This window comes from Convolutriloba macropyga, chromosome 1 (assembly GCF_964194025.1).
Source record: "Convolutriloba macropyga chromosome 1, txConMacr16.3, whole genome shotgun sequence".
Taxonomy (NCBI): domain Eukaryota; kingdom Metazoa; phylum Xenacoelomorpha; order Acoela; family Convolutidae; genus Convolutriloba; species Convolutriloba macropyga.
The window spans coordinates 46,921,558-47,065,736 of NC_134468.1; the positions used below are offsets into that span (position 1 = coordinate 46,921,558).

The 144,179-nt window shown below is 36.8% G+C and overlaps 3 protein-coding genes across 4 annotated transcripts; 1 reads left to right on the plus strand and 2 right to left on the minus strand.

Annotated features, from left to right (window-relative positions):
• Positions 1 to 511: 511 nt before the first annotated feature.
• Positions 512 to 2,593, minus strand: LOC142339666 (signal recognition particle subunit SRP72-like). Its single transcript, XM_075389874.1, has one exon. It carries the CDS (start codon positions 2,561 to 2,563, stop codon positions 632 to 634), a length of 1,932 nt encoding a protein of 643 aa, XP_075245989.1. The 5' UTR covers positions 2,564 to 2,593; the 3' UTR covers positions 512 to 631.
• Positions 2,594 to 51,225: 48,632 nt separating this feature from the next.
• LOC142339670 (uncharacterized) lies at positions 51,226 to 92,938 on the minus strand. Of its 2 annotated transcripts, none has more exons than XM_075389897.1 (13): positions 92,479 to 92,938; positions 88,858 to 89,054; positions 88,111 to 88,226; positions 85,420 to 85,612; positions 81,934 to 82,016; positions 81,523 to 81,618; positions 80,960 to 81,185; positions 78,430 to 78,558; positions 70,025 to 70,244; positions 60,937 to 61,103; positions 60,342 to 60,541; positions 56,870 to 57,083; positions 51,226 to 52,456 (listed from the first exon to the last, which is right to left on the minus strand). In XM_075389897.1, exons 1-13 carry the CDS (start codon positions 92,726 to 92,728, stop codon positions 51,299 to 51,301), a joined length of 3,249 nt encoding a protein of 1,082 aa, XP_075246012.1. In that variant the 5' UTR covers positions 92,729 to 92,938; the 3' UTR covers positions 51,226 to 51,298. The 2 variants fall into 2 exon arrangements, with proteins under 2 accessions (XP_075246012.1, XP_075246003.1); XM_075389888.1 differs by having other exon boundaries at positions 60,937 to 61,106.
• A 110-nt stretch (positions 92,939 to 93,048) lies between these two features.
• On the plus strand, positions 93,049 to 95,888 carry LOC142339684 (uncharacterized). Its single transcript, XM_075389906.1, has one exon. The coding sequence runs from the start codon at positions 93,340 to 93,342 to the stop codon at positions 95,698 to 95,700; it is 2,361 nt and encodes a 786-aa protein (XP_075246021.1). The 5' UTR covers positions 93,049 to 93,339; the 3' UTR covers positions 95,701 to 95,888.
• The last annotated feature ends 48,291 nt before the right edge of the window (positions 95,889 to 144,179 follow it).

Genomic DNA, 144,179 nt, shown 5'->3' on the forward strand with positions numbered 1-144,179 from the left:
CACCGATTTTGTTTGAGATATTTTCCGTTTGTCCCCCCCCCCCCCAGCTTAGTGGGTGCATATTATTTGCACACCCCAGACGCACGTGTCACATGTTTACATAATGAATTACTATGTATGGCATGGCACGTGCTCTGTAACTGTGGGGAGAATAACGTACGAGGGGTACAAACAGAAAAGGTCATTTGTAGATCTTTTCCGTTTGTGCCCCCCCCCCCCCCAGTACGTTATGCGTCCCCCAGTTAGAGCACGTGCCATTACATAGTAAATCATTATGTAAAAGTATGGCACGTGAGGGGTGCAAATAATATGTGCCCACTAAGCTGGGGGCACAAACGGAAAAGATTTCAAATTCTTTTGAGTTTTAAAATTCAATTCGATCGAGCAGCGTGAGTAAACGGTCGGACAATATTCCAATTAAGCTTTTCCACTAGACTCACGAATATCGTCCTTTTCGAGGTCATTAATCACGCAATAAATTGCTGCGCTGTGCTCTCCAAAAATCTCTCGGTTCTCAACAGAAACAGATTTGAGTTACAACAAAAACTAATATACAACCATACCAGATATGAACTTGTAGATTTATAATAATTTACTTAATATCAATCAAGTCTACAACTCTCGCATGCAATTATCGTTTCTTTCCTCCTCGTCGTTTTTGTTGTCCACCGGTTTTAGGTCTGACGCCTGTATTAGTTTTGGGCGCTTCAGGTGCAGCGGTGACTGGTTGAGCGCTCACGGTTACCTTTGGACCAGAATGATCGTATACATTACCACCAGTCGTACCACCCTGTGTACCCTTGCCCACATCATGCTGTGCTTTCTTCTTTCTTGACTTTTTAAATGCACTTCTTTCCCATTTGGGCAACCATCTTTCGGGATCCGGTTGAACGTTGGGATCAAAATTTTTGGGGAGCCGAGGTTTCTTTTTGCGTTTAGTTTTCTTTGCAAGCACGTTGTCACTTTGATTTGTAGCAACTTTGGCGGCCTTTTTCAGTGCATATTTATTAGTAAGAAATAGTTCAGAGCTCTTGGATAACTCTTCGATATCACAGTCATTAGCCAACTCTTCAATAGAAATCAAGTTTTTGCTGTACTTTTTGACCAAGCTAGTGTCGACTTTGGCACTGCATGTGATTAATTGCGCCAAGATTTCCGATTCTGGCCCAAGCAGATCTAGAAGTTTTTCATAATATGCTATCGATTTCGCATACAATTTCCGTTCCATGAGCTCATTCGTTATTCCTTTCAAAATGGTGACTTTGTGCTCTTTAGGTAGATCAGGATTTGAGATCAAAAACTGGTTGACAATTTCTTCAGCTGACGCAATCTCTTCAAAAGAGAGGTACAATGAGACCAAAGCCGACACGATTGCCATAGAATTCTTGAATCTGCAAACTTTTAAAGTGTTAACAGCCGATGTCAATGTTCCTTGAAGCACGTAAACTTGTGCAGTTACCAAATCGAGATGAGGAAATTCATACAAGTATTCTACTGCTTCTTTGTATTTTTTGTCTCTAGCCATCAAAGCTGTGGTCAGAAGAGGCACCAAATTATTATCTTCTTTGTTCTCATCAGTGAATGTTAGAAGGCTTTTTCTACAAGCATCAATCTGATTGTTGTTCAAATAGAATAACGTCAAATTATAATCCATTAATTTCTTTTGAGCTGATGACAACTTTTGACGACCCGCTGTTGCCGTCATAGCTTTAACTCGTCGCTTATTTTCATTGACATTTGACGATTTGTTTACATTTAACAAATTACACGCAACAGTAGCAGATACACCTGGGTCGTCAGCACAAGCTTTGGTGACGTCATCATACAGTTGTACAGCTTCTTCTTTTCGTCCCAACATTTGCAGCACATAACCCAACTCAGTCCGTATGACAGCCAATTCTTGGTTCATTTCCTCCTCTGTCAACTCATCGGCATTGGTGTCTGTGAACTCCTTAATGCTACTTTCTAAAAGACTGTTGGCTTTATCCAAGTCGCCACTTGCGGCATATCCACAGGCCTCGTTATAGAGCAACTCATACGCAACATCTGACTCACGAGAAAACATAGCTCGAGCTACGGAGGGGAACTTCCCATCTTGCTGACTTTGTTCTCTTGCTGCTAGGACAGCTGCATAGTTACTTAACCTTTCTTCATCGTGATCATCATGTACATTTTTTATCAAGTCGTCGTAAACAGCAATACAGTCATCAAATTTCTCTAAACGGTACAAAATTTGAGCCAGTAATTCTTTTTCTCTGGTGTCCAGATCCTCTTCTGCTTTAAGCACGTCATAACTTTCAACTGTTTTGTTCATTCGATACAAACAGTACGCTTTTTCGAATCGCAGAGCCAATTTTTTCTTGTTAATTACATCTATACAATCCTCATAACGATCCAACTGCAAGCAGCATATGGCAATACATTCCTGTGCTACTTTGTCATCTCTGCACTGTCGTCCAATTTTGCGCGCATTTGAGAGAGCTTTCTCATAGTCTCCTGATTTGAAAAATTTTAAGACATTGCCGTACACAACGTCCGGATTAATTTCTTCCTGTTTTCCCATCACTGAAAAACAATACTGGATTTCATTAATGCTGAGTAAAGATACTATGAACGAGTAAAGCTACCATGAGTAAAGCTACCATGAAATTTTACTGCTACCATGAACGTTTTGCAAAAACTGTAGCAATTTTGATTTTCGGGAGACAAAGTGGATATTCGTTTCGGGTGACTGTGATTTTCTCTCAAACATGAACATTTTCTCTCAAACATGAACCCACAACCGTTGAGGATAAGGGAGCCAGGATATAGGGGTTAAAAGTGGGAGCGGGCGGTCCAAGATTACACTTTATCTCATGAACATACACAAATTCCATCGCTAATCAGAAGCTTCGGTGAACTGTACACTTCGGGAAACCAGAGCCTACTAAAGCTCTAAGAGCTGCTCGGTGACTTACTCCCTCCGTGGACGAAAAGCCAACTTCAACTACTCAAGCGAGCGAAAGAATGGGTCTTTCCCATTCTAGCCCCCATTATGGTATAAATTCCATGATTGGGGGGGGGGGGGGCAAGGGTTATCTGACAACTAAGCTGGGGGTAGGGCTATAATGGGAAAAACTCAAAAAATGTTGTAGAAGAAACTTGATTGGTCAATTAAAAATCAATTCTGATTTCTAAAACAAAAGGTTTTCGAGCTTAACGTTCATCATCAGGATGAGACTGTTTCGCAATTTTTAGAGGATAAAATAAGAAGATATTTACATTTGTCTGAGACCACAATTTAAACAATTCAAAGTGTTGCGGCTAAAAAGTCCAGCCAATTTTGCATTAAAAACAGACGGTAGAATGCCGAAAACCACTAACAGTCATGCAATATAAACTCTTAAACTATCCTCACAATGTAAAAGAAACCAATTTGTGAAATTAAAATTAATTCTGATATTTAAAACAAACGTTTTCGAACTTTATGTTCATCGTCAGGTTAAACCTGTTTCACAAACTGTTAAAGGATAAAATGAAAATGTATTTATATTTGTCTGGGACCACAATTTAAACAATGCTCGAACTATTTATTTAACATTTAGTCTATTTACAACTCAAATTTAAAGCTGTTACCAATTTCTTTAAAAACAATCCTATTCCGGATTTTTTTATTTTGGCCATGTTTTTGTATTACTAGGGTAATTCCGAATTCGCCCCAACCCTAAATATCCCTCTTGGGGAGGTTTTGCAAATTTCGTTTTGTGATGCAAAAAAGGGGGCTTTCCCATTATAGTCCCCCATGAAATAATAGCCCCCATTATGTTATAATTACCATGATTGGGGGCTATAGGTCATCTGACCACTAAGTTGGGCGTGGGGCTATAATAGGAAAGACCCAAAAAGTTTGTTGCCCTATTTATATTTTCCAGGTCAAAATTATTATTTCAACTAATACTTTCATCATGAGTTCCCGCCCCCTATATTCATCACGTGTGTTTATTCCCGGCTTCAACTTGATGATGTATTTAGCTACGATAGAAATGAGTTTCTCTACTGTGCGACAGGCATCCAGAATTTTCCATTCAATGTCATTCGTGGAGCCACAACATTCAACAAGATGTTGACCCACCTGTGAATCCTTCTTTTGATGTTCTGATATCCTAGTGGTAACAAGCCGGCTTGTCCGCCCAACATAGATGGATCCGCATCCATTACATTTTATCTCATATACCACGTGGGATTTCAGGTCTCTATCGAAAGATGATTTTAGGGTGGGGAGGAATTATCTTATTTTTTGCGTTATGAATACCACTTGCAAGTCACATAGTTTCCTCAATTTGCTTGCAAAGTTTTGAGTAAGGTTGCCTCTGTATTGTAGAAAAATTGTTAGTTTATCATGAGATCTAGTCTTGCTTTTTTGATGCTCTTTGGGTGTTGTTTTCACTTGGTCTTTACTGCCAATTATTTTGTTTTCTAAAGTCTGGTTCACTATTTTTGAAGACCATTCATCTGGATACTGATTGTTGATCCAGCATGTTTTGTTCTTTTCAATCACCTGATCGGAGGCCAACCAATTAGATTTTGCATTGAAAAACCCAGTGAACCGTCCATTGAATCACATTTTCCTCATGCTGAAGCGGTGAACAGCTGCAAAAATTCAGTATTATTCCCGTGTGAGTTGGTTTTTGATACCAATAACAGGTGATTTTACTTTTGCTGCTCACATTTACATTGATATCAAGAAAAGCCAAATCTTCTTCCATGTTCAATTTTTCAAAGGTGAATTGCAGGTTTTTGTATAATGAATTTGCAAATTTTAAGTAATCGTCCGGGTCACCACGAACCATGCAGATGTCATTCACATACCTTTTGAGCACTTTCATCCTCCCAAGTCGCACCTTTGTCTGTTGATTGCAGCAATACGTACCAAACAACATCTTACATGTTCCCGTATTCCTGAATTGTTATCTTTTGGCATTTTGGATTAAAACAGTTTTTGCATGACTCACATTCTACTCCATTCCCCGGAAAGTCACTCTCCAGTTGCAGTCTTTGCAATTCCCGGTTTTATCAGATCTAAAGATATTTTCACTAAGCTGTTTTTGCAGTGATGTGTCAAAGGATTTCATCTGCACGCTCGCTAGTATTACCGCCAGTGATGCAACCATAGCTAGACCATCTGATTGTACATACCAGTTCCCATTACATTTAAAATGAACCTTTGTCACGTCACCGCTAGCCTCAACAAACTTTTCATTGCGGACCTTGGGATCTCTGGAGCTAGGTTGCTTGAATAGAGTTCTCTTCGAGCAATTTCTATAGTCTCTTCAACCGGCACGTTGGTGTACAAACTTTTTACGTCAAGAGATACTATCAGCTCGTTATCTTCAAGAGAGTGACTCTAAGGCCTTTCTAAGGCCCCCTTGCGCATGTATGTTTTGAGGGGATCATGGGTAGGTGCGAGAGCTGTTGAGAGGGGGTGAGGGGTTGAAGGTCATTTTTGGGGCGAATCATTTTTTGTTGGCTAGTACGGGTACTGTGGAGTGAGCTCAAGGCTACTTCGAAATAGAACAAAGAGCTATGATCTATTCAATGGACAGAACAGTGAGCCAGCACTATGAAACATTACGGCAGCGTAATGAAATTTACTGCGAAAACGCATTATTTTAAAATTACTGCAATATGTTAGGCCGAGAAGATAAGTCAAAAGTTGAAACAATACTATACTAATGAGGTTTCTATCATCCCCTTCCGCACAACACGTATTATCAGTTAAATGTTTGAAATCAGGGCAGCTTCTGAGACAGATAGCTTTGCGTATGAGTGCGAAACTTATCTTCGTCCGAGTATGTGATTGCGTCCGAGATTTTTGTTGATAATTGCTTAATACTACGTCTCGCATAGGCTACTGCGCCTCCCATGCATTAAAACATGAGCAGTACTACTTCAAAATCCGAAACTGCTTGTTCTAGCTTCCTTGTCTTCTGTTGGGCATGCCTTGGCCAGCGGATTAAAAAATTTCACGTAGAAGAAAGCTCTAATGAATCTCGAACCCCTTCTTCTACGGAAGTCGTTGCTGTCGAGCGATGTCAAGTCGAGAGTTTTCATTACTGCTAGTCATTTTTGTAAAAGTTTTCGACCTCTAGAAACTGAAGTGATTATTCAAATTTGACGTCATGCAAAACGTTCGGCGTTTTGCTTTAGAAAACTAGTGTCTATTTTGGTGCTGCATATGGGTAAACCCCGTTTTGAAAAGTGTAGAGAAAAGATTAGTGTGAATTTTCCCCATAAGGGCAGTTGTCAAGGGTGTTTTTCGTTGAGGATTGTATCGAAAGAACAAACTGTCGCAGAATTCCGATCTTGTATACGTTGAAGCGTAGCTTTTCAGTGGCAAGCAGTGAGACAGTTAGACGATATTTTTTGAAGCCAAGACGACAACGTGACATTTGTCTTCAGGTAACGTGGGGAGATTATCAATTTTTGTTGGCTTCCACCCTCGGTTAGCCTAGTGTTTGCTATGAAGTTTTTGAGAGGTCTCCAACAACAACACTCGTCTGTTACAAAAAGCATTATCATTCCCAAATTGTACTGCTCCTGAGTTAGCTTTCAAAAACTGCTTCGCAACTGAAAGACCAAACAAAACCTCGAAACGATTTAAGATTACACTTATAAAGCGGCCATAAACGTAAACGCTGAAACGCCATGCTCTTTTAGTCACCTGTGTGAATCGTTCGGAGCTTCGGCTCAGATGAATTAGAGGCGTTGTCAACGCACTAAGCGTCAATCCGCTTGAGCCAATGTACTGTACAAAGATCAGCAATCTGTGCGGTCAGTTATACGATTATTTATGTGCCAACACACACACACTAAGCACCGGCAATTCTTTCCTCCTTCTTCTTCTTCTAGGCGTTCGCCGTTCATTCGGCATGCCCTCCAGTCGCAATCGAACATTTCCTCACATGACGGGCAAAGTTTGATGCTGACTTGTACTCGTTACAGTATTCGCACCATTTCGGTGGCTTGATAACTGTTTTGGTTGTTCTGGGAATCCTTGGGTTGCATTTTTTAATGTGATTCTGGTAGTTGCTGAGCATCTTGAAAGTTGAGTCACATTTACAACACCGTCTTCGTCTGCTCGTGGATCCTCTCTACGTGGCATTTTAGCCCTGCTGCAGTCTTGCATACTAGTCCACATTCGTCGCATTCTAGGCTTGGGGTTGGTGGTTTTTCATTCCTTTCCCTCTTGTCCGCGAATCTGAACTTGTTTGCTGTTTTGCGTTCCCAGTCCTCCAAGTGCTGCATTCGTTTCCTGACCATAGCTTTCCATTGTTTCCTGTCCTGTGCCCACTTGTGTGCTTGTCTCCAGTCAATGCCAGCTTCTGTTAACAGTTTCCTCCAGTAAAAAAGCGTCTTCCTTTTCTTTCCTGGGGTTTTAGGAAGTCCTTCGAGGCTTCCCAGCCATCCCATGACAGCAATTTTCACAGGACGTTCGTCTGACATTCGGAGGATATGACCAATTCTCTCAAGAGTCCTTTTCTCGATCTTCCATCTTAAACTCTTGACCCCGAGAATATTCCTCACGTCTTGCATGTTCTTTCCTTCTGATTCCATTTGTATGAGCGGTGGTGCCTTGTTGTTGCTCCACACTGAGCGGTAACACTTGTCGATCCAACTCTGTAACATTTTGATCTCTCCAATGTACCAGGGTCTTGCTGCACAATCGAAGAGTAGGCCACTCTTAACGCAAGTTTCCTCAATCTGTGCCTGCTTGGTTTTTGGAAGCTTGGACTTCTTTAGTTGGTTCCGACACCGCGCCCACAGTGTTCCAGCACGTTTTTTGCGGCACTTTATATCTTCTTTTGGTCCGAGCCAGCTACCCAGCATTCTGATTCCATTTGCCTCTTCGCTGGAAAAGACCACCCGCTCCTCCTTGTCTTCGTTGTTTCGCTCTTCAAACTTGTTCATGACGTCCTTCACTATGTTCAGGCCATCTTCAAGTTCCCTTTTCTGTCCAATGATGGTGGTGTCGTCCGCGAACAAGGAAGAGCACATAATTCTTGTTTCCGTTTCACTGTTGCCTTTTCCCACTCTGTCCGGGTGAGGGATTGATGGCTATGGTATCCACTTCCACTCCACACCTGTCGTTTCGTACTTTTCATCACTGTTCTTTTCTCTCTATCTCTGCGATCCGCATGACTTCCTGATAAAATATGTTGAAGAGGAAAGGAGAGGTAGACCAGCCTTCTCGAAGCCCTCTCTCTGGTGTCCATTCGTCGCTTTCACCCTCCATTCCCTTGACACGGTATTTCGTAGCGTCATGCAAATCCATCAAGGAGTTCAAGAAACTCCCATCCATTCCGTATCTTCGCAACATTTCCCACAAGGCCGGCTTATTCACTCTCGGGTAGGCCTTTCTTAGGTCGAGAAGCGTAGCAGTGGGGTCGGTGCTCTCTTCTATTGGCAGGTTCTGTTGCTCTCGTCTCTTGCGTAGGTCATCTGCGTCTTCCTTCATACGAATGATCACTTGGGTGGCGTCTGTTGTTGATCTGCCCGGCCGGAAACCGCTCTGATTTTCGTCTAACGGCCCTAATTTTTCAGACCACTCCCTGAGTCGTTTGGACAAAACTTTAGCCAAGATTCTGCTGCCCATGGCAAGAAGACAGACACCTCTGTAGTTGTTAGTGTCGTTTCTGTCCCCCTTCTTGTGTAGTGGAACTATTTGGCCCACTTTCAATGCTTCATCCCAGGTGGGGGCTCTCTTAAACATTTCTGTAACGATTCTCACTACGTGGTTCTTGGTGGATTGTGAGCTCAGTTTGATATACTTTATTCTGACATTGTCCGCGCCCGGTGCTGAATCCTTCATATCTTTGATGCATTCTTCAATTTAGTGGGGAGAGGGAGTCTCGTTCAGCTTCTTGTTAGCTTCAACATGCCGTGGATCGTTCCGCCAGTCTCCCATTTTCCTCACCCAGGTCATCAGCTCTTCAGGCATGTTCTCGTATCTCTCACTCGATACTTGTTGGATGTGCGTCTTGAATTCGTCGGTTGTGATTATGGTGCCCGAATTGGGTTTCGAATCCCTCCCGCCAAGTTGCCTCAGGAGGCGGAACATGCTGCCCATATCTCCTTTTTCGTTTACATCTCGACATTCGTTAAGGATATTGTCCCACCACGCTCGTTCCAAGTCCTTCAAGCAGTTTTTTATGTTTCTTCGCGCCACCTTGAGCTGGTCCTTAGCCCACTTGCTGTCCCTTCCCGCTTCAGTGTCTTCATTTCTGCATCTCACTGCTTCAGCGATCTTTTCATGAAGAGATTCAAGCTCCTCTTCATGACCTATTGTCCAAGGGTTGGCAACATGACGCTTCTTGATTCCACATATCTGTCTGACTGCTTTTTCCATTATCTCCGAGATATGTTTCCAGCTGCAGTCCTCGATCAGGGTCGTACTGAGGACCTCGGTTCTTTCCAAGAATTCTAGTGCCTTCTGTGGGACATTTAGAGCTTCCCAGTTTAAGTTTGGTTTCCTCTGTGTCCTGGCAAGGCGGTTGTTTTTAGATGTTGTTCTGATGGTTAGAGTTATTGGTTGATGATCGGACAGTGCGTTGTCATCCGTAACTTTCATACTCTTGCAGAGTTTGTGTCTCTCGTCCTTCCTCATTACAAAACCATCTAACTCGTACCATCTCTTATGGCTTTTGTTGAACCACGTCCCCCTCTTTTTGATGTTAAAAAAGGAGTTAACCCATTGCATCTCATTCGCTTTGCACCAGTCTATGATTGATTAGTTGTCCGTTGATTGATTAGTTGATTGATTAGTTGTCATCTTCAAATCCGTCAAACGGCTCAACTCCCTGAAGAAGCTTCTCAAAAAAAAACCAACAAGTTAACTAGTTACTAAATTGGCAAAGCTTGAAAGCATAGTAACCGATGCTTGCAAAGAAGTTGCTAAAATAGTCCCGATGCTTGCAAAGAGGTTGCTGTCGAAGAAGGTGCTAGGTTCGACAAGAGCAAGTAACCGATGCTTGCAAAGAAGTTGCTAAAATAGTCCCGATGCTTGCAAAGAGGTTGCTGTCGAAGAAGGTGCTAGGTTCGACAAGAGCTTTAGGATATGAACGGAAATAAAAATAATCCGAAAATCTCTAAGAACAAATGAAGCAGTGTTTAATTATCGCTGAAAAATCCACTGAGATGAAAAACTGCCGCCTTTTCTCCAGTCCAAAAAAGTGAGTGGTCCCATAGTGAAAAATCCACACGAAAATTATTGCTGAACATCGACAGCAAAGTTTTAGGGGAACAACTCTATGATTCTTTGTATATGCACTTCTAACAATTCCTAACCACTTGTCAACATGGGGTTATGAAAACGATGTCAGTCAACACCAACACGCTCTTCTTTTGACATTAATGTACACTGCGTTGGCAATAAATGAAAAAGTCAAATAAAGTTTTGTTATGATTTCTCTAAAGCGTTCGACAAGTTGACACACCTGGAGCTTTTAAAAAATATCACAATAAATGGAAACTTCTTTGTTGATGTTCTATCCAACTCTCTCAGCCACCGAAAACTGTTCGTTAGACTTGTTCACACCTGCTCCACAAAATAAGCTGTTAGTAATTGTGTACCTCAGTAGTCACTACTATGGCGAGAGTTGGTCTGAGTATTCAATAATCATCTCCCTCACTCTGTAGCTTTCGCTTTAACGCCTCTGCTTGCAGATGAACTGAAGCTACTGTCTGCAGGGAAAGTAGAAGAGGACGTTCAATTGAGTCTCGCAGGAATTGAGGTGTGGGCTATCGATCTCAAAATAGAATTGGTGGCCATCAAGTGCTCAAAACGGTCTTCAGGGGCGTCCAGCATTAAAATCAGCACTTTGCTAAAGATTTATTGTCCTTGGAATCCTTCTTTCCAGTGACCTAAACTGGACCCATAATGCAGTGAAAAGGCCAAACAAGATTTCCAAAAGAAATTTACAAGGAATTGTCCCGTTTAAAGTAGGATATCAAGTCAAGTGGCTCTTTACAAAACAGCCGTTTCACCAGTTCTCATGTTTGGATTTCCTGTGCCCACTTGTACCCAGTCAGCCAACACAATCTTGAGGAATTCAAAAAAACAATATGATGGATATGTGGATCATCTGGCGAATACCTGTCACACCTGAGGACTATTAATCTTCTATCATTACTCTTGTACAAGCAGCACAACAACCTGAGTCATCACTCAGCATTGAGTTGGAGAAACACATCGATGTGATTTCACCACCAGAGTTGCATCAAAACGCGACCAAAAAGGAAAACTTTTATCTCTCGAAAATCCGAAAGGAAAAAGCGGGGAACAAGTTCAGATTCATGCTGCACCGGATTGTGAACCCTATCCATTCAGTCGTCAAATTTCTCAAATCAGTGGGACTCAGGAGTTGCTTAGTTACTCTGATGTAAATGAAAATTTCTCGGAAAAATATGCCTTCACTTAGCAGTTGCAATATGACTGCAGCATCTGCAGATGCAACTGGACGACGTTCTAATCGAAGACAGAGGACGAATCCCTCCAGCATATTACCGTTATTTCCCAAAAGTAGCAACAACAACAACTGAACCAGGGAGCGATCTAACTTTGGCCCACGTTAGAATTTTTTTGGTTCGTATCTTAAACAGATGGACTTGATAAGAGAAATTTAAATAGAACAACAATTCTAGCCACAAAACTTTTTTACTTCAGGGTTTTCAAGTTAGCCAGATAGATTCTAGGATGCCTTGGCGTGTTGTGTTTTTTTCCAGGTGGCATCTTGTTTCCTTATTTTTTTTGCTAATATTTACCAGAATCCAAAGTAATCTCTTCCTAGTCTTTGGAACTAGTTGCCTTAATGACAATTTTTCTGTATTTAACACCTCGAGGAATTAATATTAGTTTCTCTTTACTAGTTCGATCAAAATCAAAACTATTGTAGGTAGATGGTCCTTTAAAAGCAATTAAGTTGAAATCGCGATATTATGGATTGGTCACACTGATTCAAACAAAGTTGTTTGAAAAATGGAAGATTCCACCTCGGATGAGAAACTGCCTATCATAAAATTTGCTCCTGGAACAAATTTCAATAGAATGAACAAAAGAAAAGAAACCTATTAGATCTCAATGTGTTTTTTCATTTGAAATTTGGGTTTTGTGTAACAATGAAGTCAAGAATGACAGCGCATGAAAACTTGACTCAAGTCCTTGAACAAGTTGCAAACGGTTACCGGCAAATATGAACCATCAAAAAATCTGTAAGAAAAATATCTATTGAATATAATCATTTGACTAGAGAACTTGTTTTCGTATATATAGAGGAAGTAAATGGCGAACCTTCGTCGAACAGAACCTTTTACGTTCTTAAATGTCGGACTTGAGTCTCCTAACATCCGAAAAGTTCCAAATTGTGTGGTGGCCATAAGACATAAGCATTACCCAACAGCTGTCACAGCTTAGAATTGAGGCTCGCAGACTGTGAGACGCACAAAATCCAGAACAGAAAAGACAAAACCCTTTTTGGAGCCAAAATTTCAGGTTAGAGACGTCACCCAAAAGGATTTTTTAGGGGTGTTAGACGTTACCATTGAAGAATTTTTACTACAGAGGTTTCGGACGTCACGGCGGCTGATCGCCCGGGGTTTCAGACCTCACCCAAGAAGTACTATTTCCCGGTGATATCAATCCAAAAATCAATATTTTTTCAGGTAAAGCAAGAAAAAACAAAACCAGAAATTTGTCTGCTTCTATCTACATTTCAATGCCATTTTAGACAAAATTTTTTTTGATTCATATTTTTCTTAGTAATGGAGCGCAATGACAAACACTTAGTGCAAGAAAGCGTTTGCAAAAAGTTGACTAAAAAACATTTTTAAGATAAGATTGTGAATTAAACGTCAGTGTATCAAAATTTGACAAAAGTAATGATATACATTTACTTATATATAACTAAAGCGTCATTCCATCAAAATCGGCAAATATCTCTAAAAACCAACATGAATCGAGTTCATATAATCTGATAAAACGTCTAATTGGTTGTTCCGCATAGTCAAACCATCTGCAGTGTAAAGTGTGTTCGTTTGACGATATTTGATCTTGGCAGAGGGCGCAACGGCATAAGTGGGTTGATTTCAGTGCATAACAGCGACCAGTTTCGCAGATCTTGTGATAGAAACCATTACTATCACAAATTGCAATGAACTTCCAGGAGCCTTGCTTAACTCTGCGTAAACCCCATTCGTCATTGCCATAGAGATGTTCAATAAATCGAAATTTCGAAAAAATTTGGAGACCCCACAGCAGTTCTTCCAAAAGGCACCGTAAATACGATCCAAATGCGAATTGTACGTGTCCACATCAATGTTGTTCGTGTAAACCCTAAGCCATAGGTCCCAGCTGGGTAAGTAATTGATTCAACTAATACAGTGGCCGACTAAAAATTAATTTTCTGTAGATATAGCTTTAATTTGATTGAGGCGATTGTGGTCAGGGCTCTCTTGTACGGGTTTTCTTGGTGCGGTCTGGCCGATAGTTGTGTTGATAGGACCACTGCAAGGTAACAAAATTTATTCACTATTTCAATTTCCTCTTCTAGGTAATGAAAATGATCATGTTTCGCAAGTCTCCCACCGCCTCTAGATTTAATTATCTTTGTTTTAACGATATGGAATGTCAGCCCATTGTTATTGCAATGTTCGGCTAGATCACTCAGTGATTTTTGCAGGGCGTCTGGGCTTGTTGTTCCTATAGTCATATCGTCTGCATAGAAAGTGATGTCGCAGTCGATGTCTTGTAATAAATACTTCATAACGGCAAAAAATAGGGAGAGTAACAAAGGTGACAGTTTGTTTCCTTGTGCGACACCCATTTTCTGTTCAACGCCATTGGACAAATGAGTACCATTCAAAACTGACTTAAGTTTGTTTGTCAAAACCGACGTTATTGCAGAGAGTATTTTACCGTGTAGTACGAGACGCATCAGTTTCTGTAGTAACAGGTTACGGCCCACTTTGTCGAATGCCTTCTCAAAGTCTATAAAACAGACAAAGTAGGTTTTTTCGTTATGAGTATGATTCGTTATGGTTGATTTGAGGTAGTTTTGAGCTTGTATCGTCAAGTGGCTTCTTCGGAAGCCGTACTGTGTTGGTGGCAAAATATGCGAACTCTCTATCCAGATCCGGACTCGACTGTAAATTATTCCTGTGTATACTTTTTATACATACGAGAGAAGACTGATCCCTCTATAACTATCAAGGTCTGCTTTGATCCCTTTGCTTTTAAATAAAGATTTGACATAAGAATTCTTCCATGTTTGAGGTAAAGTCCGGTTGTTAAAACAAAAGCTAAAAATAGCCAAAATGTGTGAGATTATGATATCAAATCCTTGTGTTATTGACTAGTAGGTCATCCGGTCCGGTCCCACTCCTTTTGCCGTTTGGTGTGCAGTGAAGTTCACTAACAATTTTGTGAAGTTCAACAACTCAATTCAGTTCTTCCGGGCAGTTATAGTTGAAAAAAGCGTAATCATGTTTTCCCACGCTTGAGTTTATCGATATTTCGAATAAATTGGTGTCCGAAGTGTTGTATGTTCTATCGAAATGATTCTCATTTTCTGCTAGGGTAATTTTCGGGAGTAGAAGATCTCGATTTCAGAATATTCCAGAATTTCTTACTGTCAGATTCTGCTGTACAAGTTATTGATTCTTCATTTTCTCGTTTTTTTAATGACTTTTTGGCTCAACATAAATGATTGTTTGAACTGTCTCTTTAGTGTGATATATGTTTGAAGGTCTGTGTTGCGGTTACTGTATGCCAGTTTTTGTTCCCGGTGCTTCTGATATAGTGTTTTTAATTAACCAGATCAGTAATTTTCGAGATTTTGGTGAAATTCGAGCTTCTTGGAAGGCTTCTGCAAACCGGCTATAATATCCATCTATGTCTATGTCCAGCTTACCAACATCGAATTGCCTGAAATGCTGCACCAAAACATTAATGTTCACCCTACGGACGTTATTGCGGATACTCTAAGCTCACTTTGGGTTTAGTTCGAACTCAGCAGTGATGGCGTGGTGTTTTGTGATATGTGTTGATCTCATCCGAAATGTGGGTGTGGAGATAAGATTAGTTGAGTAGAAAACGAGATCGATTTGCTGCACCAATTATGTGCTTGGTATGTAGGTTTTCAGGGTTGCCGGCACATTGTGAATTGTATGATTCCAGGAACTGGCACAGATCCTGATCGCGCTCCCCTCCCTTGTCCCTTCTGCAATTGAAATCTCCACACAATATAATTGTGTCGTTGCTGTTACAGTGTCTCAAAACATCCAGTAGGGTTTCAACTATGTATTCAAGCTCTGTTTCGGGTTGGAAATATGCTGAAATTACTTTTTGTAGAGATAGTCGGCAAGGAGATGCATAAGATATTTTTCTCCATACAAACTGTTTTAAATTTTGATTTGATATTCTTGTTTACTGCTATGATAACTCCACCAGAAGACCGCCATTTTCCCCGATTTTGTTGCAAGACTGTTATAGCAGGTGAAACCGGTTATGTCAAGTTGTCTTGTTGCGAATGTTTCTGTGAGCAAAATGAAGTTATATTCTGAGAGATCGAACAAAGTGATGTCAAGCGTTGTTTGAGCACCTTCTACGTTTCATAGCAGCAATCTTTGTTGTCGTTCGGGGTTTTTTTACAAACAAACTTAACGATTTTGTTATCACGTATTTAGTACTTAAAGCTTTGGTCGGTTTCTTCTGCACGTTTTTACTTGAGTTCGACAAGGAGTTTTTTGAAGGATTCTTGTTCGGATTTTGTTTGGTCGGGATTGATGTAGGTTTTTTCATACTTGGATAAGCTTTTGAGGTTCTTTGCTTTCTTTAGGACCATTTCGCGATCCGTTTTGTTCCTGATGGAAACAATAAGCAGTTGTTTACCTTCGAGATTTTTCTTGCCGACTTTTTTCCTCGAAGTAGGTTGAACTCCGACAGCATTTGTGCCCTTTAATATGTTGTTGACAAGGCTTTCATTGTGATCATCTGGTTCTGTTCCACTGATTACCACAACTAGAGCTTTCCACTCTTGTTCTTGATCTTCGTTTTTAACGTTTCAAAGAATCTTAGCATAGGAGAAGTTATTTTGCTGAGGTAATTATTGCGTTACGCTGTTCAACTTGAATTCTAATTCTGCAATCTTCTTGTTAGCACAGAAGCTACATGTGAATAGGTGGTCCAGTAATGTTCTTGGTATGCGTTTTGGCAGAAAAATCTTTGTCCAAATTCCACTCCACTTCGTAATAACATCCTTCCAGTGATTGGTTTGACGAACTGTTGTCAGCGTCGGTGAGTTTGGCTTTATCGCTCCTTATTCATCTCATGGTTTTTTTTTTGACAAAACGTTTCGAAAAAACGTTTTTGACAACAAAATGAAAAAAAATTCTTTAAATTTTTGGCTTGATATTCTCATAGAATCTACATTTAATAGTTCAAGCTCACTTTTGAATTTTGTGTAAGTGATCCAAAAAGTACTCATTTAAATAAATATAAAAAAATTATTCGCACAATTTCTAGTAAACGTTCAAAAACAAAAATTGAGAAGAAAAACGATTTTGAACAGATAAAGTCGAAAAACTTTTTTAAAATATCGGTGTCGTATTCTGATTAAAACGAATTATAATGATCCCAACCTGTCTCTGTAGTTTTCGGAATTTCTGGGCAAAACTTAAAATTTTGCAAAAGTCCTCGCTGTAAGAAGTTGCCATCAGACGTTTCAAATTTCCTTAGCCCAATGGTTTCATACGTTACCATAGTAGGAAGAGGAAAATTGACGAAAGAAAAACGACGTCAGAAGTTACCGATACTTTGATATTTTTTCAACATCGATATGGATTCGTTTTTTTTTTCAATGAAAGATCTCAGAAATCATCTTATTTCTTTATGAAAATCAGGAACAATTGTAAAGACGGTCTCATATCATGGCTTTGGGGGGGGGCAATGGAAGCACCACAAGATCACCCAGATTGAAAAAGATCAGGAAAAGAAAGTTTTCATAAAAGAAGAAGATTACAATTTCTACAATTTTTTTAAGCTTCTTGGGGTTTATTAGAGTTTTGCAACCTTCAAAAAGCGCTTTTTGCCTAAACGCAATGCATTACAAACAAGTTTTTGGTTTTTAGTCCACAGAAAAGAATACACCTTGGAAAAAACAAGGTTGCCTTCTCTAAATTTTGAAAAATTTTGTCAGACTTTATTCATTAAGATTGCACGGTTAGGGTCAGTGAAATAAGAGAAAAATAGATTGTTCGGTAGTTTTAGGAATTTGCGAAACTTATCACATTGATCGTCAACATCTGTCAGAGATCAAAAACACACGATATATTCAACAAGATCCTTCTTCTCTTTCCGTAACTGAGAACTTTCTCAATCCTATTAAACAAAATCTTGATGCCCTCATCTCCAATAAAGAGACAAATACAGGCCAAATAGATAGGGTTTCTTTTTTATCTGCCAAAGACGTCTCCATTCAGACAGCAAAGAGCGCAGATTAAGGATTAGGGTTAGAGAATTAAGAGAAAAATAGATTCTCTGGTAGTTCTTAGATTTTGCCGTAGAAGATTAGATATTGGTTGAGAAGAATTTTCAGGTTTTTGATGTTTTAAGGAAAAAAATGATACAAAGTAGCAAACGCATTCATTTTACATAGCTGACCTAGCAATTGTAAGGAATAATTGAGTTTATTTGACAGGAAACATGCAATTAATTGGGTCCGTTAGACAAAACTCGAACAAAGCAAGCGAACATTAAAAATCTCTTAATTATTTCTCTAGAGCAAAAACCTGATTCAGCAAATGAACAAACAAATCAAGGATAATAATTTTTGAGAAAAATTGCGTCGTTGGTCTTTTCAAGAGTAAAAAACTCGTTCGTTATCAATTAACTCTTAGACATTTTTTCAAATCAAAAATTGCGTCATTGCGGTTTTCTCAGCCGTTTTTGTCTTCAGAAAAGAGCTTCAACGTCTTCAACAGCAACAACCAGTCTTCAGAACACAACAAGCTACAAAAACCTCTGTTCAAGCAGTTGTGTGTCTAATGTCAGTTTGGCATCAACATGTTCAAAGCGACAGAAATGACAATGAAGAATCAGCTCGACCTCTAGGAGAGAACTTTTCGGCAAAGGAAACGTTTTCGCTCAATGTCAAAACTAAGCACAAGAAAAGGAGCTGAAAGATTTGTTGCATTATGTGATGAAACAACAGCCTCATCAGAATACAGAAACATCAATCCTGGGCAGACAAGCCAAACCGACCCACAGTCTTCTTGAACTACAGTTGCAAGTCGACGTTTTGGACGATGATGGACAATTGAGCCACTCCACCTGTCAGATAACAGATGATGTCAGTTTAACTTCATGCAGAGAAAATCAATCCTGACAATCGATACCTGCCTCAAGAGATGACAACGAAGACAACCAGCTCCGGCGCGACACTGAACAACATCATATTTGCACAGCCACTTGCCATCTCGCTTCCGCAATGAAGACGAACATAATCTCTTTAACCTTCATCTGCTCCCTAAAGTGACACGAAATTTGTCCTCAGTGATCGTCAACAACAATCAGAAATCAAAAACACACAAAGTAGTCAACAATATCAGCATCTTTCTGAAACTGAGAACTCTTTTCTCTATCCTTTTACACTAAACCCTGATGCCCTCATTTCCAATAGTATGACGAATAATAGCCAAATACATAGAGTTAGTATTTTTTTAATCTGCCAAAAACGCCTCCATTCAGCCAACAAACAGCGCAGATTAATCTTAACGACAGTAAAGCAAACAAAAAAAAATTTCTCAACATTTTGCTTCCGATCTTTATCTTGAGCATTTCAAGCATTGGCAATGGAGTAATAGCAGATATTTGCACTCAAGATTTCCTCTCTCCCTTCCTGTACAACTGAGCAATTAATCTCTCAACCAATGACTGGAAAGACGTTCCCTTTCCAATCAACAAATCAAGCTTATGACATTACCCAAAAGGAACAGATAACCAAAACCAGCCAATGCAACTCATATGATAGAGTTCTGCAGCAACCCCTGCTAGTGTTTGCTAACGAAATTGATTGCATTGCAATTAAAACCATTTTCAAGGTAAATCGGCATCCCTCTGATATTATAGCCCAGTCAAAAATTCCCACACCAGCCGCCAAACTCCTCAAAGGTTGTTCCGGATAACTTCAATTTAAATAGATGTCAAGACAAAAAATCCAACATATACTGAGCACGTTTCCTTCAAAACAAGGTTGCTTTTCCTTCCGAGAAACAGAATTCTCAGTTATTTAGGTCGTTTACCAACAGCAGCCTTCCAGAAAATAAAAATTGTTTCCTAACTCAACTGCTATGCCAGCTCCAGGTTTTCCTCACCATCAGTAAACTCATCAATTACCGAAGGAACTACCTGTCAATCAGCCTCTGTAAAAGCTAAAAGTTTGGCCCAAGAAAAAACAAACTCATCAGAACCGTAACCCAACTCATTCTCAAACGATTACCATCTCCGGTGCAAATATACCAAACTACGTGGTCTCCCAAACACAACAAAATACAGAATAAATTCAGCCCGACCACTTCAACTTTGTGCCTAATATTATAGATGTCAATGGTTCTCAATTCAAACATTCACTTGCTAATTTCAACGTTGCTTCTCAACTAAAAACGATTGTTTATAAATATTCAATTAAGTTACCAACGTTTTATTTACAAAACTTCATAGAAAATAATATTCACTTCCCCAAATGGACCAACAACTTCTAGAGTATGATTCATCACAACACTGCAACCACAGATGCAGGTCGAATCATAGACTTGCACAATTCAATGTCTGGAAAAACAAAAGACTTTATACATGCGTATTCAAGTGACCCGCCTTTTTACTGAACAGCCTTAAGCAAATCGATAAACCAATCCAATGACAGAACCATCGTTGTTCATTACTTTATTAATCAATTTGAAAACTGGCCAAAAAACGACAAAACAACCATAGTTTTAATGCCTTTTCCTCCTTTTTAAAAAAACGTATGCAAACACTTCAGTACCTTGTTTTCATAGCAGACAACTGCTGAAAAACTTTGCTGAAAAAAGCCAAAGAAAAAATTACACGCACTGTTAGACTGCACACTGTATCTTTGGTTTCCAATCAGGCCTTTACTTTGCAGACTTTCAGCAGCGGTTAGAGCTATAAGCTCAGATTTGCGAGAAATTCAACTGAAAAAACTTTTGAGAAGCATACCAATTATATCCAAGACTATGGGAACAGTAACTCGCATGCTAACACCAATTACCGAAGCAACTCAATCTAATCCTCTGACAGTCAAGTTGCCAACCTCAAGAGAATCAGAAAATTTCATCGCAACAGAATTTGCAACCAAAGTCATTAAACTTTTGTCAGAAACGTTTCAGCGCCTCCAGAACATGTGAAAAAAGCAAAAGCAAGTAAAGCATTGCTACTCACCCTGAATACCAACTTCGCCAACCCAGTGAAAGATACAAGGATGGCAAATGACGTTTCTGCTCAAACTGTCTAAGTAGGAAGCACCACAAAAAAACTGTCATTCAACAAAACGATGACAAGTATGCAGTGGATTCCACCATACAATTTTGCACGACGCAGCAGAAAAACCCAAACGCCGAACAGCAGTTTTTTCAAATACACTATCTGAGAAATAATCAACACATAATTTAAGACATCGACTGAAAAAACAGTCAGCAATTACCACACAAAAAACCACCAGCAAAAAATTGAACAGCCGTTATGGACAATCCTTCAACGGTCAGGCACAGATCAAACCATAAAAACATAATCTAACTGGAAATACTAATAATCAGTCTTTTATATTAAAGCACATCCCCGATGCAACAAAAAACTGTTATGAGCAGCTTCAGCTCAACCCAGTTTCCTTCCTGGACGGAAAAAAGGCCTTCGACACATACGCTATTATTGATCCTGACAGTCAATGTAAATTTTTTTGGATCCCATTACAAATTTGGACGAGTTTCCAAGCGATTTTTCATCAATTTGTTCCTCTGCAAATTTTTAACTCTGAAAACAACATGACTCTCTAAAACTAACAAAACAGTCAATACTACTGCATACAAGTCAACAGAGATCTCTTCTCAACTCTTTTCAGCTCTCAGCACACCATCTCTGAATGTTGGTGCTGCAAAGTTGTATCAGTTAATCCAAAATTGCGACGCGTTCAACAATTTGCTCCAAATTCATTTTCCCAAATTCGCCGATGGCAAAATGGGCGCACTGCTTGGTTTTAGCGCCATTGCTTCACCTACATCACTCACGTCATTCAAAGAGGTCAGAATCAAACTTTTGGAGTAAAAACAAAATTAGGTTGCACATTAGCTGATAAATATGTAAACTAATTTTCAGAAAATCATCAAAATCTATCAGATAAAACATAAAAACAGACGTGAAAAAAACTACACGAAGCCAGTTGGGATGCAAGACTAACCTCTGGATTGAATGTGATATCTCACACGTCACTCAGTTGAGAGTCCTCACGAGCCGGGAAATTTCGACGCGTCGCTAACTCATCCTCTAATTTCCGGGGACATTATCTCAACGCCAACTAATCAACAGGTCCAGACCTGCTTAATAGTTTCCTTAGAGTCCTTATACGCTTTCGCGAAAACCTGGTCGCAGTCCAACTGACATCGATTGCAAGTTCATGCAAATTGCAATCAACCAAATTGATCAGTCCGCAATTCGTTTTCCGTGGATAAACAAAAATGATATTCAACAGTTTCACTTTACAACACTGATAACTGTTGCCACCTGCTTGCTATCTTGCGCAGTCTACGTCTCAGACAACTGCCTTGAGAAAAAAGCAAACAAATATCCCGATGCAGTCAGAGCCCGCAAAAAAAAACAATTTTATATAAAGAGTTAATCCAATCATTTGAAACAATTAGCAGAGCTTCAAATACTGTCCAATAGACTTTTTAAAAAAGCCGTCTCCACGAAAGCCATTTTTGCTTTGCAAATTTCGTGTCTAATGAACCCGAAGTCCTCTAAGAATAACATTAGAAAACATTGAACAAAGCAATGACTTTGTCAGAGTCCTTGGAATGAAAAGGAACCTGTCAAGTGGCGCAATTATCAGAAAACTTCTAACAAATTTTCCATTGTATGCGTATTAGAACACGCAGAGAAAGATTTTTAGCCTTGTCTGTTCCATAATTGAACCGCTTGGAATGCTTTCTCCTCTGAATATTAGCATCAAAATTCTTTTCCAAATTTCTTTTCTAAAATTTGGAAACCTGGAAAAAAGTTGAATATACCACATCCTACACATCACATGTTTTTAAAAGACTTTAGAAAGTGCCAGAATTTTACATGAGAATTCCTAAAGTATACCTCATAAGGACTTAACCCAAACTAGAATTCAAAGCAAACTTAGATGTTGTTCAATTTCACTCTGCTATCTTGAAAGAGTCGTCCTTTGTAATTAATAGATATGTTTACTGAACAGATAGTCAAGTCCTGGAGGGGATTGGATCATCCAAGAAGCGCACTCTCTAGGTTGCCAACCGACTGCGTTTCAGCAACAACATAAGGTAAACATTGGAAGCATGTACCAACATCGCACAATACCGCGGATCACGGGAATCGTTGTTTAGATCCACTTCAAAAATCTGATTAGTGGTCAAAACCACCAGAATTCGTGTGATCAACAGAACCAACACCTTACCAGTTTGTTCCTCAGTAACCAATCTTCGACAGAAAACATTATACTCCATTCAAGTGGAAGAATTCAATTTGGTTCTGATGAACTTGTAGTAGAAAAAGGTCCAATTATTCTGCATGCGAAGGACATAATCACACGCTTGTACCTAGAGCATGCTGATCGCGTCTGCATTCATCGAGGAGCAGAAACAGTCAGAGTGGTTCTTCATTAACGATACCACGTATTTGGCCTGCTAAAGTGTCTGTTTATCATAAACTTTTGCTGTTTTTTTTGCAGAAAATTTAGCGCGAAGAACATACAACTGATCATGGCTCCTCTTCCCGACACCCATTTCCTAAAAAAAATCCGCAACACAATTATTTTTTCCCAAAAGTGGTATCAACTTTTTTGGACCATTCTATCAACGTGATTCGAATAGAAATCTTTATAACATTATGGTTACATCTTGGCATGCTTGATCACGAGAAAAGCCTTTCGAAGTTTCACCAGTATACGATGATAACCAGAATTGCTGTACAATCATATTGAAATGACCTCAATCTGAGCATCAGAAGAGTTCAATGGAGGACTAAAGAGCCTTGAGCCTTGTAAACGACGACAATTACAAAACTTCTGCAGCTACAAACCCGTCTTGGAAAGTCAACCCGTCCTATGGTCCCCATTTTTGCGGTGTTTGGGAGCGCCTGTTACAGAAAACAAATAATTTTATGCTCAGAAAGGCTCTCATTTGACGTATTCCAAAAATACTGGTAGAGAGCGAAGCCATCTTGAATTCACTAACACTCACAAATGTCGCTGATCTTCTGGACATCGAGTTGCCTCTCACACCTAACCACTTGATGATCACTCGCTCATTCAACTCTCTGCCACCAGGAAATTTTGACAGCCAGATGCCAGCCAGCTTCAGGACATGGAGAATTATGCAACAGATGATGAACCAATACTGGAAGCAACTTGTCAAAGAATACCTGCTTGTACTATTAAAATGATCCAAATGGAGTGAGAACAACAAGTCGCAGCTAAATGTTAATGACGTTGGCTGGATCCTGAAAGACATGACTCCTCGCGGAACTTGGCTTCTTGGGCGTATGTAGGAGTTGTACCCTGGACGAGATAGACAACACCGTGTGATGAAGGTAAAAATGGCTGACGGTTCGTTCGTTCGCCCGGTTTCCCACTCGAACGGGTTTTGGCTGATTTGCCCTTTTTTTTCTGAGTTTTCACGTAACGGCTTCTAGGCAACTTGGGATACCCCCTCTTCTCATCGGCGACAAGTATTGCTGGTCCCTGTTCTTCTTGGAGTATGTTGTGTTACATTCAAGCCAAGAGTGACAGTGCATGAAAACTTGACCTAAGTCCTTGAACAAGTTGAAAACGGTTATTCTCAAATATGCAATCATCGAAAAATCAGAAACAAAAACCTTTACTGAATATATCACTTAGACTAGACAACTTGTTTCCTTTTGTATGGAACATAGGGCATAAAAAGTTTTTGCCTCTTAAAACCTGACTAAAACCCGATTTTGGTGTTGTTAGTTCTTTCACATTTTCAGCGAAAGAGCATAAAATCCCAATGCAGTTTCCATATACTGCTTTGTCAAACAGAAGGCAATCAGAAGCTGTTCAGGATTTGCAATGAACAGAATCTCAAGAGCCTTTATAAAAACATGTCAGTAAGCTAGCATATAAAATGTTTTATACCCGTAGCTAGCCGTAGACCGAATATAACCATTTTTTAAAAAAACTCTGTTATTTTGATTCGCCATGATGCACGCAGAAGATGTGTTTAGCTAGCGCCAAAGTTACTAATACGAGACGTTGAGATTTTCAAGTGCTTTGAATTAGCTCTGTTTTTGCGCAAAATTTTTCAGAGCCAGAAAAGGTTTTACTTCATTTAAAACAAATAACAAGCAATCAAGTTGCCCATGACCCCAGTTGAGACAACGAATTATGAAAAAGCCGTGGTCGACATACATTGGGTATAGAAAGACGGTGGTCGACCGATGTTGGGTATGAAATGATTTTATTTTGACGCTAATAGTCTTGGTCGACTTTATGTCTGCCCTTATGGTCATGGTCGACGTTAGGTCAACCCTAATGGTCATGATCGACTTAAGGTCGACCGATATGGCAATGGTCGACTTTGAGTTTTGAGAAATACGTTTTTGTTTATAATGTAGTTTCAGGTGTTAATTGTTTTATTTCAGCTTGCAAAAAATTATGGCCAAAGACGAAAAAAAATTTTCTTCCAAATCTTTTTTCAAGCCAACATATTGTCCTTCTACTTCATATCATTGACATGTTTCTAGTGCATTTGATGCTATCTGTGTACATACGGGGTGCTCAACACTCAGTTTAAAGTACCCAAGAACTCCTAAAAATGCACCGAGCATTTCTTAAAATAGACCTATGAGCAGACTTAAGGTCAACCGTACTGGACATGAAAATACCATTGGTCGACTTATGAAAAGAGTTTAAGTCGACGATATCAGATATGAACAGACTTTTGGTGGACCAATATTGGATATGAAAAGACCGTTGGCCGACTTATGAAAAGACTTTAGGTCGAATATCACTAATGAAGTCGACCGTAATTTAGGGAAATTACCCCCATGTCGACTTTATAAGTCTTTTCATAAAGTCGACCTCTCAACTGGGGGAGTCAAGTTCATTGCTCTAGTCAAGTGAGCATTGACCTAGCAAATTTACACTAATTTGCACTAATTCAAGACAAGTATTGCAACCTGGTACTTTTTAAATGTCAGTAATGCTATGTTCAATAAAGTTTAGTCTTTTCTGCCCAAAAAGCTATGTAGTCTTTTCCGCCCAGAAATTGTGTCATATCCACCCAAAGTTTTTCTGATTCCATTTGAAAAAAGCTGTCAACAAAACATAGGAAGCTCTAATCAGTATGAAAGAGTCTGTCTAGCAAGTCCTGGTTACCAATTAAATAAAGATTCAAAAATGTATGACAAAAATCTTTCATGTTTGCCTCCTTTATTGTTCTAACAACTTCAATAAAAGAATTGTTATAATTCAATGCCATTTATAGCATCCCATGAAATCTACATTTCAATGAATTACTATGGAATCTTTTTCTGCTAATTTTTGCATATTGTCCAGGATTTATTTTTTCATGATCTCATTAATGACCGAGTCCACTATTATGGTTGAAAACACATCACTTAGTGGTTGCTTTTTTAGTAGTTTTAGTAGTACTGTGAATATTTCAAAAGCATGTAACTCTGAGGCATTGCTTATCAAATTTTGGATTCGTATTAGCTCGATTGACTCGTATTTACATTTCCAGAAAATAATTTTTAAGATACTTTTAATTAACATGCTGAATGGTTTTAAAAAGAAATTATTAGTAGATCCGTAGATCAAAATTCCGTATTGTACTATTGGTTTGATATAAATTTTAAAAATTCTTAGAAGCTGTGTTCTTGTAAAAATGAGGCGTAATCGGTAAAAAAGGGAACAAAAATTTGAAAGCTTCTCTTTGATGTAGTTATAGTTATTATGTTATTTGAATTTCAACTTGTCGTCTTATTTTAATCCTACATACCTAAACGAGATGGTTTGGTCGATTTATAATCGATCAACAGTCGTTTTGTGCTGGTCTAGATTGCGTTCTTTTCAAAAAAGTACCAAATATTTTGTTTTTGTTGTGTTAATTGTCGATTTGTTTTTATGAAACTAGCTCGCAACTGCGGCTAGTGCGGCATCGTGTGTTCTTCCTACTCTCAATGCTACCTTTATTAAAAACAACTGTATCCTCAGCATAAATTATAGTCTGCTTTTCTTTTGAGTTTTGATTTGGAAGGTCGTTTACCTATATAATGAAAAGCAGTGGACCAAGAATTGATCCTTGTGGGACTCCACATTTAACGCTTTTTTTCAGATTCAACTTTTCCTATTTTATTATATTGGAAACGGTCTTTCTGATAGATTCAAGCATTTTCAGTACCATTCCTTGGAGTCCGTAGTTTTCACACTTTTTCTGCAATAGCACATGGTTAACTGTATCAAAAGCTTTTTTTTAGATCAATAAAAGTGCATTTAATTAAGTTTTTTTTATATAAACCAGTTTGCTCTGATTTCTTCAGTTAAGGAAGCTATGGCGTCAACAGTACTTAATTTGCTTCGAATACCAAATTGAGTTTTTGAAACTTTTATTGTATAAATCCTTTTATATAATAATTTTTGAAACAATTTGCCAATGGCTGGAAGTAGTGAGATTGGTCTGTAGTTTGTGGGTTCGCTACGATCACCGCTTTTGAAAAAAAAACAAAGTTTTTGCTATTATCACACTGTGGAAATGAGCCATGCTTCAGACACTCATTATATAATGTTTCAAGTAGTGGTCTAACTGCCCGAGAAACTTTTTTGAGGAAAAAGTAGTTTATGTTGTGGCAGTCTAAACTAAACTTTGATGGAAGCACTCGCAGTGTGTCAATGATTTCGGAACTGTTTTTTTGGAAACAGAACATGATATTTGTGTTGGTTTCGATTTCATATCTCTACTTTGTATCAAATGTTTTTGCTAGCTCTACTCCAATGTTTGCGAAAATATTGTTAAAGGTTTCTGTGATTTCTACAATTTGATTACTGTGGTGAGCCGGTAAAGTTTTGCCCCATGTTTCATTGAAGACATTGAAGAAACTTTTTTTGCTATTGCCTGCTTCTTTTTTGATCTTATTTTGGTAAAAATGTCTTAGTTTTTGTTTGATTAGGTTTCTGACAAGTTTGAATTGAGCCTTGTAATCATTTTGCAAAACATTATTATCTGGGTTATGTAGACGCAATTGTTTTGGGAACTCTTTTTTGCCGCAGCACTTTTGGACTGGTTATTTATCCATGTTTTTTGTACTCCAGATCTAGCTGAATCTAGTATTGCTATACTTTCGTCTAGGGTATTAATAAAATTTTCATGCAATTTTCAAACGCCTTATCGGAGAACCATTCACTGCCATTAGAGGTAATTACTTTAATTCTGTCCATCAAGATGTTGTTGAGGTCTTCGACAAATTTCCCGTTTTCCAATTTGGTCGTTTTCCTTGAAAACTTTTCGTGCCCGTTGGACGAGTGTTCCAGAGATTGTACAAGTGTTAGTGTTACTGTATGATGGTCTGAAATGCCGGAATCAGTAGTATGGACAGAAGACAAAGTGCTTGAAAAAAACGCATGCAGTTTTGATTTCGTGCTCGAGGTTTTGCGTGTTGACTCAATGTTTTCAACTATAGAGAGCCTATTTCCTTCCGGCAAAGTAACTATTTTCCGGAAGTTTTCACTATTAACCAAAAATTGATATTGAAGTCTCCGCATAGATTATGCTTAACTTCAGGATAAATTGGTAAGGTATCTAAGTAAATTTCTAGCCTTTAAAAATTGACAATGTTTTGTTTTCTAGTTGGAACACACACACACACACACACACACACATATATATATATATATATATATATATATATATATATAGATATATATATATATATATATATATATATATATATATATATTTATATATATATATACAAGTATTAATCAGATAATGCTGCTTATCTGCTCTGATCGTTTTTGTAAGAGCCTGCAAATCGTTGTGATTGCATCTTTTCACTTCAACAAAATCCATGTCATTCATTACAAAAATTCTTACACCCCGCATCATTATTGTGCACAAGGTAAAATTGTTGATTGATTTTCAGATGAGTTTAGAATATATATTAAAAACTTAACCAATTATGTTGATAAAATATTGACCTGCGGTTTCTAATTCTGGAGGCTTTTGCCTTCACTTGCTTGTAGCTGTAATGTAATTCATTCTGTTGAAACAACGCTGTCGAGTGAGGAATGTTTTTTTAAAGCAGATTAGTCGTGTGAATTCTTCGGAAAAATGCAAAATTGCGTTCAATTTGTTTATATTGGAAAAATTATAAATTAGTAAAATATTAAATTAGGAAAATATAAATTATTAAAATTATAAATTGTCCATCAAGATGTTGTTGAGGTCTTCGACAAATTTCCCGTTTTCCAATTTGGTCGTTTTCCTTGAAAACTTTTCGTGCCCGTTGGACGAGTGTTCCAGAGATTGTACAAGTGTTAGTGTTACTGTATGATGGTCTGAAATGCCGGAATCAGTAGTATGGACAGAAGACAAAGTGCTTGAAAAAAAACGCATGCAGTATTGATTTCGCGCTCGAGGTTTCGCGTGTTGGCTCAATGTTTTCAACTATAGAGAGCTTTTTTCCTGCCGGCAAAGTAACTATTTTCCGGAAATTTTCACTATTAACCAAAAATTGATGTCGAAGTCTCCGTATAGATTATGCTTAACTTCAGGATCAATTGGTAAGGTATCTAAGTAAATTTCTAGCCTTTAAAAATTGACAATGTTTTGTTTTCTAGTTGGAACACACACACACACACACACACACATATATATATATATATATATATATATATATATATATATTTATATATATATATACAAGTAATAACCAGATAATGCTGCTTATCTGCTCTGATCGTTTTTGTAAGAGCCTGCAAATCGTTGTGATTGCATCTTTTCACTTCAACAAAATCCATGTCATTCATTACAAAAATTCTTACACCCCGCATCATTATTGTGCACAAGGTAAAATTGTTGATTGATTTTCAGATGAGTTTAGAATATATATTAAAAACTTAACCAATTATGTTGATAAAATATTGACCTGCGGTTTCTAATTCTGGAGGCTTTTGCCTTCACTTGCTTGTAGCTGTAATGTAATTCATTCTGTTGAAACAACGCTGTCGAGTGAGGAATGTTTTTTTAAAGCAGATTAGTCGTGTGAATTCTTCGGAAAAATGCAAAATTGCGTTCAATTTGTTTATATTGGAAAAATTATAAATTAGTAAAATATTAAATTAGGAAAATATAAATTATTAAAATTATGAATTGTCCATCAAGATGTTGTTGAGGTCTTCGACAAATTTCCCGTTTTCTAATTTGGTCGTTTTTCTTGAAAACTTTTCGTGCCCGTTGGACGAGTGTTCCAGAGATTGTACAAGTGTTAGTGTTACTGTATGATGGTCTGAAATGCCGGAATCAGTAGTATGGACAGAAGACAAAGTGCTTGAAAAAAACGCATGCAGTGTTGATTTCGCGCTCGAGGTTTCGCGTGTTGGCTCAATGTTTTCAACTATAGAGAGCTTATTTCCTGCCGGCAAAGTAACTATTTTCCGGAAATTTTCACTATTAACCAAAAATTGATGTCGAAGTCTCCGCATAGATTATGCTTAACTTCAGGATCAATTGGTAAGGTATCTAAGTATATTTCTAGCCTTTAAAAATTGACAATGTTTTGTTTTCTAGTTGGAACACACACACACACACACACACATATATATATATATATATATATATATATATATATACAAGTAATAATCAGATAATGCTGCTTATCTGCTCTGATCGTTTTTGTAAGAGCCTGCAAATCGTTGTGATCGCATCTTTTCACTTCAACAAAATCCATGTCATTCATTACAAAAACTCTTACACCCCGCATCATTATTGTGCACAAGGTAAAATTGTTGATTGATTTTCAGATGAGTTTAGAATATATATTAAAAACTTAACCATTTATGTTGATAAAATATTGACCTGCGGTTTCCAATTCTGGAGGCTTTTGCATTCACTTGCTTGTAGCAGGAATGTAATTCATTCTGTTGAAGCAACGCTGTCGAGTGAGGAATGTTTTTTTAAAGCAGATTAGTCGTGTGAATTCTTCGGAAAAATTCAAAATTGCTTTCAATTTGTTTGTATTGGAAAAATTATAAATTAGGAGACTTAATTTTTTACTGTATTTAAACGTTGGTAATCAAGAAGAAATGCATTGAGACAATTATCCGCAGTGTACAAAGACAAACGCAAGCCAATCAGTATAAGAGCTTCTTAAAAGAGGATTCACTAGGTCAAATTTTATCCAACTTAATTGCCGAAAAAATTAACATATTCTCAATCAGCTAGCGGAGTGTTTTGCAACACCGTTGCAGATTATCCCGCTAGCCAAAATGAAACAAGTTTCATTTCGTCACACTTTTTTCATATTCAGACAGAGTGTACTATCTCTGTACAACAGAGCTAGCCAATTGCCAAAAAACTTTGTTCTATATATATATATATATATATATATATATATATATATATATATATATATATATGTATATGTATATATATTGGAACATGTTCTCTAGTCAAAAGATTATATACAGTGAAGGTTTTTTTTCGATGATTACATATTTGCGTGTAACCGTTTTCAACTTGTTCAAGGACTTGAGCCAAGTTTTCTTGCGCTTGACTTGATTGTTTCACAACATGCTCCAAGGAGAACACGGGGCCAGCATTGTTTGTAGAGGTCGTTGAAGAGAGGGCGCCGTGAAGAGGTCATCAAAGAGAGGGTACATAAAAGAGGTCGCCAAGGAGATGATAACCCAAGTTGCCTAGAAACCATTACGTGGAAAAAAAATGAAAAAACACGGCTAATCAGCCGAAACCTTAAGCCGTTTTAACCTTCATCGCTCGGTGTTCCTCTATTAACCAAAGTTTTCACTATTAACCAAAGTTGATGTCGAAGTCTCCGCATAGAATATGCTTAACTTCAGGATCAATTGGTAAGGTATCTAAGTAAATTTCTAGCCTTTAAAAATTGACAATGTTTTGTTTTCTAGTTGGAACACACACACACACACACACACACACACACATATATATATATATATATATATATTTATATATATATATATATATATATATATATTTATATATATATATATATACAAGTAATAATCAGATAATGCTGCTTATCTGCTCTGATCGTTTTTGTAAGAGCCTGCAAATCGTTGTGATTGCATCTTTTCACTTCAACAAAATCCATGTCATTCATTACAAAAATTCTTACACCCCGCATCATTATTGTGCACAAGGTAAAATTGTTGATTGATTTTCAGATGAGTTAAGAATATATATTAAAAACTTAACCATTTATGTTGATAAAATATTGACCTGCGGTTTCCAATTCTGGAGGCTTTTGCATTCACTTGCTTGTAGCTGTAATGTAATTCATTCTGTTGAAACAACGCTGTTGAGTGATGAATGTTTTTATTAAAGCAGATTAGTCGTGTGAATTCTTCGGAAAAATGCAAAATTGCTTTCAATTTGTTTGTATTGGAAAAATTATAAATTAGGAGACTTAATTTTTGACTGTATTTAAACGTTGGTAATCAAGAAGAATTGCTTTGAGACAATTATCCGCAGTGTACAAAGACAAACGCAAGCCAATCAATATAAGAGCTTCTGAAAAGAGGATTCACTAGGTCAAAATTTATTCAACTTAATTGCCGAAAAAATTAACATATTCTCAATCAGCTAGCGGAGTGTTTTGCAACACCGTTGCAGATTTTCCCGCTAGCCAAAATGAAACAAGTTTCATTTCGTCACACTTTTTTCATATTCAGACAGAGTGTACCATCTCTGTACAACAGAGCTAGCCAATTGCCAAAAAACTTTGTTATATATATATATATATATATATATATATATATATAAATATATATATAGGAACATGTTCTCTAGTCAAAAGATTATATTCAGTGAAGGTTTTTTTTCGATGATTACATATTTGCGTGTAACCGTTTTCAACTTGTTCAAGGACTTGAGTCAAGTTTTCTTGCGCTTGACTTGATTGTTTCACAACATGCTCCAAGGAGCATGTTGTTTCACAACATGCTCCATGTTTCACAACATACCGTAAGCCGTTTTAACCTTCATCGCACGGTGTTCCTCTCGTCCATGGTACACTTCCAACACACGCCCAAGAGGCCAAATTCCACGAGAAGTCATGTCTTTGAGGATCCAGACAACATCCTTAACTTTAAGTGGCGACTAGTTGTTCTCATTCCGTTTTGATCTCTTAAGTAGTGTCCGTATATATTCATTGACAAGTCGCGTTTAGAAGTGGTTCATCATCTGTTGCAGATTTCTTTATTTCCTGAAACTGGCTGAAATCTGGCTGTCAAATTGTCCTGGTGGCAGAGAGTTGAATGGACGACTGATCAGGAAATGATTAGGAGTGAGAGGCAACTCGTTGTCGGGAAGATCAGCGACATTTGTGAGAGGTCTTGAATTCAAGATGGCTTTTCAGAACATTGGGTTCATTAGAAACAAGTATTGTGATGCGGAAACCGCCTTCCTGAAGACTCGAAATGGTTTGCTGAACTGTTTTTGAGGCATTCGTTGCCGTATCATGGGACTGGATGTAATCATCCATATAAAAGTGATTTTTGACGGCTCTGACAGCTTCAGGATATTATTCTCTCTTTTTATCAACGCAATGATTCAAAACATATATCACGCAGGATGGGGAGCAGGTAGCGCCAAAAATTAGTCTTGTAAACTGATTCTGTTGGATTTTATAGTCGTTTATCTGCAGGAAACGAAGGGCTCATTGGTCAGTCTGATTGATAGCAATTTGCATGAACTTGCCTTGGATGTCCGCGAGGACTGCAAATGGATTTTCACGAAAGCGCATAAGGACTCCAAGCAAGCTATTAAGCAGGTCAGGACCTGTTAACAAGTTCGTGTTTTGTGATTGTCAGCGGAATTTAGAGGCGGCCTTTAGCGACGCGCCTAACCGTACCGGGCTTGTTAGGATTCTCAACTGGGTGATGGGGCAAGATCCGGGGGTAGATATTGCATCTCAATTGGTGTCACGTAGTTTTTTTTCCAAGTCAGTTTGCAGTGTCTTGTTATAGTTATCACGAAGTAGAGAATTATGCCCGAGTCGCTTATTCACGCTTTTGACTTGACTAAGGGCGGAAAAGTAACTATCTTCCAACTTGGAGTTCTATTTCCAAGGCAGTTTAATTTCAAATTGTTCTCCATTAAAATTAATTGAGTCTTTCTTTATTTGGAGGAGTCTTTGATCAAGGGGAAATGACGGCTTGCCGTCTGGTTGAATTCTATCCGATTCAATTCTCCAAAACTGATGGACTAGTTCGTCTAGCTTGGGTTCTTCCGTTCGATTTCTTGAAACTAGCAAAGCGAAGGCTTTCTTGAGTAGATTGGAGTTTTTAAGATGGTTTTTTGTGAATCAATGCTCGCATGTACCAGCTATTGTCCAACCTAATTTCGTTTTGACACCAAACTGTTATTTTTGGTTTCCCTGAATGACATGAATGGAATAGGTGAATGCAGAGGCGTTAACACCAAGGAGGGCACCGATTTTGCCATCGGAAATATAAGGAAAGTGAATATGGTGTAGGTTATTAAATGCATCGCCAATTTGATTCAATTGGAAAACATTTGCGGCCTTGATATTTTAAAGATGGTGTGCTGTATGCTCGAGAGAGTTCAAAAGAAATCTCTGTTGATTTGTAAGGAGTAATTGTGACTGGTTCAAATTGTTTAGAGAGATTCATGTTAATTTCAGTGTTCAGGAACTGAAGAGGAACTTATTGATGAGATTCGCAAGGAAGCTCAAGATAATCTGAAATAGCATCCAAAACAGAACTACATTGACTACCAAGATCAATTAAGGCATATGCGTCAAAGGCTTTAATTCTTTTCAGAAAAAATACAGGGATGAGTTGAAACTGCCCATACCAGTTTTTTGGTGCATGGAGACTATGATTGATGCTAAAAGACTGGTTGTTACTGCTTCCATTTAGGTTTTGTCTTTTTGAGAGTTGGTTTGGTTTTGACCGTTAAAAGACTGCCCGTAGCAGCTGTATCAAATCTTATTCTACTGGCCTTTTGCCTGAGAACTGTTGATGGTATTTTCAACCGTTGTCTTGTTGTTTGACAGAACAGTAGGTTGATCTTTTTGTGAATTTTCTGCTGAAAATGCTGCTGTTGGGAGTTTGATCTGTTTTGCTTGGTCATGCAATGTTGTATGATGGAACCCACTGCATACTTGGCATCGTTTATTTGTTGGAAATGTCTGTTTGTGGTGTTTATTGCTAAGGGAAATTGTACACAAGTTGTTTTGGCTAACAATGCTGTTTCTCTCACTAGGTGGACAAAGCTGGTAATCAGGGCAAACTGCAATGCGGTGACTGTTTTTACATTTTTCGCAAGATCTGTTCGCGTTGAAACTCTTCGGAGAACAATTAGTTGACTGCGAATGCAGATTCTTTTGCAACTGACGCTTTGGTTTCTTTCCTCCTTAACAACTAGAGAGTTAAGAGGTTGTGATGTGTGGTTCTGTAAGCTGAATTGGCGTTGATATTTGAGTTTCCAAACTTTTTCGAACTGGGAAATGTGTTTCTCTTTGGATTTTGCCGGTTAATTTTATCATAAACTTGAGCCTGAAGCTCTAAGCACTGTTGTAATTCTGCAAGTGATGGGTCTGAGCTGAACTTTGTGAGACAGTGCTCGGTCCACTTCAGGATGAGGTTGTGTGGAACTTTTTCTTTGGTTTTTTTCAATAGCGTTGTTGATTGACGGTCTGCTATAAAACCAAGGTATTGAAATGCCAATGGTTGATAAAGGCATTCACCACGATGGTTTGGTCACCGAAGCGATCTATCAGCATGTTTAAAGTTGTCTGTTAACACGACGGGCCGCAAGAATACGCGTGTATCAAGTCTTTTGCTTTTCCTGACACAGAATTCTGTAGATACGTTATTCGGTGTGTATCTGTGATTGATGTGTTATGGTGAATGATACTGTAGAGATTGTCAATCCATTCATGGAAGTGGAGAAGATCTCCATCAAAGTTTTGTAACTTTAAAGGAGTTAACCTAATAGAATGCTTATAGTCAACATTTGAAAAATTGGAACAGTGTTGAATTTAGCATTTGATGCACTGGTGAGATGTTCACAATTAAATTGCTCGACCCATTGTTTGGGTAACAAAATTGGTTTTGTTTTGCATTGCTTTGTGTCTGTGAGTCAACGAAATTTGGTATATTTGCACTGAAGGGCATTGAAGGTGCTGGAAAGTGAGAGGCAGTTTGATTTCGATTATTTTGCAGGTTGTTAGGCAAAACTTTTTGTGGTGAACAAAGTTGAGGCATGGGTGGCTTCTTCGTTGGTTCCTGATTGTAATTCTGAGGAGGAAGTGATGAAAATTGCAAAGCAGTTTTATTAGGAAACTGATTGTGGTTTTGTGGAAACAAACCGTTATTAAACTGCTGAAACAGTTTAGGATTCCGATGTTCAGAAGGAAGAACAACATTTGTTTGCTGGGTTACTTGCTCAGCATTCGTTGCATATCTGCCCTGAGGATTTTGTAATGAGGTTCTTTCCGCAACAAAACGACTGATTTTTTGTTGGCTGCGAGCAACTATTAGCATTTGTTGGAAATTGAGTGGGTTCTGACTTTCTGTGTTGAAGTTTTTGCTTGGAATGTAATCAATTTCATGAGCAAAAGCCTGCAATGATTGCTGTTGAATAACAGGATTTGACTTGCTCTTTTATTTAGCAATTTGTTCCCTATGGGTATCATGATAAACTGGATTTGGTGTTTGAAATATGGATCTATTTTCAGTCACTGGTTTTGAGATTAAATGCTCAGTAATGCTGTCATTAGGGAAAATTGAGCACAATATTCTGATTTAGCTGTAATACAGTCGCTTGAAATGCTCAGGTTAGTTATAGGCGGCAAAAAGTTTAGGTTTAGCAATTGGTTTTCGTTTACGTCACTGATGTGATGAGAGTGATCGGGGATGTTTGGAGAATGTAGAGTGGCAAGACTGGCTGATTTTTATGGTTGCTAGTAGCATTTTGAGTGTCATCATTTGCACTGTTAAAAACAAGCGTATCATTGGCTCGGGTAAAAATATTGCGAGCGTGGTTATCAGTTTCCGCAAGATTCTGTTCTTGTTGACTGATTTCCCTGTAGTGCATTTCTGTATTTCTTTGGTGAGCGCAAGGAACACGTTCGAAGTTTATTTGTGAAGCAGTTGACAGTTGAAGAAAAAGGATTGGTCTTCCTGGTCGAAGCGTAATAGCAGGAGGCTGATTTGGGAGGGCTCTGCTGTTTTCTGTTGTTCCAGCTTACGTTGGAGCTGTTTGTCTTCATTTTTGTCTATTGAGATAGGCAATGATTGGTGAGATTGGTTTTCTCTGCTTATGATCGTGCTGACATTGTCTTTAATCCGGTCGGAGGACTGTCTCAGTTGACCGTCATCGTCCAAAATTTCACAATTGCAACTGTAGTTCGTTAGGACGGTTGATCAGTTTGGTTTGTGTGCTCAGAATGGATGTTGCCGTATTCTGATGAGGCTGTTGCTTCATCACATTCTGTGACATAACTTTGAGTTCTTTTTCTTCTGCTCTGGTTCGTTCAATCAGCAGTGACAAGGATCGAAAAATCCTTCTTTAATGAATGGTTTTTCCAAAAGGTCGAGCTGGTTTTTCATGACCATTTCTGAAGCTTTAAACATGTTGATGGCAAACTAGCATTCAGCAGTAATCTGCTTAGATATCTTGCTGCTGGTTGTTCTCTGATGACTGTTTGTTGCTGCTATAGACAATGAAATTCTTTTTTGAAGGTAAAAACGGCTTAAAGGACCGGAGCGAGGCAAATTTTAATTTAAAAAGTGGTCAAAGGTTTGAATGCTAATGATCCTAATTTTTTCTTGTTCAAAGTACCAGCGACTCAACCTTTTAAAAAACTGATGTCTTAGGACGTGTTTTGTTTGATAAATCTAGCTTTTGCACCAAAAGAATGTAATATATTTTTCGAACGTTCGCGGGCTTTAATCGACTCTTGTTCAACATAACTATAATTGCTTTTTTTGTTGAATAAACACAAGTTTTGTTTAAATAGCTGGCTTTGACTGTTTTAACTAATGTGTCTGGCTACTTTGATTGAGGGGAAACTTGTGCCTTGCTCCAATTATGCAGTTGAACTAATATTTTACCAGAATTTAAATAATTGTTACATTAAACTCATTTTTCTCGTAAAATTTTAAAAACGGTTCTCAAACAATAGCTAATGATCTACCACCAGACTTACAAAACACTACCAGAAAATTTCTCATAATTCTCTAATCCTAACCGTACAACCCTAGCGATTAAGATCTGACAGAACTTTCCGTAAACTTATGAGCAAATTTCTTTTTGTTTTCTTAGGAGTTTTTGTGGGCTGAAAGCCTAAGAAATTGTTTTAAGTGCGATGCGTGTAGGCCACAAGGACTACGAGAAAAACACGAAAGAACGAAAATGCTTTATAGGTCACAAGAAAATTGAAGACTTTGTAGAAAATGTAACTTTCTTCTTTTCTGAAAGCTTTTCTATTCTCCAACTCTTTGTCACTATCTGAGTGATCTTGTGGTGCTTCCAGGGACCTCCCAAACCATGGCATGACTTCCGGGATCAACTAAGGCATATGCGTTAAAGGCTTTATTTCCTTTCAGAAAAGGAATGGGGATGAGTTGAAGCTGCTCATACTAGTTTTTTGGAGCATCGGGACTCTGATTGACGCTAGAGGACTGGTTGTTACTGCTTCCATTTAGGTTTCGTCTTTGAGAGTTGGTTTGGTTTTGACCGTTAAGGGATAGCCCGTAGCGGCTGTTTGATTGTTGATCGTATTTTCAGCCGCTGTCTTGTTGTTTGACGAAACAGTAGGCTGATCTTTTTGTGCGTTTTCTGTTGAAAAAGCTGCTGGTGGACGTTTGATTTGTTTTTCTGGGTCATGCAATGTTGTATGATGGAAACCACTGCATACTTGGCATCCTTTAGTTGACGGACATGTCTGTTTGTTGTGTTTATTGCTAAGACAAATTGTACACAAACTGTTTTTGCTAACAATGCTGTATCTTCCACTAGGTGGACGATGTTTTTTCGTTGAATCTATCCGGAGAAAAATTGATTGGCTGCGGCTGCAGATTCTGTTGCAATTGATGCTTTTGGTTCCTCTCCTGATTAGTTCTCTAGTTGTAAATCTAAACTCTCTAGTTGTTAATAAGGAAAGGAACCAAAAAGATCAATTGCAACAGAATCTGCAGCCTCAGTCCACCAATTCTTCTCCGAAGAGTTTCAACGCGAACAGATTTTGCGGAAAATGCAAAAGCAATCACAGCATTGCAGCTTGCCCTGAATACAAGCCTTGTCCACTTGGTGAGAGATACAGCATTGTTAGCAAAAACAGTTTGTGTATAAATTGAATAACAACCAGATGGTTTAAAAAACTGCTGTTGAAAGTTTGTTTTGCTGTGTCCTGCGATGTTGTATGATGGAAACCACTGCATACTTGGCATCCTTTAGTTGACGGACATGTCTGTTTGTTGTGTTTATTGCTAAGACAAATTGTACACAAACTGTTTTTGCTAACAATGCTGTATCTTCCACTAGGTGGACGATGTTTTTTCGTTGAATCTATCCGGAGAAAAATTGATTGGCTGCGGCTGCAGATTCTGTTGCAATTGATGCTTTTGGTTCCTCTCCTGATTAGTTCTCTAGTTGTAAATCTAAACTCTCTAGTTGTTAATAAGGAAAGGAACCAAAAAGATCAATTGCAACAGAATCTGCAGCCTCAGTCCACCAATTCTTCTCCGAAGAGTTTCAACGCGAACAGATTTTGCGGAAAATGCAAAAGCAATCACAGCATTGCAGCTTGCCCTGAATACAAGCCTTGTCCACTTGGTGAGAGATACAGCATTGTTAGCAAAAACAGTTTGTGTATAAATTGAATAACAACCAGATGGTTTAAAAAACTGCTGTTGAAAGTTTGTTTTGCTGTGTCCTGCGATGTTGTATGATGGAAACCACTGCATACTTGGCATCGTTTAGTTGACTGACATGTCCGTTTGTGGTGTTTATGGCTAAGGGAAATTGCACACAAACTATTTTTGCTAAAAATGCTGTTTCTCTCACTAGGTGAAATCTGGTATTCAGGGCAAACTGCAGTGCGGTGACTTTTTTTGGATTTTTCGCAAGATCTGTTCGCGTTGAAGATCTTCGAAGAAGAATCAGTTGACTGCGGCTGCAGATTCTTTTGCAACTGATGCTTTGGTTTCTTTCCTCATTAACAACTAGAGAGTTAAGAGGTTGTGATGTGTAGTTCTGTAAGCTGTACCAGCGTTGATATTTGAGTTTCCAAACTTTTTCGAACTGCGGAATGTGTTTCTCATGGGTTTTTGCCGGTTAACTATATCATAAACTTGAGATTGAAAATCTAATCACTGTTGAAATTCAGCAAGTGATGGGTCTGAGCTGAAATTTGTGAGACAGTGCTCGGTCCACCTCAGAATGAGTTTCTGTGGAACCTTCTCTTCGGCTTTTCTCAATAGCGTTGTTGATTGACGGTCTGCTATAAAACCAAGGTATTGAAATGCCAATGGTTGATAAAGGCTTTCACCACGATGGTTTGGTCACCGAAGCGATCTATCAGCAAGTTTAAGGTTGTCTGTTAATACGACGGGTCACAAGAATACGCGTGTATCAAGTCTTTTGCTTTTGCTGACACAGAATTCTGTAAATACGTTATTTGGTGTGTATCTGTGATTGATGTGTTATGGTGAATGATACTGTAGAAAATGTTAATTCAATAATGGAAGTGGAGAGTATCTCCATCAAAGTTTTTTTAACTTTAAAGGAGGTAATTTAATAGAATGTTTATAGTCAAGATTTGAAAAAGTGGAACAAGCTTGAAATTAGCATTTGATGCACTGGCTTGTGAGTTGTTGACAAGATTGGTAGGCAAAACTGTTTGTTAGGCAGATTGTTAGGCAAAACTGTTTTTTGTGAACAAAGTTGAGGCATTGGCTGCTTTTTTGTTAGTTCCTGATTGTAATTCTGAGGATTAAGTGATTAAAATTGCAAAGCAGTTCTATTAAGAAACTGATTTTGGTTTTGTGGAAACAAACTCTTTTTAAACTGCTGAAACAGTTGAGCATTCCGATGTTCAGAAGGAAGAACAACATTTTTGTTGTTGGGTTACTTGCTCAGCATTCGTTGCATATGTGTACTGAGGATTTTGTAATTGAATTTTTTTCGCAACAACACTTGACTGATTTTTTGTTGGCTGCGGGAACTGTTAGCATTTGCTGCAAATTGAGAGGGGTTCTGAGATCCTGTGTTGAAGTTTCTGCTGCGAATGCAATCAGTTTCTTGAGGAAAAGCTTGCAGTCATTGCTGTTGAATAACAGGATTTGATTTGCTTTTGTTATATTTTGCAATTTAATTCTTTTGGGTATCATGACAAGCTGGAATTGGTGTTTGGAATATGAATCTAATTTCAGTCACCGGTTTTGAGAAGAAGTGCTCAGTAATGACATCATTAGGGAAATTTTGAGACCATTATTCTGATTTAGCTGTAATACTGTCGCTTGAAATGCTCAGGTTATTTATAGGCGACAAAGGTTTAGCAAATGGTCTTCGTTTGCTTCACTGTTGTCGAGAGTGATCGGGACTGTTTGGAGGTTGTAGGGTGACTGATTGTAAGTGTTTCTAGTGACATTTTGAGTGTCATCAGTTGTGCTTTTAAAGACAAGTTTATGATGGGCTTGTGTGAAAGGATTGCGAACGTGATTATCACTTTCTGAAAGATTCTGTTCTTGTTGACTGATTTCCCAGTTTTGCATTTCTGTTTTTCCTTAGTGAGCGCCAAGAACGCGTTCGAAGTTTATTTGTGCAGCACTTGACTGTTGAAGAAAGAGTGTCGAGGCGGGATAGCAGTAGAATGATTTGGGTGTGCTGTGCTGCTTTTCCGTTGTTGCAGGTAACGTTGAAGCTGGTTGTCTTCATTGTTGTCTATTGAGATAGGCAATGATTGGTGAGATCGGTTTTCTTGGCTTATGATCATGCTGACATTGTCTCTGATCCGGTCCAAGGACTGGCTCAGTTGACCATCATCGTTCAAAAGGTCAAATTGCAATTGTTGTTCGTTAAGACGGTTGATCAGTTTGATTTGTTTGCTCAGAACTGATGATACTGTATTCTGATGAGGCTGTAGCTTCAGCACATTCTGTGACATAACTTTGAGTTCTTTTTCTTCTGCTCTGGTTCGTTCAATCAGCAGAGACAAGGATCGAAAAATCCTTCTTTAATGAATGGTTTTTCCAAAAGGTCGAGCTGGTTTTTCATTGTTATTTCTGTCGCTTTAAACATGTTGATGGCAATGTGGCATTCAGCAGTGATCTACTTAGACATTTTGCTGCTTTTTGTGCTCTGTTGATTGATTGTTGCTGTTGTAGACGTTGAAATTCTTTATTGAAGGTAGAAAACGGCTTAAAGGAGGCAAATCTTGATGTAAAAAAGTTGCCTAAGGTTTGAATGCTAATGATCCTACTTTTTCCTCGTTCAAAAGTCCTGCCACGCAACTATTCAAAAAATCTGATGTCCTAGGGTGTGTTTTGTTTGCTAAATCTAGCTTTTACACCAAAAATTTAAAAGCTTTTTCGAACGTTCGCGCGCTTTAGTCGACTTTTGTTCAACATACCTATAATTGTGTTTTTTGTTGAATAAACACAAGTATAGCATAAATAGCTGGCCTTGACCGTTTTAACTAATGTGTCTGACTACTTTGGTTGACGGGAAACTTGTGCTTTGCTACAAGTATGCAACCAATATTAGACCAGAACTCAAACAATTGTTACATTAAACTCCTTTTTCTTTTAAAATTTTAAAACCTGTTAAATTTCTCAAACAATAGCTAATGATCTACCATCAGACTTAAAAAAACTACCAGACAATTCCTTCTACTTCACTAACCCTAACCGTACAACCTAAGCGATTAAAATCTGACAGAACTTTCCGTAAATTTCTAAGCAAGTTTCTTTTTGTTTTTAAGGAGTTTTTTTGTGGGCGGAAAAACTAAGAACTTGTTTTAGGTGCGATGTGTGTAGGCAACAAGGGCAACAGAAGAACACGAAAGGACAAAAAACTTTAATAAGTCACAGGAAGCTTGAAAACTTTTTAGAAATTTTAACTTTCTTCTTTTCTGAATGCTTTTCTATTCTCCAACTTTTTGTCAATCTGAGTGATCTTGTGGTGCTTCTCTTGACCTCCAAAACCATGAGATGAAACCGGGTTTTGTATTTGTGACTAGATTTCGAAGAGAAATGATTTAGATGACGTCTGAGATAGATCTCTTTGTGAAATGGAATCCGTTTCGATGATTAAAAAAATCAAATATTGGTAATTTCTGAAACCGTTTTTCTTTCGTCAATTTTCTGCTACTCAGCATGGTAACGTCCCAAACCAAAGGGCTAAGGGACTTTGCGGACGGAAACGTCTGAGACCAAGGACTTCTGCAAATAAAAAGTTTTCGGCAAAAGATAATTTTTGCTCTTTTTGTTTGTGTTTTGGTGGGGATGGCAAGTTTTTCAGTTATTTTTGAGAAATAACGCTTATTCAGGAAAGATCTGTTGAAAAAACTTACAACAAACCCTTCAAACGTGGGTTTGGATAATAATAATTTCTTTCCATAATAATATGAAGCCGACAGTTTACAAAAACTGTTCTTGATTTTATCTGATCAAAAACGTATTTCCGTCAATTTGGGTTTCTGAATAGCGAATTGAATTCATCCAAATAACGACCTTTTTGGCTGACTGGCAAATAGTTCAAAAGTGAGGTTGAACTATTAAAAGTAGGTTTTATAAGAATATCAGGCCAGGAATTTGAAGAACGTTTTTCGAATTTCTTTTTTCAGAACCGCTTTTTTCGTCAATTTTCCTTTCTGAATAGCTAAATGAAATTATGCAATTAACGACCCTTTTGGCTGACTGGCAAATAGTTCAAAAGTGAAGTTGAACTATTAAGAGTAGGTTTTATAATAATAACAAGCCAGGAATTTGAAGAACGTTTTTGGAATTTCTGTTTTCAAAACCTTTTTTTTTCGTCAATTTTCGTTTATAGGAACACGTTCTTGCACTTAGAAGTTGTCATTGCTTCAAGTTAGTTTCGACAAATACGTATCAAAGAGTTTTTGTCTAAAAAGCAGTGAAATTTTGATAAAAGAGGAAAATATTCAGGTTTTGTTTTTTCTTCTCTTTTCTGAACTGTAAAAAATACTGATTTTTTTATTGATCTCACCGGGCAACAGGACTTCTTGAGATGACGCCTGAAAGCTCGGGCAATCAGCGACGGTGACGCCTGAAACCGTAGTAGAAAAAAATCCTCCAGGGGTAACGTTGACACCTCAAAAAATTTCGCCCTTCTGGGTAACGTCTGTAACCCAAAAATTAAGCTCCAAAAATGTCTTTGTCTTTAGGGCCTTTTTCTTTAGTCTTTTGGTCTTTTCTTTTATGTATTTCGTGCATCGCCCTGTCTGTACGCCTCACGTCCTTGCTGTGACAATTGTTGGGTGATGCCTTCGTCTTGTGCCCAGCAGAGAATGTAGAAAGTCCGACATTTAGGGTAGTAAAAGAAGGTTCTGTCCGAAGAGGGTCACCAATTACTTGTTCTTTATATATATTTATATATATATATATATATATATATATATATATATATATATATGTATATATATATATGGGAAAAAGTTCTATAGTCAAAAAAATATATCCGGTAAAGCGTTTTGTTACAGGTTTTTTGATTATTACATATTTGCGGTTAACCGTTTTAAACTTGTTCAAGGAAAGGACTTGATTTTTTCATTCACTTGAATTGCTTGTTTTACAAAAAACTGCAACCGCTTTGGTGAAAAAATAACCAAAAGGGGCATTTTTAGATTAAATGCTGACATGGTATATTTTTGATTAACAAACAGTTTTAATTTTCCTGCCCCCATTAGCTGCTCTAAATTAACTTTCAATCAGATTGCCGCACACTCACTTGACATTAGCTCATCAAATTAAAATAAAAAAAGTCAATATCAGATTGAGGAATTCATTTTTCAGATTGAAGTAAATCAATAGTGATCAAAAACTTAATCAAGCGAATGAAGCAAAAGACTCCACTAATTGTCAACAATGGCGTCACGCACGCAGTTCAGTTGAAATTAATTGAGCGACTAAAGGAACAGGTTTGAGGAAATTTTAAAATGATTTGGTAGTGACAGAGACATTTACAAGAAAATTTAAAAAACAGACGAAGGAGTTTCAGAAGCGACTCCAAGCATCGAACTTTCACGAAAAAGAAAACGTTTGCAGCAAAAGCATTTATCTGAGAGTGACTATTTTTTATGTCACCAAAGCTAATAACCTTGGTGAATATATGAACTCCTGCCTTCAAGAGAAGAATTTCATTCATTTTTGACAAAAAAGAAGCAAGCAAACAAAAACAAATTTTTTGTCATTAAAATAAATTTGTACAAACTAAGCCATCGAAAATAATTTCTAAAAACTGAACAGGTTGAAGTCAAACAATATTTCGACAGATAAAAATACTGAAGAAGAGAAAAAATTGAAAAAGTATAGAACGTAGAAAAAATTTAGAAACGTTGAAAAAAGTAGACTAACTTCTCAGACAGAAAAGAACTCAAGAAAAAAAAGTGAACGGGTTGTAACAAACCAACCCGCGTAAAACTCCTTTGTTTTTCAAAATTACTATTTAACACAAAAAACACAATGGGAAAGCATAGGGCAGATAACATTCGTTGAAATTAAACTAATTTGTGAAAAAAGAAAAAAAAATTCAGAACTCAAGGACAAAAATTTTGTTTTGGCCTCATAGCGTTTCAAAATTAGCAAATAATGGAGGTACTTTGGCAGAACTGATTTCAAATTACTTCAAAACCAAATTCATCAGGAGAAAGACAAAGGTAAACAGGCTATATCTGTACAAAAAATTGGTTTATAATATAAAGCTACATGCAAAAAAAAACTGAAAAGCAAACATCAGACGTTGCTGTCACAGATATTAACGAAAGAAACTAATTTCTTCAAAGTCTAAAAGCTAGATGATGTTAAATTTAAACTGCAAGCTAAAGCAAATCTTTAAAATTTTTTAAAACTCTTAAAAGTAGAGCCAAAAAACATAGGTTAATACACTAACATAACCGAGAAAAGAAGGCTCCAAACCAACTATCGTAGGCGTTGTATAATCTAGGTTACTGCATTAACATAACCCAGAAAACTAGGCTCTAAAACAAATATCTCGGAGGGTAGGCACGCACTGTATAAACTTTGCACTGTGCAAAGTAACAATACGCAGTCCTGCTCTTTCCAAAAAACCTGAGAAGTCAAATTAATTTTGAAATCGCAATTAGAAAACAAATTCTTATTAAAGTTCAATCACCTAACGTCAAAAAATAATTGATATATCAATGACTAAACCTTCAAAAGTATTTCACATATTCTTAGTCACCTAGCAGTGTGTTTTGCAACACCCTTGCAGATTAACCCGCTAGCCAAAACGAAACCAGTTTCATTTGGTCATACAAATGGGAGCATACTTTTTCATATTCAGACAGAGTATAGCATATTTGTACAACATAGATAGCCAATTGCCAAAAAATCTGCAACAGCTTTGGTGAAAAAAACAAAAAGAGGCAGTTTTGGAGTAAATGCTGCTATATTTTTGATTAGGAACCAGTTTGAATTATTCCGGCCTCTGTTAGCTGCTCTCAACTAACTTTCAATCAGATTGCCGCACACTCACTTGACATTAGCTCGTCAAATTATAGCAAGGAAAGTCAATATTAGAGTGAAGAATTCATTTTTCAGAGTGAAGTACATCAAGAGTGATCGAAAACTTAATAAGACGAATGAAGAAAAAGCTCACTCCACTAATACTCAAGAATGGCGTCACGCACGCAATTCAGTTGATATTAAATGAGCGACTAAAAGAACAGGTTTTAGGAAATTTTAAAAAGATTTGGTAGTAACAAAGATAATGAAGATGAAATTTAAAAAAAACAGACGGAGGAATTTCATAAGGGGCTTGAAGCATCGAACTTTCCCGAAAAAGAAAACGTTTGCAGCAAAAACCATTATCTGAGAGTGATTGTTTTTTTGATTCACCAAAGCTAATATACTTGGCTAAATTTTGAAGTCGCTCCGTTACGAGAAGAATTTTATTCATTATTGACCAATAGGAAGAAACTAAACAAACACAAATTTTTCGTCACTAAAATAAATTTATACCAACCAAGCCATAAAAATTAATATTAAAAACTGCACAGGTTGAAGTTTTCAAACAATACTTTGACAGAGAAAACTACTGAAGACAAGAGAATATTGTAAAATTATGGAACGTAGAAAAAAATAAGAAACGTTGAAAAATAGACTAATTTCTCAGACTTCAAGAACAAAAATTGAACGGGTTGTAACAAATCAAACCGCAGTAAAACTCAATTTTTTTTCAAAAGTACTATAAAACCCAAAAAACACACTGGAAGCACATATCATTCGTAGAAATTTAACTAATTTGTAAAAATAAGGAAAAAAATTTTTAGAACTCAAGGAAACAAAAACTTTTCGGTTTGGCCGCATAGCATTCCAAAATTAACAGCTTATGGAGATACTTTGGCTGAACTGATTTAAAAATACTGCAAAACCAAAGTTATCAGGTGAAAGAGAACGGTAAGCAAGTTATGCCTGTACAAAGAAAGTGGTTTCTAATCAAAAGCTACAAACAAATGAGATCGCTGAAAAACATAAACCAGACGTTGCAGTCATAGATATTAACAAAAAACACTAATTTCATCAAAATCTAAAAGCTGGATGATGTTAAATATAAACTGCAAGCTAAAGCAAATCTTTAAACTTTTTTAAAACTCTTAAAGGTAGAGCCAAAAAAAATAGGTTACTGCATTAACGTAACCGAGAAAACTAGGCTCTAAAACAAATATCGTGGAGGGTAGGCACGCACTGTATAAACTAAATAACAAAAAACGCATATGTTTTTTTGAGAATTTGAATCCAAAGCGATAAAAATTATATAGCATAACACTCACAATTCTTTGCCTGTTATTGAAGACTAAGTAACAATACGCAGTCCTGCTCCTTCCAAAAAAACGTGATAACGCACACAATGCTAAGATTAAAATCAGTGAGATAATTTGCCCCAAAAAAGTCAAATTAATTTCGAAATCGCAATTAAAAAAGAAATTCTTTTTAAAGTTCAACCACTTAACGTCAAAAAATAACTGATCTATCTATGACTAAACCTTTAAAACCCTGACGAAACACGTAAAATCCTATTTCAAAAATTCAATCCGGAAGCGATCATAAATTTCTGAGATGACAGTGACTTTAGAACAAAGTTTGATGGCAAAAATTTCGCTCAAAGGTTCAAAAATGAAAAAAGAAAACGTGACTTTTTTTAAAAAAAGAAGAATTGTGAGCCATTTTTGCACTAAGAAACGCATGAATAGGCTTTAAAACAACACTAAAAAACCATTTCCTGAGTTCAACATTTTGATGAATGGTGAATCAAAAACTAATTATGCAAAAAGCAAACTACAAAAATATTGAGACAAATCTATGAAGAAACGCTTAAAAACGGTTATCTAATGGTTATCGTAGGTACTGATGGTGACTTGAGATCTTGTCGAGTAGATCTATTCGAAATCACATAGATTGAAAAAGGACTTGCAGGTTGTAATCATATATAATAAGTTTCTCGGAGATAAAGTTCAGCGGAGAGTTCACCTAAAAATACCTTAACTCCCGCTAAATTTACTATACATTCATTAATTTTTAACTGAAAACTAACTGAAAACTTGAGGGGGGCACCACCTGCATTTTAACAATTTTATCTCAACAAACCTTAACTTACCTTGGAAACGCTTTAAATTTTTACCTTAATTTTTAAGGATAAATTAATTTAACTATTGTTAATTACCTTAAAAGTTCAGGTTAAATTAAGGTATTTTCAAGGTAAATTTCATGCATTATTTCGGGTTTTTTTAATCTGAAATTTGAAGGTAAATTTTGCAAGTCTTTCAGGTAAGGTTAGGTAATTTTACTTTTACTGTTCAGGTGTACTTTACATGTAAATTTAAGGTCTGGTCAGGTAGAAATTCAGGTGGTGCCCCCTTAATTTTTCAGGTAATTATCAAGTAAAGTTGATGTAAGTTAAGGCAAGTTCAGGTAAGGCAAAATTACCTGAATGTTCAAGGTAAGTTAAGGTGTTTTTCCACGTAAAATTATCTGAAGTTTATTCAGTGTGTTTAGTAAATGAATTATAAACACATAGAAAGGAATCTGTTTTCTCTGCAAAAGAAAAGTTGAAGATGATACAGTTCAATTAAGCGGAAATTTTTCCTTCCGTGTATTTTACAGACGAGTGTCCAAAACTGCTACTCCTCTATTTCAATTAAAGGGCGCTTCGCATTATAGGGGTTGTATATCTCGGGATTTTAAAAATCTTTGAGTCAAGTGTCATTCCATATAGGTCTGTCAAACATACAAAAGATGGTTGACTTTTTAAATCCGATTATAAAATACCACTTGAGTTCGTCAATATTTATCTGAATTCAACGTATGCTTGTTCATATAAAATAACCAAATACTGCTTCCTCCGTCAATTTGTTCACATTACTAGTGCCTAGCTTTAGGAGCGATTGACAGATAATTATAGAACAATAAATACATATGTGAATTAACTTCAGGAATCAGAACAAAATATAGTTTAAATATTGTTTGTATTTGGTAAACCTGTTTTGAATGTTTTCTTATTTTATGAAAATATTCCAGGAAAACTGCTCTAATTTTATTAATTTCTAGTATGATGGAAAGAACAGTTTTCCGTTCAAGATTAAGATCTGTTCTCTCGATTTAGTAGAAAAAGTGTAAACAAAAAAATGTAAAAAACGCAAAGTTTTTTTTTTGTTTATCTGATCCGAAAATAATTTATCATTATTATTATTGTTATCATTATTATTATTATTATCCAAAAATCTCAAGAAGAGGGATTTCGCTCTCTTTAACATCATTATTTCTTTCGCTTTACAACTTTAGCATAAAATTTTAGTCGTGATTTTGAGATTAATCAATGAAAGTAATAAAACGTTTTTCATTCGCGGTCTGCATGAACTTTAGCACAATCAGAAATTAAGAAGGGATACGATACTGACAAGTAAACAAATATCATAGCACTTGTGAAAATGAAAAAAGGCCATGCATATATGCATTGTTGCCAGACAAAAAACAGGACACATGTGCATTTTGGGAAAACCTAAAAGATAGTAAACTTAAAAAACACCTCGACAGAAAAATGATGGACGTTAAGTCTGCCTAAATGCCGGAACGGAAGCCCTCCAAAAATATTCAGGTCACTGGATGTTTTTTTTCTCTTTTTTCACTTCTGTCATTCTCTATATAGAAAAGTAGTCAAGTTGGGCTGCTGTGTTAAACATCGGGAGGACAAAAAATTCAATTTAAGTATCCGTATGTTTGCAGCAGTTGCATTCTCGCCCACGAACATACTGAATCTTGGTTCAAAATGCTCGGAATGAATCTAGTTCAATTATCGCTGCGAGAATTCGAAGCTCTAGATTTTGTGGCCTATTTTCAGTATGTTTATCTCAACTGCCTCAACAGGAATGGGAGTAGGCGAAAACCACCCACCCTGTCATCTCAGATTGTGTAATGTGTATCATCGATTGATTGAGCACCTACCGAGAACCCACAATGCGATAGAAGGTTACCATAGAAGTTTTGAATCAATGCTTCAAACTAACAAGCCCGATGTTTGGAAATTTTTGGAGGCGCTTCAAGAATTACCATAGCACATCAAAAAGGAGGGAAGCAGGTAGTTAAAGAAAAAGAGAATCACGCCAAAATAAAACGAATTTTTTATGCCGCACACGAATAGCAACCATTAGAGTATTTGCGAGTAAATGTTTAGCACGTGCTATTCACGTGAGTTAAAATTAACACCGTGACGTTGTCGTTTCTTCAAATCAAGAATTGAAAATGGTTTGAAAATTCGCAGTTGCAATTATATGCATGGCCATTGTCCTTCTGACCTCTATAGAAGCAACAGGGAAGACAGGTTGTATGACAGATGAAGATTGTAAGCCCGGGAAGTCTTGCAACCCCAGGAAGATTTGCGTCAGACATCGAGGAGCTTCAATCAAGCGACAGTTCGGATGCATGGAACACTCCGATTGTGATGAGGGATCATTTTGCAGCGATTTCAAAATTCGCGTAATTGAGGAAAGAACGTAGCGATGCACCCCCCTACGAAAACTTTGAACTAAAATTTGAGTAACTAAGTGTATAAAGTTAAATTCCTGATTATTCTGAAGGCATGTAAACTTTAACTTTTCGATTATATCATTAATCTACATGTTTGGAAAGAAAACAAAATAAATGCTCCAAACACGTCATTTTGAGAAACTGTTTCAATCTCTTGCTTTCTATCTGTGTAATTGAGTTAGGATACAGGTCATTTATATTGTTTTGATTGATTTTAAATCTCTTTGACAGGCAAGTGGGTTTTGTCTTTGTGAGTTTCTTTCCGTGGGGTTTTGTTCCTATTTAATTTTGGGTGGTGGTTTTTTCTGTGGGTTTTTTCTGAAAGCGCTCATGGTATATATAAACTGTAATAGATAGTCCCACCTCCTTTTAGGTTGTACAAACCAATGGCTGACAAGAAAATGCATAGTAAATGGAAGCAATAGTTTTATTTCAATTAACATTTCGACAGCTAATACTTTGAACAATGAATTTAAAGTCCTCTAAGAGGTGTCATCCGCAATTGGTAGACTTCTCTTTTTGTTCCCTGATTGTGATTTGTACTCTAATCCGTCTGCATCTGGTTCTCCGTTGTCTTTCACAGAAGATCCCTTCCTAGAAACTGTCTTTTGTATAGAATTCTTCAACCCGCCTGATGGCGGAGGTTTCCCATGACTCCCACTATTTGAAACTCTCGATGCCTCTCTGGATCTTCGGACGTTTCCCAAATTAGAGCCACTTGGATTTCTTGATTGTTCGCCATCATTTTCTGGTTCAACATGGCTTTCATCAGCTTGTGCCGGCTTTGCACCGGTTTTTGAACTAGTGTTGGTCCTATTTTGGCTTTCAGTTCTTTGCTCCACATTTTGGCCAGTGTTTTCACTCCCCATTGAGTCCTGATTTTCACCCGGTTCATGGGGTTTTTCGGCTTCACCTCCTGCGTTTTGCTCACCTGTGGACTTCTCCCGTTGAGCTTCAAGGTATCTTTGATAAACCGAGTCTTCCTTTGTTAACTTCTGTTCAACCTCCGCAACCATCTCCAATTGAGCGCCCTCTGGGGCATGAAAGTTCATTCCAGCTAACGGATAGATCAGTTCTCTAGACTTCCCCCGATCCTCTGCCGACTGTGGCTTCGAAGCCTGCGTGCTCTTTTCTTCAATTGGCTCTGGAACAGGGCTAGTCTGGATGTAAACTCCACGCGATCTACTGGACTCAAAACTGAAACTAGTTTGGATTCCTACGCCAGGACTTGGAGATATTTCCAAGATTGATTTACTCGTTTGGATTGCTCTGGTTGGCTTTCCGTTCGTTAATGAAATTTCCTGAAGGAATGATTCGATTGTTTGCATAGCCGTCCCCGGAGATGTCGGTTTCTGCTTAATTGTCACTGACATCTCGTTCGGCAAAGTGGGCGACGATTGAATTTCTCTTCGACTGTCTGTTTGCACATGAGCCGATGATTGTTTGGCACGCTTGGCCGATTCACTAGTCTTTTCTCTCTGCCTGTACCTATCGGGGTATAATCTCGGGAAAATTGTTTCGGGCTGACCGAGCTGTTGTCGGAATGGGACATTGCACTCGGATGTTGACAATAGATTTGCTTCAACTATTGAACTGAGGTGATTGACATCCTGACGGACTTGGACGATTTGATCAGTTTTCTAAAACAAATTTTTTTCTTTATTTAGAAAACATTAAAAGTTGTGTTTACAAATTATTAGCGGTCGTATTAGAAAACATCAAATGTACACCTCAGATATTAAATGAAACAATGTGGGTCAAAGGAATCAAAATTTGCACAATTCTGGAATTGGATCTATAAGGGTTCAAATAAAGCTCTTGAAATATAAAAGTTTGATTTTCATGGTCTCATTTAATTATCTCATTTAATGTTCTACCAGAACTGAATCTCTTGCACAAGTGCAAACTCTTTTTATATTTAAACTTATTGATACACCCAGCGGTTCTAGTTTTTATCTCACCGCTTAGAATGACATTTTTGGAAAATTTTTAAAATGAGAGCTGAATAAACGGGTTGATTACTAACCGTTTCCACTCAACTTCGTTTTTATGAACCATTAACCCCATCAATCAAACACTACCAAACTGGCAGAACAGCAACTTATTAGGAGATAACAAGCAAAATGCCGGAAAATAGCCGCGACAGACCTCCAGGACCTTCATTGGAATTGTCGAAAGCAAATAATTAAGATAGACAAATTGTCCACATAATAGAGCTCTGATCAATTTTTTTTACATAAGAAATTTAATTGACAATTGACTTGGTCAAATTAGATTATTGTTCCGACCCTCTTGAGGGGGAGGAACTATATACTCAACTGGGTTTTTTTTTGTTCCGTGAATTTTCGCCGCTCGATATATTCATCGTAGAGAGTTGAGACTGGTATCATTAGAAAGCTCGTCCAGCGTAGAATATGGAATTAAAAAGATTTTTTTAATTTTCGTTTTCTACAGGGAGTTATCGAGGCTTAAACTTCTGAGAAAAGAAGAGTGAATTCACGTTGTTTTTATTCACATTTTCCGGAATTTTTGCCTAAATTTTCCTCAATTTTGCTAAAATTTGTTATAATTTTTAAGAATAGTGTCGTTGATTTTATTTTTGAAGACGAACAAGCACTTTTGATTGTTTTGATTTAATTTTTTGGTCAAAAAATCTGGATAAACATTTCAAAATTTAGCCTTTTTCATCAACAACAGCACGAAATAAGCTACTTTAGTCCACTTTGATTAAATTTGCCTACAGTACACACACAAACAACCTTCATACAATCTTTGTAGACTCAGCGGGGGGCTATTTCTACTTCAGAGTCCGCAGAGAGTGCCTTGTCGTTAAAACTTTGCCGTTTTTTGCTAACTTTACTCGTTGATTATCAAAAATGCAAAATTTATTTTGAGTTTCAACTCAGAAATTATCTTTATCTACAACATTCGAAAAATCAATTGTTCTTAACGGACAATAAGTATTAACAGGGGTAGTTTTGGGCCATTCTTGGACTGTTACAATCCAAAAAAAAATCGGGTTGTAATCAGTCGGTCTTTTTTTTTAAAAAAAAAAGACTTTTTTTTTAATAATAAAGAACAGAACATATCAAATCAAAGCTCAGGAGTGATAGGTCCAACCAATTCACTTGCTAAACAGCTCCAGGCGAATGCATTTAGTTTTTTAATTGAAAGTTTATGGTCGTTTCTTTTTTAAAAATAATTGACTTTTCAATAAATAATGGCTTAATTAACTTTTCCTCTATTTTTTTCTTAATTTGTTCAACTTCCAGCTTAGTGTCAGCAAAAAAAGACTGCTTCTTCTTTCTACTGAGTTAACATTTATTCTCGGTTGCAGTTTTAAGCCTGAAATTATTGTTTTCTGGCTTTGATACTACAAGATTTTAGATTTTTGTTTTGATATTTGCCAGTTTTTCACGTTTTCTAATTTTGTCACATTATCGCATTATTGACAGTTCTCATGTCACCTTATTAGCATTCAAATTAAAGCACAATTGAACATATTAAAATCCTGAAAGATATAAATAATCGTTTTAATGGCCTCGACGCCTCTTTCTTGAAGAAATCAATTGAATTTTTTAATTTTGTCTTAACTGTCATTTATACTTTGTCGTTACGGTCGTATGAAATTTCCTGTATAGTGATAGCTTTCATTGGCTTTTCATGGAAGAATAGAAAAACCGATATTCTGATATTAGAAGATAGCTGATGGCTTTTATGACTTTCAAACGCATCGTTTTCCAAAGTTAAAAAAAAAACTTTTTTAACTTCGCAATTTTGTTCTTTTTATGTTTCTTTTTGTTACCTAATCTCGTTAGTTGATTACAGGTCAAATATGACATTATGGGTGTGGGAATAAAAGGGATTGGTGTCCCAAAATCTTTTTTTTAAAGATTTTGTCATGACCTTACTGGCTTCGACACCGCTTTTTCACAAAAAAAAATTAAATTAATTTGATTTTTGTCATATTTGACGTTCTTTTTGTAGATGCAAGAAATATTCCGGATAATTACAGGTCTCGAGGGTTTCCTTTTCATGAAAAAACGACGATATTTAAATAGCTCTTTTTGTAATTAATGCCTTTCATGACATTGAATGTAATTTTGTTTCGAAAAAAAAATTAAAAGTATTACATACTTTAGCACTTCGCTTTTTTGTCTACTTGTTACCTAGTCTTACTAATGAATGGCCACGTACTACATTATAGCTGTTTGAAGAAGGCGCAATCAAATATATTTTGAGTGCCAAAATTTGGCTTGACGGTTTTGACAGCGTTTTCTGGCAAGTTTCAATTGAAATTTTGTTTGTTCTTTGTTGTTCTTTCTAGCCGCTCTAAAAAATGAATAAGGTCAGGTCCTAATGCCCTTCTATAGAAGCAGTGGTAATCGCAAATTTGTGGTAATATTAATTTATTCCTAATGGTATTTATTACTTTGAAGTTAATTGTTTCAAAAAAATAAGTTAATTTTTTTTACTTTTCTGTTTTTGTTCTTTTTTGTATAATTGTTACCAAACCTTTTTATGGACTGGTCGCATATGTTTTCTGGTGATTTATATGTTATTTTTGTTTAGTTTCAGGATTATCTGACGGTATGTTGACTTTGTTATTAAATTTAGTTTTTAAGAGGGACATAAGTTTTTTGATGTAATTAATGTTTGTTGTTGTTGTTGTTGTTTGATTTTGCTGTTCGTTTTGACTCGCTTTCTTAATATTGACATATTAAAGCAATCTAATGCATCAATTTTTACTCCACTGAGTTATTTGTTTTGGAGGTTATCTTATCGTTCATACAGAATTTTTTGAAAAAGACTTGGGCTTTTTTGGGATTCGCAAAAAATAATTTTTGGGTTTTTCTATCTGTTCCTCATTTGGTAGACAATTATGCCAAAATTGTGGATGGGCGGGGTCGGAACCTTATGTGCCATTGCACATTACCGAGCCGCCTTGTTGAGATTAGAAATTCAAATACTCTAATCCTAGAGAATAAAAGCACTTAAGTTCGCGGCACTATTAATCCCAATGATGCCCAGTTATGATGCCCGTTTAGATGATAATAATCTCACTAATAATCTTATGATCCCACTAATAATCTTCACTTAGTGAATGTTTTTGAAACTTATTTAAGTGAGCGCAGACGTTGTTTCTTTAGTGAGGTAAGTCGAAAGATTTAAAAAATTCACTTAATTATGCTATTCGATATGGGTGTCCCGCTTTTTCACCCCTATTCATTTATAATATATTGTAATATGAAATACAGAAAGCGATTAAAAAACAGTCAACCGTGTTAAAAAAATCTAGAATCCAGTTACTTTATTTCAGGCTAGACAGGACTCAATTGTTTCATATCAGTCACAAAAAAATTTTAAATAACCAATTTAAAGGAATAATTCTGAAAACAACACAAAAAATAATAAGTAGAAAACGCCAAAGGTAGACAAAAATGATGATTAAAAAATATAGTTATAGAGTCCCGCCACAAATAGTGAATCTTATCCAAATCTCACCGTATACAATACAAATTGAGAGAAAGGTAAAAAAACGCAAAGTTTCAACAAATATTTCAATATTTCAAAACTGCGCATAAAATTCTCCCAAATGTACAGTTACTTGATATTTAATATGAGAAAAGCCATATTGGCTGAAAAAGTTAGCTCAACAAAAAAATTTGTGACTTATTCTCACTCTCTCTAAGAGATGTGTATGAACAACAGCCATCTAAATTCACTCTGTAATTAAATTTTGTTCAGCAGATTGAATTAAATACCTGTTTTTCACGTGCAGCGCCTTACTTTACATCCTGAGAAAAGAGAAGTCACCGATCAAAAAATAGATTGTCGTAACACCTCTTTGAATTGTAAAAAAAACTACGATGCAATCATTAATAGCCTCGGTATTCCTTCGCCGCAATTCAAAAAAAATTCTAAGAATAAAAGTATGTGGAAGTCTCCATGGTCAAAATTCTTACAGAAAAAATTGGGTTCTTTGAGTAGTTTTCCCAAAATCAAGAGGTAAACTCAAGAAATTCATATAACATAAATCTAATGATATATACCTTCTTACTATCCTCTGACATTTGGAGATCGATCCTGAATATCTGTTCCTCCATGGACTGCCTGAGTGACTGCTTAAAATGGAGAATTGCAGAGGCTAACTGCTCCGTCTCTATCTTCAGTTTATTAAAAGAAGTCGTCTGTTCGTCTTTGATTGTCTGCGAATCCTTCTGTATCCTTTTCAGATCCCGTTGAACTTCATTGTTAGCAGCGAATCTAAACGTTAAAAATAATAATAATTGAGTCAGCATTGTAACTGCTCGGGCCAAAATGTCGGTGCATTCTTCAGATCATTAAAATGTAACAATTAGGTGGCTGCGTTGCAATAAATGATCCGAATTTCAAAGTTTTGTCGCTTTCAATAACTTCGTGCATAAATTCATAGCATTTTTTATATAACTCCAGCGCATTTGGGACAAAATTTGTTTTTCATAAGCAATCAAAAAGGGCTCACGGCTTCAAGGAATTAGGTGGAAAAGTTAAGTACGGGGTAAGAATTACAATAATTTGCACATAATCAATGTCATCAAACTAAGTCTCTTGAACAAATTTTTAAACTTAGTGCTATCCTGGTGACAATTGAGACCCCGTGCCAGATTTAACCACTTGCGAAAATTGAATTCCCCACACTCCTGATCCAAAAACCATCAGGAAATAATTGCTAACAAAATTTTCTTGACTTTTGTTAAAGGCGCAGACTGCTTAAAGCCGGAGGCAATAAATGAACAAAGCTAAGCAAATATCAAGATAATATATTTTTCGCCGGTCAGTTGTTTGAAAAATTCGTTAGCACGGAAATTTTAGTTGAGCACGGCCATCACAACGTGTTATGTGAGGAAGTGACCTGACCTTATATGATCAAAATCTTAATTTAATAGATGATAATGAGCAATCAAGTACTAATAAAGAAACAGATAATCTTAATTTTGATCCAGTTGATTTGCGCTGATTAAGGAATTTAATTTCGGCTGAAGTTTAGCAAAAGAAAACTATCGCCATTTGCTTGCACAATTCAGTTTATGCGCTCATAATCTTCAAGCATCCGATCGTCAAAAAATTTCCACAAGCGAACTATTATTCTAAAAAATTCACGATATTCCACTAGACGCACAAACTTAGGCTCGAAGCAATAAAAAACAAAAAACTAACCAAAAGATCAGGTGACGCCCATCTATATTGTATGTGATCTAATAAATTGAGCTCCAAAGGCACAAAATACTGACAATTCAGTCGAAGAACGTCGAGGGCTAATTTTTATTACCGAAAATGGTTACACAGAGTATTTGCTAAGAAAAACAAGTCTGAATACGCTACAGTTTGACAAGCGTAGCATAGCACTTAAAAAATGTCTATGGGAATTTTGTCGATATCTATCTTAGCGTATTAAAAAATTTCCTCGGCTACCAGCAAAAATCCGATGCAGATCACGATCATGCATAATTCGGCTGAAATTTGCATTTAAAATTTACGAAATTATCTGTAAAAAATTTTACAACTACATAATTTTGCTACCATCACCATTTGAGCGACGTTTCAATGTAAGGATTCCTAACATAGTACTATTCAAAGCCAAAAATGAAGGCATCTGAATTCGAAAACATCAGTACGCAAAAAATAGAAGAACAAATACATCACACCAGAAAAATGTTCCCTAGTCAGTCCTTCCTCACTCTTATCAATTTTAGCAATAACTCATACAGTGAACAAAAATGTTGTACGATTTGGATATCAAACAAAATTGCCGTGCCTTTTGGAAATGAAACGCCGTTAACATCATCCAAAAAATGTTATTTAAAAAAAACGCAAAATTTATTAACGAAGACGATTCTTCTCGCGTTTCTGTTGTTGATTTCAAAGCGTGAACAATTGACGTGTGTTAGGGCTGCTCTCCCACTTATGACATGGAAAGCTTCAAACCACCGTGTTCCTTTTAGCTCTTTCAAATCTGCCCGGATATTACCTTTCTGCAGTTACCATTTGTGAACTGTGTTTTCCACTATGCTGTAGATTACCGTTGCATTACAAGTTCGGTTTATGACTATTTGCTCATCACAAGTTTTCCAAATTAAAAATAGACTAAGTTTACTAGAGAAACGAGATCTTTTTATGTATATCAGTTTAGTCCGATATGCAAACAAATCGATCAAAAAGATGTATGTCTCAAACGTATTTTGCAAAAACTTAAACCTAAGTTCTATTTAGCTCTTCGTACTCACAAGTCGAAAAACCAGAAGCTGGCGTGTCAACAATCAAGATACAGCTCAGTGCAGTACAAAACTTTCAATACAAAACACAGTAACAATTTACAACTCCAGAATTGTGCTTTATTACGCACTCTATGTCAATTTAATAATAGTTGTAACAATATTAATAGTTGTAATTAATAATAATAATAATTTATGAGTTTCGACTGATTTTTTTTCTGTCAGTGTTTCAAGTTCCATTAACAAACTGATACTTCCATTGTGCATGTTGTCCCTATGATTGGTTGAAGATGGCGATAGTAAAACGTCACGTTTTCAATGAATATTTGACTTGCGGAATTGTTGTTAGCCATGTCGAATTTCCATCAAATATTTCAAATCCACGCCAAGAACTTGGCGTAAAACTGACGTAATAATTTGCTTTAAATGTAACATACACCAACGAATGTGTACAACAATATTTGTCTAATATAGAGCGGGACTTGTTTGCTTAATAAAAATAGAAATCATTGTTAAGCTTGGCCTTCCCAACGTGTTAAGTGAGGAGCTTTCTGACCTAACATGATCAAAATTGTAATTGATTAGATGACAATGAACAATCAAGTACTAATAAACAAACAGATAATATTAGTTTCAATCAACTGATTTCAAAAATTTTTGTGTAACGATACTTGCAAACATTAGCACCGCTTGAAGAGTTTTTATCATAGGAATAAGTTCCTGGGCGGTATCCATGTTATTTAACAGTAATCAAACATTAATAAGTTAATTTTTTGAAATCAGAAACAAATACTTTGTTAGTTGTTGGCCAATAGTAGCGGTGAATATCAAAACTCACAGGAAAAGTGAATTAAAAAGAACTATTTCGGTTCTTAAAAGTTTTTGATGACGTAACAAATACAGTGAAACGATTGCTGATGCCATCTTGGAAATCAGTTTGTTAAGATACTTTTGGTCTCTCTATTGGACCAAGATAATGATGAACTAGACTTACATAACTGCTTTTACGATTTGGTACCAATGAGTGACTGAATTCAACGAAGTTGACCAATTGCGATTTTTCATTTTTGAAAACCATTGTTTCTGGCTTTCCTTCCTTATGTAAGGAAAATCCTGGCGATATAGGATTAAAGCAATTTTGAGGTAATGAATAATCAATTTAATAATCCGCGATAATTTCGACCTGGAGCCGATGCGTAATGAGATCTTTTGAAATCAAATGAACAGTGTGATCAAATATGACATTGGATAAATTTCAGCTAAGTGTTACCTGGCCGCTTTCTCTTCCTCTATTCTGGCCGCACTGTATTTCTTCAAATTTTCTAGCTCTTTCTCAATCTCGTCAATTCTAGGTGCGACCCTCTCTAGGAACAAACTGTTCACATCGTCCACCTGTTTAGTTGACTTTGAGTACCACTCTATCACCTGATTCAGGGTCTCGTTTATCTTGTCTATTCCTCTAGAGCTGCTCTGAAAGGGATACAAAGCTTAACGTCCGTTGAAGCTCCGCTTTAACTCACATAATTCGCATCAGCAATTACGTAAACTTAACTATTCATGTAAGTAATTCAATTAGGTCATCATGGAATTAATAAAGTCTTCGATGAAAATAGACATATTTCAACTACTGGTGGTTAAAATCTGTATCGTGGTTATGTTCAACGTCGTTTTTCATTATCAAATATAAACCGGAAAACGTGTAAATTTAGTGAGAAAAGGAACACTTATTTGCACTATAACGTTCCTTGGCAATTAATGACAGACTACTTTATAGGATCAGTGTAATGTTACTACATAAAAGCAAAAAAGAAAAATTTGGATATATATTTTAAATTGCAAATATGTAATTGTGAGTTATTTCTAACCATGGACATGCTTTCCCTGAGCATCATAGTCTCCTTTGACTTCTCATCTATGGTGGTCTCTATACGGTTGATTCTACCAGAGAGTAGTCTCACATCGGTCTCTAGACCACCAACTGTCTCTTTCCTTGCACCCAGAGAGGGAGCAGTCGCCACATGGATACCACCCACTGCTGCAAGAGATCACTTATATTACTAATATTTACAAAATGAAAATTAACTAACATAGCTTCCTAAACGACACAGCCTGAAACACTAAATATCTCTTGCTCGTTCATTATAGTCAGTATGTTAAGCTAAATAAGCAGACCCAATTTTTTGGTCGAAAGATCACAACTGACTGCAGCAGAGTTGAAGTCTAATGTGAAGCAAGTGTCGGGTTCGAAGTCCAATAGTATTCCAAAATTATATGCGAGCAGTCTTTCAACGGTATGATATGACGGTCCTATGTACAATTTTGGTCGAATTAATACCAAATGATAAATCTAAAATTCCCAGCTAACCCGATCAAATGTCATTCTAAAGAGACAGAACACAACCAACTCACTGAGGAAAGGCCAGCATTGACCATTCAATAGCTCTCCTTTTTGAGGGCTGGGCGAAATTATCTTTCGCCGATTGGTTTGAAGGTTTTGCAAAAAAATGCGTGTTTAGAATGTCAAAGGAGCTTAGCTCGGAAAATATTGAATGGCTGATTATATCAAGGTTCAAAATCAAGTTAAAATTTTCTTTTAAAAGATTGAAATTTTTCATCGCTTTAATCTAGAGTAATTTAAATTGATCTTTAGAAAAACATATTTTAATTTTATATCATTGATTCGTTGTTCCGATAAACTATTTATTCGGATAAGCTTATTAAAAAACACATAGTTGCTATTTAAAAAAATTGCTTCAGAGCCTGATCTGCTTCGACGGACCCGATATATAGACCTTTAGTGATTTTAGTGACCCGGGTTATGCTAAACTTAAAATTCTTTGCCCTGATCTAAATGTGATGTAAACTTAATATCGATTGACTGCATCTCACTAGCGCTCGAATTTCAATTTAGATTCTCCAGCCCTATTCGTTGTCCCGCTTAACAAGAGCCAATTGAACTTTTTATGCTCCTTGTGTTTCGCTGGACAGTGGTGCAGTGAGTAGTTAGGCCTTATTTATAAAGCCTCCACGAACACGTAACAGCATTGGCTTCACCAGTGATAATCTAACTGAAAACTGATGGTCTGCACAACTATGGATTGTCTTGTACAGATAAAAATTTGGTGCCCTCTAATTTTGAGTGCATTCAACCTTTTAACTGCGGCTTTTTTTGTTGTGCCTCTAATCATTTGAAAAACTCAAAATTTACTTCCGAAACGTTTTGAAACTCCTCAAAAAATAAGCAGCAAACTCGAACAACATTGTCTGCTGAAATACAGCGAGAACAATCACGTAAAGATGCGAAAAGATTGAATTAAATCCTAAAAGTGGCAAAGCTTTCTGACAATTGTGCTGTTTATGATATTATTGAAAACATTGCAAAACAAGCTGAGGTATTGCTGGAGTCGTTTGATTTTCAATATAAATCCATTGGAGAACCACAAAGTGATACAGGAAATCAGTTAATGTTTCTAAAGTTTATAAAACAAAATCATTTTTTGAGTAAGTCGGTTGCATTGAATACTTTGAGATCTTTGGATATGTATATGTGTCGCCAGACATATTAACTGAAGATGAGGAAACGCAGCTTCACAAATTGCGATTGCAAAAACGTCAAATTGAACGTCAAAATCCTGCAAACATACACACAATTTCTCGCGGGCGTCTACAACAAGAGAATTGACTACAGAAAATGTCCTTCTACCGAATCTCAATTCAATTTTCTTTTGTAACGTTAATAAAACTTTATCGACCGGGAGAAGATTAAGATAAAGCCAGATCTTAAGCCTAGTTATACTTGAAATAGTCTGTTTGAATACAACTTGGCCCGACGAATTACGCAGTGATAATTCAATTTTCGCAGGTCACCCCTATTATATTGTTATGAGATCAGATCGAATAGCCGGTCAACATGGCGGACTACTAGTTGCTATGAGCAACGCTTTGTTGGGTATTATTTATGTATTTTGTTTTTTCGGAAAGTGAGCCTTTATGTGTTCTTGTCTCAATTAACATGATTCTTAATCTTGCTTTATACTTGCAAAATTACCGACTCGAGGTTCGGTTTTTAATAAGAATTCGGATTTTACAGAAATCTAATTTTAAAACCTATTTGCTAGCCTAAGCTATAAGCAACGCAAATCTGTCCTCTGGATTCTTCTGGGTGATTGTAATTTTCCAAAAATACGTTGCAACTCAAGCTCATCAGAAACTTTATGCAATGATTATTTGCTCACACAAAAAGCTAATTTGCCCACTCTTAACCTTGGAAGTATTTTGAAATGAATTTTCTGCCACCAGCGCAACGAATGGGACTTCAGTTTTGTAAGGCGACTGTGCTGAGATAATTATCCTATTTTTTTTAACAAGTGATGAATTTCATTACCAATGTGTGCAAATGCGCACGTTTATACGAGGCTGAATTTTTGTCACTTCTCACACTGTCACAACCTGTTGTTCAGTAGTGCCAAAATTTTCACCCTGATTTTTAATCAAAATTTTATCAAAAAGTAAATTGTGTTCTTAACAAACGTCTCAAATAAAACGGAGAAAGCACCTAGAAGCTCCCTTCTCTTATTCATTGCAGTAAATACTTTGTTTCAATAATCCAATTGCAACTAGGAAACATCAAACGAGCAGAGTTGGAAGGATCAAAAATGAACTAATGATTGCTTTTGACTTGACAAGCAAGTACTTTTGAACAGTAACAAGAAGTTTAAAACAAATGAAGCGTTTGCTTTGTTGAAATATTTGAATGGTAGTAGTTGCTTCCGAAAATCAATGTTCAAAAAATGAGGTGGCATTTGAAGGTTCATTGAACGCTTATCTCTGCAAAAAAATTTTCATTCAGTTTTTTGCAACCTAAGACTTAAATGTGATTCACTAACTGGCATTGGTAATGGAATCAAATTATCTGATGACGTAACGCAAACTATATTTGATAAAGCGTTTGATGATATACCGCAAACTATCTTAAAAAAAGCTGTTCTTAGAACAGCACCATTCACCCACCTTGAGTTAACATATGTTATCATTTTGCAAATTTGGTTGATATTTCAACACTTACCGAGTCATTTTAATTTTAGAGAAAGTTTTGCTTTTTTTTCCACAAAGAAGAAAGATTGGCTGAATCCCATATAACATGAATTTCGTGTAAAGCCTTCAGACAGTTACACAATTGCTCATATTTCTGCATGACTTATAACTGAATTATTACAAAACCGTCGAGCAATTTGTTCACGTAGATTTCACCCAAATTTTTGATTCTATGGATCACTCACCGCGCTTTCTAAAATCTTTCACTTTTGTTTTGACAAAGATTTTGTGAACGTTATCCATTTTTATTTTAATCTAGACGGCAATGTGTTAAAACTGATGGTGTTTTGTCAGATAAACTACCAGTTACTTGTGGTGTTCCTCAGTAAATCATCCTCAGTAAACCATCCTCAGTTCATGTCTGTTTTTTTCTGTTTTTTCCCAAACAATCAGAACACCGATAAACTTAATGGCAGAACAAAATTTTTTTAATACAAGCTAAATTAAAAATATAACCCAGGGGTTAAATATTACAAGTTTAAAATGTTATATTAAAAATTAGTACAATGTTAAAAATCAAAATTAGTGGTTCCGTTCTTTTAAAGGTAAAAACAACTTTTGAAGCCACCAACGTTCCTTTCCAACGGTACAAGTTTGAATTGTTGGAGCAGATGCTGCTGGTTTAACATGCGTTTAAACTGTGAGCCTGATCTGATAGTCCGGACTTAAAACCTATTTGCTAGCCTAAGCTATAAGCAACGCAAATCTGTCCTCTGGATTCTTCTGGGTGATTGTAATTTTCCAAAAATACGTTGCAACTCAATCTCATCAGAAACTTTATGCAATGATTTCTTGCTCACACAAAAAGCTGATTTGCCCACGCTTAAGCTTGGAAGTATTTTGAAATGAATTTTCTGCCACCAGCCCAACGAATGGTACTTCAGTTTTGTAAGGCGACTGTGCTGAGATAATTATCCTATTTTTTTAACAAGTGATGAATTTCATTACCAATGTGTGCAAATGCGCACGTTTATACGAGGCTGAATTTTTGTCACTTCTCACACTGTCACAACCTGTTGTTCAGTAGTGCCAAAATTTTCACCCTGATTTTTAATCAAAATTTTATCAAAAAGTAAATTGTGTTCTTAACAAACGTCTCAAATAAAACGGAGAAAGCACCTAGAAGCTCCCTTCTCTTATTCATTGCAGTAATTACTTTGTTTCAATAATCCAATTGCAACTAGGAAACATCAAACGAGCAGAGTTGGAAGGATCAAAAATGAACTAATGATTGCTTTTGACTTGACAAGCAAGTACTTTTGAACAGTAACAAGAAGTTTAAAACAAATGAAGCGTTTGCTTTGTTGAAATATTTGAATGGTAGTAGTTGCTTCCGAAAATCAATGTTCAAAAAATGAGGTGGCATTTGAAGGTTCATTGAACGCTTATCTCTGCAAAAAAATTTTCATTCAGTTTTTTGCAACCTAAGACTTAAATGTGATTCACTAACTGGCATTGGTAATGGAATCAAATTATCTGATGACGTACCGCAAACTATATTTGATAAAGCGTTTGATGATATACCTCAAACTATATTAAAAAAATCTGTTCTTAGAACAGCACCATTCACCCACCTTGAGTTAACATATGTTATCATTTTGCAATTTGGTTGATATTTCAAAACTCACCGAGTCATTTTAATTTTAGAGAAAGTTTTGCTTCTTTTTATTTCACAAAGAAGAAAGATTGGCTGAATCCCATATAACATGAATTTCATGTAAAGCCTTCAGACAGTTACACAATTGCTCATTTCTGCATGACTTATAACTGAATTATTACAAAACCGTCGAGCAATTTGTTCACGTAGATTTCACCCAAATTTTTGATTCTGTGGATCAAAAATCTTTCACTTTTGTTTTGACAAAGATTTTGTGAACGTTATTCATTTTTATTTTCATCTAGACGGCAATGTGTTAAAACTGATGATGTTTTGTCAGATAAACTACCAGTTACTTGTGGTGTTCCTCAGTAAATCATCCTCAGTAAACCATCCTCAAATCATGTCTGTTTTTCTTCTGTTTTTTCCCAAACAATCAGGAGAACACCGTTAAACTTAATGGCAGAACAAAATTTTTTTAACACAAGCTAAAATAAAAATATAACCCAGGGGTTAAATATCACAAGTTTAAAATGTTATATTAATAATTAGTACAATGTTAAAAATCAAAATTAGTGGTTCCGTTCTTTTAAAGGTAAAAACAACTTTTGAAGCCACCAACGTTCCTTTCCAACGGTACAAGTTTGAATTGTTGGAGCAGATGCTGGTTTAACATGCGTTTAAACTGTGAGCGTGATCTGATAGTTCGGACTTCACGCGAAGTTTATTCCTTTTTTGGATGCTTCTTTTTTGTAATGATCGAATGCTCTACCTTAGGAGAATTAGCTGTTCAGTTCTGTTGTTTTTTCTTGCTAAGACTTTACCGTTTGAATTGTTGAAGCAGATGCTGGTTTAACATGCGTTTAAACTGTGAGCGTGATCTGATAGTCCGGACTTCACGCGAAGTTTATTCCTTTTTTGGATGCTTCTTTTTTGTAATGATCGAATGCTCGACCTTAGGAGAATTAGCTGTTCAGTTCTGTTGTTTTTTCTTGCTAAGACTTTACCGCTTAGAAAACAACACTCATCATGGCCCTCTGATTTCAATAATGAAATATCTTTTCTAAGTTTTGAAACCCTCATCTGGCTTTTTAAAAGTATTGCAGGTAAAATGTCAGATTTTACTAAGAGATTTCTAGATCTCTCAAATTTTTCTCAAATAGCAAACTAATTTAATTCCCCAATTGATTTGTCGATTAATTCACTGCATAGCAGAGAAATTCAAGTTCTGAAAAAAGGAGCGCTGAAAGTTAATTGAGAAAGGACTACGGATTTGAATAGCATCAATCGCGCTTTTAGAGGTAACTGATAACGTATAAGGTATAACGTATAGATCTAATCGCTGCGGCCATATTTGATAGGACTTTGTTGAGTTATACATGAAAGTTTAATTTAGAATCAATGATTATACCCAAGTATCTGCAGTGACTTTGTGGCTTAATTTCTTGTCCCCGAAAAACTATTGGATCAAAATTTTCATTTTCCTTCGAGACGCAAAGAAGTTCAGTTTTACCGGTATTCATGGTTAATTTGTTTTGCTTTCGATAAATATCTGTTTTCTTCAGTATTTCAGAAACACATTTTTCCAGTTCGCAGACATAGTTTCTGCTAAAATGGAAACTTGTATCATCAGCAAATTGAATTATGTCAAAGTTTCCTTGTACCTTTTTTTGAAAATCATTATTGTAGAGAAGAAAAACTAGTGGCCCTGAAACCGTTCCCTGAGGAACACCATAATTTGTTTCCAACAATTCTGAGAAAATATCATTTATTTCATGACACACTGTTGTCTGTTTTTAAGAAATGAAGCAAATAAATCAATCGCACTTTCTGAAAAACCGTAAGCTTCATTCTTTTTGGAGAAAAATTTTGTGCGATATTGAACTAAATGGTTTAGCTAGATCAATAAAAACAGGAAATAAAACTTTTAAGTTATCATAGTTTTATTTTAAGGCTTCGATTAAGTGTAAAACAGCATCTATAGAAGACTTATGTTTTTGAAATCCAAACTGTATACCGTTCAAAATTTTTTCTTTTTGTATAAATTCGTTAACCTGATTGTGAAGTATACGCTCAAAGAGTTTTGCAAACATTGCAGTAATTGAGACAGGCCTATAGTTCTCACAAAATTTTGCATCCAGTTTTATGTAGACCGAACAAATGAAAGCAAGTTTCAAATTTTCTGGGAAAATATTTTGAGGAATGCATGTGTTAAAAACAAACTGCAAATGGGTTCCGATTGCAAACTTTGCTGCCTTGATTGCCCAAGCATTAAAAACGCCTGAACCTGGAGACTTATTGTTGTCGAGTGAATCAATGGCATCATAGAGTTCCTTTAGTGTGACTGTTCTGAAGCAAAAATTTTCCCTAACTTCTATGCGCGAAAAATTTGGAGCGCTCACATATTGTCAATTTTTTAAGCCTAATTTTTGAAAACTTATATTGAGACAATTTGCAATATCAAGTTCATTTTCTACTTCTCTTTCACCATCGACTAGTTGGTCTATAACGAGACACTCCCTTGCTTTGCCAATTCGTTTTTTGATGAAACTCCATTGTTCTTTACTTGTTGGTAGTTCATTGAAAATTTGTTTGAAAAACTCGTTTTGAGTTGCTTTTAAAGGCCTATTAATCAAATTTCTCTGCTATTGGAAAATGGTATGCATTTGCTCTGATGGATTTTTTTCCAGATATGAAAAAGTCTATGTTTTTTTCGTGATTTCTTCTCTCAGTTCTTTTGTTAGCCAAGATTCTTCAGCAGTTTTTTTTCTGGTTGAAATCTTTTTATAAGTGAGGCGTGCAGCGCTAGAGTAGTACTGAAAACGTTTATGAAAATATTGAACAAGCTATTTCCATCTTCACATTGATAAAAGTTACTCCAGTCCTGATTTGAAAGATTGCTACAATTTTTTTCAAGGATGGTTACAAATGCAAAACCGACCGCGGCACAGAAACTACTGATGGCCATGAGAAACGATAAATATGATTATAACTTATCTTGCACATGATACTATATATGTAGATGTAGTTTTTGTATAAGTTGATTTTCTGTTCAACTGTTATTTCTTATTTTCCAGCTTTTTTACCTTGTCATCGTTTTAAACTTATTCTAACCTTTTATCAAAGAGTTAGTTACCTTGTTATAATCCTTCCAAACATTTTATCAATTATTGCGAGATATAAAAAAGTTCTTCCAATTTACAGAATTATACGTCCGGTACATAAAATTATGAGGCACAGATCATTTTGTTTATATCTCATCAGCTTATGACTCAACAGAAAATCATACTGACTTTAATTCAGTTTTGCAAAACATCAGATTTCGAAACATCAGTCTTTACTATAGCTTTATAGCAGCAAAATAATTTCCGATTAAATTCAGAATCAGTGAAGAAACAATCTTAGCTCACACATTGTTGACCGCATCAAGTCTCCAGAGCATCGTATAATAGTATCGCGAGAAAATTCGATTCGACCAATCAAGAAATCCTTTATTCATGGTGACAAACTAGATTTACAATGCAACTACGGATCAATCAATCAACATCCCAATCAAATAATTATAAAAAATAGCTATCAAAAAAGTTCATACTACGTAAGTGCGGAAGGTTAGTTTGACCTTGAAATAGAATCATGCACCGGAAAAACTCAAATCTTCTTTTTACCTCTTCCACGATCAGAAACAAATATTTTGCGTCTACCGCCAGTGCTCTTGGATTGCTAAGCACTATCTCTGGATCTTCAGTCTTCTTCGAGCGCAAGCAGCACATCTGAAAACTTTAGCTACTGGTATTGCAAACGTCAATCATTATAATTGTAAAGCAACAATGGTAAAACGTCAGTAAAACAGTAAAAGTGCCGCTGAGGATTTCAAAGAGTTTCTTTAAGATATTGACTATAATAAAGCATTTTATCCCGTTGTACTCGCATCAGAAGGTTTTTGAGAACCTTTGCGATTTATGTGTTCTTTATGGATATGGAGTCTCGATGGCGGGATGCAACAAAAGATTATTTAACTTTATGATACTCCCTAATATATTTTCATTAAATATAAGTCACGACACGACAAAGTTCGTTTTATTTTGATGAAATCCTCTAACTTATATTAGACTCTTTTAGTGCATATTTGCCGAAAAAAATTTGAACTATGTTCTTGTTGTTAAGGAGACCCTGGACAAACAAAAAGTGGCTGACTCGTTTGTTCACTCTCATAGGTAAAGCTGTATGAACACCAATGAGTTACCAATTAGTTAAACTAGAACCTGACGGCTTCTCTCGTTCAATCAAGGACAAAGCCTCGACGAATTTTGTGTCCAAATCAGCTATCTTCTTGTGGAGTTGATCACCGTTGGCCTCTCTGGTCTTTATCTCGGCTCTGAGCGACTTGGTGAGTTTGTCGAACCACTCATCCTGGTGTCTCTCAACAGAGTTGATAGCCTCATTCACCACATTGAGACTGTCCGTTATCTTCTGTTTCTCTGCCTGTTTAAAAAAACAGGCATTCCTACACACTAAATTTTTCTCGTGTTAATCACACAAAAAAATCGTGCATTGCCACATAATTTTTCGGAAAAAAGTGACAGACGAGAAAATGCCCAGTTACATGATTAAATCGTGAATTAGATTTTCGTGTGATAAAAAATCGTGTGACTTTACGCGATTTCACACCAGAGAGCTTTACAGTGTATCAACCAGTACCTGTTCCTAATGAATTATTATTCCGAAATTTTTGTTGTATAAGATGTTATTGTTATTGGTTTAAGTTATAATCGTATAAGACCCGACAAAACTTTTTATCGTATAAGACCCAATAATTTGACTCAGCCAGAAGTGCATAAGCTGATAATTGATGAATAGACATTTTTGCACGAAATGTGTCATTGAGGATGGAACCTCTAGAATAGCTAATTTTACTCCTATTTCAATTGCTGGACAATTTAACAAGTTTCTGCAGGTGCGGGGTAAAAACGTACTGATTGCTGCAAGGTAAGTTTCTAAGTTAATCATGGTGCTAGACAGATGCAGCTCGATAGTGATATTGGGGTAGTAAAATAAATTATGAAATTTTAAGAAGTGCAAACATAACCAACTATAGTCGAGCGAATTGCTCTCAAACGATCAGCGACCGGTATGCTTTGGTGGTAGCCAGCGGGGACTTAGGTATGCTAGCATTGGGGGGGGGGGGGGTGAGCGGAGTGGGGGTCTCAGTGCAGTGGGTGAGGGGGAATTGGGTTCGGAGGGCTGATCCACATTTCTAGGGCGGAGGAGGGTGGATGGGTCGAGGGGGGGGGGGGGGGCGAACTCTTAAAACTATCAACCTATCAACTGCCATCCACGCCATGAATTTATGTCACCTCAAAACAGTTACGGTTAATAGGATGCATTGCGACTAGTAAAGCGCACAGCTCTAAGAGAGCTGCTCAGCCACTTAATGCATTCCGGGATTTTCCTATCCATCCAGTTCTGAGGTTTTTGAGGACAAACAATTAAAAGCGTCAGACGAAAAATCTATAAAGTGAAAAATTGAACCAAAAAAGACGACAGCACTATTGTATTTGCAACAAACTTCGTTTGAGAAAACTAAAAATTTTCGTTTTCTGCATCAGCAAATCAAGCGCTGCAAGCCTAAAATAATTGACTAATAAAATGGCCTGAAAACATAAACGCACCAAAGTTGGGCAAAGCGAGGCAAATCAGCACGCTCAATTGATGGGTTTTGACAAGCTTATAAGCAAACCAACAATTTGATGCTGAATATCAAATATCTTTATCAAAATATTCTAGTTTACAGATTTTGGGTAACACTTGTAGTTAAACCGATGAGAATTATTTACCCAGGGTCACCTATATTTGCTAAGCAGTATTTATAACACTTTCATCATGTTTAATATAAAGGAAACAGTTCATGACAAATAAAACCCCAAGATAGAGAAGAAGAAACAAACACGTGTCAAAAATTTGCTCTTTTGAAAGATGCCTCGAAAAACGATTTTTGAAAGACAGTTCGAGTTCTTTCAAAAAGTCTGAGTTATACAGCCAGCTTCTTATACATGATGAATGCAAGCGGTTTTAACGATTGTAGCTGATTTAAACTTGTCACGTACAACAATTCACGACAAAAAGTCTGTTTTCAAATTTTAAAATCGGATGACATTTAAAAAGATAAAAAGCTCATGAATGGATTCGGATTGCGTGCATACAGCATATTTGTGCCAAAATCAGTACGTATTGAATCATGGTGTCACTGCAATTGTAGAATTTTGTACAATGCTTAGGCTCATTAGTTGGGGACAGAGTAGCGCCCAAAACTCGAACAAACTGAAAGGTGGTTTGATTGATCTCAGATTTCTATTGGAGGGTTCTAGTCCCCACAATTCTCTTGTCGAAAGTTGGAGACCCAACTTGAAATAAAAAACTGATTCAAGTAATCAAATAACGTGAAATGAGTAAACTAGTAACCAAATCTTTATCTTTGTAACCAAATCCACTCAAATGATAGATGATGTTCTCTATCACCGCAAAATATCTCTACCAAATCTCTCAAAGAAGCCGCCTGATCTAATAGCGGTTCACCCGTGTTCTGGTTTGGTTAAGTTGGCTCAATTCTTTCAACAAACTTTTTGCTTTCACAAATTCTGTACAAATCAACTCCTAAGCTACAGCTCTGTTATGGCACTGTTGTGGTAATGCTTTGGTTTCATTCGATAGTAACTTATCTGTAACAAGGTACAAAAAAGGACAATATCAAGAGAATTTGTCAACGTCGCAACTATATAGTATTTCAGTTCCCTTTTTTTGCGTAATGCTGTTATGAACTCAAATGATCAATTAAACGACCTAAACACCGTCTTTATTAATTGCCGACCTCAATTCAATTTGTTCTATCAAAACCAATGCAGCATCAGACTTCTGATGCTACCAATTAGTCAATCGGTCAAACTCAGTGTATTAGCCGTATTTGGAAGTTTATTATCGCCAATTTGTAATTCTAAAACAGTTTTCTCAAAGTGAAAACGAAAAAATTTGCAACTTGTATGTATTATCTCCCTAACAAATTCGACCGTGCTGAGGTGATACCCACTAATAAATTAAACTGCCACCACCAGAAAATCCATGCTGCATGCTCTCAATTTCAAATTCCACCTTACTTTGTGCCACGTATATCGTGTTTGACATTAGGTCTATAATTGCAAGCCAATAATCTAATTAAAAATCTGTGGGGAACCAATTGTCGAATTGCCAAACCCATCACCTTCATTTGCGACATTTTGTGATAAAGGTCAGTGTTTTTCAAATTCTAAGCATACCTTACCTATTCACAATCATTGTCCTTGACACCCCTATCACATTATTTCTTCTAGTATTTCGCCCATCAGACCATTTTGTGAACCATTGCCAATTACAAATGAATATCATTGGTACATAAAGCAACTACTACAGGACACGTGTCAATTTTTAGCAGCAGAATACAAATCAACAAATAAGAGCAATAGTTTTAAAATGATTACTCGGATTACAAATTTAATCATGAGGATATGATTTGAAACTTACACACATAAAGAGACAACTCAAAGCCAACTCAAAAACAACAAATTGGTTAGTCGAACCAAGAAACTTTTATCGTTTACACTGGTCATCTCATCAGAAGTTCATTTTTAGCATTATACCAGTAACATTAAACTCAACTAATTTGACTCAATCCACTCTTTAAAATTATGCAAAGGATAGTACTAGCAAATGATGTGAACATCCTGTTTTGCATAACAGACATATTTAATAACAAAAACAGGTTCCGGTATACAAGTACTGGTATTCTTTCAGCCCCTCCACAACAGTCTTTTGAATGCTAATTGTTTACGTTACAATCAAAGAGGCAACTAATCAATATAACTATAGTTTTCTATGTGTCAATGATTGAACACAGGAAGCAGTATCCGACATAAAAATAAAACGATACCAGAATGGTTAGAAGGAAGATTAATAAGACTGTGAGATCATCTCTACTCTTCAACTCGCGACATCCTTCTTCCTCCGTTATTTTAATTTCCAAGCCTCTCGAATGCCCTCATCGACATGCAGTGATTGGAATTGCCAAGCCAATCAACAGTTTCCCTAGTTACTTTGGGCATTACAAAACACTTCAGCTGTGTCCCAAGACACAAAGCCTCCAAAACTTCTTGATATCGCCATGACCTGTTCTTGCCCGCTACAATGATGAAGTTTGAAGGCTGCGCATCTGCATTCCTAACGTGTTATAGCTATTGGATCCATATCTTTCTGTGCGTTGGCCCAAAATTTCTGTCCATTTTCACCTGCAGTCCATTAGAAGAGAGAGTAGAAGTTTTTGTGATCAATGATAACCGAGATGCTACTCCATTGGACGTGTCGAACAAGTCTACTGTTTGCGATTGTATCAACACTGTAGGTTGTGACCTCTTAAGGGCAAAACCAGCACAACCATCATTTGCCTCAGCCAATTTTTCATGTTTTTCTAAACGACTTTATTCGACCCTATAAGCAACACGGCCTCCAGTCTGATCAACGGTGTCCTCTTCAAAAAAACGTCATACGCCCAAATTTTGTTTCCTCTAAGTGAATGAACGTAATCTCCTTCCTAGCATTTGGGCCACCCATTATTGATAAAACCTAGGTTCCCGAAAATTTAAGTTACTGCTTCTGGTCTCCTGAGAACATCCAACCAGCCCATTGTGCCAAGAGGGAAATTCGACAACCTCGTCCTCATCATTGGCACCTTCATATTCAGAAACACTCAAGACGCACGTGTCATGCTCTCCATCAGTCGCTGATGAGCAGTTTACATAGTACACAAAACACTCTGTAGTAATTACCTTCTCCACTTTTGACAGAAACTGTTCCATATTGGCCTCCCGTAGTCTTAATTGTTCTCGATTTCCCTTTCAATCTAAACCAAATTTCAAGGCGCTCTAGTTTCACTTGTGACGCGTTCCCTCTATCTTCACTCCTTCCTCTAGAGTTGACGTTGCTTATTCTCCATCCAGTATTGTTCTCCTAAATCTGTAGTTCGGCAGTGTTTTGATCTAAGAGCTCTTTTTTGCTCAAAATTAATCTATTTCCCATCCGTTGTCAAATTTTTTTTCTCCGCTTATCTCTTCTAACTTATTTGACCTAAGCTGCACTGCTTGCTCGTCATTCAAAAATAGTAGATATGAATTTGCTGAAAAGTCTGCAACTCAGAATCGTGAGTGCAACAATCTGCTTTCAATAACCCCACTCCAACATCATTGCTAGCAAAAATTTCGTCCGACTTTTTTACACACATTCTTTTTGTATCCCTTTTACTTTATCGTTCTGTCTATTAGATGGTTCTACCAAACCACTATTGCGCCTCCTTCCGTTTTGCACTCCATAATAATCCAATTCAAATACTGAAAATAACCGTTTGTCGAAGAAACTAAGGAACTCCTCTATAGGCAATGACGCCCATATGCTGTTATCGAAAGATGGAAACTCAAGTTGGACGTTTTAATAATAATTTGATTCAAGTAATCACATAACGTTAAATGAGTAAACAAGAAAAGTAAAAGATTACTAAAATTGAACAACAAATTTTTTATAACAGATGGTTCACAATTTCTTTTTGTTACCCGATCCACTTAATTGAGAAATGCTGTTCTCTATCACCGCAAAATATTCCTACTAAATCCCTCAATGAAGCCGCCTGATCTAATCACGGTTCTCCTGTGTTCTGGTTTTTTTAAGTTGATTCAATTTTTTCAACAAACTTTTGGCTTTCACAAATTCTGTACAGATCAACTCCTAAGCTACAGCTCTCTTATGGTACTGTTGTGGTAATGCTTTAATACTACTCCATAGTATTCTGGTAATAATTTACAAAAATGGACAATAACAAGAGATTTCGTCAACATCGCAACGGTATACGTCTTCAGTTCACCTTTTTCGGCGTAATTTTGTTATGACTTCAAATGAACAACCGAATCTAGCAATTAATCAATTGGTCAAACTCTCAACTCAAGATATAAGCCAAATTTGGAAGTTAAATATCCCCCATTTGTAATTCTAAAACAATTTTCAAAGTGACAACGCGAAACTCGACCCTTAGTGCGTACTAACTCCATACAAAAATTTATGGTGCTGAGTTAAATACCTGATAAAAACTAATTGTTTAAACCTGGTCCCGCCAGAAAATTAATGTTGCATACTCTCAACTTCAAATTGCACCGTATTTAGTTCCATATATATTGGGTTCGCCAAATTGCGTTTAATTGCAAGCTAACAGGCTTACTAACAATTTGTGGGGAACCGATCTTCGAAATTCCAGTCCCCCCACTTTCAACTCCGACACTTTGTGATGAAAAAGTCAGATCCTCCAATTTCTACAGCAATGAAGCCAAACTCACAAAAAAAGATATAAATGATATTGTATATGTTGGCTCCGCGTTAATCAAAGTAACAAAAATTTATACAGAAGAATCTCAAAGAGCAAAGCCCTTCAACAGAAATGTTGTCAGAGGTCTTCTATTGCAAATGAGGCCTTTAAAAGTTTAAACTAATGGAGTTTGCGAAATTTTTGGTAATGTTGTTTGTGATTCTTGAAAACAATTAGCGCTTGAAAGTTGAGTTTGTAAAACTATTCAACCAATTTTCTCATTGTTAACAGGAGGACCTGTAAACAATCCTCGTATATAGGTTATCAATGAAGGACAGGGAAGTCTTAATGCATTCTGTCTTTTTTGCAAATTTTGATTAAACGACAAAGATATATAGTGCAAACAAATTTGAGTGCAAACAAATAAGAGGTTAACACCTTCTCAGAACTGCGGTTTACGAATCGCAATATCGCAAATGTCATAGCCTGGATTCGAAAAGGGGGTTTCAAGATCATCTACTCCATAAAAAGGGATTCCTGCTCCGACATGCTTAAGGTATTGACTGTTTAATAGCAGTTGCCTGCGAAATTTTTTATAAGAACTTTCAAAGACTTGTATTTTTTTCTATCCATTATTTTGTTTGCTTACTTTACGAATGACTGTTACATAGGGAGTTGATCTTGAAACCCTCTTGTCGAATCAAAGCTATGACAATTGCGATTTGTAAACCGCAGTTTTGAGAAGGTGTTAACCTCTTATTTGTTTGCACTCAAATTTGTTCACGCTATAAATCTTTGTCTTCTAATCAAAATTTGCAAAAAAGACAGAACGCATTAAGACTTCCCTGTCCTTCAATGGTTACCTATATACGAGGATTGTTTACAGGTCCTCCTGTTAACAATGAGAAAATTGGTTGAATAGTTTTACAAACTCCACTTTCAAGCGCTAATTGTTTTCAAGAATCACAAACAACATTACCAAAAAATTGGCTTAATTAAGCAAACAATTGGCTTAACGTTTTAAAGGCTTCATTTGCAATGGAAGACTTCTGACAACATTTCTGTTGAAGAGCTTTTCTTTTTGAGATTCTTCTGTTTTAATTTTTGTTACTTTGATTAATGCGGAGTCAACATATACAATATCGTCTATATCTGTTTGGTGACTTAAGCTTCATTGCTGTAGAAATTGGAGAATCTGACTTTGATCACAAAGTGTCGGAGTTGAAAGTGATGGGACCGGAGTTTCGAAGACCGTTTCCTTCACTAACAAAAAGTAATAAAAACAGCTTTTCGTAGATCTTTTGAAATTAAGTTGCAGTAGTACTCAAAACTACTATACAAACTCGGGTGAGAGTTTTAGTCATAATAACGTATTACAATAACAATATCATAATAACATATCACAATAACATAGTCTCCTCCCTCTCTGAGCTGAATAAGTTGCTAGACGTCGGGTTTGGAAAACTACTTAGTTTCAGAGAGTTAGTAAACCCTAAACGAGCAGTATTTGTTCATACAACTAATCCAGGTTTGTGACGGATGAGGAACAAATTTGCCACTTACTAATGAATTTTAGAGAAAAGAGAGAGTTTCAAGAAAATTTCACAAGGACTCATTAGATATGCATAACTGATCTCACACGCTAGTTTAAATCTGCGGAGGAACAAATAATCAAATTGTAAGAAGAAACTAAACATCGAGCCTCTTCTAGGAAATTGAAATAAATTAAGACCAAGAGCTATCAAATCGAAAAAGATGTTTTTGTAGCGTTAATAAAAAATCACCAAAGACATTTCGAGTCAGTCAGAGCAATAGCTGCTTAATACAGATAGACAAATAAATCGTTGTCATCTAATCGAACATTCCTACAGATGTTTCCGGTGACAAAAAAATTTTTTGAGAAGAAACTTTTCTCCTTTATTCCCATTTTTTAATCACGGGCGAGATACGTTCGAAACGGTTTTCAATTAAATGGTTCATTTATCTCAAGCGTTCAAACAGCCACCGCAAGATGACAAATGGGCAAAATAAGGAGAAATGTAACGAAAGTACGCAAAAAAGAAAAAAAACTAGCCACAGATTCTAGAGTTAACGAGCTGTGAAATTACACTGCTTGTTTGTACTTAACGTCCTCAAAAAATGGAAAGCTTTCCAAAAAAAGAGGGTTAGCATTAAGTTCTCATATTTTTTAAGTTTGTGTACAATAATGGTTTTGATTCCAGCGAAGTTCAATGCGTGCGATCTCAAATCCAGGATAAACAGTTACAACCTAAACAATCACTGTCAAAATTGACTTACCTTTTTAGCCTTTTTGTACTGTTGCAGGTCTTCTTTGCTCTTGTCTCTCATCTCTCCAATTGAGTCCCTCAATTCCTCCTTGATTGATTTCTCCCCATTTAGACGGCTGTCCCTCTCCTCGTTCAAACTCTACAAGGAATAAGCTAAAGTTCAATTGCTAGAACTCGTTGCTAGTTCCATGGAAAATTTATTGGTATGCAGATCTTTTCCTAGTCAACATTTCAATTCTACGAAAAGAGAAAATGTCAGCGGGTGGATGATAATGAACAAGTTCCAAAAGAAAGGGCAGAAAGTTAGAATTCAGACCAAAATCTATAACATAGCCGGCCGATCGCCGGAATAGCTGCGAAAGAATAGACTTGCCTGTCGTATAATAGAGACAGAAACAGAAACAGATCTAAACTGAAAAAAAATCGACGCCTCTCAAAATCCTAGGTAAAAAACATTCAGCGATAAATTAATAAAGCGTATTAATATTCACTCCGAAGAAGCCTTTTATTAGGGACCATTATTGCACACATAAGTTCCTCTGACCTTTAACTAATTCAAATTCAACTCAAGTTGTAAATTGTAAAAGTCATTTTATTGAGTGAGGTAAGTCACTTATGATCAAAATCTTATCACGCAAATGATCTTAAAACCTTTGCTAGAGCGAGAATGAGAAATGACGTCACGCGCGCAAACGCCGTTAGTGAGAGGAAGAAGTCATTTAGAAATGTGACTTTTTCAGCTTTGCTGTCGGAACAAATGTGAAACGAAAAAGAGCGTCAGGCGACTTAACAAAAAACATAGCAGGACAAATCCTGACGTACAATTCAAAGAATTCTCATTGACTAAAAAAACTAGACCTAGAACGCCTTATAATTGAATTGGGAAAACCATTTAAAGAAACAGAGCAAAATAATAATAAATAACAGAAAACAATGTCAAAATTCCGCATGTGAACAAAAAACCACCAGCGAGAAATGAAAATTTGGTTCAAACAAAAATTAGGCCAAGAATGAACTATGAATGGATTGGGAAAACGATTTAGAAAAAAATCCGATCCAAAAAATCGAAAAAACGATTAAAAAATCATAGTAAAATTGCCACATGTGAAGAAAAAACCACTAGCGAGAAAGCGAATTTTTGCTCAAACACCGGTTTCTTACTCTACTTTGAAATTAGAGCAAGAAAATGTCGCGTCGCAAAAGCACTCGCTTTTTCGCTCCACTTCCTGTTTCGGTGAGACCAAAATCATCACTCCACATTACACGGCAGAGGTATACCCCAAAGTTTGCGCCTTAGTAAAATTCGCTCAAAATTAAGATACATAAAATGAATGAAATTAGGAGACCTCCTCTGTATCTTTTTTTCGGAAAAGGGTTTTCGCCAATTTTGCAAAGTAAAAGAATTTTAAAATTGTACAATAGGTGACAATCTTTTAGCACCTTTCCTCTTTTTTAGATATCTATTCTTCGCATTAAAAGTATCTATAATCCTAACTAAACGCGCTCTTTTTGGGCATGCAAAGTGATTTAATTGAAAATTGAATTGAAGTTTTCAAATCTTTAAAGTGATTTAAATAAAAGCAACTTTATATATATGGTGTTATCTTCCAATTGATGTACTGGTGTAGATTCAATGAACCGGGTAGGAACCCTTTGATAAGATGTAATAAGTACTATTAGTAGTAATAAAGCTTTAATAATCACTGTAATGCTCAAATATGCTCCTCAAATTATGCCATTTGCGGATTATAGTGCGAAATCGAATTACCTTTCGTGCGAAAAAGCGATACATAAATGGAGCAGATTCGTTACACAAAACCCGCGAAAATTAGGATACATAGCTTGTGCTTTGAATTGGTGGCTTTATTTTGGTCACTTTTGCGAACACGGGTTGTGCAATTCCCTTTAATTTTGCCTGTTTTTCTAAAGTAGCTATTTTCTGCAATATTGTTGCATTTGCATGCATGCAATGTATTAACATAGGAAAAACGAACATGAGATACACAGATCGGGCATTTTTGCCCGTGACGATTTGGGTATACCTCTGGGACTTAATGCAATTTGACTTCAAAAATCATGAAAATGTGTGAACAGATCTTAAAAAAAAGACAGCGCTCCATTACAATTCAAATTGTTTGAATTGTAAAAAAAACCAAGAGCACCGCAATATAGCTCCACTCAGCTTACAGCTTCGCAGCTATAAAAACTTTGTGGACAATTTTGGCTGAGGGAGGTATTTCCAACAGACAAGGTCCCGACTGGAAATTTGAGACAATGAATTTGAATTTTATACACAAGATCGAAAACATTTAAATTAAAGCCGGAAAAATGAAAATAGATGAAAAAAATGGAAAAATCATCCAATTTTCTAATTTTTATGCGATATTGCCATTTTGTTTCAACTAACCGTCAACACTATTAAAATAAACCCCTTAAAATTACACTTTTTAAACACTTGTTAATTGGTGAAATACTGTACCAAATTTTTATTTTCACTTTTCCCAGTTATCTTTTGGGCAACTACTGGACCCGGCCCTCACCTTCTCCAGGTGGTTGATCTTAGCCGAAGTCTCATCTTTCATCTTCATCTCACTATCATGCAACTTGCGTCTGAATTCGTCTAAAAACCGGCTAATCTGGTCATTCAGCTTACTGCTCTCTGTCTCGAACAGAGTAGTCATGTCCTGTCTCACTTTGCCGGACTCGTGTTGCATGTCAGCGTAACTTCGTTGCAAGTCACTCGTTGAAAATTGTAGGTCTGCTAGTCTAGAACAATTGTGCGTGAATACTTTAGTCAACAAAAAATCAGTCAGAACGGATTGTTTTTTTTTCTATCAGCTTTCCCCCGGATATAACCAAAACTTCTTCAACGGCTCTTCATGACTAATTCAATGATAAACTGAATTTAAAAAATTATAATAACAATTTCTCATTTTAGCGATATTATTGTATCATAAAAGTCAAACAGCGAGCTTCATTTTCATGTCACAGATTAAAAATAGGTAGAATTGCAATTTGAAATTCAAAGATAAAACTTTTGCATGTTTTAGCTGATTACATAATAGCGCGTGAGAAACAAAAGTCAAAGTCAAAGAATAAATACTTGCGATTGACTAGCTGGTCTGAGTTCCTCCTCTCTGACTCTTCTTTCATTGTCTTGCTCTTCAAATCATTCAGAATTCCAGTGAACTCAGCGAGCCTGAAAAGTTTCCCTTTTCCGTGTTTAAAAATGGTATGATCAAAAAAGACCTCTGGTCAGTAAGGGAATTAGCATGAAACGTAATTTATATATATATATATATATATATATATATATATATATATATATATTAAAAGCGAAAATTGATTTGCGCTCTAGAACAAAGACTTCTGAACTCTCATTGAAATTCTCATTGACTAATTTCTTATTGACGAATAAGTGTGGATAAATTAAACCCTGAACAATGGTTTAACTACCAGTTCAAAAAGTCTATTCTCACCACTAGGCAAACAGGAGCAATAAAAAATAATGGACCTGTTGTCAACTTGTGTCTTCAGCTGGTGATTGGAGTAGTCCAAGTCACTCTGATACTCCTGCGACTTCTTGAACTGGTCCATCTGCAAAAGACAATTTTCCTTCACATATCAAGTTGGACTCAACTATCAAGTGATCTCTGGCTCTTTTTCAACTTTGCACTTTTTCAACTGAAACCCGGCACATTTCTTGCAAAGGTTTTGAAAAAAGCATCGAACTTTTTGCATGATCTTATTATATAGCCATAAGTAAGTCTCACAATCAGTTCAGAACATAATGAGCTTAATTATTCTTCTTATTTGAACTGAATAATTAAAGTAGTCAGCATGATATTTATCATAGAAGAGCATTAACATTTAGCTTTGCTAAAAACAACCCAGATCTTTTTTTAAAAATAGACCCAAGTCAGTAGTTATGAATAGTAAATTCGTTTTCTATGGCTTATTTTTCTCTGTAAACAGTTGACAAACGTCAATAATGATAAATTTAATCAGAATTAAACAATCGACTACTATCTGGGTTTTTACAATTAAATTACTAATGATACTGACACGCACAACTTGAATGGGCTCTATCCCCCCCATTCATTTAACCACGCATACCTTAACACCGCATCATTTCACCTCATAAAGTAGCAGTAGGCATCATAGGCAGAAATGACGCAGAATGAACGCGAGGCAGAATAAACGCGAGGCATTCCAAATAATTATAGTACCAACTGTGTAAAAGGTTAAAATTGGGGTGAAATGAAGCGGTGACGTGTAGGATGTTACCCAAATAGGGATGAAAAAGCAGCACACCAATAAAAGAAAAACTTTGAAATTTACCGATGAAATTAGATTATCATGGACGACTGCATGGAAAAACTTTCCATTTCCACTAGCCTCCAGAAAATTTTAATTTTAAAGATTAATTTTATCACTTGCACAGTCCTGCAAAACTTGAAAGAACATAATCAACAACTAAAACGTAAGAACGGCAGTAATAATGTGAAAACCATAGTCATACTGAAAACGTCACCAGAGAGATAGAGGGAAGACTATAAAATGACAAATAAATTATAAAAACAACGCATTTAAGCAATTAAAAACATAAGGTGACAACGGAAAAGATTGCATTTGTAAAACCGGGCTTAATTTAATAGGGCCGCATGAAAAGTTTCGATTTGCAAAGACAACAAAAAGAACTACAAATATTGCAGGTATCAGAAATCTCTAAAAGGTAATAAAAAAATTCATAGTGTCAAAGTCATAAAAGCATTGATTGATACACAAAGCATATAGAAAAACCGACTTCACAAAAAAACGGGTTGGACCTGCAATGAATGAGTCTAGCCCTTAGAATCCGTTAAATGTCGATGCCCTTAAAATTGTAAGCTATTCACTGAAATGTTTCATTAGTTCAATTTGGACTCCATTCAACGCCAAAGTACCTTTTCTTTAATTTGATAATCTGAAAAGAGACATAAAATAAACTCAACAACAGGCAAATGTTTGAAAATCATGAAATTGTCATTAAAAACTCGTTGTGGCAAAGTCATAAAGCCATAGATAAAAAACCGCTGAAAAGACGCTAAACAACTTAACGAGACTACGCTACAGGATAACAGCAATGAGACCAAAGCTGTAATTGCATCCACTGCGCATCTATCAAAACCTCGCAATTGTTCTAAATCGTAGAGTATTAAAAATTTTGGCAAAAATTTAATATATCAAAAAATGATGCTTTACATAATTGCCGATTTATTTAGCGAAAGGCCGGAAAAACTTTAGTTCAGGAAAATTTCTTAGTTATCGGAGGAAACTTTAGACCTCATCTTAATAAACGAAGATTGCGTCAGAAGTTTTTAGGATGGTAAACTTGGACAAAGTGTGCCAAAGCAGCATATCTGGCGCAAAAATTACGGAAGGGGTGAACTAAACGATGGAAATCCAAGATATTCAGACTGGCCATAGAACATGTGCCTTGAAATTCAGACTGGCCATAGAGCGTGCGCCATGATATTCAGACTGACCATAGAGCATGTGCCATAATGTTCAGGTTAACAGAAAAGTGAATTCCATAATGTTCAGAGTAACAGAGTCAAAAACCCCAATATGTTCAGGGTAACAGAGGAGTAAATGCCATAATTTTTAGGGTAACAGAAGAGTAAATGCCATAATGTTCACGATAACAGAAGGCTAAATGCCATAATGTTCAGGATAACAGAAGGGTACATGCAACAATGTTCAGTTTAACAGAAGAATAAACGCGATAGTGTTGGTTAATATTCATAATGAACATTCTATAATATGTCATGACAGGTGTTCTGTGCATTATGGAAGATATACCGGAAAATTCATGATTCAGCTCTGAAGTGTAATGACACGTAAGTCCTGGTACGTACAAACTTCCTGATAGCCCAAAATTCATCCAGATAAGAAACGTGTGAAACTGAAATAAACCCAGGTTAATCGGCAAAAATTTTGAATTTCGACACAAATCCTGATTAAGATATGACACCTCTTGAATCAAGTCTCGATCATGAATGGACCCGTCGTGCCTCCAATTAATATGAAAAAATACTAGGGATACGAAGTACGGGAATTTGAAAACTGTTCAAATGAACATCAAAAACAGGTTTTTCATATTGATATGAGCATGTATGCATACTGAAAATAATCTATATAGCTTGCCCAATATAAGCACCAAAAAGTTAATTTAAAAATCAAAATTTTATTCACTTGGAGGAAATTTCGTCGAAGCTCAACATTGGGTAAGATTGAAATACTGCTTACCGGAAGTTTAGAAGTTATATTTGGCACCACGAGCGAGTAAAATCATCTAATGTGAATTAAGCTTAATTTATACGTCCGAAGTGAGAGTAAGAGAATAAAACTGAACAAGATCAAAATGGTTGTTTTTATTCAAGTATCACAGTAAGTCTTTGTCTGAAACAAATCATCGCAGACTTGAACCTTTCCTTAGAACTCAAAAAAGATGTCGGCAAAAGTTTTCCGGTTCAATTGCGCTAATAAGTTTACTTGTGTATTTGTGTAGCTTTTTTGTCAAAAAGCTAATAGAAACAACAAATGCAATCCTCAGTCAATCTAGGACTCACGGAAAGCCAGGTTTTTGAAAGCTAGGTGTTCACATGATCAAAAGCTCCGACGAAAGGACATATCGAAGAGAAGACATGCGACTTGTTTTGATTGAGCGCTGATTAATACACCACACTCAGACTCAAAAACGCTCAGTTAGTTTTGCAAACTTTACCTAAATTGTTCCTATTGGCTTGGCTGGATAATTAGATCAAGTTGACTCAACATCAGCTGTAATTAATAGCTCGTGAATTACGATGCAAAATAGATTTTGCTTTCAAAAATACCATTTAAACTTGCAGATTTGAAAATACTGTACAAATCATCAACGGCCGTAAAGTTGAAAAGCAAAACTGGCATTAATTTCGAAAAGATCCTTGACTCACAAAAGATTAGCAAGATTTACCATAGTGCGTGTCTGGTCCTCTATGGCGAGACTCTTCTTCCTGACTTCGATGGCCACAGATGATATCTCCTGCATCTTCTGATCCACCCTCTGCTCCAGTGACTTGACCTTGTCACTCAGACTGGCAGCTGTGCCCAGGATCTGTTGTCTCTCACTCCTCCCCTCCTCCATACCACTATGAAGCTCCATCAACCTCAACACAATGAAAACATTAGCAACTAATGCTATGCCCGAATTAACATTCAATAATGCTATGCCTGAATTAAATAATGCTATGCCTGAGTTAATTTGTTGTTAACAGATTTATTTTGTTGGTATCGTTATTTCTGACCGTTTTAATTAAAAAAAGTGGCGAAACTCCTGCACGTTAAGTTCATTGTGGCAGCACGATTTTTTTGCCATTTGACTATAAAACTCATATTAACGTTGATACGAATAGTGGAATTTCACCACAAATTTATTAAATCATCAGTCTCCAAGAGATTATTTAGATATAAAATCTGCTGAATTTTCTCGGAATCTGCTAAATCTGGCAGCGCAATGTGCTTATTTCAATGTCATCTGTCGTTTTGATCTGAACTAAAGTAACTGACTACAAAACTAGGTTGCTAATTCGATGTACCATTTCTCACTCTTTTTACCCTGGTCTTAAGGTACTCATTTTGCAGAACGATAAAAAATACTCGAGAACCATTGCAGACATGTACTTATTAGAGTAACGTTAAAATTTGTAAATAGGTTGTCTGATTGTCAATGCCAGCATTCGAAAACAAAATTAATGACCGCGAAAACAGACGTGCTTCAGCCAAAAACAAAACCAGTAGAACATTGGAAACCAAAAAATGGAGTAAAAAATATTCTGGAACCAACAGCTTACAAAACATACATATAGAAAAATAATATTAAAATCCGTCATAGTTAATCAAGAAGATTTGAGTAGACCAAAACATTTAATTTTCAATATCTATGGTGCAGGGGGGGATGATGTAGTTGTTGAGGCTGTATATGTATTAAGATTATGATGGGGATTGGTAGATGTAGGAGCAGCAATTGGGAACAGGTGGGTGGTGATTGGAGACCGGCAGACGAGGGGTGGACTGTTGAAGAGGGGTGTGCGAGGGGTGTGATAGTGGTGCAACCGTATAGTGTGCGAGGTGGGAGCTATGCCCGGGTATTTTGGAGGCAGGGTATCTTCTTAGGGTAGGTAGGTGGCAGTGTTAAGGGGTTAGAGTCGGTTGCGGAAAGAAACCCCCTCGGAAAAAACCCCACTTCATTTTAGATAGGAAACAAACCCCCACGGAAATAAACTCCCATGGAAATAAACCCCCACGGAAATAAACCCCCACTTTACTATTAAAGAACTGCGCGTTTAGCGCCTTTGGCCATGCCTTGTGGGCCATGGCCATGCCTCAGCGGCCCGTGGGACTTGATATGAAACCAGTAGTCATACAAGGATCATATATAATGTCATACAAATCATAACGTATTTCCTAGTACGATCCTTGTATGACTACTAGGAAATCATACATGACTACTAGGAAATCTTATATGAACCTTGCATGACTACAAAGAAATCATATATGATCCTAGTATGAACACCAAGAATCATACATCTATTTTTCATAAATTTTAAAACCATTTATGTCTTTTAAAAAATTCATTCGGCAAGGACTCACTTATGTGATTCCCCTGCATCACTTTGTGATCCGCCAAAAGACCCAAACGTACAATATCATTTGCAAAGTTGGGCACGCTATTGATGAGTAAATCCAAATATATAAATAAAGTTCTGATATTCTCTGAAGCCAGCTTATACCTATAAATGCTCATTTAAAAAAAATGGAAAAATTTTTGCGGATAACCTCAAACTCGTTTTCTGAATGTATTTAAGTTGGAAAGGTGTTCTTTTCGCCCACACAAAGAATCAAATGTTGAAGGCAAATGCAATATAGTAATTTATTATGTTTTTTTCCGTGGGGGTTTATTTCCTAGACCCGTTAAAAGTCTATCTTCAAACAAAAAAGGTCAAATTCAAATTTGTGAACAACTTTGCGTCAGGTGAGTCGTAAACAGACGGCCACAATAAATATTTCCAACTTCGCTGGATAGCAATTTAAAAAGTTAACAAAGAAAGTTCAAGATCTAGATGCAAATTGATCCTGCAGTAAAGTACATTAAAATAAAACCGTGGATGAGAGAAAATTAAAAACATGGCGGTTCCATTCAAATCGTTCAAAGTCACGCGGCAAGTTTGTAGTTTAATAGTTTGGGGACAAATGGAAACGACCCGAAAATTAGACGTTCGCTAACTCTTTCAATTTTTGTTTCAATTAATTAAATACGCATTGATGTCGTCATTTTTTGCTACGTTTGAGTGTGCAAGAACCAATGCACAGTTTTAGAATTTTAAGTTTGAGAGCATCTTCTTTCAGCTATTTTGGATTGTGCTCTCTTGTGCCATCCCAATGAAGGGGCACTAATAAAAGTGGAGTATGCGGGAGCATTTATAAGAGACTTAAGAAATAAGGCGAAATTTCATAAAAATCCGTTAACATACACTTTGATGATTTAGCACATTTCGTTTTTTTGTCAGTCAAAATTGAGCTCTTGCGCTTTTGATATGCTCAACACTTACGAAAGCCACAAACACCGAACCAAGGAGTAGAAGAGGTTATTTAGCAAAATTGTTACCGTGAGTCCAGGAGATCATTGCGTCCGGAAGAGTTGTTCTGTCCGTTTGAGACAAGTTGATTCACTCTTCTGAACTGTTCCATTAGATTATTCACTGCTACTTGGCCTCCTTGGATCTGAAATAGTTACTCACCCATACACGCCTGATGTAAAGGTGGATCTGAAAAAGTCGCGTAGGACTGTATACCAGTCTAATGTTGAAAATAACCAAAAAAGGGGCAAATTACAATTACAATAGCAGCTATCTGAATTGGCATTACATGCAATGAGGAGTATGAGATACCGCCGCTGACTGTTGACCCCTATAAGCCAAAACAAAACAAAACAAGAGAAGACAATTACGTCTTGACATGTGTTAATGTTTGAATTGATTTAATTTACTAGATGATCTTGCAAGGTAATCGTCGGCCGATTAAGACTGGGGCTTATTATGAAATCATCACGTCATCGAAAATAGAAACTCTAATCCCAAACTTAACTAAGCAACGTGCATCACTGAGACTCCAAGTCAAAGAGCTCGACTTGGCATCACCAAGTTGCAGATAACTTTGAAACCATTTTGTGTATATGTTTAGCGAAGATTAGGCGAAATTAAAGACAGGAAATTTATATCTTTATTCTAATGTCGTCCGCACATCTAACAAGTATTTAGGAACATTCATTGTAATCTCTGCTTGAAAACGATAACTAATCATCATTTGCAAGTTTAGAGAGCAACTCAGTTTACACTTCGTAGACGTGATCTACCTGTTCCTCGTTCCTCTTCACCCTGGACTGGAGCTGGGCTAAGAAGTCTGCATTTGCTCTGAATGTCTCTTGGATGTTCCTCTGTTGCATCAGCTCCTCACTCACTGTACTCTCTACTCGCCTTATTGCCCCTTTCGACTCATTCTTCGTGCTCACCAGCTCGTCCAGTAACACTCGGTTCGCCTGTTCCAACGAGGCTTAAAACACACCAAACCCTGATGTGATTTGGGACCAAGAATCAGATACAATTCTTCCCGCCCGCGTCGAGGTATTTGCCGTGAAAATTGCAGAAGAGAGTGAGAAAAAGAAGCCTCCTTGGCCATTAGTTTCTTCCACCCAAAATTAGACCATAGTGGAACCGCGTTGAAAATTTATGCTGAAAATAAGGAAAATTTAACGGTGGAAGTAGAAACATAAACTTGATCGTTCCTATCCTAAAACAAGCAAGTTGGCTCTTCTGAAATAGTTAAGAACCTCTTTAGGCACATCGGAGCAATTGGAAAGATCAAAAAATAATAATCGGATGAAAACGTTCTACATTTTCTAGAAAAAAAAACAAGAAGGTTCGCTCAGATCTGTGCATGGCTCAGAAAGTTCCATAATTACTTTCAAACTCCTACAAAAATATTGGTGAAAAGTTTCCAAATTTGTGTCTGTACGATTGGCGAATGTGACATAAGAACCTGTACGATTTTATAAAAACCTTATTTATAATGAGGCTTATGTTTAGGCAACGGAGGTTGCGTCAGCGCCTCCATGTTTCTTAACACAAAAACCATTCAGAAATGTACAACTAGTTGCAACGCAGACATAAATCAGACAGTCAGCACGTCTCTGGTTCAAAACTGAAAGAAAACCAAAGTTTCGACACTGAGCAAAATGATGCAATTCTTTGAGTTTCAGCAATAGAATAACGCCCTCTACAAAGTGTTTAAACCGAAGAAAAATGATTAAATTTTGAATCATCATTTCAATATTGTGCCCGTTTCCCATCTATTTTGTCGAGTTTTTCGTTTTTATTTATTCAGCTTAGAAAATACATCACAACTTTTTGCACAATGTAAAAAACATTCAGACGAGACACAAAAAGCAGAAGTTACATTTTTTTTGTTCTATAAGTACTGAGACAACTTACAAGAAGGATTTATGAATTTTATCTGTTTCCTGATGACAAATAAAACTATGGAAAATATGGAAAATCATAGTATGAAAAAAATAATTGTTTTTCAAAAAAAGAGCTTTCAATAATAAAAGTACGTTTTGGTGAAACCTTCGTCCAGTGTTGGTAAGAAAAAGTTGAGTTATAGTTTAATTATCAAAAGGAAGCAAACAGGGGATTTCTTTTCTTATCTTAGCACTAATAAAACTAATATAATGCTAACTACGAAATTGCCAAATAACTCAAAACCCGTATTCAAGATAGATCCAAGAACAGCCATTGATTTTTCTAGTTATAAAACTTTTTCTTAATTAATCTAAAGAAAGTAAAAAATAATCTTCCTTCAGATTTCAGTGATAAAATTACTGCATCTCAAGTGCAAATCTGACGGAGAGTGAGCAGACAAATCAACAAAATATTACACTTCCCTCACCAATTTTAAAATATTTGTTAGATCTTGCTTTCGATTCATTTATTATTACGAGTTTCAGATACTTTAGAAAACATCTCTGACCACTGAGAATGGCAAAAATCTGGAAAGTCAATTAATCGATTTCATCAATATATATATATATATATATATATATATATTATATATATATATATATATATATATATATATATATATATATAATATATAAACAATGTTATTATTTTTTGTTATCTTTGATTTAAAAAACAGGTCTCTCTCGACAACCAGTTTTAACAGCGCCGAAAAAGACAGAAGGCAAAATATTGAAATGTGAAAAAATGTACGTCAAAAGAAATGAACTGATGGGGTACAAACAAAAATTGCTATATTAATCCTCTCAAGAAAAAAACATGCTTCCTCGTGCAGTACAATTAACAAATCTATGCTGACAAAACAAATGAAACAATATGGAAGATCGGAATCTGAAAACAATTTTTTTCAATGAAAATATTCAAGAAATCACACGCGTACAATAATAAAAGTACGTTCTGTTGATACTTTAATCTTTAGTTAGTTGAAAAATGTTAAATTGGAAATTAATTATTAAAAGAAATTAAAGAGGGGGGCTTCTTATAACAGCAAACAAAATAATAAAAAGACTACGAATAATATTTTTGAGAATAACTTATTGTTTTCGAGATTTTTTTAATTAAAAAACAGGTTTGTCACCAAATATTTTTGCCACTGAAAAAGCAACCAGAACAACGCCACACAAGCAAAATACTGAGATCACAGTGAACCGTACGTGTAAATAGTGAAATTGATGCTGTCAAAAATTGTGATTTTGTATCTTTTGGATTAAAATGTCTTGCTACCCTTTATTATCAAAAAACATTAACACTGAAAAAGACACAATCCTCCGCCGATAAAATTCATCAGAATATGTGATCAACTGAATCAAAAATTATTTGCAACAATGGAAGAGTTTAACAACAATGGAAGAGTTTAACAACAATTTTATTTGCAACAATTATTGTTTTCAAGCTCTAACAACAAGTGCTTATTTGCACAGCACAAAAAATAAGCTTATTTGTAAAGCACTAATGGCTCAATTTTTTTTCTAGAAAACCCAATAGCGATTACCAACTTGTTTTTACCAAAAAAACATACTATCAACCCTGTTAGCTCAGGAGCAGGTGGTGAATTGATGACTTGAAAAGTCTTGATTGAGACTTGTCAAGTCTTCAGACATAACAAAGACATGATCAGCACTGATTTAGCACTGATTAGGAATTCAATTGTTCCGGGACGACTGTCGAATGCTTATCAAAGTTGTAAAATTTTCACTTCAATGATTTGCTTTCAATTGAAAAACTTTAACAGGAAACTGATTTTAAAATTTATTAAAAAGGACAAATCTAATAATATCCTTGACAGGTTGTCATTGTTTTTGTTTTATTTCAAAACTTTTTTTTGGAAACCAAATGTTAAAATAAAATATTGAAAGTTCTAATCAATTTGTATTAATTTTGGTACAAAACATTTATTACAATCTTAGGACAAAATACACAAAGCCAATATATCCAATCTGACAAAATGCCCAAAATCCACCCAATATTTTATCCTAACGTTGAAACTACCAGAACGATTATTTAAGATAATATTTAGCTGGTGCATTTTTCCATGCATCAGCGGCTCGTGAGACTTGATATGAAACTATTACAACCCAAACATGAGACTAAATTATCCGCTCAAGTATGGTAAATCTTGCTTGTAATAGCGAGTGGCAATTTGTAACCGAATTATTGAACGAAAAAAATCAAAGGGAAGAAATTGGGCATAATGACATTGTTTTTATTGGCACATTGGGTATTTTGACATTGGGTATATTGTCATGCGACCATTTATAACAGTTTTGCATCCTTTCAAGCAATTCATCCTTTTTTCGTAAAATGTAGGAAAACTTTTAGGTTAAAAAAAATTGCAGAAAAACCAGCAAATACTTTTTCGCTTCAAGAGAAAACACTTGACTTTTTTATTGGATATTTACCAACTCTTAGCTCCAGAGCCTGCATTCTCTGCAAGTCCATTGTGACCTTAGGATACATGGTCAACTGGGGCACGGGCATAGTAGGCTGTTCCATCATTGTTTGGGTCAGTTTATCCGGGCGAGGGGAGGTTATCCCGGGAAGCGGGTCGTATTTCCCAAAGGGGAGATTGACCGTAGCACCCGATGCCACAGAAGGACCGCCGGCCGAATAGGTTGGATTAGCCGAAATTGTGTTGGGGTTGTAATCCATGCATTAATCACATAGTTGCATAACTGGTGTTTGATTAAAACATGATCAAACAAAATTAATTGCACGTGAATTTTTTAATGAATAATAACTGCTGATGTTTTCTACAAGAAGAATAGAACGTTGCATTAGAATAGAAATCGATTGCAAGTTTTGAGCCAAAGAACTTTTTAATATTAAAGAGAATGTATTACATATAATTTGCGCCTACCGTCATTTCTTTTTTTTTTGAAAACTTTGGTGAACATTACCATTCAGTTTTGAGCGCATAATGCGTTATAAACATTTGCCAGTCTATTTAAGGCCTCAAACATGCCAAATTGATACGCCAATTTTTCAGACTCTTGACTAAATGAATCTATACCACTGTGTGCATTCTTTCATGCTCATCAGAGAGACTTTTCTGAGCCATTTAATTTTATTATCATTAAAAATCTTTCTTTTTAACCCATTGAATACAACCATTGTAGACTTTCAGTAGCTGGCTTTATAAACTCAAAACAACAAGCGCCGCGTTACAAAAACTCAACAATTATATTTTGATTGTTTATTGTTTAAATGCTTTACAGTAGTGTTTGAAATTAAGCTTTGATAAGACCTCGCTTTTTAAAACCATGGGCGATAAAAAGCCCCCCAATGGGCTTGACGGCACACGCGCTCTTTCCAGCTCAATGCCAAATATAGACCAAATACTACCTCTTATAAAGAAAGAAGGCGAACTGCAGAAACTTCTGGCAGACGAAAAAATGAGGACCGACAAGCACAGAAGCAACTACATATCGTTAAAGCAACAATACGAAAAGTTACAGCAGGACTTTGGCCTGTTGAAAGACAAAACAGTTCCTGCATTCAACGTTCACGATTCACACAAAGACGATATTGCGAAGTACCAAACATTAATTCGAAAACTCGAGGATCAAATTTCAGTAAAAGAAACGGAACTTTCCGAATTGCAGAAGTTTGCGTTGACACCAGAAAAGTACGACGCAATAAAGTCGGAAATCATTCAGGAATTACACGTCCCGTTCAAACAGCGAATTGACCAAATCGAGGAGGAATTGTCTGATTATAGAAGCCGATACAATGCATTGAGACATGACTACGCCTTCTTAAAATCAGAGTACGACTTCGCCACACAAGAAAACGAACGTGTTATTGATGACATGCAAACAAAACACGGATTGGAGCTGGAGTATTTAAATCGGGACAAAGAAGAAATTCTTTTAACTTTCGGATCTAATGCGGAAAAAGAATCGAATAAGGTTAAAAATCTACTGACAGAGAATGCGCACTTAACGCATAGAGTGAAATCTTTGGAACAGACTATTGAGGAAAAAGATACCCAGGCTGAGAACCGAACCGACGCCAGCGATCACGTCAGTCGCTACCAAACAAAGCAACTTGTTGAACTCAATGGCAAAGTCAAAATCCTGGAAGCAACTAATTCCAGCATGAAGGCACAGATTGAAAATTTGGAGGCTGAATTGAAAAAAGTTTCCTCGTTAAACAGCTCACAAAATGACAAGTACCTTGAGGTTGAAAAAGAAAATCTGACACTCAAAAATAAGATTGACGAAATCAGACACGAAGAATCGATGTCAAAAAGTAATCAGAAAATTGAGTCAATGATTGCGTACAATGACGTAGTTAAAGAACGCGACGCTTTGAAAACAGAATTTGAGGAAATTTCCACCCAATTGGAAGCAGCCAATCACGTGATTGAAAAACAAAAATCAGCTTTAGCTCAAAAAGAACGGGAAATTACGCGACGTGTACAAAGCGCCAAAGACGTTGACTGGATGAAACTTGCCAGCATTCAAGACAAAAACGCCGAACTTGAAGCCAAGTTGCAGGACTTCGACAATGTCAAAACTGATCTGATGAATCGAGAAGCTGATGCAAAACTACGACTGCAAGAGCAAATTGGCGCAATCGAGCGACAGAAGATGGAGATTGAAAAACAGATGAGCCTTGTCCAAAACCAGCTTGATCTGAAAGAAGGAATCGAACGCGATTTAGAACGCGAACGAAATGAACTTGCAAATGTGAAGAAAAAGTTAACGGTGGCGCAGAATGAAATTTTGTCGACTCAGTCGATAGAGTCCGAAATGATGACAGACTTGCAAAAACTGCGATCTGCAAACGATTCTCTGAAGCAACAGAACCAAGTACTAAAGCAGGAATTGGAAACGCTGTGTGAAAAGACAAATGCACAGAAGTCACACAAAGAATCTCAATGGCTCCAAGAGAAAAGAAGGCTGACCGAACGAAACCAGTATTTAGACGACCAGGTAGAGAAACTGTCTGGAAAGTTAAAGAAAGCTGGACAAATCCATCTTGCCAAAAAACGAAACTACGCAGAAAAGTTGGCTAAACTTCAGCAAAAGTCAGACCATTTGGAGGCAAAAGAATTGGAACTAAATGCTGAAAAGCAAACGATGGACGAATCAGTACCATTGGCGACTTACAACGAAGTCAAACATAAGTTGAACAAAGCCGAGAAACGATACCGAGATCTGAGTGACGCAAGAGGACCTCATGTGCAGAGCTTAGAAAAACCAACATTGCGTGTTGAGAGCGCTCTGCAGAGCGAAGCTCCTCGCTACGCTGAAACCGAACACCTGCCCGAGGCTCCCAGTCTTAGAAATTCTGCAGCTAACAAGGAAAAGTGTGAAAATGTTGAGTTGGGCAAAGCCTACACAGAGCAAACGGTGTACTCAAATGTCGATAAAATGTATATGAAGGAATTGGAAAGCCTAAAAGAACGACTTGTAAGGTTGAGCGATGTTCAAAAAGAACAAATGAAATACTTCCTAGGAACTGACGAAGCTGCAGACATAGGGAAGATTTTGGACTACAAGGACGAATTTCTTCGGCCTCGAGGTCTCGCAATCCAGAGGCGAGACACACCAGGCAACGTCCAGAACATGACCACTCAGTTCGAAATAAGTGACTTGGAGATGACTCTCACTTGAGAATTCTAAGTCAGATGACAAATCAAAATGCAAGATATCTATCAATTTATTTGAATGATTCCTCTGAAATTTAGATTACTGACTCTTATTGTAGATTATGTATTTCTATTCGATTGAAAACAGCAAGTTGTAATAATTGCTCATATTCCCTTTTTATAAGTGTTTCTGGAATTTATAAACTTCACCGATGAGTTAATGTTCAAACCCACTTTGGGTGGAGGGGGATATATGTTCAATTGCTTTTACCCGGACAGTTAGTTTTGGCAATTTGCCATATTTCAACTGGAATGTTCAATGCCATGATCAAGACCATCCATCCATCGTAGATTTTTGTGGCAGGGGTTGTAAGAGAATTTATCTTTGCTAACCTTTCGACTAATTCATGTTTAGGTGTCTTTAAAGGCACTTAGCTGCAATCTTTGCATTGCGGACGCTTAATTAGGAGCACAACATTTTGCAGACCTGTCGCGAAATTGTAATTTGCATTTTTTCTAAGTTCAAAATCTTCGCATTATATATCCTAGCAATGATAAAACCCCAGAACTTTTGAATTTTTGTTACTGTTTAGGTGTTAATTTTGCCTATTTTACTATAGTGGCATCGTCAAAAGCCCGTCAAGCGTAGCGCATCAAATCGAAAAGATTTTTTTCCAATTTAGTTTTTTCTGAGGAGTTATCGAGGTTTAAAATTTAGTGAACGTTTCGCTGATTTACTTTTTTTAGTTCACTTTTACAGCAAGTTTTACTGAAATATGTTGTATTTTTTAACGAAAGTGTCTTTGGTTTACAGATAGAGAAGGTTTGCTGATCTGTTTGATCTATTTTTTGGCTGAAAGTGTGTGCGTAAATTTTATAAAAATCGGCCATTTTTCATGAAAAATACCACCAAAGCCTCTTCAGCCAGCTTTGTATAAATTTGTTGGACATGGAGACCAAAGTTGCTGACAAAATGTTTACTCAATACTACTGGGCCTTTTTAATTCCCGCTTCCTTTAGGATAGTGTAATGGAATAAAATTTTGCCGGATTTTCGCTAATTCAAATCCCAACTTAAGCATCATTTGTTTTTGTTATATTCATGTTCCTTTCGGCCAACCTAAATATTGCGCTATAATTTGGATCAATCAGCAGTTTTAGTAGATGACCAATAATAGCGAAGCCAGTTTTGGTCTCATCGTGGGTTTTTTCCATTCAAAAAAAGATTCGAATTATGAGAGGGCGGTCATTTTTAAGTTCACTAGACGCGTTTTTGGGCAGTTAGAGTCAAGTCAAATTACATGTAAAGGTCAAATCAAAGAGCGACGAGACTTAGTACAAAGGAGGCGCAATAAACAAATGCTCATGGTTTTCATGTCTCCGAGAGTCTTTTAGAAAAATTAAAATGAAGGCTTCAGTTTTTCCTTTGTTGTTCTTTTTGCAATCTCATGACTTGGTTTCATTAATCAATAGGCCCACAGTATATCTCAGAAATTTTAAGCAAAATTATCTTGTGCTCGTAGTTGATAAGAAATTGCTCTTATGTCTTAGAGTATATTGGTTTTAAGAAGCTTGATTTTTAGAACTTTATAAACATTTACCTCTTATTTCTGGCAAGCTAAAGTTTAGTCTAAGTATTGAGCTGTCTTTTCATCTTTCTAGTGAAAAAATGAAACATAAATATCAATATTCTTTGCGATTTTTTGTCTCAATTTAATGGTTTTAAAACTATGATACCCGGAGGTTTTCTAAACATTTTTTGAAGTTTGGAAATAACATATACTTATGTTTCTTTCCGGCTTCTTATCTTGTCTTCAAATCAACGAAAGTTTTGCGATGAAATGCAGTCAAATTGATCTTATTTTGAAAAATGACACAAATGTTACATTTAGTAAAATCTTACTTAAAATTTAGGTTTTAATTGCTTCGACACTTCTCTCATCAACAATTTCAATTGAATTTTCAATGTTTTCTCTGATATGATGCTCTTCCTGTTATCATAGGAACAATTATGCATGAGGACAAGTCTCAATCACTTCTTTTGGAAGTATAATAGAGTTACTTTCCACTTTCAGTTAATTACTAATGGTTCTGAGGATTTTGAAGTTATGTGTATTCAAAGTTAATGATGGACTTTTGAGATTTGCCTTTCTGTTCTTTTGTTTCAACTTGAAACCTAGTCTCATCAAAAACAATTCCTATCATTTCTTGCATATCAGGCATTTTTTCTTCGGGATTTTTGTTTTGACCTGTCCTTTTATAGCGCTGAGACTATTTTTATTCAAAATAATTGGTGAGTTTTAGACACTGCTCCAACTAATCCAGTTAATGGTTGGAGTTTATAGCTTATAGTTTTAATAACCGGACACTTTTTTTAAAAAGAAGCAAATATTGAATTCTTACCGTTTTTGTTGTCTTGTATAAATCTCATTTAGCAAAGTCAATAAACCAAAAATGAGGCATATCTGAACCGAAATTTCTTTTCAATTGATCGCTGAGCGTAATCGCAAATTAATTCTCTTTTAGCTTCACCAAATCGATCATACAAAAAAAATTACACAAGAAATAACAAAATAAATAACTTCAGCAAAAGTCAGACCATTTGGAGGCAAAAGAATTGGAAGTAAATGCTGAAAAGCAAACGATGGACGAATCAGTACCATTGGCGACTTACAACGAAGTCAAACATAAGTTGAACAAAGCCGAGAACCGATACCGAGATCTGAGTGACGCAAGAGGACCTCATGTGCAGAGCTTAGAAAAACCAACATTGCGTGTTGAGAGCGGTCTGCAGAGCGAAAATCCTCGCTACGCTGAAACCGAACACCTGCCCGAGGCTCCCAGTCTTAGAAATTCTGCAGCTAACAAGGAGAAGTATGAAAATGTTGAGTTGGGCAAAGCCTACACAGAGCAAACGGTGTACTCAAATGTCGATAAAATGTATATGAAGGAATTGGAAAGCCTAAAAGAACGACTTGTAAGGTTGAGCGATGTTCAAAAAGAACAAATGAAATACTTCCTAGGAACTGACGAAGCTGCAGACATAGGGAAGATTTTGGACTACAAGGACGAATTTCTTCGGCCTCGAGGTCTCGCAATCCAGAGGCGAGACACACCAGGCAACGTCCAGAACATGACCACTCAGTTCGAAATAAGTGACTTGGAGATGACTCTCACTTGAGAATTCTAAGTCAGATGACAAATCAAAATGCAAGATATCTATCAATTTATTTGAATGATTCCTCTGAAAATTAGATTACTGACTCTTATTGTAGATTATGTATTTCTATTCGATTGAAAACAGCAAGTTGTAATAATTGCTCATATTCCCTTTTTTAAAAATGTTTCTGAAATTTATAGACTTCAACGATGAGTTAATGTTCAAACACGCTTTGGGTGGAGGGGGATATATGTTCAATTGCTTAATTACCCGGGCAGTTAGTTTTGGCAATTTGCCATATTTCAACTGGAATGTTCAATGCCATGATCAAGCCCATCCATCCATCGTAGATTTCTCATCAGAGACAATTCCTATCATTTCTTGCAAATCACGCATTTTTTCTCAGGGTTTTTTGTTTTGACCGGTCTTTTTATGGCTCTGAGACTATATTTATTCAAAATAAATGGTGAGTTTTAGACATTGCTCCAACTAATCCAGTTAATGGTTTGAGTTTATAGCTTATAGTTTTAATAACCGGACACTTTTTTTTAAAAAGAAGCAAATATTGAATTCTTACTGTTCTTGTTGTCTTTTATATATCTCATTTAGCAAAGTCAATAAACCAAAAATGAGGCATATCTGAACCGAAATTTCTTTTCAATTGATCGCTGAGCGTAATCGCAAATTAATTCTCTTTTAAATTCACCAAATCGATCCTATAAAAAAATTACACAATAAATAATTTTAGTAAAATCTTACTTTTAATATAGGTTTTAATTGCTGCGACACTTCTCTCATCAACAATTTCAATTGAATTTTCAATGTTTTCTCTGATATGATGCTCTTCCTGTTATCAAAGGAACAATTATTAATGAGGACAAGTCTCAATCGCTTCTGTTGGAAGTTTAATAGAGTTACTTTCCACTTTCAGTCAATTACTAATGGTTCTGGGGATTTTGAAGTTACGTGTATTCAACGTTAATTCTGGTCTTTTGATATTTAACTTTCTGTTCTTTTTCTTCAACTTGTAAACTAGTCTCATCAAAAACAATTCCTATCATTTCTTGCATATCAGGCATTTTTTCTTCGGGATTTTTGTTTTGACCTGTCCTTTTATAGCGCTGAGACTATTTTTATTCAAAATAATTGGTGAGTTTTAGACACTGCTCCAACTAATCCAGTTAATGGTTGGAGTTTATAGCTTATAGTTTTAATAACCGGACACTTTTTTTAAAAAAGAAGCAAATATTGAATTCTTACCGTTCTTGTTGTCTTGTATAAATCTCATTTAGCAAAGTCAATAAACCAAAAATGAGGCATATCTCAACCGAAATTTCTTTTCAATTGATCGCTGAGCGTAATCGCAAATTAATTCTCTTTTAGCTTCACCAAGTCGATCATACAAAAAAAATTACACAAGAAATAACAAAATAAATAACTTCAGCAAAAGTCAGACCATTTGGAGGCAAAAGAATTGGAACTAAATGCTGAAAAGCAAACGATGGACGAATCAGTACCATTGGCGACTTACAACGAAGTCAAACATAAGTTGAACAAAGCCGAGAACCGATACCGAGATCTGAGTGACGCAAGAGGACCTCATGTGCAGAGCTTAGAAAAACCAACATTGCGTGTTGAGAGCGGTCTGCAGAGCGAAACTCCTCGCTACGCTGAAACCGAACACCTGCCCGAGGCTCCCAGTCTTAGAAAGTCTGCAGCTAACAAGGAGAAGTATGAAAATGTTGAGTTGGGCAAAGCCTACACAGAGCAAACGGTGTACTCAAATGTCGATAAAATGTATATGAAGGAATTGGAAAGCCTAAAAGAACGACTTGTAAGGTTGAGCGATGTTCAGAAAGAACAAATGAAATACTTCCTAGGAACTGACGAAGCTGCAGACATAGGGAAGATTTTGGACTACAAGGACGAATTTCTTCGGCCTCGAGGTCTCGCAATCCAGAGGCGAGACACACCAGGCAACGTCCAGAACATGACCACTCAGTTCGAAATAAGTGACTTGGAGATGACTCTCACTTGAGAATTCTAAGTCAGATGACAAATCAAAATGCAAGATATCTATCAATTTATTTGAATGATTCCTCTGAAAATTAGATTACTGACTCTTATTGTAAATTATGTATTTCTATTCGATTGAAAACAGCAAGTTGTAATAATTGCTCATATTCCCTTTTTATAAATGTTTCTGGAATTTATAAACTTCAACGATGAGTTAATGTTCAAACACGCTTTGGGTGGAGGGGGATATATGTTCAATTGCTTAATTACCCGGGCAGTTAGTTTTGGCAATTTGCCATATTTCAACTGGAATGTTCAATGCCATGATCAAGCCCATCCATCCATCGTAGATTTCTCATCAGAGACAATTCCTATCATTTCTTGCAAATCACGCATTTTTTCTCAGGGTTTTTTGTTTTGACCGGTCTTTTTATGGCTCTGAGACTATATTTATTCAAAATAAATGGTGAGTTTCAGACATTGCTCCAACTAATCCAGTTACTGGTTGGAGTTTATAGCTTATAGTTTTAATAACCGGACACTTTTTTTTAAAAAGAAGCAAATATTGAGTTCTTACTGTTCTTGTTGTCTTTTATATATCTCATTTAGCAAAGTCAATAAACCAAAAATGAGGCATATCTGAACCGAAATTTTTTTTCAATTGATCGCTGAGCGTAATCGCAAATTAATTCTCTTTTAAATTCACCAAATCGATCTTATAAAAAAATTACACAATAAATAATTTTAGTAAAATCTTACTTTTAATATAGGTTTTAATTGCTGCGACACTTCTCTCATCAACAAATTCAATTGAATTTTCAATGTTTTCTCTGATATGATGCTCTTCCTGTTATCATAGGAACAATTATTCATGAGGACAAGTCTCAATCGCTTCTGTTGGAAGTTTAATAGAGTTACTTTCCACTTTCAGTCAATTACTAATGGTTCTGGGGATTTTGAAGTTACGTGTATTCAACGTTAATTCTGGACTTTTGATATTTAACTTTCTGTTCTTTTTCTTCAACTTGTAACCTAGTCTCATCAAAAACAATTCCTATCATTTCTTGCATATCAGGCATTTTTTCTTCGGGATTTTTGTTTTTCTTCGGGATTTTTGTTTCCTGTCCTTTTATAGCGCTGAGACTATTTTTATTCAAAAAAATTGGTGAGTTTTAGACACTGCTCCAACTAATCCAGTTAATGGTTGGAGTTCATAGCTTATAGTTCTAATGACTAGACAATTTTTCTTTTCTAAAAAGAAGCATATAAGATTTCTGGCAGTTTTTGTTGTCTTTAATAATCTCATTTATTATAGTCATTAAATCATTAATGAGGCATACCTGAACCGAAATCTCTTTTCAATTGAACGCTGATCGTAGATAATATATAAGCGCATATTAATTTTCTGTTAACTTTGAGGATTTTTTAACTTTTGTCTATAATTTGTTTATCACTGATTTTGTTTATTGGTTAAATTTGGTTAATTTTAAAAATTAGATTGATCAGTTATTTTGACTGCAGACAACTGCAGTTCGTTTTCTGAAGAGAATTTATTGAAAAACCTGAGGATGTCCGCCTGACAGCGAATGTCTTTCATTTTTTGCTTTATGTATCATGAAAAAAATCGTCATCTCACTGGTAAAAGATAACACAACGTTTTGACACTGAAATACCAGTACTTCTGCCGGAAGTCTTAGCCCTTGGAACCTACTGGGAGATTATTTACTATTTTTCAAACTTTATCAAAAATTTACCAACGAAATAAGAGTTTTCGCCGGGAATTGTCTTTGGTTTTTCACTTGTGTGTATAAACAAAATGATAATCAATTCGTTAGTGCAATCGTGTTATGAGTTCAAGGGGCAAATATGACTTAGCTCAACCGTGACTTTTCTTGTGGATTAGAATTGTAGAGGTTAATTTTTTTTTACAATCATTTACATGTTCATATTTAGAATTTAAACTTTTTCAAATTAAATAGAGGCCGATTGTTAAAGAGCACTAAAATTTCAAAAATAATTTAAAAAAGGGATTGATGTTGGTATTTGGATTGTCTTTTGGATCGTAATTGTTCGTCGTTTTTGGTAATTTTTTTGTGTTTCTAGAGTTAATTGATGAAATCTTGGTTCATATAAAATCATTGATTTTTTTAGCAGATCGGCTTGAATCAGTTGGAATCACTCTCGCTACATTCCTGGTAAACTCTGAAGAGTTGTTTTCTGTTCATGCAGCAAAATTTTTCCCGCCATTGGTTTAGGGCGCAAACGATTACACAGAAAATCTTGAGCTCCCCATTCACTGGGCGGGGCATCAAAAACTCACGAGTACCGAATGTCCCATCTAATTGAGCGACATATTTCTCAAACGGGACTCACTCGTAACTGTCACGATAGAGATTAAAGACTTGCTTGCATTCCACATCCACCTATAATCTTGCATCTCTTGCAATCAGAACGGAAATATACCAGACCCACGAGTAGTTGTGACAGACACTGATTGAGGTAGCCTAATAAAAGGTAGAGATTATCCAGTAGGTTGCATTGTGTAATCCGCCAGAATGTGATTTGTGTGAAGACCTTACTAACTATCTCTGAAATTCTGGGCGTACTGTTCGAACTTTGTGTTCTCGGAAGCTGACAGGTAAAACTAAATAACTCCGCCGCATTTGAATAACGCTCAGTTGCAAGGGAGCGGTGGCCTCCAATGCTGCTGGCTGACCTCTATTCCATACAGGTAAGAAATTGCGTCTGGAGTTGTTGCCGGTTAGTAATCTCTTCTGATCGGAGGGTGATGACAAACGTGCGCTCCAGCCGGCCAACATTATTCTGTCTTATGTACGATTATTAAGCGCGATCATATGGTCAAGACTATTGCATGACACGGCTCGATTGCCAACTACGTCTAGAGTCCAAAAAATTGCCCAACAAAAAGGACATTTTCTCGTTCTCGCAATTTGACTTCTTGTCCGCATGCAAGAGCAGCGCGGAATTCATTAGGAGAAACATGAAGACCCAGTGTGGAATAGGGACTGCCGAAATCAATGCACCTGATTGTGTTAAAAATAATGGTAGCCAAACGAGCTTTTTCTCTAGTGGAAGCAGGTTTGCCAAACAAATGGTCGTAAGCTGAGTTGTCAAGTTCTGTCTGAAGTTTTGTCAAGTTCTAAGAGGGCTGCGTGGTCCCAGCTTCACCCAATTTTTCGATTGTTTTTACAAACGAGATGTCTTCATTTTTATTACGACCCGTTAGAATTTCTAACAGTTGGGATGAAAAGAACTAACATATACAGCTTGAAATTGGTCAGCTGGTCTTTTGATTCGATCTCCAGCTTTGCTAATTAGAGGTCGTGCTTGATCCTACGACGTATCAGACACCAGAGCTCCTAAGAGGTCTTCAACGTTGCGCGCTAAAAAGTGTCGAATTTTTGCAGAATTTTCTCTTCGATTTGTCTGAAAGGGAACAGCATCGCAAGGAGTAGACAAGTTTGGACGCAATTCAACTGTCTCATTCTGCTAAATTTTTGCGAAGTTCTTCTAATTTCCAACGCGTTTCAGTAAACAAGAAAAAAAAGCATTCGATCCCATAGCAGCTGATGAAACTTCAACTCTTTCTACGTTTTTCCTCTTGAACAGGTTATCAATTTTGTTCGATTCATCTACTGACTAAAGCTGGCACGCACTTGAGTTCCGAAAAGCAAATTGCTCCTGAGATTATTAAAGTTTCAAGCGCTTTACATAATTCGCTTTTGTAACCTGCAATAATGCCGTCATCGACATACCAGCAGTGTTGGGAGAGGTTTCTTATTTTGTTTCAAATTTTGGCGAAAAGAGGCCAGATGGCCAGGGAAAACAATACAAAACCCATTGGATCTCACTATTGCTCTCTCGACTGACTGCCAACACTTGAGCTATTGAAAAGCAAATTGCTATGTGGAGAGTGATAGAAGGAGGGAAAGGACATTATGCTAAGTTTCTGGGTTTTCGTTGTGCTAAGGATATTTCTAAGCTTGACTAAATTAAAACCAATTAGGAATATGCCCCACTTCTTTAGTATTTTCAAAAGTGCTTCTACTGGCGTGCACTACGCTCCCGGCTTCTCACTTGACCGCAACTGCAAGCTGCTTCGCTCCGAAAACGTCGACCGCCTCGGAAGCTGTCTTTTGCGATACATTTGGCATAGAAATGCAAAATACCTTCACCTACAGCAATAGGTCTAATGCCAGATCTTTTGCCTTTAAGGCTGTTAATGAAGAACTATAGAAAACTGGAGCGACAAGACTTGGCAGATAGCGTTCGCTGGCCAGCTCAACTAGTTTGGTTTCACTGCCCCTTTGGATTGATCGGAAATTGAACAATTGATTGCTTGAAGTAGGTGCTCTGATTATATTTGACGGCCCACCGGCTGTTATCTTGGAAAGAGCTTCACAGCTGTAGTCTTCTATCAGAACAAGGGTTTCTCTTCCACAGGGCTGCAGTTATTCCGAGTTTGTGGAGGGTTCTCCTGTTGTCGGTTGCTATTCCCTATTGTTTTTTCAAAGGATAAAATTTCTTTAGAGTTGATGTTATCTGTCATTTCGTTTGTTCGATTGGTAATTCGAAAGAAATAAAGAAATTTGATCTCATTGGTGTTACCCTTTTTTGTATAAACGTGTGTATTTTTTAAAGAGTTCATCAAAGTTTAAATAACATGAACTACTTCTCTCAAGGTAGTCTATCTGTCTCAATTGGTATGCAAATGAAACAAGATAGGATCAGCGGAACCTTATATTCCAGTGCACATTAGCGAGCCTCCTCTTTTCTACTAATAGTATAAGGAGCAAACTATTCACTTTTTTATAAAGTGATTCTTGAAACGTAAATGTTAAATTAAAAATGTTTGTTATGTTATAAAATTTTTAAATTCTATGGATTAAAAAGAAAGCAAGGCTCGAACGAATTGTTTTCATCAGCAAGTTGCAGGGAAATATTGACACCCCGTATTAAATCTAATGGCAATTTCCCTTAAATAGCATATCCTGCTGTTTTACTCAGCCAAAATCTTGAACAAAAGGGAAAAAGGAATTTAATCCGGAATAAGGTAACTTGAAATCAAGTGCGTTCCTGCATTAGCAGTTTAGTTTGAGTTGTCATTAGTGCTGGTAACCCGGGCCGCTACGGGTTACCAACGTTCAACGCTAAAAACGCAAAATTATGTAAGATTGGCGTTGAATGCGTTGAATTTATGTAAGATCTACGCTTGAGCGTAGATCTTACATAAATTCAACGCACTCAACGCCAATCTTACATAATTTTGCGTTGAATTTTGGCGTAGATCTTACATATTTAGCGTTGAATTTTAGCGTAGATCTTACATATTTAGCGTTGAATTTAGCGTAGATCTTACATATTTAGCGTTGAATTTAGCGTAGATCTTACATAAATTCAACGCATTCAACGCCAATCTTACATATTTTGCGTTGAAATTTGGCGTAGATCTTACATATTTAGCGTTGAATTTTAGCGTAGATCTTACATATTTAGCGTTGAATTTAGCGTAGATCTTACATAAATTCAACGCATTCAACGCCAATCTTACATAATTTTCCGTTGATTTTTGGCGTAGATCTTACATATTTAGCGTTGAATTTTAGCGTCGATCTTACGTATTTAGCGTTGAATTTAGCGTAGATCTTACATAAGTTCAACGCATTCAACGCCAATCTTACATATTTTGCATTAAATTTTAGCGTAGATCTTACATAATTAGCGTTGAATTTTAGCGTAGATCTTACATATTTAGCGTTGAATTTAGCGTAGATCTTACATAAATTCAACGCATTCAACGCCAATCTTACATAATTTTGCGTTGAATTTTGGCGTAGATCTTACATATTTAGCGTTGAATTTTAGCGTAGATCTTACATATTTAGCGTTGAATTGTAGCGTAGATCTTACATATTTAGCGTTGAATTTAGCTTAGATCTTACATAAATTCAACGCTTTCATCACCAATCTTACATATTTTGCGTAGAATTTTGGCTTAGATCTTACAAATTTAAGGTTGAATTTTTTGAATTCCCTTTCAGACCACTTTATGATTTCAAAAGTTTTTCAAGTTTTTTTTTCAAAAAGTCAATTTTTTCACTGTTTCGACCCCTATGCTTCACAGGTGAGAAAAGCGAAGTCAGCAAAAAAACCACTTTTTAGTGCTCTTTTATAGTGCAAAATCCATTTGAGACCATTTTACAATTTCAAAACTTTTCCAAGTTTTCTTTTGGAAAAATCAATTTCACTGTTTTGACCCCTATGCTGCAAAGGTGAGAAATGTCAGAGAAAAATCATTTTTTAGTGCTCTTTTATAGTGCAAAATCCAATTGACACCATTTTTTTGATTTCAAATTTTTCAAGTTTTTTTTCAAAAAGTTAATTTTTTAACTGTTTCAACCCTATACTGCACAGGTGAGAAAAATCACTTTTTAGTGCTCTTTTATAGTGCAAAATCCGTTTCAGACCAATTTACGATTTCAAAACTTTTTCAAGATTTTTTTTCGAAAATTTAATTTTTTCACTATTTCGAACCCTATACTCCAAAGGTGAGTAACAAGAAGTCAGAAAAAATCCTTTTTATTGCTCTTTTATAGTGCAAAATCCAATTCAGACCATTTGAAGATTTCAAACTTTTCATGTTTTGTTTTCGAAAAATTAATTTTACTGTTTCGACCCCTATACTGCACCATTGAGAAAAATGAAGTCAGCAAAAAATAACCATTTGCTCTCTTACGGTGCAAAAACAATTTCAAACCATTTAAGAATTCAAATTTTTTTCAAAACTTAAAAATTTTTTTAAATTTTTCCCAGTACTTCTCACATGATAAATGCGTTGAATACGTTGAAATTATGTAAGATCTCGGCTAAATTCAACGAAAAATATGTAAAATCTAGGCTAAATTCAACGAAATATATGCAAGTTCTACGCTAAATTCAATGCAAAATATGTAAGGTCTACGCTAAAGTCAACGTAAAATATGTAAGATCTACGCTAAATTCAACGCAAAACATGTAAGATCTACGCTTTATAAGGTTTTCGACTCTTAAGGAAACCAAGGTACGGTGGCGCAATGGTAGAAGAGGGGACAAGTAAACAGGAGGTCAGTGGTTCGATTCCCATACCCAGAGTTCTACGCGTTGATTTTTTGTAAGATCAACGCTAAATACAACGCAAAAATATGTAAGATCTACGCTAAATTCAACGCTAAATATGTAAGATCTACGCTAAATTCAACGCTAAATATGTAAGATCAGCGGCAACTAGCGTTGACAAGTTGGAAAATTCACCGCCATTTCTTACATAATTTTGCGCTGAATGCGTTGAATTTTTGTCTTTAAATTCAACGCATTCAACGCAAAATTATGTAAGAAAATCGCGGTGAATTTTCCGACTTGTCAACGCTAGTTGCCGCTGATCTTACATAATTTTGGCCAAATTCCTCGGCCCGGGAATGACTTTTTCATGTATAAATGAGCACGAACGTTTTGTTTGGCCTTGATAGGATAATGACAATTTTGTCTATACCTGCGCCACTATTCATTGTTTCTTGATTTGGATACATTTTTCTCTAATTTAGCACCAAATCAATACTAAAATTTTTGAGAAATAACAATTCCTGAGCTCCATGACCACAATTTTGTCCATATAGCATTCGCAGCTAATCATTGTTAATTAGGTATTTTAAAGGTTGCCACGAAGTTTGAAGGAATGAATTTCCCGGGTCGAGGAATTTTGCCAAATTTATGTAAAATCAGCGATAACTAGCGTTGACAAGTCGGCGTTCACCACAATTTTGGCGTTCACCACAACAAGTCGGCGTTCACCACAACTGTTACATTACGTTTCACATAATTTTGGCGTTTCTAAGCGTAGATCTTACATAAATTTGCGTTGAATTCAGCTTAGATCTTATTCGATTTTTGTTCAATTTTTTATCTAATTTTCTGTCTTTTTAACTCTTTACAGTTTTCATTGCACGCAACCGGTTTCTGATTTTTTCAAACCCCCCCCCCGCCCCACGCGCGCCCCCACAAAAAATCAAAAAGCAAAATTATGTAGTGTCAACGCTAAATTCAACGCAAAATATGTAAGATCTACGCTAAATTCAACGCAAAATATGTAAGATCTACGCTAAATTCAACGCTAAATAAGTAAGATCTACGCTAAAATTAACGCGAATTATTTAAGATCTACGCTAAATTCAGAGCAAAATATGTAAGATTGACGTTGAAAATATGCGAGATCCACGCTTAATTCAGCGCAAAATATATAAGATCTATGCTAAATTCAACGCAAAATATGTAAGATTGGCGTTGAATACGTTGAACTTTTGTAAGATCTACGCTCAAGCGTTGATCTTACATAAATTCAACGCATTCAACGCCAATCTTACAGAATTTTTCGTTTTTAGCGTTGACACCTCGGCCCGGGTTGCCATGACAGTTAAAAGTTAATTTTTTTTGAAAGAAAACAGAATTTTACGTTATTTTTAGTTCATTGTGTACTATATATCCGCTGGTGGGTTATGATGCATGGTTGTCGTATGTTTCAATCAATTTGTCATCAAATGCAGAAATTATGTTCAAAATCAACAAAATTTCAATTGAATTTTTTCAACAAAATTTGTTCGTTAATTTAAGTGGTTATTTTTTGGATGTCCCTAAAAGAAACCGTTTAACAATTTTAATGTTCAAATTAAATCCCCTAAGAACTACGACTCAGGGTTAAAAAAGCGTGAAATTGCGGAGACAATTACTAGAAGAATATGAAATTCTACGTTTCCAAAGAATTGTGCTTTGGGTTTTTTTCTCAATGAAAGCAAAAAAACACTAGTGACTGCTGTGGAATTTTTATTTAACGGAAACAAACAGTCAGTTATAAAACATTTCAGATTTCACAGAAGAACGTTAGTTGAAGAAAACGAAAAAATCAGCAAACGCAAAAAAAAACCCGGCTGTACCTTATCTAAGAAATCTAGTTTTTCTGTTGTTCTGGTTACCATTATTTGATCAACTCTTCTAATTTTCAACTAAACCAGTTTTCCAATGAACTATTGGATGTGGCATTAACGTAAGTGCCAGCAGAATTTGACCAGAACATTTTTTTTAATTTCGTGTGATTTTTCTCTTAAACCGGAAAGATAATGATGTTCAAATACCACCTCTGTTGAAACTTACAAAATAGAGCCCATAATTTGCACAACAAATAGTGTTTGAGAACCCAGAGAAACCAGCAAAAATATCAAAAACAAAGTTCAATTTAATTTTGTATTTTTCTTGTTCTCTAGATAAATTTTCTCCTAAAGATTTCGACTACATAAGCAGCATCACAGTTGATCGATTGGACTCAGTTTCGTGCAAGTAAAATAGAGCGACAGCACAGAACTTTGTTTTCAAAATATTAGTTTGAGATTTCATAGAAAAAGAAGACACTACAAAAATTTCCTTTAGTTTTTAGCGTCTTGTTTATTTTTTAAAAGAACATGCTTCTGTTTTGTATATATCGGAAATCTGTTTACCCACAAAAAATAAAACAGTAACAACGGTTTGATTACAACAGTAACTATGATAAAAGAGTAACTATGATAATAGATTTGAGCGATGGAGATCGGGCGAGTATGCTGCCCTTTGGTACGAATCGGCTTAAATGAAGCAAGCAAAAAATAAAAGCAACAGCACAATTGAAGCGCTTGCCTCCCGGGCGAAAAAACTTTGTCTTCAGGGACAGTTTGGTCGCAAAGATTTTATCATCGGAGGGAATAGCACCCGATAGCAGAATAGCCCTCATTGAACTCAAAAAACTGCATCCAGAGGAAAACGAAATTCTCGAGCCGATGGAAGACTATAGCTGCGAAGCTTATCAATTCGATGAAGGAAAAGTCACTTTGCAGCTCCAGACTTTTCCGATTTTCACAGCAGCTGGGCCGTCTAAAATGCACCCAGAGCATCTCCACGCAATCAATTGTTAAATTTCCGATCAATCCAAGCGGGCAATGAATTCCCTAACCAAATTGGTGAATTTGGCCAGAAGGGGCCAGATACCAAGCTTCGTGGCTCCAGCTTTTTGTAGTGCTAACAGCATTGAATAAAAAAAACCGGCATTAGACCTATTGCTGTGGGTGAAGTTATTCGGCGCCTTGTAGCCATAGTGCATTGCAAAAGAAGCAGCCATCGAGGCGGTTGAATTGTTTGGTTCAAAGCAGTTGGGAGTTGCTGTCAGGGGAGGTGCCGAGAGCTTATTGCATGCCACAAAAATAACCTTTGAAACAATGAAGAGAGCAAAAAGTGGGGACATACTCCAAATTGATTTCAGAAATGCACTTAATTCAGTGAAGCGCAGTCATCTCCTCGGCTCAACAAAAGTTTTGATGCCTAGTATAATGTCGTTTGCATCCCTTTGCTACTCGAAACATAGTGATTTGTTCATCAATAGCTCAACTGTTGACAGTCAGACAGGGTGATCAGACAGGGTGAGTGCAACAAGGTGATCCACTAGGTTCACTGTTGTTTTCATTTGCCATCTGATCTGGCCTCTTATTGACGACATCGAAATCAAATTACCAAATCTCTCGCAACATTGCTGGTATCACGATGACGGAATTATTGCAGTAACCGAGATCGAACTTTGTAAAGCACTAGAAATTCTCTCAGAATCAGGAGAAAAATTTGGTTTAGAACTCAAGAAGGATAAGTGCGAGCTTTAGCAATTGAAGGCATGACGAAAGTTGACAGTTTGACCAAGAGGAACTGTGTAGACAGAAATTTTAGGAGCTGCTATAGGATCTGATGCTTTTGTTTCCTCTTGTTTACTCAAACATGTTAAAAAATTAGAAAAATCTCTAGACAATTTAGCATATGCAGACGATCCTCAATGGGCTCTTGGTATTTTGCGTTTTTGCATTGGTGCTTCCAAAATGGTCTACTCATTGCGATGCAATTCTCTTTCAAACGAATCAAATAAAGTCCTTCGAAAATTTGATTCGGTTCAGCGTGCAACCTTTGAAGGTATTCGTGGAGTTTTCAGACACCTCTTGGGACCAAGCATGCTTTCCAATCAATAGAAACGGTGTAGGAATAAGACGATCAGCAGATCAAGTTCAGGCTGCATACGTTGGATCTGTTTTTCAATCCCCTGTTCTTGTAGAAAAACTAAGTCCATAACCAACTGAAGACATCTCATTTGTTAATGCAGTTGGAGAATTCAGCGAAATTGCGATGACATATCCCTCTCGAAGAAAAATTTAAGAGGAACTTGATAACTCAGCCTTCGACAACTTGTTGGGAAAACGAAGTTCCATAAGAGAAAAAGCTCGCTTACATTCTCTTTCTCTACAGCAGTCTGGTGCCTGGTTATCGGCAGCCCACATTCCAGCTCTGGGACTACACCTATCTTCCAATGAGTTCTGGTTTGCTTTCAAATATCGACCGGGTGTAAAATTGTACGAGAACGAGAGAAAATGTCCTTTTTGTAAATCTGGGACTCTAGATATAATGGGGGCCATGCGATGTAATGCCATGGTCGCGGTGATATAACCTCTTGTCATGATTGTATACAAGACAAAATTACATCAGCTTGCTCGGAAGCTCTTTTGTCTCCCATCTGTGAACAGAAAAGTTTACCACCTGACAATAACTGCAGACCGGGCGATATTATCTTAACTGTATGGAATGCCGGTCAACCAGCAGCTTTTGACGTTACCGTCACTTCTTCCTTGCAGTCAAGCCACATTATAAATGCGTCGGAGAGGGGTGGTTTCGCACTGTCAGCTGCTGAGAACAGGAAGTACGAACAGTACGCCCAGAACTGTAGTGAAGTCGGAATTCGATTTATTCCTTTGGCTTTCGAAACGTTTGGAGGGTTTTCAGAGACAGTTCGTAAGACCCTCAAACGAATCGCTACTCTGGCTGATAACAGAAATTTGCAGCCCGCGGGGTTGTCGGTAGCCTTCAGTAGGTTATCTCAATCAGTCTCTGTTACAGCAATTGGGGGTCTGCAATTATGCTCTTAGCAAGGGATGCGAGATTATAGACACATATGGAACTGGAGCAAATCTTTGTGTCCCTGTCGCAGAAGTTAAGAGGCGAGTCGGCCTTGAATAGTGTGTCATCCATAAGCGGGGACAATCTATACTGATAAGTCTTTGACTCACCCAATGAGTGGGGAGCTCAAAATTTAATGCATTATCATACTAGCTGTAACTCAGTGGCGGGTGAAATTTGATTGCCCAGTACAGGAAGTTTTACCTCAAACAATTTTTCCAAGAAGGAAACGAGTGTGGTTGCATGGGTGATGATTGCATGGGTTGAACTGATAACAATGATCGTTCATGAACCAAGATTTTCTAATTAGATAGTTTCATAGAAAAAAAAGTAACTATGATGAAGCGGAAGAATTCTTGAGGCACTAAAAAAATTTTATGTTTTATCTTTTGAATACCGGTTTTTTTATAACGTTAAAAATTCACTTTTTCTTTTAAACAAAGCGTATAATCCGTTATATATTTTTACATAATATTATAGCCAAATTTATTAAAAACATTTATGCAAAAGAATCTTTTTATGTAGTTTAATCTCCACCTAATCTTATTCTTTTTTCCCACCATTTTTTCATGCAGCTCCCCTTTTTCAAACTTCAATCAAGTTCCTAATTAAAAAAATCAAAAATAGCCTTTGAGTGCTACAAAATGATGTTTCATTTTTTTCGCTGTGATGCGTAAAGAACAAAGTGAAAATTTGACTGAAGAAAAAACTGACATCGCATATATTTTCGCACATCTTGAAAAAATGTTGAACAATGAGGCTTCTCGAATGAGGTAAGATAATTTCAACAGTAAAATGTGCTCCAATTGGCAAATCTCGTTAAAATCGAAGAACACATTTCATATGCAAAAGATAATAAAAAAAATGCATGAATAAGCACCAGGCTAACTATACTCAGTTGTCCTCAAATCTTATAGTTAAATGATGCATTTTGAGACTTAATCTCATCCTCTGTAGAGCTCAAAAACTCTCTGTTTAACGATGGTTCTCTAATTGATAGGACAAACGGATGAAAAGATGTTTTGAAAACCTCTGAAATGAAACCAAGTAAAATACCGGTCGGTTATTGTCGCTTGTCGTCTTTATTTTATGGCTTCCTGCAACTATATTCCATTTGCAAAAATTTTCAGCCAATTGACGTTTCGGATAAGTTTAAATCTCAACAGGCCAGCATCCTTTAATCAAGATTTGAGGATAACTGAGTTCAGTTAGGAAAGAAAGTTGGAACAAATTTCTCCTGCTAAGGTGTTACCAATAAAGAAAAACAAATAATTACAGTAATGGAAGAACGAGCAACGAGGATGTTTACTCCAGCCTGTCCTCGCTAGTTAACCTGGTCCATATACCTTTTCATTAAACCCAAATCATTTGATTGATGGTAAATTTAAACATTTCAACCTCTGCAACAGAGGTATCAATATTTCTATAAGTGTTTACTTGAATGGGTGAACCCCAATATATTTCCAAAATTTTTCAAGAAATTTTAAGAAGTGTTCAATCGTTTTTCCTCGAAACTGCCAGCTTCAGTGAACCACTGGGTATGCGCAGCTGTTGGACTTACCATTCAACTGAGTTCAACTTTCTGAACAAGTGAGAATTTTAGCTGCAGCCTTTTCTGGTTATCATTTATTGGCCCGTACCTTCCATCCAGTCGGCATCAGAACTGAATCAGAACAATTTCAGAACAATATTAACTTTCAGTACTGATTCAGAACGTTTTCAGAGCAGTTTCTGTATTGATTCTGAAACCTCTCTGAATCAGAGCAAAATTCAGAATCTATGTCCTCTGAATTTCTCTGAATCAGAAGAAAAATCAGAGTGCATTTCTGAATTAGTTCTGAATCAGAAGAACATTCAGAATGCGTTTCTGAATTAGCTGTGAATCAAAATGGAAATCAGAAACATTTCACAACACTGCAGGAAAGTACAAAAAAAATTTCTCATCGGTTATTTAACAGTTATTCAAGGGCTTTTTGAAAAAATTTTTTGTGGAAACATATTAAAACTCAGAAGACTTTTGGTAATCAGAACCAATTTCAATGCAGCTGTCCGGATGCTTTAAGCTGTAAATCTGCAAAAAATTGGTCAGATATTTTTTTGGGAAAAAGTTGTTTATTTTTAAAGAATTCGCTTTTTCTCTATAATCTTTTTTAAAAATAGGTTTTTTTTGGTAATGTGAATTATTGCAGTTTTCTGACATTTTTGGTTTAGTGCCAGTTGTATGGGCTATGTGAACTGCCAATATGCAAAAGAAATGGCAGGAATACATTTATTTGAAAAAAATGTCATTATTTAAAGAATTTGCAATTTTCTTTATAGTCATTTTTAAAAATAGGTTATGTTGGTATTGTGAAATATTGCAAATTCACGATATTTTTTGTTTAGAACCAGTTGTATGGGCTATGTGAACTGTGAATCTGCAATAGATAATGAAGGTGAAAAACAGTCTTTCGGAAGCCGAATTCCTTGTCCAAATCGATTTATAAAATAACGTATTACAACAAAAGCAAAATGTAGACCACCAATTAGTATTCGTCGATGATAGCAACAAGTGACAGTTTAGACGGCATGGTTTTTTTAATGCTCTGTTACTGGTTTTTTGCCTGATGTTATTGACGTCAGAATCGGTTCATAATCGATCAACAATCGTGTAAAGAACCTAAAAATATTAAGCCGAAAACCACCTTAATCCGTCCGTATCGTGATTTTATTTAGTTAAACTTAGGTTATACGAACTTTTTCCGAACATTATACGTAATTTGGACGGAATTCTTTACGTAATTTAAATATTTGAATCTGATTGGTTAATATTCTCTCGCTTACATCTATTTAGTTACTAACATCCTCCGGCCCAGAAGAAGATGCTGGGAGAATGGGTACTAATTTTACAAGCGGGCGGACGAGCAATCCGGTGGACGTGCGCAAAACAGCCGAGCGTGCAACGCTGTCGGAACCGTAACGAAGTTCAGTGATCCGAGCAGTAGGGTAGTAACCCCTTGGGTTGGTCTCTTCAACTACCCAGTCCAAATCACAGGTCTTAAGGTGTTGCTCGGCAGGCGTCTGCCATTTGGAACGTCAGTTCAGCGCCGGCACGTACTCTTTGATCCAAAGTGCCCAAACAGTGTTAGCATACGACTGTGCTCGGGCGTAACGTTTAAGATGATCAAACTCGTCGACGCCAACGATCGACGGAATTGCTGTTGCTTGGTTACCGAGTAGGAAATGATTAGGTCTTATTGCGCCTAGGTCGGACGGGTCGGCGCTTACGGGCGTTAACGGGCGTGAGTTAAGCGCGTAATCGACGAGACAAAAAGTAGTGTTCAAAACTTCGTCTGTGAGACGACGAGTGCCGAGGATGCTGTAAAATATTCGCTTAAAAGTACGTACCAGCTTCTCCTAGATGCCACTTTGTTGTGGCGCACTGGGCGGATTGAACCTCCACTTAATGCTTTTGTGGGCAAGTTCCACGGCGATGTCGATGGCGTTCCACGTTTCGATGTTCTCGCGTAGTTCTTTCTCCGCACCAACAAAGTTATTACCATTATTAGACCAAATAATGGCCGGTGTTCCACTCCCATTACACACGAACTGGCGTCCATGGACGGAACGATTTCAACATGAACGGCACGAGTAGTTAGGCACGTGAAGAGGACACTCCACCTCTTCTGGGTAGTCCTACGTACAGTAACGTAAAATTGGCCGAAGTAGTCGACCCCGGTGTTCGTGAAGGAAGGAAACTGGTATGCGAGTGTTTCTACTGGGGGGTCAGCCATGATTGGTTGGATAGTGGTAGCTCGGAACTTTTTGCACGTGACGCAGTTGGATTTAATTGAACGCAGTGAGGATCGTAACTTGAGGATGGTATAACGTTCTTGTACTTTAGCCCGCAGGTAGTCAATACCTTGATGATGATGTTTAACGTGGTTGTGCCTAAGGAACAACTTTACAAATGCATGGCGTGCGTCGAGAACGATAGGATGTTTTACATCAAAGTCAACTTCGACCAACCGTTTGATGCGTCCGGTCGATCGGATTAGACGATTTGGCCCAACAAAGGGATAAAACGGAGCAATACGGCTACTTCGTTTAACGGGTTTGTTTTCAAGGAGATCTTTTCTCTCTGCATTGAATGCTCCCTTGGACAAGATACTGGAGATGAAGCTCGGCTTCGTCAAGCTCCGTGGGGTCTATGATGCTAACATCGGCATTACGGAAACATTCGTGAGATGGTAACAAGTGGAGTGCTTACGCTGTTATCCGTTGCAACTTCTGATAAGAACTGTACTTATCGAAGGGAATTAGTTGCGGGGGTGGTTACTTAGTTGACTTGGTTACGGATGCGGCCAATGATGTATTGGTTCTGTCAGTTTCCTTAGCTAATATACCAATTTTGATGTTTTTAACTACTTCGATGCTTGGTTCGAACAGGAATTCCTTGGTTCTTAAGAAATCTGGACACCTCACCCAGCTACTTGATTGCAAAACCTTAGCGGGCATACCACGAGTACCGGCATCTGCCGGATTATCGCTTGAGGCAACGTGGTTCCATTCGTCAACGCTAGTGTGTTCTAAAATCTTGCATATGGGGTTTGCAACATATATTGGCTACTTGCTTGTGGAGTTGAGCCACTGCAAGACATTAGTGCTGTCGGTCCACATATAAACGTTGTTAACATGCACTGTAAGGGCTCGACGGATATCTTGTTCCAACAGAGCGGCCAGTAAAGCAGATTGCAGCTCTAGATTTGGAATTGTCATCACCTTCATAGGTGCTACGCGAGCTCTGCCCAGGACAAATGCAAGCTCTGTTTTTGGCCCACTAGAAGTGTTTACTTGAGCTCGGCAAGTGTTGAGAAATGCAACAGCGCTGAAGACCTCTTGGGAACTATCGCCAAACATGTGTAGTTCCAGGTGTTCAAATTTTCCCGAAAAGTAGCTCCTTGGTATAGTGATTTCGGCAAGCTTGGTTAGTTCTACACTCCATTCGAGGAACCTTTCAACGGTGTCTTTTGGTAATTCTTCATCCCAGTGCTGCCCACTGACACGCCAGATGTCCTTTAGTAACAATCGGGCACCAACAGTAAATGGTGACACATGTCCGATGGTATCGAATACCTTACACTCTAGGCTCAATACAAAGCGATGTGTTAATGACTTAGTTACTGCACTGGAGGTACCCCGACACACAACTAGAGTATCATTGTTGTGATCCCCTTTCAACCCAAGCACCTGCGACGATTCCTCCTTAGATGAGGCAATTACTTTTGGTTCGGTGGACAGAGGTGACCCATCAATTTGGTCAACCAGATTTGGTGCATTGCTTAAAAACTTAGTAAGCTTGAACCCACCTGGAGAAGAGGCACATATTCCTGCGATCAATTGAGAGCCCTCTCAGGCGATTCCACTGAATCCAAGTAATCGTCCATGTAGAAGTTTTCTAGGACGGCATTGGTAGCTTCCGGATACTGACTAACATTGTCTCGGGCCGTGCGTTGAAATGCATAGTTAGCGCATGTGGGCGAGTCTTTAGCCCCGAATATATGGCGCGTGTATTGATACACTACAACATTTGTTGCCGCGTCCTCCCACCACAAAAAACACAGTGGTGTCTGGTCACAGTCAGGCACACCCACTTGGAGGAACAAACCCTCGATATCTGCCTGCGGACACAGCGAATTGATGTTGACGGAACCTAAGTAGTACATGGATTAAGATTCTGAGCAGGTCGGGGCCATTGAGCAAAGATTTATTCAAAGAAGTACCGTGGAACTTTGCTGCAACATTTAATACCCTACGCACATTCGCCGGTTTGTTCGGGTTGATTACGGGATGATTTGGTAAGTTCCACACTTTATCCGACCGCTCTTCGACCATTTGGGCATCGGGGATTGGAATTACGTAACCTTTTTCCAGGTCTTCACTGATAGTCTTAGCGTAATTTTCTTCAATGTTGTATCTCGCGAGAGCCACTTTTCGAGAGACTTGAGCTGTAATATTGACGAAAAGTAGTTATTCGGGAGCTGGATGTTGTCATCAGCCCATAGCATACCGATATCGTATCTTTGGCCGTTATGAAAAGTTGTTCTTTCAAGTATTTCCTGCGCGCGAGCATCCGCTGAGGATCATGGGTCAACCTGTTGTACGCACCGTACGATTCCATGTCATACCAAGACTTAACTTGACAAGCCAGTTCATAATATTGTTCGACATTGGCTTTGAAACGAGGTGAGACTAAACTGGAACTTGACGCAAGTGGGCCGCTTAAAACCCAACCTATGGGCAAGCGAACAGCGAACGGTGAGCACTTTTCGGCGCCTGCAAAGACTCTAGCGGGCGGATGACGTGGTAGAAATCCTGTCCGAGTATCATCTCAATGTTTCCATAGCTATATCTTACAGGATCTAGAACGGCCAGATGTGGGTAAGTTTCTTGCATGGACTTAACGTCAATGATGTCAGAACCTACTTTTAATGTTTCCCTCACATAGGGACGTACAGTGAATGCTTCGAAGTCGTGATCATTACGAGGTGTCACAGTCAATTGAACCACCATTGTCTGAATGGGTTCTTTCGTGTTTATACCTTTGACGGTCAGTTTTTTTGCGGTACCCTGCAAACCGAGCGAGACTATCTGCAAACTATCTGCGAGACTATTGGACACCCAAGAGTTCCAGCAAGCGGTATCGCATAAAACCAACGCCGTAGTATTAGTCATTTAGTCAGTTAGAATTAGTCAGTTTCAATTCCGTGACCTGAAGGAGGCCTTTGACATCCATCACAGACGACAAAGTGGTTGTTTTGCTTGGTTGCTGTTGACCGGTAGCTGGCCTAGTAGAACTTGCATTCGACTTTGAATTATTGATGTCATTGTTCGTTGAGGGTTTAGCTGAAAAAACCCCTTCAGCTCTGTGAAGTAAGGTGTTATGGGAGCTGTTGCAACCATCTTTTCTACAATAACGGGGACTTTTGCACTGCCTGAACATATGATTATCACGCGAACAAGAGAAACAGAGCTTTGCCTCAGCCACAACCATGGCTCTCTGCGTGGGGGTCTTTTCCTTAAAGACACGGCATTCCCGCACCCGGTGGCTGCCTTTGCTTACAATGCAACTAGAGATTGATGTTGACGGGAAATTCTGTTGCGGCTTAATAATACTCTTGTGTTGCGTAGTTGCAGCAAATGACTTCGAAGCAACTTTTGATCGTGCTACTTGGTTGTTGGTACCCTCAGTCCTTGCTTTAGTTGCTGTAATCTTCATTAAATCTTGCGCATCGGCCTTCTCGTTTAACCAATCGTTGGAATCCAGAAGAGTGGGTTTCAACCAATGCTTTTTGACCGTGAAGATTGATCACGACTCCTTCATTTTGGGTGGAAGCTTCTGTACGGCGGTGTTGAGAAGCGCAGAACTCTTTCAATCTGAATCGCATGAGAGCGATTTAAATACCCCGACAAGACTTGAAATGCACCCTGAATAGTTAATGATGTTGTCGCTACTGTGCATCTTCAATGGTGGAAAGCTGCTGAGTTTGTCCAAATGGGCACTTACGACCACCTGTGGTTGGCCAAATTTACGTTCTAAGGTTCTCAGTGCGTCGTTGTGCATTGCGCCGCAGTAAGCGAACTCAGATATAGCTGTTTTAGCTTTACCAGTTACGAGGGTATTAAGGTATGTCAATTTCACATCATCAGTTAGGGACTGAGAGTCAATTGCGCTCTTAAATTGACCATACCATTCGGGCCACTGTAGGGGATCCTCATTGTATTGGAACAATTTCCATTCGGGTAGCGGGTCATTCGTCTTGCTAGTTAAGGCGTCAGTTAATGCCTTAATAAAGCTTGCGTTTTCAGATGCAAGCTGTCAAAAGTGGCGCGATGTTAGTTGTTGTACTAAAGGGGTTAACAGGGATGCTACAGGTTGCTGCGTTGTTGCTATTAGGATTTTGTTGTGCATTCAATTGCAAGATGGGATGGCTGATGGCCGGGTTAGCTGTGCTTGGGGGTAGGTTCGGTTGAACGTTGTTGAAGACGGTTGCATTTTTTACTCTTGGTTTACGTTTAGGGGAGTATTCTGAGGAAAACGCCACAAATTTAAATTGGGGTTACCGTTAGGGAGATGTTTGGGTGCTGTAGGATTTGGTACCAGGCGGGCTTAAGGTGAATGGACAATGTTTTGTTGTGGAATGTTGGGGATGGGTAAGTAAGTTGTTGTGCTCACTGGAATGGGCGACGGAATCACGGGAGGCTGAGGATTAAATAATTGTTGAGGCGGGATTACGGGTGGCGTGTTCACGAGTGGGTTTAGAGGTGGAGGGAAATTATGCGGGGAATGGGCAATAGGGACTTGGGTTTGGTGCGAAATATTACTTTGAGATGGATTCTGTTGTTGTGGAACAAGAGGGATGGACAGATGTAATTGACCAGGCACACTAGAGCTTTTTGGACCCGAGAATTTATTTACCTGTGGATTTGTGGAAAAATCAGGTACAAAAATGGAGTTCGTTGGTGCCATAACGGGTGTCGGTGACCGGGGAGGTTGCGTAGGTGGCTGAAGTGGTGGGAATGAGACATTTTGTACGTCGACTGATACTTGGGTGACTGGGCTAACCTTACCACTGCTTGAGGGACTATGTGCCTGCTCAACCCTTTTATAACTGAGTGATTGCTGCAGTTGAGCCTGGAAGTATTCCCGATACAAAGCTTCTGGCTGAGCAACAGAGATTGCAACTCCTGTCCGTGTGTACTGAGAAAGCATTTCAAGGTGATTCAAGTTTTTTGGAGGATTACTAGGGGCAATATCTTGAACAGGATGGTCAGCGGTTTCTGAACCAGGACAAGAAAAATTTAACTTACTTGCAGCAGTCATTGAATTACCAGTTGGAAACGAATTTACCCAATCCTGAACAAATCTCTAACTTCTATCTAATCACCTATCTTTAGGTAAATTCAGTTCACTTGAGTGGTGACTAAAAAATATACAATTGTCCTTTAATTCGGCCTCATCTAATTTAGCTGCGGCAATATGCTGTCGGTGGTCTTGCAGTAATTCTAGAAGTGCCATCTGCTCCATTTGTATTTCAAGCTCCTTTTGTTTCATGGCAATTTTGCGTTTTTTCTTAGCAAGGCGCATGGCAGCTTGTTCTTGTTTCTCAGCCTCTTCGCGTTTTAGTCTTGCCACGAGAAAGTTATGTTTACGCTGGCTAGACATCGATGATGCTGTTCGGCGTGAACTTATCTTAGACTGCCCTTGAGGATTAACGCCACCACATACGGTGTCTCGGTCAGCAACTGAGTCAATATAGCTTCTAGCCGCAAGCAAGAATTTATCAGTGTTCTTAGTTACATCATCCAACCATAGCTCAAGGACAGGGTAAATTGAATCTGGGTTCTCCGCTTTACTGGCCAAGTCAAATAATTCTTCATTCTTCTGCACCAGTTTACTGAAAACATCCTTCAACTTAGAAACCAAGCGTTCAACTTTAACCCTCCTGTCTTGACGATCTATGGAATCTGTGATGTCCTTATGAATGTTACATAACTCAGATTCTAGATCAAATCTTGAATTGAAGAGCTTTATTAATTTCTTTTGCTGTTCAGCCATGATATTGAAATGGCTAATTTATCAATGAAGAGTAACTTTCAACCAAACACGTGGAATGAGGGTTATACCGAACCCAAACGACAACGACTTGATAATGAAGACGTCGAAGAGCAGGAAAGAAGTTACCGAGTGGCGAACTACTCGGCGAAATTGAGTAATAAAGGGGAGAAGGCGTCTAACGTGCTTCTAAGCAACGTGAGACTAAACAGGAAGACAGGCAACGAAACACGACGAAAGACGACGAAATGGGAAACGAGATGGACGGGTCGGGAAGGACGGGCGAACAGAGCGCAACGAAACCGGAAACGGAGCGGAATTGGCAAAAACGCGGGTAGGAAACGGGCAACGCAACGGAGGGGAAGGAAACGCTGAACGAGCGACGCACGAAGAAAGGGGAAACGAGACAGACGGAACGAAAATGTCGGGCGACGGTCTCACGACGCGACGGGTAAACGGACGGTAAGAACGGAAGCGCTGAGCGAGTAGCGCGCAATGAAACGGACAGACAGGAAAGAACGGGCGGGAGACGATTAAGCAGCGAGAGGGGAGGTCGGGAAGTACTATGCTAGCAACCACAGCAACAAACTCAACCAAACAAACTAGCCGTAACTCCGACAATTTAAGTCACACACTAAGAAGGAGGAGAGATGCTACTGCAAGAAACAAACTAGCACAAGTCATTATGGGGCCTAATATATACAAATAACAAACTAATTTAAGGCAAAAGAGTAGTATTATAAAAAGGATGAAAAGTGCAAGAAATTTACTAGCCATAACTACGGCATAAACATAAGTAACACCCTAGCAATATTCAAAACTAAACAACCGATCAACAAACTAACAATTTTAAACAAACTACAACAAAAGTTAAATAATAGGCAGCGTTTTTGTAGTCTATGAACGCTGGAAAAATGAAGAAACAATCTAGCCGTAACTCCAGATTAAACTTAAGTCACGCCCTAGAAAGCAATAAGACTAAAGCAACCAACCAGCATACTTGCATAATCAACATACTGCAAGCGCAAAAGCAACATACTTCTTCACATATGACAACATACTACCCTGAAGTAAAAAAAACAGTTTGGCGGAGAAAACCCAAGATGATGCTTTGGGAGAGCGACCATAATCTTAAAAAACGGAACTCTTGAGTGGCGAGGTTGAGGGACGAAAAGCAAGCGGACGGTACGGTAAGAAATCGAGAAACGAAACGAATGTGGTGAAATAGTTTTTTGTATGGGCTGGAGGCTGTGAGCTTTTTCATACCTTCTCTCTCTATTGAGTTTCACTCAATTAACGAACCTTCGATTGCAAAAAATCCCAATTTTGACGAATCGGTCAAAATTTTATGCTTTTGTTCATTTTTTTTCAAATTTTGGTCAATTTTTTTTTGCAAAATATTGATTACGGAACGGTAATCCAATAAACTGGACGGTTTTCAGCTTGAAAATAAGGTTTATCAATATTCGGTACTGATTTTTCAATATTTTTTTAGCCTCAAAACTGACCTAAAAATTTCGAAATTGAACAATTTAGCATTATGTTCTATCAATTTTCTCTAGATCAGAGGTATTTTTATACAAACCGACTATATCCATTTTCTCTCGAATTTTTGACAATTCGATCAAAAAATTTCAAAATGTTTTTTCGTCTCAATAGTTTTTGGGCCCCTTACCATTATTTTTTATAAGATATGTTAAATTTTACTACCCATACTATAATGAACAGTTCAGGGGGTGGAAGTTTGCCGTCTAAAATCTCACTAGAATCAATTCAAGACATCAAAAAGAATTGCATTGGAGGAGTCTTACAGTTTTTCGAAAAATCTTTGTTCGAGTTCATCAGAAGCTGATTTTGGGGCCAATTTCCGAACAACTGAGCAGCTGGAGGTCCGCTCTCGAAACCAGATTTCTCTGAAGTTGAAGCAGTCAGATCCTCGGACGGTTTGGTCTGATAATACCCTCTCCCTCTTCTCAAAGCCCAAAACCAGCACATGGTGTCTCCTGCTTCCAGCCACCATCTCGTGTGCCAGATACAATGCGGAGGATCCAGTTGTTTAATTGTTGTTCACATTCATAGTTTTACAAGCAGTCAATGCCAGTTGGTAGAGATACCTTGCACTTAGCAGGATCCATAACAGTATCCCACAAATGCCCTTCGTGATTGTGATTGGACCCTGTTTGTTGCTTCTCCAGTATAATCAAAATAAGAACCTTCAGGGACAAGAATAATGATCCCGGTAGACAAATTGGGAATGCAATCGAGACGGAGAATTATCTGTTTAACCAGTGTATCACAATTTGCAACAGTGTTCGTTAAACGGGCGCGTCAGCATAATAAAGATGAAAAACACTCCTTCGGAAGCTGAATTCCTTGTCCAAATCGACATATAAAATAACGTATTACAATAAAAGCAAAATGTTGACCACGTATTAGTATTCGTCGATGATAGCAACAAGTGAGAGTTTAGACGACAAGGTTTTTTTGATGCTCTTTTACTGGTTTTTTGTCTGATGTTATTGACGTTAGAATCGGTTCATAATCGATCAACAATCGTGTAAAGAACCAAAAAAAATTAAGCCGAAAACCACCTTAATCCGTACGTATCGTGATTATATTTACTTAAACTTAGGTTATACGAACTTTTTCCGAACATTATACGTAAATTGGACGCAATTCTAAATACTCGAATCTGATTGGTTAACATTCTCTCGCCTACATCTATTTAGTTACCAACAATAGAATTGGCTAAATACATCTATTTGAAAAAAAAGTTGTCATTATTTAAAGAAGTTGCAATTTTCTCTATAGTCATTTTTAAAAAAGGTTATATTGGTATTGTGAAATATTGCAATTTTACGGCATTTTTGGTTTAGAACCAGTTGCATGGGTTATGTGAACTGCGAATCTGCAAAAGAATCGGCCAGAATACATTTATTTGAAAAAATTGGTTATTTAGAGAATTTGCATTTTGTCTATAATCATTTTTAAAAATTGGTTTTACTGGTATTTTTTAAAAATAAGTTTTTTTGGTATTTTGAAAGATTGCAATTTTTTCGGCTTTTTAGGTTTAGATTGGGCTATTTTAGACAATATTTGAGCTATATGAAGTCCTTTACCTAGTTTTGTCTTGACTTGATGTTTAATTTTGTCTTGTTTTTGTTTCGGAAACTTTACATGCTTGGTTTTTTACTATGCTATACCAGTTTTTCTATAGTTAGTTTCAATAACTCCGCCACTGCCGGTCCCCAGCCCGGAATGAAAAAGGAGGAGGGTTTAAACCACACAGAGCATACTGGAAAATCTCAAAATGTCAGTTTTAACTTGTCATGAGAAAATTTCCGACAACCTATTATAAAAATTTCTTCAATTTCTACAGGTATGTTATGAAGTTTGTATTTTTAAGGTCCTGAGAGTAAAAACAAAGGTAAGATTTGGCTTGGCTCACAATTATAGTTATGAATTTACCCTAATTCAGAGATTCTGAATCAGGAAAAAATCAGAGTCTGAATCAGAGTCTGAATTAGAGAATTTCAGAGCCAAATGTGACATGAACAGACTCTGAATCAGTACTGATTTTTTTTCTGAAAAACTTCCTGATTCAGCACCGAATTACTCTGAAAGTTAGGTACGGGGGGTAAACAGCTTGCAGACAAAAATCCATGCGTACAGTTCCTCCAATTTCGATTTAAATTAAGGTGCAAACAGATCTTCTTTTAAAATTCTGACCAATTTGTCACAACTGTATCAAAAATTTTGGCGAATGACAAACTTTAGTTCCTGACGCAGAGTACACAAATTTCACTCGTTTTCAGCTTTATCCGATAAATTTTGTTTAGTTAACAAAAAAAGCTGTGACGTCACCATTAAACACGTCGGCAAAAATGATATTAATAATCGGAAAGGTCAATTACGCAGTTCTCACATTGATCATTAGAGAAAAAAACATAGTGCTTTCAATATTAGCAAAGGAATTCGTCAACGATTTACAGGAGATCTATAATCATTTAGCATATAATATTTGGAAGAAGACACTACTTAATCAAAACCAGCTGTAAAGGGTATGAATGTAGAGCCAGTATATGCAAACAGGATGAATGTACATCCAGCGTGAAATAATTTTATGTTATAATTTTGACTTAACAGGCTGTTTCACAGCACTAAACCTCATGCATATCAACCTCATGGATATCTCTTCGATCAATATTTTCAAACATGAAGCCTCGGAAATGACCGTTTGCACATAAAGTTCTGACCCCGCTCATCCACATTTTTGGCTCAATTGTTTACCAAATGAGGAGATGGAAAACTTTCAAAAATTTAGATATTGTTCAAAGATAATTGGTGTATGAATAAAACAGATGCTTTCAACTCAAATCACTTAGTAGGGTAAATAATGCTTTATTAGAGGGCCGATGAGACCTGCCATTATTTAGATCTCAATTTCGCTGTTAGAGAAAATCAACAATAAAGTTAGGCTCGATCACTAATTTTAAAAGTTGATCAAGCATGAAGTCATTATTTCATACTTTTTCAAGCGTCCCACTTTTTTTTTCAAGATTTCATGTTTCATATCACACTAGACTTTGAACTTAATCATTTTTTTGCTCACTTTTCACACTTGTTTCGAAGAGTTCAACCTTACAAAATGGTATAAAATGAGCAATCAACTGAGCGAACTTCTTGGAGAGAATTCTTGGATGCCTTAAGGCTAGCTTCTTGGAAAATTTTATTGGAAACCCAATTTTTTCTCATGAGACAAAGCCTACAATTTTCAAAGATAATTAAAGCGGATAATTGAAAACAAGAAACTGCCACAAAATATAACAATTTCGGCAACGAGGACTTTTTTAAGGTCTATAATTGAGTCAATATAAAGGAAAATTTTTATAAATTTCTCATTTTTCTAAAAACCATAGAGAGTGGCGATGAGAGTGACACAACAGAGCCGGCTGACGACCTCTGCGGTCCATTCGCTCCTACAATAATATTAAGGAATTCAGAAAAAAAATATTTTATTTGGGTTGAACGATTATTCAATTGTTGGATTGATTCGCTGCACGAGAATTGCAATGTTACTATAAATTTTAACTGAATTCTCTCTTTGAGTTTTGAACAGCGAAATTGGGGTCTAAATAAGTTAAAGTATAGTTCTGGGAAGCCTTCGGCAATTCGAGCTCAGCCTCGTGCGCAAGCGCCCTCAGTTTTGAGCTCTAATTGTCTTAGGCTTCCCAGAACTATACTCTAACAAATACTAAGATTACGAGAACAACAACTGACAACAACAAAAAACGATTCTCACATCCAAAACTCAAAGTCTGATTTTTCAAAAACAACAATAACAAGTAAAAATAAAGTCAATAAACTTGAACTAAACAAATTAATTAGTAATTCAGTAGAGAAAAAACATGCGACCAGTCCCTAAACGGCAAAGTTGAAAAAACGTATGTATTTTTTGAAAACAAACAACTTCAAACAACGATAACCATTATAAATCAGCTGAAATCTTTAAATATGTTCAATTGTACCTCCAAATGAGGACGTTGAGAACTGTCATTATCTAGAAAACGTCACTGGAATATTTTGCCGTTAATCGAAGCCCTCATAACCATAATCTATTCTTTTAAAAAATAAGCTCTAATCAACTACTCCTTGTGTGAACACCATCAATGTGAAATGTAACTTCTGAAGTATGAGACTAGGCAACAAGAGAAAAAAAGAAAAAGGTTAAAGTTAAAAAAAAGATCAGTAAGTTCCGAAATCAATGAATTTCAAAGTGATAAAAAAAATTATGTGTCAACAGAAATCATTGAATAGGTTCACTTTTTGCTCCAACGAAAACCACTGTGAGCTGTCAGAAATTCTCTAATTTTGCAAAAAACCGGCTTCAAAGCCGTTAAGTCGTTAAAACAACCAGCAATGCACTCAGATTATTAGAACTAATGAATTGCATTTTTCTAGAACACAAAAAAAGTGCTATGCACCCTGTAATTAATGAGCCTGGGTAACAATTAGACAAAAAAGAACAGCGAAATTCAAGGTTTAAAAATACGTAAAAGTCATAAGAAGTTTAGCTACCAGCTGAAATAAGGAAAAATGTTCCGTTGTCCATCCAAAGGAAGTGTCTAAGACCTGCAATTATCCTGAATTTTTCATACGACTACAAAAACGAAAGACAAAAATTAAAAAATTCAATAATTTCTGCGAAGAGTGAGTCGATGCTGATAAAAACAACAATCTAGTTCTCAAAGTGCCATTAAGTTGATATCTGATCTGTCAATAACGAGAGAACCCAGGAAAAAGAATCTATAAGTTGAGAAATTGTCAAAAAATCAGAAATGATTTGTAAAAATTCGTAGTGTCAGCGCCTATCAAGAGTACACGTAGCACTGATTGAGCATGATTCGAAGACGGCTGAGGATTTTGCTCGCGCTTCGCAGCTCCATTTGGTTAGTTTGTGGTTGAAGTTGCAGTACCTTAATCTTCATATACTAAGCCATCTTTAAATCTTTTTTTTTCGGACTAGTTCTTGTTAGAATTTGTCTTGAAAGTCATGAAAAAATTTAGCTACCAGCTTTAATAAGGAAATAAGTTCCGTTTTCCATCCAAAGGAAGCCGCTAAGACCTGCATTTATCCAGATTTTTTTATACGACTACAAAAACCACAGACAAAAATTTAAAAATTAATTAATTTCAGAAAAGACGGAGTCGAAGCTGATAAAACGAAACTATACTAGTTGATACTTCAATTCTGATTTTTTCTAACGGTCAATATTTTGATATCTGGTCTGTCAATAACGTGACAACCCAGGAAAAAGAACCTCTAAGTTGAGAAATTGTCAACAAATCAATAATGTTTTGTATAAATTCGTAGTATCAGCGCCAAAAAACCATTAGTTAAAACATGAAACAGCTATAAATATTGAATTCCAATCCATTAGAATGACGACGCGTTTTGTCTATGCTGATCGTAAGCTACAATTGGACCAAAAAAAAGAAAAGTAGAAACGCTCAGATTTCCATTTTTTATTTTGAAAACAATTAATTTTAAAAGTCAAACATACAATAAGCTTTCTCACTAAATAACTAGATAGGTTTTCCTGCAACGCCTTAGTAAGCCACAATAGCCTGTCATTAGTGAGCCTTGTTGAGTTGTTATTAAAAAATCTTCTGTTCTGGAATTAATAAAAAGCGAGAACACTTTTAAAAAAAGACAGCGGCTGCTTTGAATTCGAATTACTTTTGGACTGTGAAAAACAACAATAAGAAAAGTAGACTTGCTTTTCCTGTTTGTCACTTAGGAAAGTGTAATTGTCCGATTTTTTTGGATAAAATAAATTTACAGAAAACGCCAATAAATCAAAAATAATGCTGCACTTTGGATAACTATTCGAGTTGTGTTCTATTTCATTGACAAATATTCTTCACCAGTTGTGTGGAGGGGGATCGAAACCTATCAACAATACACGTAGCACTGATTGAGCATGATTTGAAGACGGATTAGGGTTTCTCTCACGCTTCGTAGTTGCAACTTGTCAGTTTGTGGTTGATGTTGCAGTTCCCTTATCTTCATATAATGCGCCATCTTTAAATCTTTTTTTTTCGGACTAGCTCTCGTTAGAAGAACTCCAACATTGAGCAGCAGTCCTTTTGCAGGTAAGTTCTCTGCTTTGTGAATGGACTTTAAGCATAAATTAAACAGAAATGTGTTTTGGTGAATTTCACCCGTCTTTAGAAATCGATTCTAATTTATATTAATTCTCCTTAGTAGCATTGGCGAATACAATTCACTTGAGCATAACTGAAGTTCGGTAAGTTAACTTCGTATTTAATTTCCTTTAGGGCAGGCAAACACAAAAAATTATTCATCTCAATGAAGAGACTCAAGACACAAGAACTTACGCACGCATCTAATTTCGACTGGAAATGAAATAGTTTGAAAACGACACTGAAAAAGACCATTTAATTTTTTTCTGAGTGGGCAATCTTCATCATAGGTTTAATATGTGCGTTTTAGGGTATTTTGAGGATCATTTAATTTTCTGCAAATATTGAGCTAATCATTAAAAGCTATATCGGTTTTTAATTACTAATTTCATAGCCTAAGAGAAGTTTTATATTAGCGCTTCTATTGGTGTTCGCCCATTAGGAACACATGATTGTTCCAATTATTATAGATATGAATAATTGTACAAAGTCAAAAAATCGAAAATAAATGATGCAATTTGGATAATTATCGATTTTATTTTTAGAAAAACTGGCAAAATTCAATAGCACTCTCATTGGGAGCGCAAGTAAAACATTAGTCAATGGTGTTAAAAATGGTTCTGTTAGCAGTTTTTAGTTGTGTAAGTCCCACAAATTCAAACAAAGTGGACTTAAAAACATATTTCGTGCCATTTTTGAAAAAAAGGCTAAATTTCAAAAAATTAAACAAAAGTTTGAGCCACAAATTGGCTCAAACAGTTTAACTACACAATTCGAGATAGGTAAAACAAAAAAAGTTTTGTTAACAATTTTGAGATATTTTCCAGAAAAATTGCTAAAAAAACTGCAAAAAAATACGAAAACTCAGACAAATTCTAACAACATTTTACAACACCATATCTTGTAGTAGCATAGCGAATACCGGATTAGTTTGTCACAACTGAATTAAAACTTTGATGAATGACAAACTTTAGTCCTAACGCAGAGTACACGAATTTCCCTGTTTGTAAACTTTTATCCGATAAATTTTGTATTGCTAACAGAAAAAGAGCTGCAAAGTCGTCATTAAAAATATTGGCAAAAAGATAATAATTATTATAATCCGAAGGGTCAACTACGCAGGTCTCAAATTTATCATTAGAGAAAAAATGTGCATTCAATAATAGGAAAAGTACTCGTCAACGATTTATTGATCTAAAATCGTTTAGCATGCAATTATTTGGAAGAAGACACCACTTAGTCGACGGCAGCTGTCAAGCGGATACAAGTAGAGCCATCAAACGCAAACAGGATGTATGTACACACAGCGTAAACTTGTTTTATGTCATTATTTTGACTTAAGAGGCTGAATATGCTGTTTCACAGCACTTAACCACATAAATATTCCAAGGATCATCATTTTCAAGCAATCAGGAATAAGCGTCTGCACATAAATTTCCAAAAGAGCTTTTCCACATTTTTGGCTTAATTGTCTTCGAAATGAAGAGAAGGAAAGCTTTTGAAAATAAAAATGTTCAAAAACTATAAAGGTATGGATAAAAAATGCTTCCAAATCAGTCTCTCATAGGCTAAATAATGCTGCGATAGGGGGCCTATGAGAACTGCCGTTATTAAGACTACGAGGCAAGAAAACAACAAACGCTCTGTACATCCAAAACTCATCAAATCTCAACCTATAACAAAGTCAAAATGGCGTCAAAGAACCTAAACAAAACAATTTCAAATTCACAAGAAAAAACATGGGAACTGTCTTCAAAGTTTTACAAAATACGCTTGTATTTTTCGGAAACAAGTAATTTCAAATCAGGATAACCATTATATATCAACTGCAATCATTATATAGGTTCAATCATACCTCCATATGAGGACGTTGAGACCTGCCATTATCTAGAATGTGTCATTGGAAATGTCGTACGCGAATGAGATTGCGTACTTGATCTTGAGTCGCGAGTTGCGTTTATGTTCTGTGTCCTACTTGCGCGGCGAGTGCGCTTTACACAATTTCTAAATGAATCCGCTTAGCGAATCGCGTAAGGACTAATTGTTTACTTTACTCGATTTGTAAAGACAGTTAATGAAGAATAAGTTAAATTGAGCAACTGTACGCGAAGTGCAAAACTAAGAAAATGAAGATTAAGGCAACTGGTATTCCAGAAGTCATAACAAAACGTGAACACTAATTTCCCGCTATGGGAAATGGGAGCAACAGACTAGCATATCAAATAACAATGACTTATACACATGCCCCTCAGGAATAAGAACACTAAATAAATTAAGTACATTGTATGATAAATTTACTGCACTAAATTAATTTATAATGTATGACATTTCTCCCGCTTCAAAGAAAATTAAAATTGCATAAGATGAAATTTTAATAACAATATGAATAATAATAATACTTATTCACCGGTTAAATAGTATCAACAATATATTTACTGGTTATCATAGCTAGTCATAATTAATAATGTATCAAGTTTAATGGATCAGAGTTTCACATGTCTTCTTCATCAATGATTAGTTCATTTGAAGTGCTGTGGTCGGCTGGTCGTATACGGGGGTCCGTCGGTGACACCTGTCCTATGATAGGCGAGGGAAAGTCGTTTGCGATAGGTTCAACCCGCGTAGCTGTATCAGCAATTGTTTGTACAATCGAAGGTTGTATCGATTCTATGTCGCCTACACGTCGCTTTCTATGAGGTGGAGCAAAGTTCGGAGGACACGAAGTAGTGGAGTCACCAGATGAATCTTCTTTATCATATCCATAGTATTTAGGACTTTTTCTAGTCCGTTTGGTTGTTCTTGTCAGAGTATGGGGTCATGTTGTTGTCGGAATTGAAGGAGATGATAAAATAGCTTCTTGATAAGTATTTGTAGGAGGGGGTGCAATTAATACTTCTCCAGTTATAATTTGCTGTTCGGGAGCAGCCTCTGGAATTTCGGGTATTGTTTGGGGAGCGAAATTGTCTGGAACTTTAGGCATGCGTACTCGCATTGCGTGAGCAATGTTAGATTTTTTTGAGGATACACCACTACCAGTTTCTCGTTTTCTATGCTTCATTTTTCGGTCGCCTTTTTGTATGCGGGTACACTCTTTGATGTGACTAAGTATCTTAGCCTCAGTCGTTTTCTCGTGTGTGCGGGGTCCTAGGCGGTTTATGTAGTCGGTCAATTTGGTTTTTCATTCTTCCCGAGTACCAAATTTTGCAATATCACTATTGCGTACTGTCACTTCCATCTTTCCCGGCTCGCGAATAACCGAAGTGTATTGATCGGTCTTTTGTACTACCGATCCTGGGGCCAACACCTCATACAAGCCGTCCAGATTCTTCTTGGATCTCTTGTGAAGGTGTTTCTTTCTGGCAATGTTTAACCGTACGGCGTGTTCTTTCAATGGAAGTGGGCGATGCGCTTGCGTGGCGCGAAGGAAACGGGATTCATTATCAGTTGCTAGCCGTTCGCAAGTGGTGGCATCCTTTGTCGCCTTACACATATTGCGTTCAATTTCGTCGTCACTCCGGCTGTTTCCCCAGTGTTCCTCCGGCAGCAATTCATTAGGGGTTACAGTTTTTTCATCTAAATAATGATTCAAAATGTTTTCATAACTTAAGTCAGATGATTTTGGTTGAGGACATATAATACTAAGTGGTGTATTAGCTTCACGCCCGAAGTGAGATTCGAATGGCGAAAGCTTAGTTGTTCTTTGTTTACATATGCGAAGCTGGTAAATAATTAATTTTAATGCTGCTTTAATGGTGATCGAATTTACTTCTTTATTTGCGTCTTTTATACATGCCAAGCGTTGTTTAATAGTACCAATAAATCGTTCAACTAAACCTATTGCACGATGATCGTTTGCCGGAGCTGGTATTAGTCTGATGTTATTTTTTGTACAAAAATTTTTTACTTGGTTACCTACAAGACAACGGGCTTGATCTATTCTTAAGGAACGAGGAACTCCATGAATTTGTATAAATTTATCTAAGAATTTTATGACATTCGAGGCATTTGCATTATCAACCAATTCTGCAGAAGGGTATTTTGAAAATCTATCAATGCATGTTAAAATGTATATTTCATGTTCTTTTTCGTTATTAATGGGCCCTGCAAAATCTATTTGTATTTCTTGGTTTGGATTTATACATGGTGTATGTGCTTTAAATTGTTTTGCGGGAATGACAGATTTTAAATTTTTGCCGATAGCAGTGCAAGATTTGCACTCTATTGCTTTGACAAGCAAATCACGATTCATGTATGGCCACCAGCAGTGCTGAGCCATACATATCATCCCCCAGCTACCTGGGTGACTCGCATGTAGATCGTCAATGAGGGCATCTTTGAGTGCATTCGGAATGGCCACCTTCTCGTCCATACAAACACACCCACCAGTCACATGAAGGTCCCGCCAATAGCTATGAAGATACGGGTTGAGGGCCTTCAGTCTTTCTTCAACTCCCCGAATTATGCAGTCTCGAACCTCTTTTAGAACTGCGTCCTTACTTGTGAGTGATGCAATTAGACCTTTGCTAAATACTTTTCCCACCACTCGTTCAAACGACATTACTTGGGGGCTATCCGTTAGTGGGGTGCTTAAATTTGAATGCGAGGAGGATCTGCGTGGCGTACTTGTGGTTGCATTGTCGGTGAATGACACGCGCGGCGAAGCTCTGGTTGTTCGAGAGGAGAGTGATTTTCCCTTGAGAGATGAAGCTTGTTGACTCATTGTTGATGAGAGTTGAGTTTTTTCAATTAAGTTAATTGACAAAGAGGAAGACAACTGAATTTCAGGTTGAGTTTGGGCAAAAAGCACTTGATTGTTGTTTGTTAATTGAGCACGTGAGTTATTTAAAGTATTTGAGTGTGGCTTACTAAAAAAGGTAGGAATTTGAGGCTGATTTTTGATTGACATGTGAGAATGACTTAATGGAGTAAATTTGGAAGCATTTTGGTAAGCGAGTGACGCTTTTCTTGTGTTTACTAGCATTTGAGACTCAATTTGTACAGGATGAGTTGTAAATGGTAGACTATGTGACGCAGATTTAGAGTGAATTGAGTAATTAGTAACTTGCTTTGCAGAAGAGTCATCTGAGGAATGCATTCTAGTCTTTTGAGTAAATAATAAAGGATTATGCCGGGCGGGTGTTAAATTGTTAAAGGAACAGCGTACCCGCGAAGCGAGATCGGAGGTGGTATTAATTAATTTAGAATTGTTAACTTTTGGAGTAGGATATGTATGAGCGAATACGAAATCATTTGACTGTACTCGCTGATCATGTGCACTAGTACAATTAATACTATTAGTTGAATGGAGAAATAAGTTATGTTTTTGATCCGCGAATGATTTAGTATTATTAGTTAAATGTACGTGCGGGGCGTGTGTGCTATACGGATGATTGAATTTAAAGGAGGTTACATTAGAGTTGTATTTTCGCGCCGCGAGATTTGAACTATCATTTCTTAAGCGAACATGCTGGGCGGAATTTATGTCTAAATTGGAAGTTTGTTTTGAACAGAATTTTGAACTATTGTTTCGCGGTGCGAGATTTGAGCTAACGTTTGTTAAGCGTACACGCTGGGCGGATTTTATGTCTGAATTAGAGATTTGTTTTGAATAGAATTTTGAACTATTGTTTCGCGAGGCGAGTAAATCAGGAATTTCAGTTTGAGGGTTTGGTGTTTCGTAATTTTTGGTTAAAACTTGTGCTGTATTGGTGGTGGAATTTTTATGTTCACCATCAATATCAATATATAATATATGAAGTGAATTAGCTGAGAGATTGTGTTTTCGTTGAAGTAATTGGGCATCAGAATGTATGCTCGATAATGATGCAACTAAAAATTCCTCGTCATATTTGGAAACACTTTTTGCTGGTTGATATGGATTACGAGATATGTAATCAACTAGACCCATTTTCGCGCCAGGTAAATGCTCTAGTGAGAATTGATAAGGCAAAAGACGATGAACCTATCGTGATAACCTACTATTGTAACCTTTATTTGATCGATGTTCTTTTAAAATGGAAAGTAATGCGCGGTGATCAGTGATAACAGTGAATTCTTTACCATACAAATAATTTTTAAAATATTCTATGGACCAAACTACCTCAAGAAGTTCTAATTCGTTAATACTATAACGTTCTTCACTACTGTTTAAAAATCGAGATGCAAAAGATATCGGCTTCCAACCGTCAACTGTTAGTTGCTCTAGTACTGCTCCCAATCCAGAGCGAGAAGCATCACATTTGATTCGCGTTTCCAGTTGGGGGTTATAGTGAATGTTTTCTGTATGATTTGCTATGCGAGTTTTAATAGCATTAAAATGTAGTGTATGAGTGTCAGTCCAAATGTATTTAGTGGATTTACGAAGTAGAGGTCTTAAAGGGTGGCAAAGTTGAGCTAAATTGGGAATAAATTTACTAATATAGTGGACTGAGCCGAGGAATGAGCGTAATTTTTTAAGTGTATTAGGAGGTTGTAATGACATAATAGAGGATGTTTTGGATTCGAGTGGCGAGATCCCAGATTGAGTTATATTATATCCTAACCAGGAAATTTGTTGTTTCGCAAAGTGGCATTTCGGAAGGTTAATTCGAAGGTTATCTGCATCCAATTTTTTAAGACAATCTAATACAAGTTGGAAGTGATCATCTTCTGAACCTTTGCTAACAATTAAAATGTCGTCTAAGAAACAGAATGTATTTTTAAGTCCAATCAGGGTGTAATCCATTGCCTTCTGAAACTCCGCAGGCATGTCTGTAAGACCGTAGAATCCCGTCTTGAATCGATATGTGCCTGTCATGTCACCACTTACAATATTAAAATTACAATAATTAGCAGTTTCAGGGTGTAAGTTTAGTTGGCTGTAAGCATATTTAAGATCAATAGTAGAGAAATATATTTGTTCCGCGGGTTCTGTTTTGTAGTTTGTTATTATTTGTGATATCGAATCCATAAGTGTTTTAATATTTGGCATCTGATATTTGTTCTTGTGTATTGCTTTGTTAAGAGTTTTAGAATCTAGTGCTAATTTTATGGTTTGATCTCGTTTGACTGTGATTACAATAGGTGAAATAAAATATTGGTCAGAACAGTTATTCAGTTTTTCTATATGTCCCTCTACAAGAAGTTTTTTAATTTCATTATTTACTCGTTCTTGTAAATTAATGGGTACTCTTCTACCCTTTTGATGTTTTGGCTGAAAATTTCGATGGAATTTAGATTTGACAATGTGTATTTTTGAGCGACCAATACGTGTAATAAGTCGAGGAAATTGTTGTGCGATACGGGTTTTAAATGGACATTGAGATGTGATAGTGTTGACCATACTATCTTCATGTTTTGGGATTTGAGTTACTGAGATTCCGAGAGCGTCAAATAGATCTCTTCCCACTAGCGGTTATAGCCCATCACGGACTACTACAAATTCAGCTTCTTCAAGTCGCCATCCATTGCTCGCAATTGGTGCCTGTATCATACCCGTCACGTTTATGGGTTCGTTTGAAAATGTTTTGAGTTCCTGGGGAGGCGCTATCATCAGCCAACGAGCAAGGGGAAAATTTTCCACAATTTCCGAAGCAAGAGACTCGGGCAAAATACTGCATACACTGCCGGAATCAATGAGAAGTCCAATGTGGGTGTTACCGATTTGTAGGATGGTGTTCTTTGGTTCGATCTGTATTGCGTTACTTGCGATGCTAGCGACCATATTGTCATTTGAGATATCGTAGTCCGATTCGCATTGCGGGTTATAATTCATATTTTGTATAGCGTTTACCGTTTGGTCAGTTGTAGTTTCTTCAACGGAGTTAACATTAGAGCGACTAGATTTGTTTGACGAGGACTTCGGTTTTCTGCACACTCGCGAAAAATGGTTTTGGAGGCCACAATTATTGCAAGTCTTGCCTCTCGCAATACACTTGACTTTATGATTAGCTGACCAAGTTAAGCCACAGTTCCTGCAGAGTTGGTTTGGTGATCGAGGAAAGCTAGATGTAGTCGGCCGTTGATTCGGTGGTCGAAAAGATCGTTGAGGAATTATTGCATTAACTTGCGGAGCAGATTGCGAGTTTGTAATTTGTAGTTGGTTTCTTTGACCTAGTTCCATATTTATGGCCAAACGTAATGCTTGGGCTGGTTCTAAAGTTTCTCGCAACAATTCCCGTTGAATTTCTGGATCTAACATATTTGCAATAAATAAATCTCTGATGAGGGTGTCTTCTTGACTTCCGAGCTCACATTTCTCAGAAAGTTCTTTCAATTTTCCGAAGAAATGTTCGATGGACTCTCCTCTTGTCTGTTTCGTGGTGAGAAGTACATATCTATCAAATGTGATATTGCGCTGACGAATAAATGCTGTTTCCATGATTGTCCAAAGTTCTGCTGTTGAGAGACTGTCCATCTTGATGTGTGGGTTTTGACTACAAACAATTCGACGTCCTTCAGTGCCCAAACTGAGGTATAGCATTGACACAGTCTTTCGATCGGCCTGTGCCCATGGCTTGTCTCCGCACATTATTCCTATCTCCAGTTGTCTCTGGCACCGATTTTCCCAGTTCATTTTTGATTGAGCGTTGCTCGCCAATCTTTCCCTCTCCGATTGTGCCGATGATCCCGTTATCGTAACCTCATAGATCGGTTCAAGTGGTAGTTGCACTGTTTCGGGTTTTGGTTCCAACAAAGTGTCTATTGTAATATTTTCCTTCGCAAGAAGAGCTAACTTGGCCTACATCTGCCAGTTTTCCCAGTTCAGCGGCGGGTCTACACTAGGTTTATCCAAAAGTGGCTCAATGCCAAGTGGGGTCCGCTTTTGAGCTGCTGACTGCGCCATGTCGTACGCGAATGAGATTGCGTACTTGATCTTGAGTCGCGAGTTGCGTTTATGTTCTATGTCCTACTTGCGCGGCGAGTGCGCTTTACACAATTTCTAAATGAATCCGCTTAGCGAATCGCTTAAGGACTAATTGTTTACTTTACTCAATTTGTAAAGACAGTTAATGAAGAATAAGTTAAATTGAGCAACTGTACGCGAAGTGCAAAACTAAGAGAATGAAGATTAAGGCAACTGGTATTCCAGAAGTCATAACAAAACGTGAACACTAATTTCCCGCTATGGGAAATGGGAGCAACAGACTAGCATGTGAACTAACAATGACTTATACACATGCCCCTCAGGAATAAGTACACTAAATAAATTAAGTACATCGTATGATAAATTTACTGCACTAAATTAATTTATGATGTATGGCAGGAAAAGTCTGCCGTTAATTGAAGCCCTGATAACTACAATCTATTTCTTAAAAATAAACTGCAATCAGCTGCGCCATGTTAAACATGCAACACCACCAATTTGACATGTTAAACTCTGAAAAATGAGACTAGGTAACAAGTACACAAAAAAGAAAAATGACAAAGTTGAAAACACATCAATATTTTCCGCAATCAAAATGATAAAAACCAAAGTGATAAAAACATATTTCCAAAGTGATAAAAACATTATCCATCAACTTGATTCATTGAAAAGGTTCACTTATTGCTCCACAGAAAACCATTAAAATCTGTCTTTGTCCAAAATAGGTCATACGCCTACAAAAAGCGCAAGAATTACAAAATTTGCAAAATTTTTACAAATCGGCGTCAAAGCCGTTAAAACAATGAGCGACGCACTTAAAATATTAGGTGCGTTCAAACTGCACCATGCCACTTGTAATAAAGGAGATTAGGTAACAGGTAGACAAAACAACAACAAAATGCAAAAATGAAAATTAAGGCTATTTTTTAAAACAACTGATTTGAAAGTCTTGAGAAGATTTAGATATGAACTGAAATGAGTAAATGGGTTCCTTTGTTCATCCAACTGGAGCTGCTACGACATGCAATTACCCACAAATTTTTATACAACCAAAAAGAACGACAAAGACAAAAAATCATTAAATTCTGGTAAAAGACGGTGTCGAAGCTGTTAAGAGCATAATCTAACTGATATTTTTAAACGTCAATAATGTGATTTTTAACCTGTCAATGACGCAAAAAGACATGAGAAAGAACCTCTTGTTGAAAAAACCAAAATTCTGAAATACTTTTTTAAAAATTTGTAGTACCGAAGCCAAAAAACCATAACTTAAAACGTAAAACCGCAAATAGTATTATTGATAAACATTATCGAGGTTTCATTTTTTATTTTGAAAAGAAGTAATTTTAAAAAGTCAAAATGACCATAAGTTTTTCAGTAAACAAACTGTTTAGATTTCCCTGGAACTCCTAGGAAGCCACCATAGCCTGTCATTAGTGAGCCTTGCTGAATTGTTATCAAGAGTTCATCTGTTCTGGAATTGACACAGCGAAAACATTTTAAAAATTTCAGCGACTGCTTTCAATCCGAATTCTTTTTGGACTGTAAAAAACAACGCTTAGACCAAAAGTAGAGTTGCTATTGTTTTTCCTCTATTAGGAACACGTAAATTTTCCAAATAATATGGATATCAAAAATTTTATAAAAGGCAATGAATCAAAATTAAATGATGCATTTTGGATATCTAATCGAGAAGTCGAGTTCTATGTCATGGAAATATTTTCTCCACCTGTTCAGTGCAGGGGAATCGAAGCCTATCAGACGCACACATAGAACTGATTGATTATGATTCAAAGGCGGATTAGATTTTCGCGCACGCTTCGTAGTTACAACTTGTCAGTTTGTGGCTGATGTTGCAGTTCCCTAATCTTCATATGAAGCGCCATCTTTAAATCTTTTTTTTTCGGACTAGCTCTCGTTAGAAGAACTCCAACATTGAGCAGCAGTCCTTTTGCAGGTAAGTTCTCTGCTTTGTGAATGGACTTTAAGCATAAATTAAACAGAAATGTGCTTTGGTGAATTTCACCCGTCTTTAGAAATCGATTCTAATTTATATTAATTCTCCTTAGTAGCATTGGCGAATACAATTCACTTGAGCATAACTGAAGTTCGGTAAGTTAACTTCGTATTTACTTTCCTTTAGATTAAGCAGATACAAAAAATTAGACATCTCAATGAAGAGACTCAAGACATCATAACTTAACACGCATTTAATTTCGACTGGAAAGGACATTGAAATAGTTTGAAAATGACGCTGAAAAAAAACAATCTTCATTATAGGTTTGATATGTGAGTTTTAGGTTATTGGAGACTCAATTGTTTTCCTGTAAATATTGAGACAATCATGAAAAGCTATATTGGTTTTCTATTAATTTCATATCCAGAGAGAAGTACACCATTACTTCCTAGGCACATAGATGACTATCAAAAACAAGTGGACATAGTACTGAACCTTGAGGAAATCTACAGGCAACATAGCGAAGATCAGATACCATATTAATTTATCTTAATCTCTGTTTTTCTCAGTTATGGTGAAATTAGCTCAATTAGGTTTCATCCAATCCCATTGTTATGTACCTTTAATATAGTGATGTATTTAAATAAAAGGTCAAGCGGCCACGATCGAAATTTAAGATATAACCTGCCTTTGATTGCTTTGCCAAACTATATGTAAAACCAACTCGTGTCGTTGCCCCAATTTTTGCGAAAACCAAATTAATTTTCACGAATTTTGTCCTCGAAAAAAATTTTCGCAGTAATTTTGATCAGCAATTTAGCTGACTTTTACGTCGATAACACTTCACAATGCCAGTTTCCGCCTTTAAATCTTAAGCCTAATAGACCGAATTTTTAAAATGTAGAATAGTACCCTTCATTGATGGCTGCTTTATAGATGAAAATAAAAATTCTTTTTATCTTTTATTATGAATAGCTCTTCTTAGAAGAGCTCCACCATTAACCAGCAGTTTGTGTATAGACGATGAGCATACAGTGAACAGCATTGAACTCACATGAACTTCACCAGTCTTTACTAATCAATTTAAATTTATATTAATTCTCAGTAGCGTTAGCGAATATGATTGCTAGCGCATAACTGAACTTTGGCAAGTTAAACTCGTATTTATTTTTTAGGGTGAGCAGATACAGTAAATCAGTCATCTCAATGAAGAAACGCAAGGGATCATAGCTTAGGCTCAAATATCAATTACATATCCAAAGAGGAGTAAACCATTACTTTCTAGGCAGGTCATTGCTGAATATCAAAAACAGGTGATTCAAATACGACAAAACAGTCGAATGCTCACAAAAATTTACAACACGATAATTTTTGATAGCATAGCGAATAAAGGATTAGCTTATCAAAATCGCATTAAAAATTTGATGAATCACAGACTTTAGTTCCTGCCGCAGATTACACGAATTTCCCTGGTTTTTGACTTATCCAATGAATTTTGTGTAGTTAACAGCATCAGAGCTGTGACATCATTAAATATGTCGGCAACAAGATAATAAAAACTATAAGTCGAAAGCTCAATTACGCAATTCTCACATTGATCATTAGGGAAAAAATGTGCTTTCAATGTTAGGAAAAGTATTTGTCGACGATTTACCGATCTAAAATAATTTAGCATATAATATTTCGGAAGAAGACACCACTTAATAAAAATCAGCTGTAAAAGGGATGAATGTAGAGCCAGCATATGCAGACGGGATTAAACTACAGCCAGCGTGAAATTATTGACATAATTTTGACATAACAGGCTGAATAGGCTGATTCACAGCACTAAACCTCATTGATGTTCGTTGGATCACTATTTTCAAACAAGAAGGCGTTTACACATAGTGTTCCAACCCCGCTCATCCAATTTTTTGGCTGACTTGTTTACCAAATGAGATGGAAGGCTTTCAAAACTTTAGATATTGTTCAAAAATATTTGGCGTATAAAAAAATGCTTCCAACCCAAATAACATACTAGGGTAAAAAATGCCATAATAGAGGGCCAATGAGAACTGCCGTTATTATGGCTTCAAGACAAAACAACAACAACAAACGTTATTTACATCGAAAACTCGATTTTTTCTACCTCCAAATGTCTTATTTTCAACCTATAACAAAGTCAAAGTAGCGTCAAAAAACAAAAACTAATTAATTTCAATTCACAAAAAAAACATGAGGTTCTTTCGTACATCCATATGAGACCTGTCATTAACTAGAACAAATCATTGGAATATTTTGCCGGTAACTGAAGCCGTGATAATTATAATCTATTAGTTAAAAACTAAGCTACAATCAATTGCGCCTTGTGTGAACACTATCATTGTGACATGTAACCTCTGAAAAATAAGAGTAGGTAACAATTAGACAAAAAGTAGAACGGTCAGAGTTAAAAAACTAATCATTATTTTCCGAAATCAATTAACTTCAATGTGATCAAAACATTAGCGATCAACTGAAATCATTAAATAGGTTCAATTATTGCTCCGAAAAAACCATTAAATTTTGTCTTTATCCATAATAGGTCATAAGTCTACAAAAAGAATGACATATACAAAAATTATCAGATTTTTGCAAAAAATCGGCTTTAAAGCCGTTTTTTTGTAACGCACTTAAATCAGTAACGCACTTAAAATAATAGGTCTGCTCAAATTGTGCTACGCCACCTGTAATTAATGAGATTAGGTAACAAGTAGACAAAAAGCAACAAAATGGAAAGTTCAAAAATACGTCTATTTTTTAAGACATTTGAAAATCTTGAGAAAATTTAGATATCAACTGAATTCAGTAAATGGGTTTCTTTGTTAATCCGACTCAATCAGGACCTGCAGTTATCCAGAATTTTTTGTACAACCAAAAATACGACAGACGAAAAAATCATTAAACTCTGATAAAAGACGGTGTCGAAGCCATTTAAACCATAATCTATTCGCTAAGAAAATTTCAATTCTTCCCTTTTTAAAGGTCAATAATATGATAGCCGACCTGTCAATGATTTGACAAGACAAGAAAAGAACTTCAAAGTTGAAAAAAAATATAACCAAAAACCTAAAATATTTTGTTAAAATTTGTGGTATCGAAGCCAAAAAATCATTACTTAAACGTAAGACCGCAATAAGCCTT

What these genes read in the sequence shown, in the direction of transcription:
- LOC142339666 (XM_075389874.1), bottom strand. Translation starts at nt 2,563, where the DNA reads ATGGGAAAACAGGAAGAAATTAATCCGGACGTTGTGTACGGCAATGTC.
- LOC142339670 (XM_075389888.1), bottom strand. Translation starts at nt 92,728, where the DNA reads ATGGATTACAACCCCAACACAATTTCGGCTAATCCAACCTATTCGGCC. An exon ending in AAGACACAAGTTGACAACAG is followed by an intron (nt 81,619 to 81,933) that starts GTCCATTATTTT and finishes GAAACTTTTCAG; the next exon opens with GCTCGCTGAGTTCACTGGAA. An exon ending in TCAGGGAAAGCATGTCCATG is followed by an intron (nt 60,542 to 60,936) that starts GTTAGAAATAAC and finishes TATCCCTTTCAG; the next exon opens with AGCAGCTCTAGAGGAATAGA.
- LOC142339684 (XM_075389906.1), top strand. Translation starts at nt 93,340, where the DNA reads ATGGGCGATAAAAAGCCCCCCAATGGGCTTGACGGCACACGCGCTCTT.